The following is a 144,179-nucleotide window of genomic DNA, read 5'->3' as shown; positions in this document are numbered from 1 at the left end:
TCATAGATCCGCCTCCAGCCAAGCTCCACTGCGCTCCCACCATGGGGACCGAGCGCCCCCTACGGGAAAAAGGAACCACCAACATCCCAAAAACACAGAACACTAACACCCTTAACACAGATACACAACAGTACCCCCCCTTAACGGACGCCACCGGGCGTCTGGCCAGGTTTCCCAGGGAACCTGGTATAAAAGTCCTTTAATAAGTCATTATCCAATATAAGGCTGCGTGAAATCCAGGACCGCTCCTCGGGTCCATACCCCTCCCAGTCCACCAGATATTGAAACCCGCGCCCTCTGCGGCGCACGTCCAGCACCTCCTTCACTGAATAAGCTGGGTGTCCATCGACCAGTCGGGGGGGAGGAGGGGAGTCAGGAGGTGGGCACAAATCACTTGGGGTGTAAGGTTTCAGCAGGGAGACATGAAAAGTGGGATGGATGTGAAGGGAGGAGGGCAATCTGAGTCTCACCGAGGAGGGATTGATGATCTTTTCAATGGTGTAGGGTCCGATGTAGCGACGACCCAGCTTGCGGGAGGGGACTTGGAGGGGAAGGTCACGAGAGGACAGCCACACCTTCTGGCCCGGTTGATAGTTCGGTGCTGGCCTGCGTAGCTTATTGGCGTCCCGCTGGGACCGGGCCGACGACTGGATGAGGGCAGCTCTAACCGTCCGCCAGACTCCGCGGCACCTGCGGAGGTGAGCGCGCACAGATGGGACAGCTACCTCGTTCTCTTTGCTGGGGAACAGGGGAGGTTGGAAGCCGTAGACAGCCGTAGCCGTGTGGAGGAATTGGAGAGGGAATTGTGCGCATACTCCACCCACACTAATTGAGAGCTCCATGAAGAGGGGTTATGGGTGGCCACACAGCGGAGGGCAGTCTCCAGGCTCTGGTTAGTCCGTTCTGTCTGGCCGTTGGACTGGGGATGATAACCAGAGGTTAGACTGACTGATGCACCAAGAGATTTACAGAAGGCTGACCAAACCTGAGATGTGAACTGTGGGCCCCGGTCGGAAACGATGTCCAGGGGAAGTCCATGAAGCTGGAAAACATGTTCCGAGAGGAGGCTTGCCGTCTCCAAGGCAGAGGGTAACTTGGGGAGGGGAATGAAATGTACAGCCTTAGAAAAACGGTCGACCACAGTGAGGATTACGGTGTTACCTTGGGAAACCGGAAGTCCTGAAACAAAGTCCACCGCGATGTGGGACCAAGGTCGGTGAGGGATGGGGAGGGGTTGCAACAGGCCCGCTGGTTGCCGATGACTGGGCTTCCCACGGGCACAAACAGAGCAGGCGTTGACATATTCCCGAGTGTCATCAGACAATGCGGGGCCCCCAGAAACGTTGCTGAAGGAGGTAAAGCGTCCTGCGAATGCCAGGGTGGCAACTGACCTTGGAGGTGTGGGCCCATTGAAGCACAGCTGGTCGGAGATCGGTGGGAACAAAGAACCTTTGGGGCACTCAGCGGGGATTTCCACCTCCTTCAATGCCTCCTTCACCTTGGACTCCACACTCCATACAGCGGCTCCCACAATGCAGGAGGGGGCAATAATGGGAGAAGGTTCTGTGGGAGAAGAATCAGGGGAGAATTGCCTAGACAGGGCATCAGGTTTAGTGTTGCGAGAACCAGGACGATAGGTGAGGGTAAAATCAAAGCGACCAAGGAACAATGCCCACCTCGCCTGCCGTGGATTGAGTCTTTTGGCAAAACGGATGTACTCCAAGTTCTTGTGGTCGGTCCACACCAAAAATGGGACCTCAGCTCCCTCCAGCCAGTGCCGCCACTCCTGCAGTGCCATAACCACTGCCAACAGCTCACGGTTGCCCACGTCGTAGTTTCTCTCCGCTGGGGAGAGTCGACGAGAAAAAAAAGCACAGGGATGAACCTTATGGTCTGACGAACTGCGCTGGGAGAGCACGGCTCCCACCCCCACATCGGACGCGTCCACCTCAACAATGAACTGGACTGAGGGGTCGGGGTGAATCAGGACAGGGGCTGTGGAGAACAAAGTCTTGAGGGTGTCGAAAGTATGTTGGGCTTCCTGGTTCCAAACGAAGGGCTTGGCTGGGGAGGTGAGACAGGTGAGGGAGGAAGCCACCTTGCTGTAGTTCCTGATGAACCGCCTGTAGAAATTGGCGAAACCTAAAAACTGCTGTAGTTTCCTGCAGGTCTGTGGAACGGGCCATTTGATGACTGCCTCGATCTTGGCTGGGTCGGGTTGCAGCTGTCCGGCAGCGATGATGAAACCCAGGAAGCTAATCTTAGACACATGAAAATCACATTTTTCTGCCTTAACAAAGAGCTGATTCTCTAGGAGGCGCCGCAGGACCTGCCGCACATGCTGGACATGCTCTGACAGATTCTGGGAAAAAATGAGGATGTCATCCAGGTACACAAAAATATTATGATTCAACATGTCACGAAGGATATCATTAATCATGGCCTGAAAAACGGCTGGGGCGTTAGTTAGGCCAAACGGCATGACCAGGTACTCAAAATGTCCCAGGTGAGTCTTAAAAGCCGTCTTCCACTCATCACCCTTCCTGATGCGGACCAGATGATATGCATTCCGGAGATCCAGTTTACTGAAGATGCTTGCACGGTGAAACGGTTCGAATGCTGGGTCAATGAGGGGGAGAGGATATTTATTCTTGACAGTGATCTGGTTCAAACCTCTATAGTCAATACACGGCCTCAGTGATTTATCCTTCTTCTCCACGAAGAAGAAACCAGCGCCAAGAGGGGAGGAAGAGGGTCGGATTAATCCTGCACTGAGGGACTCCTTGATATATTTCTCCATGGTGCCCTTCTCTGGCCGGGAGATGTTGTACAGCTTACTGCTGGGGAGGGACGCACGGGGAACGAGATCAATGGCACAATCATAGGGGCGGTGGGGGGGAAGAGACGTTGCCTTCTTCTTACAGAAAACCGGAGCCAGATCATGATACTGAGGAGGAACAGAGGACAGATCAGGACTGGGGGCTTCAGAGGGTGTCGAAGCTGGGGCAGAGGGTAAGGCGGAGTGAAGACAAACTGCAGAACAACGAGGGCTCCAACTGAGAATGGAACACGTGGGCCAGTCAATGTGTGGATTATGCAGCTTTAACCAAGGTAACCCTAGCACTAGAGGATGGGTAGGAGAAGAAATTACAAACAGAGACAGGGTCTCTCTATGATTCCCCGACAGAAGCAAAGTAACCGGAACAGTGCGATGGGAGACCCTGGCCAAAACATGGCCATTCAAAGCATTAACCGACTTGGAAATATCTAATTTCTCCACTGAAAGTCCTAAGCTAGACACCAGCCCTTCATCCAAAAAGCTCTCATCAGCACCGGAATCAATCAAAACCGACAAGGGAAAATTCTGAGAAGGAAAAAGGAGAACCAGGTAGAGTCAATTGTGAACCTGACTGCACAGGAGAGGATAGGGAGGCTGTTTGGCTCACCAGAGCTCCCTCTACTGGTGGTGAGCCGGAGAGTTTGGGCAGACGGATTTGAAATGGCCAGCGTTTCCACAATACAAACAGAGCTTCTCCTCGTAGCGACGGAGCTTCTCAGCCTGAGACAGCTTAGTTCTGCCCAACTGCATGGGCTCCTCATCTAATTGCCGGAGAAACATGAGAGGTAGAAACCGGAACTATAGGGCCAGTTCGGGTAAATGGGCGATTGACACCAACTCCCTGAGGAGTTCCTTTCTCTCGACCCCGTTCCCTAAGACGGTTATCCAACTTAATAGCGGTAGCAACCAACGCATCAAAGGAGGAGCTGTCGTCCCTGTGTGAGAGTTCATCCTTAATTTTATCCGAGAGCCCCTTATAAAAAATCCCCCGTAACGTTTGATCCTCCCACCCAGCCACCGCAAACTCAGCCACTGATCTAGCCCCCTGGTGGATGCTCAGCAAACGTCCCTCTGCCTCGCGACCCTGAACTGGGTGATCAAAAATCTTGCGCATCTCGGTGACAAATAAATCAAAAGAGTGTAACACAGGGGAATTCCCTTTCCACAGAGCCGCTACCCAATCACTAGCCTTGCCCCTCAATAGGTTCACCATATAACAGATCTTAGCATTATCTGCGGTAAACTGAGCTGGCTGCTGACCAAACAGAATCGAGCATTGAAAAAGAAAGCGGTTACAAGTCCCTAGATCCCCTGAGTAGGGTTCAGGTGGGGGAACAGTTGGCTCACGTGAGTGTGTAGATGCCGGGGTTGGAGGTAACGATGGACCAGGTGCCGGTGAGGCCCCCTCGGGGCCCAGCAGACGAGTAGTCAGCTGAGTGAGTTGGGCCTGCATCCCAGTGACAGCGTGGGTTAGGCCGCGAATGCTTTCGGCCATTTCCTGAATCTGAGTCTCGTGCCTGCCGATGGTTATGCCCTGGGCACTCAGGGCCTTGGTTATTGGGTCAGTGTCCGCTGGGTCCATAGCTGGCTGGATTGTACTGTAAGGCTTTCAGTGTAGGACCCAAAAGCAGGACATGGGAGGGTGGCGTTTTTACGGTGAGTTTAATATTTACAAGTGGTCACAGAATAGTTTATGAAGATGAGGTGGCGAGGCGCAGGTGACTGGCTGGAGGAGCACAATGAATCCAAAGGTTCGTACCTGAAACCGTGCACCGTGAGTCTTTCTCAAAATCCTTTCCCAAAAATTCAACTGATCAGAGAATTCCTTTCTTAAGAACAGCGGCGAGAGTGTACCACGTAAGGAGACAATCCAGCGTCGAAGTCGTGCCCCAACTTTAAAGGAGGACCGACAGGAAGTGAGGTGTCATAGATCCGCCTCCAGCCAAGCTCCACTGCGCTCCCACCATGGGGACCGAGCGCCCCCTACGGGAAAAAGGAACCACCAACATCCCAAAAACACAGAACACTAACACCCTCAACACAGATACACAACAGAGAAATTATTGTGATAAGCGATGATATTGTCGCTTTGAGACCATGTTCAACTAATATAATGATAATGATAATGATAATGAATATGATGATAATGATGACTTGATAATGCAAGTACACTCTTTCAAAGATCAATAAACTTTAATTTCTAAAGAACATTTAACACTGGAAAGGCCCTAATCATCAACATTATTATTATTGTTATTATAATCATAATAATAATCATAATGTTGATATGACTATTTTTATTATGAGTAGTGGTAGGCCTATTACCATAGCTTATCTTACCATAGTCAATGGAATTATGTCAAACCAACTAGCATGTCATGAGCAACAGAGAGCCAAACAACACGCACTCTCTACCTGCTGGTGGGAGTGGGCACACCTGTATGTGAGCACATGTGTCTGCATGTGTGTGTTTGTGTGCGTGCATGTCTGCGTGTGTGTGTTTGTGTGTGTCCGTGTCTGCATGTGTGTATGCGCATCGGGCCACTGTGTGCAGACAGCTGCAGTAAATTTTAAAAACAGAAGCCACGGGCCATAATAAATCAGACGGCCGGACTTTACCTTATATGCTACGGCGCACCTGTGTGATGCCTTTTGACATCCAGTTTCTTTGGCAGGGAGAGGGAGAGAGAGAGAGAGAGTAAAACAAACGAGCATGCAAATGTAATTTATCGCGGCCGAAAAACGTACCAAGCCCATTTAAAGTTTTCATGCAATTAATGTTGCTTATTGCGACAGGCCTAATAGCTCAATAAAAGTTTTATGGAAAAAACATTAGTAAATCAAACACAGCCGGTCATGCTACATTCTCGATCGTTATATTTATAAGACAGGTGACGTAACTTCCATTCCATTCCCGACACTACTTTTCATGATGAATTGTAGGATACATTGAGGGTGGTAATTTCTCACTACGAATTCGGAAAGCACTACAAAATGGCAGAGACACTATATTGAGCCATATATAGTGATTAGAGAGTGATTTTAAGACGCCTAAAACTTTTTGATCATCCCCTGGTGGCCGCAGTATAAGTCATAAACCCCGCCTCCTCCATTTGATTGAATGGGAAATGGACAAATCTAAAAACTAAAAGTAGCTTTTGAATAAACTTTCCCCAGCAATGGTTTATGGTTTAGCTAGTGTTTATCAGCTGACCTGTGTTCAGATAATATGTCCATGTTTAATTAGATACTGTTGTTCATCTCAAACTCTAATGAGTAAACGCTGGTTCCAACATGGGAGCACCCACAAGGTGCCCTCACATTTTAGTGGGTGGTCAACACATAAGTCAATCCATGGTCAAACGGCCATTATTTCATATTTAATTATTTATTGTTAGCTAAAAAGGAAGTGGCTGGTTGTTCGGGTCGAACAGCAACAATGTGGTCTTACTTACTTCTCTAGCTTAAGTGTGCAGACTCGGCCATGCCCGAGACACCTCGTCATCTATTTTTTTAAAAACAGTCTATATGAGAGAATGCAAAAAAGGGGCCGTATTTATTTTTGCTTTTTATTTTTTAGAACAGACACATTTTCAGTACCCCCATCTTTGTATGATGCCCGTACTTTTTACATGCTAACTCATTAACTTATTTAGCATTTGCCCTCTTTATCTCAACATCCAGGTGTTAGTTGATGGGTTTATTACATCAAATTAGTGACAAAGCTCTTTCTTCAAGTGTGACTGTGAGTTTTTTCTACACTACTGTGTTAATGAAAGTGGAGCCAACCGTCTGAACTGTCAACATTCCCATAAGACATATTAAAAAGACTTTTACTTTATGAGACACGTAGTTATTATTGAAAATATGGAGACTGAATGCTCTCATCAGTTGGCTTTGCCCTTCATATTTACTCCTCTTGCAAACATTTCTATCACATTGGGGAATAAAGTGGGAGTGATAATAAGCGTTGTGTATAGCGGGATTTCATATATTTGTTTATTCCTTCTCAGGCATCATATTAAATAAACTTCCCTTGGAGATTTCTGTGTAGTCAGCTGGGACATGACTGTGCTTATGAGGCAACCGCCGTGCAGGCTCCACTTAACTGTATTAGCTTTTGAGTAACTGGGACAAGATTCAACACTGCTGTATGATTTCAATATGTCATCCACACATGGTGGGTTGCAAACATTTCCCCCCTCCACCCCCCGATCTCAGAAATGGAGTCTGGAGAACCAATTGTGTTCCTATAGCACAACGACGAAAATTATCTCTCCCGGGTTTTTCCGCTGGGAAATCTCTCACTAGCAGTCCATGTTTGTCAATGTAAATATCTGCTCTTGTGCATTTTGACTCTTTGTTCCTGTCATTTTTTTATTGCAGAATACTCACTTTAAGTTGATGTCAGAGCATTGTGTGTGTATAAGGCCCGTTCACACTGAAAAAATAGAGTACGATTGAATCTGGATAGCCTTTAAGCTGGATACATTCAGGCCTATCTTCAAATTTGGCTATAACCATAGGTGGCACCTTGTAAAATACAGTCCATTCAGGTCGCGGTAGGACCACGTGTGCACATGCATTGCGTGTTCTCTTTTTTTTTTGTCCCGTGTTGCTTGTTCTTTTGGGGTTACCCGGACACTGTCCCTGTGAACCCGGAAGTATGACAGGATTTGCTAGCAGCATTTGCTTTCAGACCTGAGCTAAATTTAACCAATCTGGCTAGATACACCTCCAGGAGGTGAATTGAAATCAATCTGGATATATCCAGATTTGCGTTGTTTAGAATCAGAAAAAAAACTATCCAGATATATCCAGATACAACCCGTATGCCGCTCTAGCCGGATTGATTTCCCCAGTGTAAAAGAAGTGTAAGACCCCGTTCACACTGGGGAAATCAATCCGGCTAGAGCAGGATTCAGGCCGTATCTGGATATATGTCTGAACCACACGAATCCAGATTGATGGATTTATTGTAGACAAGATTTTACTGCACACAGTATTAGTTGTATTATATATGAGTATCAGTCTTCACTTGCCTGGATTTTACTTGAATGTTTATTAATGTTTAGAATTTATTAGCTTTTATTTTTATTTTACTCTCACTACTTTACTTTATTTTATATTTCTAACCTGTTTTTTTAGTATACATGGAGCACCTGGAATGAAAGCAATTTCCCCCTGGGATCAATAAAGTAATTCTGATTCTGATTCTGATATCCAGATATATCTCGATTCACCTCTCGGAGGTGGATCTAGCCGGATTGGCTTACATCTGGCTCAGATCTGAACACAAATGCAGTTAGCGAATCCTGCCAGCGGCGTGATACTTACAGGTTCATGGGGACAGTGTCCGGGTCGCATACAAAAGCCTGCCTGAACGGACTCTGTATATTACGAGGCACCACCTAGTGGTTTGGAGGACAACAAACAAGCCGGATTAAGCTAGATTGAGTGCGGAAATGCGTGTGTGATTGCCAGATTTGAAAATAGGTCTAAATGTATACAGCTTAAAGGCTATCTGGATTCAATCTTACTCTAGCTGGATTTACTTTTTCAGTTTGAACGGGGCCTAAGTGGTATTGTTGTCATGACAAATGCCAAAAAAGAAGAAAAAAGGCCTGACAGTTTTGCTTGACAACAACAATCACCGCCTCCTTTCCACCTGTTTGATGTTCCTTTTTTATTAATCTCCTATTGCTCATTGTGGAAGGAGGTATTAAGCTTAAAAACGAGCGACTGAGTGCCGCTCTTAGAATTAGGTAAACACGCCACTACGCTACACTCGGTGTGTAGGCAGAAAGGCATCCCTGGCAGCTTTTCTCAGCTGGTCTTTTTTTTTTATCCCCCCAGATCAAACATAATGCGGCATTATCTCCAGACCCACATAAGAATACACGTAATTATAAAATATTGCAAATAGTGTTGATAGCAGGGGGGGCCTTTGCTTTTACCTATGACACGTTGTTTCTCTCAGCAGGTTCTTACACATCACTCTGCATGTCTCCGCTACTCTTCTCAACTCTACAAATAATGTCATTGCAGTGCAAACATTGCTTAAGGGGTTCTTTCACCCAAAGGAATTCCTCCTGTGTGTTTTTTTTATTTCAACTGCTGCTATAAATGCTCTTCTTTCAGTAAATACACTATTGTTGAGGGTTTTTGCTGTGAAAAAGAGCCTTAATTCTGTACAGCTTATTTAGGTGTAATGATAGCATCAAGAAGGTGTCATCTGTCTTGCTAATGCTATTTACACAGGTGTTGAAATAGAAGTGAGCTATTTGTAATGCTGTTTGCACCCATTGACACAACACAGAATTGTGTGAAACATGTGACCAGAACTGTGTTACATTTTCTATGGTTAGGATATATTATATCCTAACCATATGATATGTTAATCATGAATTCATGTTCCGTTTTGTACCCAGTAAGAAATGATAGAATGTGTCCAAGGCTCCGAGCGTTCACACTGCAAACAGGGAAATGAAGAGTGCTGTATGAACTTTGAATCTTCATTATGGATTTCTGACATGCAGACTGGTTGGCTAGTTTTTCCATAATTTGAATGTATTTATTTATATGTATTTTATTTGTCCAAAGTCAGTTTAGGATGATATGTGATTATTAAGCCTGTTCATATTTCCTTGAGATCAATGTTTGGACCTCAGTATTTTTAAAACTTTGGCTATAGCCCTGCGAGGCCCGTCAGGTAAAAAGTAGATGTAGCTGCAGCTGATGAGAGAAGATGAAAAGAACTTCTGTGTTAGGATAGGTGTCAAGTTAAGGCCTGATCCATAAAATATATGGACAGCAATTAAAAAACAAACTGCTGTGTGATGTGTGATGTGGTGCACCTAACTTTTGTGCCGGTGCACCCAAGAAAAAAAGGTTAGGCGCTGGCCCTGCTATTAGCAATCACACATTAGCAAACAACAATGCACCCGAATAGCCAATGTGGCATTTCAAAAGAGGGTGTTCACACCTAAGTTTTAACCATTCTCATGACTCTCTGAAGCCTTTTTGCCAAAGTAATTGGAGGGATGGGAGGCTGCTCTGTTTCTCTGGGTGTAAATAGCTAAATCGCTCTTTTCACATGATTAGAAAGTGACACTTGTGCTAACAGATGCATTTGGCACTCAAGAATAGCGATTTCACCTGTCTATTTATATATATCTATCGTGGTGTGTAGCATGGCATGACAAGCTCCAGGAGTAAATATTTCCACACAGTGTTGTTTTCACACAGCAGAAAGGTGGGAAAGTGTCCATGTTAAAAATCTTAATCTGCTTAAACTAACAAAAATTCAAGTTCTGGGTATAAATCGCTAAATATCTGAATATCTGTGTGACTATTCTCACCCGGGCCCCCAATAGAGACACTTTAATTTTCCTTTTCACAGTCAGATAACCTAAAAAATACACTTCGCTAAAGATCTCAGGGGGGCTGCTGTGCACATGGGAATACTAGGTAAAGTCCTGTTCAGTAGTGGAAGGACAAAAGGGGCGATGATGCTCTAAACCACTACTGTAATTGTTATTTTATACATTCCAATGATATTTCTTTTTAAATTGTTAATTTTTGTTAAGATTAAGAGTAAGTCACTTACAATCCGGCAAGAGGAAATCAAGCTATTTCTCGTTGTTCCAAAGCAGGACATTTAAGCTGCTGAAAGGGAGAGGAGTGTTCCACTGTGCAGTGCAGTACTTGACAGTTAGTATTGTGTTATCCTTTTTAAATTCTTATCTGAAGTGAAATACTACAGTGGCCTTTTTTTAAAATAAAAAAAAATACCAGCATCACATTTTGAGAAAGCTCAACGGTTTTTGTCTCCTATGAAGGCAAATCAAAGCGGTTTATATATTCTGTCCCTCATTCAAGCTCAGCTCAATGTCAGAAACAGCTCGTCCGCGTCTCCCCAAAGACCTCATTATCCTCTTAATTTCCAATTATTTCAAAGACAAGCGAGTACACCTGGCATCCCGAGCAATCCTGTTCGATGAACACGGGAGACCGTCGTGCCATCCTCTCAGCTCTCTCGCTGTAGATAAATGGGCTGGGCTGATGATCAAACCTACGTTTTTTTAGTTCCTATTCCAACTAGGCTAAAATTAAAACAGTACTTTTTTCTCATAGTGGCATTTTTTTTGTTTCCTTCATGTCCTGCTGTGCAGCATTGAAGGAAAATTTCCATAGTGCGTCCTCCTCACATGTGAAGCATACATGCGTCTTTTGCTTGAGACCATCTTTGATCTGGGCCCCTGCTTTGCTATAGGACTTGATGATTAGTGAAGAGAGAGAGAGAGGGATGTGTGGAGCTAAGCAAATGCAATTTGAGTATACTGTACACATGCATTCATTGATAAGGAGGTTGAGGTTGGTAATAACATGTTTGGAAATTTCATTAGCCTTCCTTTTTTTGATAAAGCTCTGATTTCTGACAGTATCCCTGTTTAATTAAATTTTTTTGATCCGGTGCCCCTACCTGTGGGGGCAGAAGGGGCTATACGCAGCCCATCAGGTGTTTGTAAAAATGTAAAAATGAATTAAATGACTCGCAAAAAGATTTGTTCAATTTAGTATTCGAGAGTAAAAGATCTGAGTCAGTAAAAAGAGTCGAACTTCCCAACACTAGAAATGAGCCAATGATCAGACCTGTGCTCGCTCATGCTGTTGCTAATGGGTGCATTACATTGTGCTTACATTAGCACACACAAGGGGACCACCTTATTTTCATTCATGGGATCAGCTGGTCCATATGCGCCTTATTTCACACTTAATCATTTAGACTGTTATGATTTCTAAGAACAGAGGAGAGCACCTTGATGAATTGTTAATGTTTGTAATGTGGCTGCAGTAATCACTTGTTTTTTTCTTTTTCTATGAGGCTGATGACAGGAGGGATGGTGTCACCACGCTGTTAATGGTGGAGAGCTGTAAATTGCATGCAGCTAATCATTAGCTGCTCTTTTGCTCTTTTTAGGAAGAAAACATTCTCGAACAGAGCTTGCAGTTAAGTCAGAGTCAGCGTCACCTATATGAAGCAGAAGGTAACACTTCTTATACAGTTTGTAGCATCTCTGTGAAAGGCTGTTCTGCAATATAGTAGCAGGTGGTATTGGTGTCCTTTTTTTGTTTTTCTTTTATACCATGGACATTTTCAGGCACCATTTTGTTCTTTCTCTTGACAAAAAGTTATCTGATTTGCATATTCCTTATACCTACTGTAATTATAATACACAGATTCATCATTTTTGTTTCGTCTAATGTTGTAAAAGTCACTAGATTTACACAGAGGGATATGCTAATCTATCATAAACAGAACATAGACATCTCGTGTACCAGTGATGTGAATTTCAGCTCTTTTAAAGAGAACTGGTTCTTATGGATCGGCTCACTTCAAAGAGCCGGCTCTTTCAGCTCCCATGTGGCTCCCTGTGGCTTTTTGTTACATAAAAATAATGTATTATCTAAAATATTGCCATAATAAAATAATATTGCCAAAATAAAAAAAAGTACAAAATGTTTATTATTCTATTCCTTATTATGCTCAACAGAGTGCTACAAAAACAATGCTCTAGTCAATTTGACAAAATGATCCAATGTCTGATTGTATGTCGCCTATATTACCTATAAAATGTAACTATTTATATAGTGAAACAACAGAGATGCTTAGAGAATCACACAATAATGTGTCTGTACAGGTTAATTAACATGCTTGATTTGAGATTTTAACTTTGCAAACTGCACACTCACTCAAACACTTTGTATTTGAGACAGTTTTTTCTGCATTTTTTGCAGTCACTCATTTTTCATAGTGTCCCTATAGCAGCTGTTCTCTGTCTCTTTGTCACGCCTCCCCCTCCTGCTTCAGACAAACAGACGGGACCACACATCTCATTGCTGACCAAGAGACTTTTAAGAAGCGTTTGCGACCGACACATCACTACGGGGTACTGTGGTGGAGTAGGGTGCTTACGTGTGAAACCTGCATGGCTGTGATGTGGCTAAACTAATAGTTCACAGCAAAATCTGGATTTAACACTGCTTGGGAGTGGATTTGGTAGTTGGCGGTTGGTGGATGGGACATGGACCCAGCTAAAAAAAAAAAAAAAAATTCTCAATGGTTGATGGCTTGTTTACTATGATGCTTATTTTTTTCCAAAAGGTTTGTAGTTCATTAGTTACTCTTGGCTTAAAATGGAGGAAGTCACCAGTCAGCTGCCAATGAAGCAGCAAAAAGTTAAAGAAAGGGTTTGGTTGACACTGAAGCAGGTGGGTGTACGGGCAACCATACATCTACACCTTTTGACTTATACTGTGCAAACTCTGGTTCCAGGAGGCGTTTTTTGACAACATGGCAGTGAGTTTCTTTTGGGATTCTTTGCCTGGAATAATACATTAAATGGTGGCAGGTTTGATTGTTTCTTCTAGTGTATTTAGAAGTGATTACTGTAGCGATGTAGCAAGACAGCAAATAGGCTACAGCAGAATTTTTACACCAGTAATTACATCCAAAAAACTAAACCAAACGAGCAAAGCACATCATACTTACAGTGAAAACTACAAGTTTTCCAAACTTCTTCAATGACCAATCACTTCAATCACTACATTTTTGTAGATGAGTCTTTCCAGTTTCAGCTGGATAGTGTACACGGAGAGAGAGACGTCCACATCAGGGACTAATTAGTGCATCTGTGTTGGAGAAAAGATTCAGGTATGTGGCTGTGTTTTCCCCTTTCAGTAATTGAACCGCATCAACTTTGAAGAGAATTGCTGCTTCATTCTGCAGTGGCTCATCGGAAACACTACAACAGTGTGCTCAGTGTGAGTCTATGAAAAGATCAAGGGACGCTAACGTGCTTTGTTATTAAACATCTTTAAGGAGCCCTCAGAAGGTCAAGGATCAGGTCAAAGTGACTGTGTGAAATATTAATGTTCTGGTGGTACCCTTCTGTTGACCTGGGTCCTTCACTGCAAAAGACTTGGAAGAGATTCCGGGTGTGTTAACGCGAGGGATGTGTGGTTACAACACAAAGACTGCCGTCCTTGTAGTGTCCACATGATAGCTCCAGAAGAGAGTTAATCATCAAACTCCAAGCTCCAACTATACAGCAGAAATAATCATGTTTACCTCTCACTGCTGGCAAGTGTGAACTGTTACATTAAGGTCTTGAAACGTACCTACCAGCAAGCTTTTCTTATCAAAGGGTTTGGTGCTGCCAACCACAAACCTCACAGGAAAAGGCACAGCCAATCGCATGGCCATTTGTTTTACGGTAGGACCAGTTCCCTTGATATAACCCAAACAGAATCAGGATATCAAGTTCTTTGGGTAGGACCCATGACAGGAGGATATCTATTGGCAGAATCCCAGTAAAGAACAGAATGTAACCCTTCCTGCACCCAATGAGAATCTGTTTAGTAAAATAATTTAGTAATTGCTGGACATTGGTGGGATCTAGTCACCTCTGTCCATGCTAAAACTACGCTCTTGTTAAATTTTTAGCAAGTAGCAAACTAACTTTTAGCTTCTAGCAAGCTTTTCATGCAAAGTTCTTACCTTTCTTTTTATATTAATTATAAACAAGCAAATAACTAAGACATAGTAAACTGTCACTTGCTAACGTTTCTAGTAAGTTCTTAACAAAGTTTTCAGACAAATGAATAGCTAGTTGCTACTTTGTAGCTTTTTAGCAAAGTTCTAATCAAAGTTTTAACATTAGCAATATGCAAATAGCTTCTTGCTAGTTTTCAACAATCTTTCGAAGTTCCTCTCCTAGGGCAACCTAGGTTGTTAACCTAAAGTTGTTTATATTTTTGACGGTACCATAACATTTTGCTTTTTTTCCCCTCTACTTTATATTTCGTAATATCCTTATCTGGATTTCTCTTTTACTGCCATAATCTTGTTGTGAAAATCTGACTGATAGACATTGAGCGACAATTAAATTGCGGCTGTGAATCGCTAACGTCACACAAGATCGTGTGAAATTGTCTGAACAAAAATACAAAATTGATGAGAAAGACAACGCGCCGACTGAATTACATACTTCAGCCAATTTGCAGTTCATTCTGTGTTGTCGCTAAGCACGAATCCGCCTCATATTCATGAAGAGGTTTCAATTTCATGATGTGGCTTCGCATTAGTCACACACACACTGCTGAGGAAAGGAGTCAGCGGCAGTATAGCAGCCTGTCCCCACTCCTCCCCCTGCATAACTTTTCAAGGCTATCTAGGTCAGCTGTCTCACTGACGGTGCTTATTCTATCATGTCTTTGAAAAAAAAGTGATGTATTACTGCAGAGATAAAATATTAGGGAGATGAAGTCATTTTTTCAGCTTTGCAAAAAAAAAATTTGAATTATATAATTGTATTTTATTCCAAAATAGACTTTCAGAGAGCGAATTTTCACATTCAAAGGCACACATGTTTTCCCATTAAGGCCTCTCTCAGTCGTCACAAACATCAGCGGTTAAAAAAAAAAGATGTGACGCTGATAAGTCTCTTTGCATCCTTAAAGTAAGTTCTGAAGTAGCAAACAAACGTCTGCATCCTTAAAACTTCTGGGTAAAACAACTTTAATGATCACAAGCTTGAATTTGAAAGGATCTTTTTTTTTTTTAGTCCCTTTGATCTTTTATTTCCAGTTCACCTTCACATACTCCAGAGTCATGAACATTTATAATATGCAAAGCCCTCCTCCTCCATTAAATCACACTCTATGTGAAAGCTTCCAAAAAACCTTCTTAGAAGCCTCTGACCTATCATCAGAAGAAGGAGCACTGGGCTGGTGCTAGTAGCTGTGAGGTCTTACTTTAACACACATCACACACACACACATACCTACACACACCTCACCTCTCAGCCAGTCAGACATACAAACATAAAATGCACATCCATCCTTGACCTGATATGCAAAGTGTAATTAAATTTGTTTTGGTATGCTGGGCGCGCTCTGTAAACAAACTCTCTCTCCCTCCTGATGCACGGGCCCCACTCTACCAAAAGATATTAGGGGTGTTAAGGGTTAAACCACCACCTCCATCACTGCTTCCAATAAGACCAGTATTTTCTTAGATAATCCATTCTGCTTCTTCTCCCCTTTTGACAAAAGATAAAACCCAGGGAGCTATTTCCCCCCCCCCCCCCCCCCCCCCCCCCACACGCCTTATCTCCCAAGCATATGGGAAGAGCTTTGATAAATTGTGGCTTAATAGGAAAGAAATCTTTATTTGGGCAGTGATGGTTTAAATCCATGTAAACCTCCTTAACATTGACGTCGCTTTGTTTTTGTATTGTTTTTTGCACACAATTTGCCACTCCTCTTGAAACTTTACACCACTTTTTTAATTAACTGCTTTCATTCCTCAGCTGAAACTTATTCTGTTAGTGTCATGTTTGCTTAATTTCCTAACAAGTAACTAATTGGTTTTTTTTTTTTTAGTTTTTCAAGTCATGAAAAAAAAGCTTTTTTATTCTCCCTGAGATTTATCTCCTGCCACACGCACGTGCTTTTTTTCTGCACCAGCTGTGGAAATTATGTTGATTTCATGTCATTAGTGCGTCGAAGAGAGAACGTGCTATCCGTTAAGGGTCAAATCTACAGCGCCTTCAAAATTGAATAGGATCCTTAATTACACATAGCAATATTAGCTAATTGTGCCAGCTAAATCATTTAGAGGGAGTTAATGATTTTTCTGTCCTGCGCCTGTTTATTGACCCGGACATCATCAACTGTACAAAAGTCAGCTTGTATATATTACAGAGTTCAATATTAAAGATTTACATAATAATAATAATAATAATAATAATAAAGCTTTCTATTATATACACAATTATTTTTTTTAATGTATTTTCTTATTTTTTCCATATATATGTTACTGTAATAACTGCCATTTTCCTTAATTATACAGTATTAATTAAATAAATAAAAAGTAACATTTTAAAATAAATTACATTTTATATATGTATATTTTTTAATTATTAATTTTTTACTTTTTTAATTTACAAATTATTTCTTTATTAAAAAAATATATTATTATTTTGTATGATGTAATGATATACATTAAGGATAATACTAGTTATAGTATTACATTAAAGCCTATTTTATGGGGAAAAAAATAATATTAAAGGCATAAATTAAACATAAAAATAGCTAAAATGTATATAATAAGAAAGTAATATATATATATATATATATATATATATATATATATATATATATATATATATATATATATATATATATATACCAACTTAAATGTTACTCCTGCAGAGCTGGACCGCTTTGTCAACAACACTGCAGACACACTACACTCAGTCTTAAACAGGATTGCTCCACTGAAGAAGAAGAAAACTACAAACCAGAAGAGGCTAGCTCCGTGGTACAACTCAAACATCCGATCACTGAAACGGATTACACGTAGGATGGAGAGGATGTGGCAGTCCTCTAAATCAGATGACTCCCGGAGGGCCTGGAGAGACAGTCTGCTGACGTATAAGAAGGCCCTTCGTAAAGCCAGGACAGCCTACTATTCATCACTAATAGAAGAAAACAAGAACAACCCGCGCTTTCTCTTTAACGCCGTGGCCAGGCTGACAAAGAGCCACAGCTCTGTGGAACCTCGCATTCCTGCAGCTCTTAGTAGTGAAGACTTCATGAGCTTCTTCACCGATAAAATCACCACTATTAGAGGACAAATCAACCACAATCTCTCTGTGACCGTTGAGGATACACCGCCACTTCTGGAAACGGATCCTGATCTAACTCTGGACTGCTTCGCGCCCATCGGCCTCCCTGAGCTGACCACCAGCATCAGCAAGTCTAAACCTACTACCTGTCTTCTGGATCCGATCCCTTCACAGCTCCTCAAGGATGCTATTCCTCTGATCGGAGACTCTATATTAGGACAGATCAACTTGTCTCTGAGAACAGGATATGTACCACAGGCTTTTAAAACTGCTGCGATCATTCCGATACTTAAAAAACCTTCACTGGACCCGGACGTCCTAGGAAACTACAGACCGATCTCCAACCTCACCTTTATCTCCAAACTACTCGAAAGAGCTGTTGTAAGTCAGCTAAACGACCACCTGTGTAGTAACAGTCTGTTTGATGCTTTCCAGTCTGGTTTCAGAGCCCATCACAGCACAGAAACAGCACTGCTTAAAGTCACCAATGACCTCCTCATGGCATCGGACCGGGGTCTCGTCTCTGTACTCGTTCTACTGGATCTCAGTGCTGCCTTCAACACCGTAGACCATCGCATCCTGCTACACAGATTGGAACACGAGATCAGGATTACAGGAACAGCACTGCGCTGGTTTAAATCATATTTATCTGACAGATTTCATTTTGTTCACACTAACGATGTGTCTTCCACAGGTACAAGGGTTAACCACGGTGTTCCACAGGGTTCTGTGCTCGGACCGATCCTGTTCACCCTCTACATGCTCCCTCTAGGAAACATCATCCAGAAGCACGGCATAAACTTTCATTGTTATGCTGATGATACCCAGCTGTATTTATCCATAAAGCCTGAAGAAAAGCCTTTACTATTAAACTCGGACAAGACTGAGGTCATTGTTTTTGGACCGAAACATCTCAGAACTAGTTTATCAGATAATACTTTCTCCCTGGATGGATTTACTCTGGCCTCCAGTACGACTGTGAGGAACCTTGGAGTTATCTTTGATCAAGACATGTCGTTTGTCTCTCATATTAAGCAGGTCTCCAAGACCGCTTTCTTTCACCTGCGTAATATTACTAAGATCAGGAGCATCCTCTCTCAGAGTGATGCTGAAAAGCTCATCCATGCTTTTGTCACTTCAAGACTGGACTACTGCAACTCTTTATTGTCAGGATGTCCACATTACTCCATCAACAGTCTGCAGCTGATCCAGAACGCAGCAGCTAGAGTTCTGACAGGAAGCAGCCAAAGGGATCATATCTCTCCTGTCCTAGCGTCTCTTCACTGGCTCCCAGTGGACTCAAGAATACACTTCAAGATCCTTCTTCTAACCTACAAGGCTCTTCATGGACTTGCTCCATTGTATCCGCAGGACCTGATTGTACCATATGTTCCTAATAGGACACTCAGATCTCTGAGTGCAGGTTTACTAGTAGTTCCTACGATTCATAGAAGTAGAATGGGAGGACGAGCTTTCAGCTATCAGGCACCGCTATTATGGAACCAGTTACCAATCTGGGTCCGAGAGGCAGACACTGCCTCCACCTTTAAGACTAGACTTAAAACTTTTCTGTTTAGTAAGGCGTACAGTTAGCCTTAGACCTAGTGTGTAGCACAGCTATGCTGCTCTAGGCCTACGTTGTCGGGGGGCACAAACATGATCCACTGAGCAGTTTCCCTCTCACCCTCTAACCTCTCCTTTTCTCTCCTTAGTCTGGCTCACACTGGTCTCAAGACCTGGATGATGACCTGCAGTCCGGCCCGTGAAGTCTCTCTTGCTCTACGTTGTCGGGTGGCACAAACACGATCCTCTGAACACCCTCTGACCTCTCCTCCACTCTCCTTAGTCTGGATCATACTGGGTAATATCGTCTCATAATCTGTGTTAACTGTCTTCCTTGTAGTTCTGTGCCTCGCTCTCGCTCTCTCTCTTTGCAGGTCTCAAGACCTGCATACTGACCTGCAGTCTCTCCTGTGCTCATCGACTTCACTAGCCCCTGCTGCTCATCTTTACTATCAAATTACTATTCCTACTTATGGACCGACGATATATATAGATATCTATTGCAATATAATCACTGTTTCATCTTGCTGTCATGTTTGCTCTGTACTGTATCATGTTTGTATCATGTTTGCTCCTCTCTCTCTCTCTCTCTTTCTCCTTCATCCTCTCTCTCTCTCCTCTCTCTCTCTCCTTCATCCTCTCTCTCTCTCTCTCTCTCTCTCCCTCATCCTCTCTGACTAGCAGCAGGACTGGTTCCCCCTTAAGTTGACGGGTCCTGCTCAAGGTTTCTTCCTCTTAATCTTATCTACTGAGGAGACTCAGGTCCTTTAACGTCTGCCAGACCATGCTGCAGATGTTTTACCACTCGGTGGTCTCCAGCGTCATCTTCTACGCTGTAGTGTGCTGGGGCAGCAGGATGAAGACGGCCGACACCAACAGACTCAACAAGCTCATTAGGAAGGCTGGCTCGGTACTGGGAGTGGAGCTGGAGTCTGTGGTGGAGGTGACGGAGAGGAGGATACTGAGGAAACTCCTCAGTATTCGTAACAACACGTCTCACCCCCTGCACGACACACTGCTGTCCTACAGGAGCACATTCAGCGGTAGACTGAGACTACCGAGGAGCAGCACAGAACGCCACAGGAGGTCCTTCCTGCCAGTGGCCATCAGACTGTATAACTCCTCCCCTTTCTGTAGGGAGAAGCGCTAGATAATCATGTCAGGCATCACTGTCATTCCCTCCACTGGGCTATATTTATGTTTACTTAGCACCTTACATCTCCATATTGTATCCATGTATCATATATTGTGCTCATACTGCGTACTGTACTCTTATTTTGGATTATAGTGACACTTATACTCTTATACTCTGTACTTAACTGCATTTAATGTAACTTGATACCTCTGGCACAAGAATTTCCTTCGGGATTAATAAAGTTTTATCTTATCTTATCTTATCTTATCTTATCTTATCTTAAAGGGAGTTTTTCCTTGCCACAGTACTCTTAGGGGGGTTCCTGTGAAGCGCTTTGAGACAATGTCTGATTGTAATATGCGCTATATAAATAAAACTGAATTGAATTGAATTTATTAAGTAATATAGTATAAACATTTATGAACTAAGTATATTTAGACAGTTAAACAGCAGAAATATTCAAGATAAAACATATAGAGGAGTTCTACTCATGAAGCTGCAGAATAGCAGTACAGTGTAAACTGACCTTAAAATCATGTTATCATGACTGTGTTAATGTGGTCGTAATACTTTAAGTCACTCACTGACTCTGCATTATCTTTGGAAACACCCTGGCTCTTTATCCATTTCTTTAAAACACACTCAAAGCTGAGGATGATAATTAATGCTGGATATTTCCCGGATGACCTCATGCATAAATTAATAATAGTTGTATACCTGAAAAAGTCTTTAAAAAAGAGGCAGTAACTATGAACTGCCTTACTTTAGAAGTCATTACAAAGAAAAGGGTTAAATGTTAAAGTAGTAGTTTAATTTTCTTGTGGTTGGGATTACTCATTAACTACACTAAATTTGCAATTTATGAACGACCACAAGTGGGCGACAGATATGTACGCAGTGGCCATCTTGATGACCTCATAATATGTTTGTCGCTACCTGCCTTGATTGATTCCCAGTCAAGAACGGTTAAGATTCTCTACCATTTTCCTGGCGACAAGCTTGCACCACACACACACACAGACTTTATATACTTTTCTTCACAACAACTTTTATGTTGTTAAAATAAGACAAAAATATCGGCTTCCATCCAGACACATTTCTTGTTTTGGTGAATATTTTTCTGTTTGTGGCCAATGAATAACTTGCATTTTTAAATTATAAAAAAGTTTCTTTTTTGGCTCATAATATTAAATGTGTGTTTCAGTGATTTGGCACAGAGACTGATTAAAAAAAAAGAATTGCCAAAAAAAAAGACCAATCAGACCAACATCCTTTTAGAACGGCTTCTCATTTAAATCCACTTCATCTTTTAAACTTCCAGATACTATTACAATATGGGTCACGCTCCTGCTTATACATCTTTCATCCACGTTCTTGGTTAACAAACACAGCCCTCTACTGGTGTATAATTGTTGCCTGAAGAAGGAAATATTGACAATTTACGAGGTTTGGAGTCATCAAAAAGTTTTTTTGTGATATGTTTTCCTTGGTGACCACACAAAGAGAGAAAATTATTGTGTGGAAAGATAAGGAGGATAAAAGATGCATTTTTTAAATGCATAAAAATACATGATACCTGAAATAGAAATTTGATTAAAGGCATAAGCAGTCAATTACAGTTTTAGGAACTTCGTGGCTAACTTACATGACCTTTGCTGTGGGCCTGCCCTCAGGCTCTTCACAAATACTGGAAGAATTTCTATGTATGTCTCCTTGTTTCAATCCCAAAAACAGAGTGGTTCTGTGAGCAGTGGGAAACTAATGAGCAAGAAGAGAAAAAAAAAGCCAAGGCAGAGAGACGTGATGTCACACGGTACAAGTGTGGGGTCTAAAATATTCATCGTTCCTTTTTCTTAAGATCCATTGTCAGCAGTTTCTAAAGCAGTGCCGAACACGAGCATGACAGGCAGGGCAGGCTTGGGTGGAAGGGAAAAAAAACACGGTTTCTGATGTTCTGGCTAGAGCACTTAGCGCACAGAGTTTTCTCCTACAAAGTAACATCATTTGGGGTTGAACTGCAGCTGATGACCCTGTTTCACACACAAAAAAACTTTATAGCACAAAATGAAAACAAATCGTGCACTTTTGGGGAGAGATTTGAACGGAGCTAATTTAATCGACAAAAAGATGCTGCTGTGGAAGTTTTCAAATGATGCGTGAGTGTTTTCGTTTCCTGGTTGTGAATGTGGAATTCCGTTTGGTATCCAAGTATCCCAAAGATGGCAGTTCCTCAGATCTCTACTTGAGGCACACCACACCATGACCTTTGTGTGTTTTGTTGTCTTTAACTTAACCGTTTAAATCATATTAATGCATGACACCTGTTTTCTTTGAATGAGGGTTTTGTAACAAATTAGCTTCACCTATTAGCAATTAGCCTAATTGAAAGTTAAGTCAATATTGCTAAAGCTTTTAGGAAACCTACCTTTATGATACTAATGGATGGGGACATTTTACCCCTTCTGATGTCACAAGGGGCTGCAAAATAAATGGCTCATATGATGACGAAAATATGATATTTGCTAAATCCACCAGACTGCTCTTTAGGAAACATACCTAAACCATCTCTATGAGTCAACTATAGCTTGAGGATACTGACTTCCCCCCTTTCTGATGTCACAAGGGGCTGCAAACTTCGATCATTCAAGATGAATAAGGAAGAAAAGAAGACACGCCTTTGTCTCATACTTTTGTGGGTCCTTAAACACACAGGTGAAATATAATTACGTTCACTGAAACAAAAAGTATATTTTACATAATATGACCCCTTTAAAGAAAAATCAAACTGTTACTTCAATACTTTCATACCGTTTTGTTCTGCGAAACGTCCCTAGAGTTTTATCACCACTTTCATCCTGCAGGGGAGTTCCATTTCCTTTGTGCATTGTCAGACAAAAAATATCAACAGCACACTTAAACAAGTTTAATACAGCATAAAAAAATTATACAGTGTGTACCCGTAAAAGCAGTCCCACTGCAGAAAAGCATCACGGATGAACAACTTAATGAACCGGCACAGAGAGACCAGCTGCTATTGAAGGCTTTTCAAACAGCTAATAAATTGGAAAGTTGACCATGAAGAGACTCCAGAGAAACTTGAGTGTGTACTTTTGTTTTGTGGTTGTAGAAAGAGAAAAGGAAATGCTTTTTTTTAAACGGATAAGGATTCAGATTCTGTATCACCTCGCCTTGAAAAGTTACATAATGACTGATTTGACTGAGCTTAAAAAACCTACATGAAATGAAGGCACGGTGCATATTGTAAGTTGATACATCTGGAGGTGTCATTGTTGCACATATGGCTGCCTCAGCACCTCATCCTCTGTGTGGTGAATCACCTCTGCGGAGGCCTCCCACCATCATAATCGCAAGCTGTGCTGAATCTCAGAGGGAAGAAAACAAAAGCACCTTTTTTCACATATCCACTCATATGGATTTCAGGACTTTATTGAGCATTAAAAAATATACACCAAGGAAAATATCATTTTCCTTTTTTTTGTCCCCCCCCCCCTCATATTTATGTTCTTCCAGCTCAAAATCTGATTTAATACTTCCAGATAATCGACCCATGACCCCAAAGCATCCAAATGAAAAAAAAGTCTTCATAGTTCAACAGTAGAAGTTGAGAACAGTTTAAAAGCATTTCTGTTTTGTATATCGTCTGCTGAAAATCGGAAAAAACGGATTTCAAACTGATTTGGTTTGAATTGGGGGGAGAGTCGGTTGAGGGGGGTTGAATCACCGACTAGGTCGTCACATCTGAATCTGCCTCTCCGTAGAGTTCTGCTAGTTTCTGGAACTCGGGTCCCCAGTCATCCAGATAGTTATAATCCTGCTCCGACTGTGTGCCGGGTGAGTCTAAAGGACTGATAGATCCTGTGGGTGAGCCCTGACCCTCGTAGGCATAGGTCTGGAGTGAGTCGTAAGGCGGCACGCTGGTGTCCATATCAGCCTCCACCAGTCTCTGCTTGATGAAATCATGCACGTCCATCTCGTCCAGCTCCACGGACGGGCTGCGACGGTTGCGGAGCGGGCTGCAATGTTTCCTTGCCTCTGGACGAACGTCCCGTCGGAACTTGAGTTCCTCTGCGGCGGCTGGGTTGCGCAAAGCGATGATGTCGAAGGCCTCGGTGTCCTCCTCACCACCGCCCTCATCATCGTAAGTCACCACGTTCTCCCGAATGTCCTCTTCGGAGATGATGAGGGGTTCTTTCTTGCTCCGCCTCAGTGTAATGAAGAGAACCACAATGGCTGCAAGACAAAACACAATTTGTATGAGGACACCAGAAATAAGATTAATAAAGGCTTTTTGTAAAAATTAAGATGTAATTCTGGAAAACAAAATTCATACAATAAATTGGATGTACACTACCGTTCTTGGAAATGTCTTTATTTTTTAAGAAAAGGTAACATTAAAGTAATCAGACATACAATCTAGACATTGTTAATATGGTAAATGAAAAGGCTGATTGTTAATGGAATATATACAAAGGTATACAGAAGCCCTTTTCCAGCAACTATCACTCCTATGTTCTAATGGTACATTGTGTTAGCTAATTGTGTTAAAAAGGCTAACTGATGATTAGAAAACTCCTGTGAAATTATATTAGCACAGCTGAACTGTGAAGATGATCAGAGAAGCTGTAGAACGGGCCTGGTGACCCCAAACTTTTGAACGGTAGTGTAGGACGTTGCCTATGGTGGCCTGGCCTTGAAATGGAAGACTAGACTTTGTAGACTTTGAAGAACTCCAGTGGAGGCCTGGACTTTGGTAACCTCAAAGGACACATGCTATGGAAGCTTGGCTTCCATAGCAAGACCCTGTCTTTGTAGACCTCGAAGGACATTACTTATTGTCGCCCACCCTCTGTAGCTTCTAGAGACACTTCCTACCGAGGCCTGGCCTTGGCAGACCTTGAAGGATGTTGCCTATGGAAGCCTGGTCTTTAAAGGAGGCAGCCTATGAAGGCCTGGAATCAGACAGCACAGTGTTGTTTAATGGCTTGGTCTAGTTTACTATGGATTTATGCATCTCCAGTTTGGCCACCGTCATTGATGCATCAAGCAAAGAAAATGCCTTGGGATCTATCTAATGTATGTACTGTAAGGCCGCATTTCTTGGCAGCATTTGTAAGAGCCTGCAGAATTTATGATTTTTTTTTTAATAGTGAAGTTATCTGTCTTCAAATAAAGCCATTAAAGGAAGAGACACAACTGTACTACTTAAAATGATTAGCCATGTGTTCATACCAAAACCAATCCCTGTGTGTGTGTGTGTCCCTGTGCTTCTTAATTTCATAGCTTCCGAAACACAAACATGTTTTGGTTACTAAACAGCAAATCAAGTGAACACAAGCTGATTTTTTTATTATCCGATTTTTTCCATCAGGACACTAAAACCGGCCAAGCGTTGAAGAGTTGTAAGTCAATAACACACATTAGCCACCATTAGCATTAAGGGCCTGATGACTTTTTTGAATGCTTGCTATTGAGATGATGAGAGTGTGTGCACATTAGGATCATCTGTGGAGCAAATTGAACCTCGCATTCAACCAAAATGCAATAAATCAAGAGAAGGTGGGGGAGCATATGGAGGACTGTCTCATGCAATAATCTTTAAGGTTTAGGTGAACGGACAGTAGGAAAGCAGCTGCGCACCATCAAAAGAAAATACAGCCTGATGCTGCAAAGACGTCTCGGCTGATAAGTAGCTTCCACCGTGAAATATCTTTTCCAACTGTTAATGAAGTCATGAAGTCAAGTAATATTTAATGACATGCTGCAGCAGCTTGGAACTTGTTCCAACAACTAATGAGAGTTCTGCTTCTTTGGGTTAATGATGACCTCTCACCAGGATGTTAACACTAACATTTATTTAATAAAATGGCATCAGCAAGGGAAGAACATTTTTTTTTTTAATTTTACGGCAGTGCAGTATCTAAGAGGAGTTCATTATCACTGACTCTCTTTGCAGACGTTAAAGCCAGAGAACAAATCAGTTTTAAGACACAAACTTCAGTGAAACTGTATCCAGAGGCTCATTGATATCAAGATGGCGCCGGGTACGGACGCCCTGGTGCTTTGGTGCGCTCTGTTTTGTTTGTTTTTGTGCACAAACTGTGTGTCTGCATGCTCTTACACCAGAGAAGAGCTCATGAACATCAGATCTACCATACCTGTGGACTTATCACCAGTTTTTTTAGCATCTGCTGCCGATTTACTACACGTTTTAGTTAAAAAGGTGAGACGCCGGCGCAGAGGGAAGAGAGCTGGTGCGCTGGTGCGCCTCCGGAGACGTGGGACGCGCACACCGTTACCTGGGATTTTTCTCTCTAACGTCCGCTCACTTAGCAACAAAATGGACGAGCTGACACTGTTGATGGGAAGGAACAGGGACTTTTCTTCATCTTGTGTGTTGTGCTTCACGGAGACCTGGCTTTGTGAACAGATACCGGACTGCGCGCTGCAGCTGGAGGGATTCCAACTCCTCCGAGCGGATCGCCACAGGGAACTCTCCGGTAAAACCAAAGGTGGAGGTGTCTGTTTCTATATCAACTTTGGTTGGTGTACTGATGTGACTGTGATCTCCCAGCACTGCTCTCCTGCTCTGGAATACTTATTCATTCACTGTAAGCCATTTTACTCTCCACGTGAGTTTGCTTCATTCATTCTGGCCGCTGTTTACATCTCGCCCGGTGCGGACGTGCACGAGGCTCAGCGTGCACTCGCGGATCAGATCCTGTGTTTGGAGCAAACATACCCGGACTCCTTAATTATTGTCCTTGGTGACTTTAATAAAGGAAACCTGAGCAAAGAACTCCCGAAGTACAAACAGCTGATCAAATGCCCGACCAGAGAGGAGAACACACTGGATCACTGTTACACCACAATAAGCGAGGCATATCGCGCAGTGCCCCGTGCTGCTCTTGGACTATCTGACCACGTGATGGTCCATCTGATTCCTGCGTACAGACAGAGGCTGAAGCTCTCCAAACCTGTGGTGAGGACATCTAAAAAGTGCCAACAGTCTGAACGAGTTCTACTGCCGCTTTGATGGACTATCAGCCAGCCCTGACACCTCTCCACACACCTCTCCACACCCCATCAACACGGACATCCACATCAAAGATACCCCATCAGAGTCCTCCTTGCCCCCCTCCTCCTCCCCCTCAGCTGCCCTCTCAATCCTGGAGGAGGATGTTAACAGGCTGTTCAGGAGACTGAACCCCCGCAAGGCTCCTGGACCTGATGGTGTGTCCCCCTCCTCCCTAAGACACTGTGCAGATGAGCTGACTCCAGTGCTCACAGACATCTTTAACACCTCTCTGGAGTCATGCCATGTGCCAGCCTGCTTCAAATCCTCCACCATTGTTCCAGTTCCCAAGAAACCAAGGATCACTGGTCTTAATGACTACAGACCTGTGGCACTGACGTCTGTAGTCATGAAGTCCTTTGAGCGCCTGGTACTGTCCCACCTCAAGACCATCACAGCCCCCCTCCTGGACCCCCTGCAGTTCGCCTACAGAGCTAACAGATCTGTGGACGATGCTGTCAACCTGGCTCTTCACTACATCCTGCAGCATCTGGACTCCCCGGGAACCTATGCTAGGATCCTGTTTGTGGACTTCAGCTCTGCTTTCAACACAATCAGCCCAGCTCTCCTCCAAGACAAGCTGTCCCTGCTGCATGTTCCAGACTCCATCTGCCGGTGGATCACTGACTTCCTGACAGACAGGAGACAGCATGTGAGGCTGGGGACGAATGTCTCGGAAACAAGGACCATCAGCACCGGTACCCCCCAAGGCTGTGTACTTTCCCCTCTGCTCTTCTCCCTGTACACCAACTGCTGCACCTCTAGCCACCAGACTGTCAAGCTGATTAAGTTTGCTGACGACACCACCCTCATTGGACTCATCTCAGATGGGGATGAGTCTGCCTACAGGATGGAGGTGGACCGTCTGGTGTCCTGGTGTGCTGACAACAACCTGGAGCTGAATGCCCAGAAGACAGTGGAGATGACAGTAGACTTTCGGAAAGTGCCAGCTCCATCACCCCCCCTCACCCTGACAGACACCTCCATCTCCACAGCGGACTCTTTCCGCTTCCTGGGTACCACCATCACCCAGGACCTCAAGTGGGAGCTCACCATCAGCTCCCTCATCAAAAAGGCCCAGCAGAGGATGTACTTCCTGCGGCAGCTGAGGAAACTCAAGGTGCCAGCCAGGATGATGGTTCAGTTCTACACGGCCATCATTGAGTCCATCCTCATCTCCTCCATCACAGTGTGGTACGCTGGGGCCACTGCCAGGGACAGGCACAGACTGCAGCGTGTTGTGCGCTCTGCTGAGAAGGTGATCGGCTGCAGCCTGCCATCTATCGAGGACCTGTACGTCTCCAGGACTCTGAGGCGTGCAGGTCGGATCACAGCTGACCCTTCTCACCCTGGACACGGACTCTTTGAGCCACTCCCCTCAGGCAGGAGGTTACGGTCCATTCGGACCGTAACCTCACGCCACAAGAACAGCTTCTTCCCCTCTGCTGTTGGACTGTTAAACTGTAATTAATGCACTGCTCTGCACTGTCTTCAGAAGGTCACTTTAGTATAGTCACTGCACAATGACGACTATTTGCACTGTTTACTCCATCTTGCACTACTTGCACACGAGTACCACCTCACCGACCCATGTGGTACCTGTTACATTATTACATTATTACACTGTTCCATTCGATCATATAAGGGTCTATGTTTACCATTTCATCTGCACAGTATTTTATGTTCTGTTCATTGTATGTCTGTTACGCCATGTCTGTCATGTAAATTTAGCCTTACTTTAGTTTATTAACTTAATTTTATCTTACTTTTTATCTTATTGCATGTTAATTGTTATATGTTCTTTGTATGCACCAATCACTAAGGCAAATTCCTAGTAATGTGAACCCCCTTCACTTACATGGCAATAAACATGATTCTGATTCTGATTCTGATTATGCTGCATTAGCAGAGAGGAGAGGGTTGGATCGGTGCTTCGATGTGAATTGTTAGGAGAATATTGCGATATAAATATTTATGACATCATACTGTAACTTTAAATGTCTTAATCGAAACAGGAATGCAGTTCTAAATCAGCCTCTCAAGATGAGACGGCACAAAACAGGAAGATGTTAATGTTGGATAAAGACGTATGGAACATATCATAGTCACATGCTACGAACAGACTATAAAGAAACCTAAACAAGGTTAAAACTCATTTTCTATGCCAGTAGACAAAGTAGGATGCATGCCAGGGACCACTAACACCAGACTATAAAGTAGCTTCAAAGACAATATTGCCTAACATATCCACGTATGTTTTGTGTATTTGGAGAATGCTTATGACTGGTTTCCCCACGGTATTCTGTCGGATGTTTCTGGGAATATTGTGGGACTGGGCCACTAATGGACAAAGCAGTTTGGAGAGTGGTTGGATGGGTGGATGTGTAGAGTCTGGATTATCACCATTTTGGCAGCTTCTCAGTTCAGCTACCTCTTCATCTGAACATAGAAAAAAGATGTGGAGTGCAGGTCTAGCTGAAGTGGGAGCAGTTGCAGTTACTGAAAGCAGTCTAATGCCCCTAAGTATGCAAAATTTAAAGTCCTAATATAATGAACAAGTCCATAAAGAGGATGTGCAACCAGAGTGTGGGTGTCAATCAGATTTTAGTCTTCAAACAACTACTGAACATAACATGCCAATAATCCTAGTAAACATCCGGTTTCATATTCTCAACTTGATGCAACAATGGATCCCTAAAATTGATTGAGGTGCAATATTTTATTGTAAACTGCAGCAAGATTAACTTCCAATTCTAGATTAAATAAACATCATTTAATAAGCACAAAGGACTCTTTAGGGCAAAAACAAGTCCAGAGGCAGATTCATCTTTCCTATTTTTTAAGTGTGCCTCCATGCTTGTGTGTTTTATTAAATTTGCTTGTATGTGATTTGTTCATTCAAACAACAACAACAAAATCATCACTCGGTGGACTAGCACAGCCTAAGTGAGGTTTGGGAGGAGGTGGTGGGAAAAAAAAATGCAGTGTTTGTCCCTTGGCTTGTTTAGAGCAACCAATTACACAATGCACCAACATTAGAGTGTGTGTGTGTGTGAGGTGACCAAAACTGAGCAGCATTTACTTGTTTGGTGTGTTTTCCTGCTAACTTTCTGTATCCACACTGTGAATGTAAGGAACTCACCATGCTGCAGGTCATGATCTACTTCCATTTGTATTATATTAGTTTCCACTATGCATAGCATATTGTATTACACTCCCTTACATTAATGCTCTCTCAGTCATTTCATATGCACAATACCGTGGCTGAGTACACCACTTACGGCGCTAGGCGCTAGTACTCCCGCCCAGATATATAGAGTGAATACATAAGAATGTGATGAAAGGAAATGGACGCATTATGTCTAATTTTAAAGGCAAATGAGTGAAGTAGTTATCAAAGTACCATATTTGCCGGACTATAGGTCACACCGGAGTATAAGTTGCACCAGCCAAAAAATGCGTGATGAAGAAAAAACATATATAAGTCACACCTGAGTATAGTAGTCGCATACCCAGCCAAAGAAAAAAAGTGTGACTTATAGTCCGGAAAATACGGTAATGACCTTTGTTGTCTGTAATACAAACGGAGTGCTGCAGGTTACCATTACAAACGGTGTTCCACAGGGTTCAATCTTGGGTCCTCTGTTAATATTACAGGCCATTAAATTTATCAGTCACCCTGACTTCACTTGTTGCTACAGTATTGGAATGATCATTAAATTATCATTATAAACATTTGTTCTGATAATACAAAGTCTGATTCTACTTTAAGCAGAAACAAAGAAAGTGAGAAAGTGTTAATAAATTTTTTTTGAATCCATTTCCTCATATAATTAGCGCTGTGATACTGTATGTTTCCTTTCAAAGTGAATTATTATTGTCCTTATGATTATGTTAAATTATTTGTGTAAAGGCTATTATCAGCACAGAGATGTTTTTTTTTATCCCTTCCTGGTTTGCTGCAGGCTTAATTAAGACGGCTTATTAGAGGGCATGTAGATAAAACATGGACATTTAAACAGGAAACAATCAGGCGCGGACGAATCCCTCAGACAAGCAGAAAACCAGGAGCAACAATAGAAAGTGATAACCCTGATGGGTCATTTGTCAAAACAGTGGGCTGTAGTTTTTGTCTTGTATGACTTCTAAGGTGTGTTCATTATCACGGCGTATTCATTTATTATCAATGAATATGCAAAACATTGGTTGATGTTTGTTTTTCAACCTTGAGGAAGACCATTTTAGACAACAGGGTGTTATTTTGGGATTTATTTGACAGCACTGAGTACCAGGACACAGTGCTTTTATTTTAAGCATCTGTTTTTAGTTTTTCTTTTATTATCTTTTAGGTAATTATTGTTCTTAAATTGATATTCCTTTTAACCTCTCAATACACTTTTCAGGACCACAGATTTTTCTATAACAACATTGATCCATATCTTACCTGGGTGGCAAGTGACAGGGCTTATCCCTTTATGACATCATAAGGGGCTGCAACACTAAATGTTTCATTTGTACACTTTTTCTCTTATATTATGGCTTAATGCACAGTGCTTACTCGTGAGAAAATATAAACTGCTGTCAATCGCTAGCTGTTAGCTAGCAGCTAATAGCTAGCTCGTTCACTCATTCAAGTGATGCTAACAGTGTACCGGTATCATGACTTAGGAGCAGTTTGCTGCCATGGCCCAAAAATTTTACATGATTTTCTGGTTTTATAATCTCTTATCTTTTAATGATAAAATGATAAGACATTATATGGACTACAATCTGATTTTTTTTTTTTTTTTGGTACTCCCTGAGACTCAGACTTCCTCAAAATACATAAAGCAGGTCTGATCAGGTCCTGTTTCTCTCTCTCTCTCTCTGTCCTGACGAGGATCTGCCCTGCACTGACGATTAGTGATTCAGCAAGTGTCTCTCACTCAGGCGTTGTCTCCAAACAGTGTTGACGGCCCTTTCTTCGCCTCAGCCAGAGACTTTGGCTAGGAGGAGGAAGAAAAGCCTATATGAATATGCATAACCTTCACGCGTTAATGTCCACAGACAATGGGGCGGGGTAGGTGGGGGTGAGGGTGGGGGTTGAAGAGGGAGTGAGGCTGTGTTTTTAGACACTTCTGACTGCTGCAGTTTGGTTTTGCAGATTAGAAAACTATCTGCGCCTCTCCTCATGCCTCAGCTGTGACACGAACTGAGATTGTTTACATCAGTGAATCTAATGGGCTCCATTTGATCTTTTTGCTTTGGATTACTTATTTTTTTCAGCACTTCCTGTGTTATCTTCTGATCTGACCTGCAACACCGACCGTCCAACTCTCCAAATTGACATCGACAGGATCATATTTGCGAGTTTATATATCTATATAATCATGCGCTGTCACTGCCGGTTGCCATGGTAACAAGCCATGCATCTTCATCGACATGTTTTCTGGGTACACGTCCTGTATATTTTCCGTGCTCTTTTGTATTCATGGCTTATCATCCAAGAATGGTATCTATGTTTGGCTGTCACCACATTCCTCCATGCATGTTCTCTGCTACTCTGGTCACAACGTGAGCAGATTGAATTTCCAGCTGTGTGATTTATGTCTTTTTTGGTCTGATTTTCTCAAAAGGTTCTGCTACAGTATTCCCTCAGTTGTGCGCACCTCCTCTCTGAGTCTTATTGACCCTGCCCTGTGTGCCTCCATCTTCCTCTTTCCACCCTCATTCCAGATTCTACCTGTGTCCTCACATGTCTATTCATCCCTCTGCCCTTGTCATATACCCTTTTCAAACCCTTCTACTCTTCCCCTGCACCTCTATGGTCCATCTCCTCTGTCCGTGGCCTCAGGATATTTGCCCTCGGGCCATCTTCCCACATCCTATCTGGCGTATCCCCGCAAGCGGCTGTCCCAACTCACCCAGCAGGATGACGATGCACAGCAGGATGGCGATCAGAGCTCCGGTGCTTAGACCCGCTGAGGAGAGGAACGCCTCCCCTTGGCACATTCTGATCCTGCCGTGGCGCTGGCACGGGCAAACCCGAAGGGTCAAGGTGCTGGTGCCGCTAAGCAACGGCTCCCCGCCATCCCACACCACGATTGGCAGCTCGTAAAGCTCCTGTGTCAGGTGGTTGAACCTCCGCCGCCTTGCAATGATGCTCGCCGTGCTGTCTGTGGGAGGAAAACAATGAATACGAAAAAAATAAACCAACCTGTTAAGAATAAATAGCAAATATAAATAAACCCAGGTCATTTTTCAGTACGGATGATTGTTCTTGCTTTTGAAATACAGTATCTCAAGCTGGTAGACCTCTTACTGTGTGCCAAGGCTAATTAATTTCAAAGGTGTTCATTTAGATTTTTTTTTATTTAATACGCTGCAAAATAGCAGTTCACCTTCGCCTCTGCAGAACACTCTTAATGGAACATGTTGTGTGGATAAACAGAAATGAAAAAAGGCTGAATTTGTAGTGATGTGTTGTTGCAGAAGGTCCTTCAGATATTGATGCATTCACTTCCACAATGGGCTGTACCACATCTTTTGTGTTTTGGCACAATGTGTACCATTAGTGCATAGACAGCTATATAATGAGGTATAATGCTCAATGTAATATTGGAGTGTATGGAGGCTGCCAGATGTCTGAAGAGGATTTAATGTAGGAGTATTAATTCATTAGGGCGATGCATCTAATTCTGCATCACAGACTGATCAACTGTCATCATACCTGTCATATTCTCCAGTCACAAAGTAAGTTAGCATGATGCAATTAAGCATATAAACATCCCTGTTGCATTGTTAAGTACAGTACATGGGCAGGGACAGCATTATAGGTAATACCAGTGAGCCACGCCTTATTGTCTAACAACCTGTTGTTGATACTAAAATATGCACCTGTTCACTCTACAAGTAAGTAAACAATAGCACGGCTAACATTTAGCATCAGCTATAATAACCATTTAGAAAATACCACTACTGCATGAAGACGGAGAAGAAGGAATGGAATCATAAATAATGATTTAGCAATTGCATGTGTTCCTATTTACCCACAATGCACTGCTTTAACGCATTGTATTATGGGATGCAGTGGGTAAGGTATTTTTTAATTCATACCACATAAGCTACTACACTCCATCCAAATCAGTAAATACTGCTAGTATACATTGGGCTGCAACCAAAGAGCATTGAGCTTATTCTTTGTGTCACCTGGCCTTACTTCCTGTTTTGTATTTTGTCATTTTGTTTCCCTTGTGCATCACGTTTTACTTGATTTTAGACTTCCCAGGATGAATAACTTCCTCACATGACTGACTGACCAGAAACACGCTGCATACAAAAATATATATTCACACAAATATTTGAAGCCGTGCACAAGGGCAACCTTTCCTCTTCCACCCAGTGAAAACACCTCCGTCGCTCTGTACTATCGAGCTGCTGCTCTGAGACCTCGCCTCCCACTCCAATCTCTGCTCCATCTATGAATAATTATAATGATCGACAGTTAGAATGACAACACGTACTTCAAGCTTTATTAAGTCAGACTCACAGTATCACCGTATCAGCAAGCAGATGGGTGGTTGTGGTGGTGGTGGTGAGGGAGGTTGAGGGAAAGAGAGAGAGAGAGAGAGGGGTGTGAGAGATGCAAATAACATGGAAGCGAGATGGGGAAGATGAGAGGAGACAGGGGTGGTGTTGCTGGTGGTGAATTGACGAGGAGTGTGTGTTAGATAGAGTGTGTGGTGAGGATGGCGGCAAAGAGAGACAAACAAGCTCCCTGTGTGTAAACGGCGTCACAGCCTCCCTTGTACAGACCACAACGAGGAAGTTTGCGTCAATTATGTCACGCTAATTCTACATTCAACCGCAGAGGAGAGAGCCGTGTGCTGATTAACGCCATCTGCAGCCACATCATTCACATAGGACTGCACCAGTTAGCCTAGCTGCTGGTGGCCACACATGAAAATATGCTCACACTTCAATGACAACTACTTAGAATCAGAACCTAAATATAAAGGCATTTCTCAAAACCCAAGCAGAGCAGTTTATCATACAGTATGACACACGTTGTACAGTCAATTCAAATGTCTCTGCATAACACATGAAGTATAATAAAAAATAGCAAGCCAAAAATAAATCAACAATAGACACATGCGACGCAACCACATCTCTGCAGACTTCACACTTGCCCACACGCACACTTAGCTGTATTCCTTGTGAACTTTGGTGGGAGTGTGTAGGTGCCGCCGATGGGATTTCGCACGAACTTTCTCTCCTAGTTGCAGTAAGAACATACAGATCAGGGTGCCACTATTTTAGGGAAGAATAATCATCTAGCGTATTCTTTATGGTGGATTTTTTTTTAATTTTGTACTTGCTGATGAGGATTATGGTGCATTCATGCAGACTGACTCTCTATTTCTCGAGGTCTGTTACTTTGGGGTGCTTTTTTTAACAACTCCTCACACATTAGTGTTAGTCTGTTGTCCCAACGGTGAATTTGTGCAGCGTTCTGGCTCCGCCGCTATTTTCTACAGTTTTCAGTACGACTCAAAAGTCCCACCGGAGTGTTTCAAAAGCGGAGTGCTTACAAGCGCTGCCTGTCCGGACCACAGACTAGAAAAAACTTTCATTGTATATAGAGTGTATGTGCTGAACTCCAGCCATTACATAAGTTTGAAACTTACTAGTTAGGGAACCTCCACCTCAAAGACAAAGGACACTCCTTTGAGGACAACAATGTTCACATTTTAGGAAAGGTGGTATGAAAGAGGAGTCAAGGAAGCATCTATGTTAAGCTGGAAAAACCTTCCCTTAACAGAGGCGGTGGCCTCAGACATCATCTTTCTACCACATACAATGCAGTGATTCCATCCATTCCCAGGAAGTTGAAGGGCTGTCAACCAGTCCCCCTCCGGCAGTTTCATAGTCGTTAGCCAGTCGTTAGACACACCTGGCCCAGGCAGCCAGAACATCACAGGTAAGTATGAAACATTTAGTGCTATTGTTTTTAAGTTTTACCCAGACCCACCCACTGAGGTCTGTAACCATATATAAACCATGTTTGCCCACCAAACTGAAAATTGGAACTGATGAAGTTGCTTGGATGAGCAGCGAAACGTCTTCAAGAAAACTCTACAAGTCCAGACGCCTTGCTTCAATCTTCCCTACGTATGATGACCTGGATGACTGAGAATCTTCATCAACACTAGTTAGGGAAGTGAAGCAGCCTCTGTGCACACAGCTGTTATCTTACAATGATATGATAATACATTTTTTTGTCTAACATCCACATGATAGCATCTGTACGGTGAATTTGGATTTTAATACACACAAGCCAGAGTCCACTTGTGGTGTTTTATTTTGAAACATCCAAAACTAAGACATCGTCACTCGTATGTAATTTGGGCACAAAAATTACTCGGTTACATTTAGGGTAGGTCTCTCACATTATTAAACATATTTCTCGAGGTGAATATTTCCTATCCGCAACCGACTTCTCCCCCATTTTCTTGTCTAGTGTGATTGTAAGTCCTGAATGCCAATAGCCACAAGAGGGTGGCAGAAACGTGAACACTGGTCATGTAACTCAACAAGAAAAATTAACCCCTTCTGATTTGTCTGATGAGAACTGGCTGGTCCTTTTAACATCATGGATGTAAAGAACAATGGTGCTGTAAAAAAAGAAATGAAAAAAGAAAAAAAATTTACATTTCATTTAAAATGATTGTGTATAAATCAAAATATTCTGCATTTTTCCAAGCAACTAGGAAGCATGGCGTAATTTGAAACAGCCGTCATATGATTTAAAAAAAAAAAAAAAAATAGGTTATAGTATTTTTTGGCTATTTACAGAGTTGAGTCTTCCCACCCTAAACAAGCTTCTCTTCTATTTCCTTAGGTGAAAGGAAGTATAAGATAAACTGATCAGTTCAAATTGGACAAACGGACCCCTTCCTACATGTATCTTGTTACCCAAAATGTTCACCATCACATGAATAAGTCGATTTTTCTATCTTTTTGGACACTACACAATTCAACTGCTGGCCAGTTTACAACACAACAACAACATTTCTGTGTTGATGTGGGATTATAGGCCAAAAAACAAAGCTTCATACTAATCCCAAATGTAGCAGACAGAATGAGGTAAATACATATTCTGTTACATAAACAGGCAGAATGTTGATAAAAGGCTTCCAACGCTAATATCAGTCTGTGTAGAAATAATAGGCCTTTCATGGAGAATAAACAACACATCAAAAGCTCCATCTCCTTTCAGAGAAGCATCTGCATTCAATAAGGATTAGCCTGACTCAGTGAGGCTTACCTTAACACAACAGGCCTGTTAGCAACAACAGAAAACAACCGCTGATGTATGGTATCGCAACATCATTGAATTTATTAGGGTTCTAACACATAACAATATCACCATTATGAAATTTAATTTTCTTTTAATTAAATAATAGGAGTTCTAATCAAATATTCCTACTGTCATTATGAGGCAGGCTGCTCTGCCCTCTACAGCATTCCCTCTGTTTCAGCCGATAAGCGCGCACAGGATGTTAGAAGTACAGCACCCATTGCAAGTGAATTGTGAATGACACAAAAGCTAATTAAACGTCCCAAACTATCAATGACTTGACGGAGGTTCCTTTAACACAGCTGATTAACTGTAACATTATAGGGTCTCTCTGTATGCACAGAGGAAGATGCCTTCAGAAATCGACTGATCTGTTTAAGTACGTGGGTTACTTGAGTATCATAGCTGCCGTTTAATTGCCTTTTTTTAGGAAGGAAATGTCATCACAATTTGACAGATAACAAGATCAAAGAGGCGTTCACGTTTCTCAGTCATTGTAACGTAGGAGTACGACCTGCACAGTTACTGCGTCGATGCACGTGCAAGACATCAGTGCACAAGGCTCAAAAAAAGACAAAGGAAGCAATTTCACTCCGATCAAAAGGGACCAAACATAACACTTAATCTGACACCACGCCGATCTATTCTAAAATGAGAACATGTCTCAAATACAAATATGCCAAAAATAAAGCATTTGCACTAACAACATTCTGTAAAAAACAAAAAATGCTTCCCGCGCCTAGCAAGGTATAACAGACTCATGTGCCACAAGCAGTTATGTATAGAAAATTCTGTGCGTTTTGCCTAATTTGCAGCCTTTAACTGTTAATGTGTAGAATATAGTAAAAAAAAAATAATATAAATTATTATTATATTGATTAATCTATAACAACTTAAACTCCTGTGTGGAAAAATATGACTGAACTGATTCCAGTTTATTTAATATTTTTGCAAAATCAATAGTCATTTATATCTCTCTGTTAAAACTGTCATAATGCACAATAGATATGAATGAAATGTCTCTACTCGTGGTAATTATTGACCTGTTAATTTGCAGTAAACAACCAGCTACAGTTATTTAACCAAAAAAGAGAAAGAAATTAAAACTGCTTAGACTTTACAGGGTAAAAATCCAGAATTATTATAATATGTGGATATAGATAGATACTTCATTGATCCATGAGGGGGAAATTCAGGACTGTTCAGCTGTTTGACTTATTAAACATATCACTGACAAAATCTGTCTTTCCTGCCACAGAAAATCAACTTAAATATGATCCACTGTAACTGCAGAGGAAAGGAGGTCAGCAGAGAGTTAGTCGTGTGAGTGACTGAGAGGGATTTTCGTCAGTTGCACAACAACAGAGGAGAGGTATTAGGCCTTAGCATGGAGCAGCTACCCACTGTTGGTCTGCTATACCGCCGCAATGAAAGAAGCTGCTTTTGAGTGTGAAGAGCTTACTTTAATTATCAAACACAGGAGTCAACAGTACGGTGTTTCTCTCTCTCTCTCTCACACACACACACACACTCACACAATCATTCCTGTCTACACTCCCAACACACTGTAGGAGGAGGAGGCTATATGATTTTTTTTTTAAGTTTAAGTGCGAATGCAGGATTCAATTGAGTGAAGCCATGTGAACTCCGAGTTGCAGCGGCTTAACATTTCAGAGGGAGGTTTATGCAGATGAGACAGAAATAAGTTCCTAGGTGGACGAGGAATTATGGAATCATTTGCAAAGCGGCTCGCAAATAGAAAGAGGAAGTATAAAATGCTGCATGTATAATGCTTTGGCCTGTACTTAAAAAAGAGCAACGCCATCTTTGTCCAACATTTTAGTGTGATCTTCAGACCGTTTAAAAACCGCTACTGGTGGAGCTACTTGTTGTGGTTTTGCACTGCAGCTGCTTCTCTTTCAACCAAACCAATATGTTACTTTGCAGCATCAAAAACAGGTTTTCTGGATCAAAAATAAGCTGTACTACAAGGGTCCCCTGTCCCTGCACTTCTATTTATTCAGCTAGCGTTCAGAGTGCAGTCTGGCATTGTTGCGTTTTGAGATGACGGCTGAACAGCGTGACTCACTGCCTTTAGAAACTGCTGTTGTTGATATAAAAAGAAGACCATCTGAAAATGTTTCTGTGAACTATCCATCTATCCTCCAAACTGGTTAGTCTACCAGGGGCACAGCAGGAACAAAGGGGGAGCGACTTTCTTGCAAGCTCCCCAGAGCTCCCTGTCTTACCTAGTAAAAATACAGGCTGTGGTGAAATAGAAGGAGAAGAATAGAAGAAGAGACTTGAGACTTGCTGCAATTTCACTTCTATTAATAATTCAAAAAATCCATGAAAACACAATTATTACTATGACAAAAACAAATGCTGTCAGAGGTTACCAATGAGAGACGTTATGAATATTCAGTAAGCGAGCTTTTGACAAAACATTATCAGGAGTTAAAGCTTCCAGTTTGTTTGAGTTGCGTTTGTTGCTTTGAGCCTGCAGCTGTTTTTTCCTAACTGCTTGAATCAAACAGCAGCAGGATCCACTGGCTCTATGTGCATCTCCAAAGAGAAAGAGAGAGAAAGAAGGGTGTTGCTTTTTACAGGTCTGGCACAGCAGCAGGACAAGAACTAATTAGACTGTATAAATGATCCCTGCCGCAATCAGGACAAACACTTCAGACAGATGAGACGTCACAAAGTCACACTTTATAAACTGCAGTCTGATCTCACCACACAGCATGGTCTTTGTCACAACTGTCGAGGCTAACAGAAGTAGAAATTTCGGCACTATCACTAAGATTCCTACCCGATCTTGGTGTGTAACCTTGTGGAAAAACTTTATTTGCCACACTTTTATCAGCCATTTTGTCACTGACTTGTTACCTAAATTTCAGAAACCTATTTAACTTTTCACCCTTCATATCCAAATCACTTTTTTTTCCTGCAACTTATCCCAAAAAGAGCAACTTCTCCACCATATCTCACATTAAAAACCCCTCTGTTTTCTCCAGACCCTGACAAATGACTAAAGAGGGAATAATTCTCTATTTCTATGTCTTAACACATAATCGGCCCGTCCCATATGGGATTAAATCACAGATCGAGTCTGAAACGAAAAAAAAAAAAAAACAAGAGCCCGTGGGACGGCATACTTAAGAGCTAAGACCAAAACAGAGAAGCAACATAAGTGAAACATTGTGAACAAAACAGTGTTATCAATCCTTCAAGATAGGAAAAGAGAGAAGGGCCGTTTTCAACGTTTCATTGGGAATCATTTCCTGCAGAGGATTTTAAAGGGTACTTTCTTCCCCTGCCTGGTTGGCCTTAGTGTGTCTAGAAGAATTTCTCCTCCACTCTAACCAAAAAAAAATGTAACTTTGGTATTATTCTCAATGATATAAAGTTAGCTGTTGTTGTCTTCTCCTCAAGTTGACGATCCGTTATCACAGCATATGGCAAATCAGCAAGCGATATCTGCATGTAGCCATGGAGTGTATTTGTATTCGGAGATTCCCAAGAGCTTGTTTCACAACATTTACGACATATTCACACCCACAAAGAGACACTAAAGTCAGCAGTCCTCAAACAGATGGGGTAGAAAGAGAATGTTGGAGAAAATTTTTTCATTCTTTTCGATACTGCTTTGCATTGTTATTACTAACGAAGTTAACAAGATGATTTTGAGTCTAAAGCTAAACCCAGCTGGCACTGCACTCTGAGGACAGCTGACGACATCAAGTGTCACCCTCCATATTTGTTCTCTGTTGCAGTTTCATCGTGTGAGATTTGTGGGATCATGAATGCAAGGTTTTCCAGCTTTAGTTTGGTGCTTCATGGCCTGTCGCAGTCGTCACATACTGTATGTTCTCACTCACTGTTGGGGTTTGCGGTACCATGGAGCGAACGTTTGGAGTACAGCTTCCTTCACCCGTCATCACAAACACACCCCAGTAAGCCTGTGGTGTGGTGCGTGAAAGCTGCGTGTTACCCTGTCTTGACAGCTGGAGTGTGTCCAAATTAGCGTGTTCATGGTTTGGTTAATTGTGCAACTGTTTTGCTTTGTTAATTAAACACTGTTCATGTCCCCACCTCTCACCTCTTTTTCACTCTTAATCTTCAGGTTGCTAACAGTTGTTTCACGTAATATTGACCTTGTCTTAGACAGTAGACAGTTTTGCCTTAAACACAATAAAAAAACCTAATGACCATTTGTCGACCCTCATCCTGTCTTTTCCACAGCCTTGAAATATCGACCCCTTTATTGCGTTCTCTTGGTAATGACGGGCTATCGCTTTGATACCTTTTGTGTCCTTCAGAGGGTGAAGTGTCTTTGGAGCAGTCCTGCAGTCGATCCGTGGCTTTTTTTGATTCATCTACCTCTCTTAGGAGCGGAGGTGGGCAAGGAGGTGAGTGATGTCTCTGAGTGTCACTTACACGAAGGCAGCAAAACGTGCCTCTGCACCTCAATGCAGCTGAAGTAGGCAAGGGATGGCTTGTGGTAGGAAGCAACTGGACCAAGGGCTAAATAGACTTATCTCCTATTATCACATTGATTTTTTTGTTATCTCGCTCTCTCTCTGGTGCTACCTTCTTCCTCTATGTTTTTTTCTTCTTCTTAGAGATTCACCAGGAGAGTGCAGTGAACTCCTCTACTCTACGGTGAGATCTTCTGGCGGAGAGATTTTTTTTTTTAATGATGGCAGACCAACCCAGGGCTAGGTATTCACCTGAGAGTGAGATGGTTACCATGGTAACCACATTGCACCAAAAAAATAATGCACAGGGGAGATGGAAGAAACGAGGGAGAGAGCGGATAATCCGTTTGACAACACTATGCACCAACATGCCAAACCTCTAATCCTGATGTTTCACGGAGACCTGATTCACTTTTTTTTTTTTTTTTTTTTTTTTAACCTCCATGGTACCAGTACAGATTATCGGATCTGGAAATGAGGATAGGTCCGTAGGCAGAAAACTCATAAGAAATGCAAGCAAACATATCGATCACTTTAATTACCTCCATTGTCCTTCAGGGTAAAGTTGGGATTAACCGGTAGCTGGCTGGGCAGAGCAAAAGAAAACCTCTGTCCGTTGGCGAAGTCGTCCTTATCCACCGCTGTGACAGTCTGGATCACCTGTTTTTCAGAAGACACAGGGCTAAATTACTCTCCTCGAGGGAACACATGCAACATTTAATTAGAATCACTCACTGTAATAGCACGCAGGACAAGAAGCTGGAGCATAATGTGTTGATTGTAATTGGTTGGAGTCAGGATTGTCACTCTGTTCCTTCCTTTTTACCTGGGTCTGGTCATTGAGAGCTGATGCCAGGGGGGGCGGATGAGGTAGCTGGCATCTTAACAATGACAGGGGTGCTCTCAGAGCAACCACACCGCCACTTTTGTCAGATTGCTACCCTTAATTGGTAAAACACACATGGCGAGAGGAAAGAGGCGTCCGCGGAGAGGGAAAAAAAGAATGACCTGATAGTCCCTGTCATCTTCAGAGTGAAATTTGGAGCATTGCTCAGCTCTCTTACTTCAAATGTTTTAATGTTGTCTTTTTCATGGCCAAACACCAATCCGCTGCCCCATGTCTGCTTTTAAACATCACAATAATAGGGTAGAAACCAGACATTAAACCTTTTTTCTCTGTACTTTAAACATGTACTAACCACACTGTCCCAAATATTATACCCTAGAAATACATCTGATAAAATGGGATGGTCCTTTTTTATCCAGGGTCTAGACTTTGACATGTCAGCCTAAACAATTTACATAATACTAATCTATTTATTATTATTTATTTACAGGAAGGGCCTCTACTTTCTGAGGCAGCTGAGGTCCTTCAACATCTGCAGGACGATGCTGAGGATGTTCTATGAGTCTGTGGTGGCCATTGCCATCAAGTACGCTGGTGTCTGCTGGGGCAGCAGTCTGAGGGTGAGGGACATCAACAGACTCAACAGACTCATCAGGAAGGCGGCCATGTTGTGGGAGAGGACCTGGACTCTAAAGACAATACTGGACTGTCCCTCTCACCAACTCCACAACGTGCTGACCAGCTACAGGAGCTCGTTCACCAACAGACTCCGACTCCCACGATGCACCACTCAGAGACACAGGAAGTCATTCCTGCCTGTCTCAGTCAAACTGTTGAACTCTATGAACTATAACAGTCACTCAGACACTGTACATTCATGATGCGAGTGTCCATCTGTAACAGACTATTTCAAAATGCAGGGCAACTGATTACTCATTACTCATGTGTTCTGTTTTAAATATAATGTAGAATTTTGCATATCAATTGCACTTCTCGCTCCATATACTATTGTCTTCTTCTGTCTTATCTGTTGCTTTTAACACTTAAGTATTATTAAACACCAGAAGCTGCATTAAAACGATTACATTTAATTTAATTTTATCCAATCAAAAAAAAGTTCCATAACTTTGAAGTTACGAAACAAACCGAAACATTAATGAGCCCTGTCTGTTCCTTCACATACATCACATACTGTCTTGTTAAAATGTATAGCAGAGCGCCAGTGTCTGACTGCAATAACTCATCCTTCTTTAATCCCCTAGGCCAAGAGGCCCGAGGCTACAATGTAGCCTTAATTCAAATTTAATACAAACTTTCATTCAAACTTCTTCTGCTCCAAACTATTAAAAAATGTATTTAGTTTTATGTCTTGCTGCTCTTTACTCCATCACTCCTCTGCAGAACCATCCCTTTCAGCCATTTTCCATGCCACTGATTGCTCTATATCTCAAAAACCTTCTTAATTTGAATGAATCAAAGACTACTGAGAGCAAATTGGAATGAGCTTCGATTTAAAGCTGTCATGCTTTGCTGCTGAGATACTCATTTTGAATGAGGGATGATTGAGCAGCTCCCTCTCTCTCTCTCTAGTGCCTTTCACAGTGAGCAACCCAAAACTGCTGGGAAACAATAAGTTCACTACAAAGGTGCAAGTAGAGAGCTTAATGGACAGATTTCAACACTTTGAGAACAAGAAAAAGGCAGTCTGGTCTCCCATGCGCTCACCTGTCCTGGCCTTGAGCTCTCACACACGATGACTTCCTCCTCCGTTCCTATTTCTGGTGGATTGTCGTTCATATCCAGGACCTGGACGGTGACTGGAACGTGGCTGAAAAGGCCGGGGTTGTCTACAGCAGAGAAAAAAAAAAGATGAAAGCCAAATGTGAACAAAGTGAAAACATTCTACGCTGCGATTTGAAACTGGGACGCACTGTGTTCTTCTTGTTTATGGGCAATGTCTTGAAGCTGTGCCACTGTAAAAGGGATCCAATGTTCCAAGAGGCAATTTTGCTTATTAAAGTTCATCTGTGGCTATTTTTTTTGTCTCAGCTAGTACTCTTGGTAAGGCATTATTTGCCTTTTCCACTGAATGAGCCACATATAACACATCTCTTTCTTCACATGTGGGGGAAAAAAAATAACATCCCAAAATCGGTCCAAAGTGCCTGAACCCTTTTTGGGTAGAGATGTGAGATAGGTGTCAGCCTGAAGATAATATTAGTCAGAATCACTCTTAACTGCAAATGGCATGTAGTAATAAAAGTTTGAACACAAAGAAGTTATTTTATTAAGACATGTGCTTGAAAACACATAAAATAAGACACAAATTCTATAAAGAACTACTCATAACATTAACATGCTGTTATTTTGCTTATGCTGTTCTTTTTGATGGAAGCCCATAAACCACGTTCATATTTCTTTCCTACATAATATGCCAATACACCAGCAGACTCTGCAGCTATAGGATGTAACCACACAGCAGTGGAAGCTCCTAATTTGTCAATCTATGCATCAATCAAAGTCCAAAGTGTGAGAAGACAGACACATTGTAAGAAGTTATATGAAGGAGGATTCATTTTAGAGCATTTCTATACCAGGCGATGTGTTTTGGGAAACATATTTGACTGAATTTGAATTCCTGGCATTTTGCTGAAAGCATTTGTTGAAAGATGTGTCTGTTGTATTTTACATTATAAGTCTATTGTATAGTTAGCATAAAAAATACAAGAATCAAGGCTTAAAAATGACATGCTGCATGCATGCATCTGTGTAGACTGCACTTTAATCCCGCCCTCTCTCCCCTTACATAAGAGTAGCTTTACTGTGCATCTTCCAGGTGTGAGGTATACAGTACAGAGAGAGTGTACCAGGAGTGTGCTTAGTCAGCAAATCCTTCCAGTCAATGTAAAAATAGTCACCCAGGTGCACGACTCTTATTTAAATTAATGATTCTAGAGTTTTACTTACTTTATCTTGCACACGTTAGGTGTTCTGTTTTAATAAAGGTTTGACATTGTGCTATGAGGCGGTAATCATTACTGTGGAAAGTTTGGATGTTGTTACTGTGATATTTGTTTTCCAAGACATACATGTTGGGTTTGTTCACAATGCCCACAAGAACTGGAGGTTTAATATTGAGTGATTTTATCCCTGAGATTTTTCTTAACAGACAGGCCCTTCTGGTTGCCCTTCCCATGCTGTTGCTGTCAGGGCCCCTCAGCTTTGTAGTGGCCTCACAGGATCAGTGTTTTGTTTTAACCCCGTTTTCCCAGGTATGTAGATATTTACCTATTTTTTTAAATATTCATATTCATATTTATTTCATATCTAGTGTAATCAATCAGCCCTACAGCTTTAAAGCTGCTCAATGAATAACATTAATGACCTAAAACTAAAAGCTTGGCCTAAATTAGCCCTAGCTTTGAGCCTGACAGTTGTGAGTGTGCGTGCTGCTTTTAGATGCTAATTAAATGTTTTCCACAAACACTTCACATGTTCTTTTTTTAATATTTAACTTTGTATGGGCAAGTTTTGCTCTTGGAGACCATTACAAAGCGGAATCAAACCTCTGCAGGACGGTTGGCCCAGCTGTGCCGGCCCTTTGTCTCTTTCTGTGTGACACTGTGCGTCCTTGTTCTCTCAAAGTGGTAAAAATTTATCATTCTGCCTTTTGACAGTATCATGGTATGTAACTGTATCCTTGAATTCTAAGGAGAGGTGAGGAGATAAAGAAACATTAGCATGCAGTCACCCTGCCGGTCGGCTGGAGATTTGCCTAATTGCGATTACAAATTACCCGAGTTACCTGATAGCAATTCTCCAAGTTAGCGAGGCCTGTATTGATTTAATTAATTTTCAGTGTAGGAAAGGACATTGAAACAATTGGGACTAATTTGATTTTGTAGTTAATTATAAGGAAAATACACTCTAACCTATTTAAATACATTCTTAATCAATATGCAAATGATATCCTTCACCCTTGTTTTCTTCAGACTTTAATTGTTAATTTCACTATTAAATGACTTGGCATTAGGCTGTGGTTAAAAACTGTTAGTGACTGTCATACTGCACTGCTATTAAACATCTTGCTGCACTGAAAAATGGACACAGAATATTTTTCATGTATTATTATTTAATTTTTCACATATTTATAATTGAATTGTGATATAAATTTGAAAATGTATTTAATATAAATTTGAATGTATATATTTTATTTCACTGGTTAACTTCCTCAAATGATATATATTTCATTATTTTTTATTTATTTATTTTTTTGGTTTTAATAATAAAAAAGTGTCAATAGTGTCAAATCAATAGGCCTACATACACACATATATACATATATGCAGATAAATGCTTGAATTGTGATTTATATATTTATATCTAAATATTTTCAAATTATGAATTATGTTCACATATGTAGCCAAAATCCTGATATGAAAACATATGTTGAACATATAGCCTGTCAACTGTGACGTGTTTTCTAGTCGTGTCTAGTTTTATATGAAAAATTTGTCAAATCTGTCAGAATTTGATAATAGCACAAGATGTGTATACGACTTTCAGTGAGCAGATGACAATCTACATAAAATTCTTCAGGTAAAACGCAGAGTGCATGCCCTGCGTGGTGCAGATTCATGTACACTTTCCTTTTTATGGAAGCTGTCTGTTGTTGCTATCGATTTTGACTCCAATTTTTCTCTCTATAAATCTGAACCTGGGCTGCTCTCTCGACTATATGATTTCCTTAGGGTATCTTGTTATCTGGTGGGAGAGGGGGGGAAATTATGGGTGGAACTGTAGCCATTTCTACTGTTTAAACCATGCTGTTGTGTCTCAGAACTGATCTGAATGCAGTCCTGATGTATAATGTATGCCATTAGCTTGAGGCCAAACAAAGTGTAGAAAATAAAATTGATCTTTGAACGAGCAACGGCTTTTTTCACATGTTTACTACAGTTCAGTTCAGTGTTGAGTGGTGCGTGTTTGTGCCTTCTTTTTACAAGGCCATAAAATCCACTTCTTCCGCCAGTATGAATGTAAAATATCATAACTCACCCAAGCATGGTGGACTAGCTCTATCCCCGACTAAGCTGAGGCTCATGAACATTCACTTAAAAGGTAAGGTGCACTTATATACATACATTCATCTAATAAATAGCAACCTGGGTACCTACCAACCTCCGAGGCCATCACAGTGATGTTGTGCCAAGGCATGTCTTCTCTGTCCAGAGGCTGTGTTGTTCGTATAACTCCATTGCTTTCATCGATCCTGAAGTAGGTCACTTCTTCATCTTTGTTGTCCAAGAAGTATCTAACATGAAATCAATCATGACAGAGCAAATTACAAGGGTCAACCAACAAAATATCTAATAGTAAATGTGTCCACAAAGGGTTTTGTAGAACCCAAATCCTTCCTAGTATCTGCATTGGGGTTTCAAATTGGCACAACAGCTTGTTTTCCGGGCTGTTATCATCACTTGATGGCATCACCCACTCAAACTTCAGTTTCAGACCAGACCAAACAGCACTTTCTCATAGAAATGTGATTTGTTGTTTAGAAACATTCTTTTAAAAATACTTTTGACTACTATTGAAATGTAAATCTGCAAACACTTGAGTTGAGAACTAATCTGTGGAGTGTCATTATGGATCTTCATTTTAGATCCATAATGTCACTTGTTTAAAGTAACTGAGGCCTGAATTTTATGCAAATGAGTGTGGCACCCCATCTGTCAAATCACAACCAGATGCATTGCATTGGTGTTCCACATAGACAATGAAAGGGAAGCGGGTTAGTGATGAATCCTGGGGATGTCTTCCATCAGGAGGGCATGGTATTTCCACTGTTTCACCTCTGTATTCATTGAGTTAGTGAGTGATGGGTAAAGGCACAGAGAGATCGACTGTAGGCTGGGGTGCACATGCTGCACTGATTCAGGTCTACAATGCAGTGTGTTCTATTAGAAGAAGTGGGAGCTAAGTAATGAATAAGAAGCTCTCAGTTATTAGTTGGTCTATGTCCCTGTTCTCAACTGTACTCGAGAAGTCAAAAAGAATGAGATCCTGAAGACAGAAATGTGATTACTGTGTAGGGTGGCCAGGCCCTGCTTTAATATCAGCTCAACTCAACCCAACTCCTCCCTAGTCACGGTTGTGTGTACTCACTGGCGCTCTTTGCTGGGCTGCCTTAAGCAATTTCCCCATTGTGTGACTAATAAAGGTTTCAATTAGAATAATGATGCACCTCCCTTTAGAGGTTAATACATTTTAATAAGCTTGTAATTACTTGATGTCCTTATATTTGTAATATGTAATAACATCTTTTTTTCTTTTTAACATGTCCTTGTTCGTCTTCTACTTCCTCTCTCTTTTTGGTAGTCTTGTTTCCTTCTGGGCTCCAGCCTGTCTGTCTTTTTCCTTCTCTATGATTGGCTGCCCCGCCCTAATTGTTTCCACCTGTGTCTCGTTGTCAGGACTTGGGTTCTATTGCATCTTGTCATATTGTTTTTATGTTGATCTAGTATGTTGTCCTCTTAGGTTTGGTCTCTGGGTTAACCTATGTTCTGTTATTGTGTCATTGTTAGCTGTTGGTTGATGTTCGTCTTAGTTGTGTTTTCAGTGTCTCGTACTTCCTGTTTTACTTTAAAAGGCCTTTGTTGGTGTTTCCCCTTGTGTCCCTGTGAGTTTGATTCCCTTGTGTTCCTGGTGATTACCTGCTCCTCCCTAATGTGTGCCACCTGTGTCTCATTGTTTTCCCTGATCCTCTGCATATCTTGTGTGTCTTCCCTTCACTCGGGTCAGTGTGTTCTGTCATCGTGGGTGCATGTCATTACTCTGTGCCTTGTCAGCCTTCACAACTTTATATCCTCAAGCCATGGAAAAACCTTGTCTGTTTGGAACTACCTTGAAATTCATGCTATGGAGAACTCTTAGTTGAGCCAAGCCTTGAAGAACCATTGTATTTTTGAATTAACTCCATGATCAGGAATTATCTTTGTTTTTTGACTCCCCCTGGAGAAAAGACTTTCTTGACTGTGAACCACTCCTGTCCTGCACTTGTGTCCTCACCTCGCCGCTGAACCTTGACACTCATTACCTTTTACTAAGGTAGTCAGTCTGCCTTGTCCCTGTGTTTTCCCAGTGTTATTTATCTTAGCTTTATTTCTGTTTGTTCACTGTTAGTTCCTTTGCTCCATTGAGTATTGTTAGTTCTTGTGTTGGATTCTGCCTCGCAAAAAAAGGTTCCTAGTTTGAATCTAATTGGGGCCTTTCTGTGGGGAGTTTGCATGTTGTCCCTGTGCTTGCATGGGTTTTCTCCATGTAATCCAGCTTCCTATGTAAATTGCTTGCTAGGTAAATTGGGGACCATATGTTAGCCCCTGCAATAGACTGGCCACCTGTCCAGTGTACACTGCCTTTCACCCATTGACAGCCTGGCATAAAAACAGCTTTGGTCTCTATAAGATTTTAACTTAAACTTAAGTTATATTAAGACTTCAAAATATAAAGCATATTGCTACTTCCATTCACAGATGACTGCCAACCCAGATATCGAGACTGCCCACCTATCTGAGCTTCACTCAAGCTCCACCTCTTTGCCTGTATTGGAGCCTTACCATAAAGGACGGCTCTTAATAAACTTATGTGTGAGGGTCATGAGTAACATTTATTTACAGTCTATGCACACTATGCTAGAATTAGCTCATTGACACCATTATGTTTCCACATGATCCACAAAATTATTTAGATTTTAGAGGAGATTATGGATCTTTCAAAATTTTATAATATAATAGTAACAATTATATAAAAAGGTTCTCATTTTCACAAATGAGAAATTAACAACTACACAGCATCACATTTTTTATTTGTTTATCACCAATGGTCATTTTTAGTGGATTTTTTTACTATAAAATGCATACAATAATATGCAGACAAAGCTGACAAAGACACTCAAGTTTTATAGCTGAAAAGCCGCCATGCTCTCATGAGCCTGAACATTCAATAAATCATGACAGCATTTCTACTGAGGGCCTGCTGGGTAAACTGGCAATATAAGCTACATAAAAAAGATCATTAGTTCCAATAAATGCAACGCAGGCATTAATATGCCCATACCATTTCCATCTCTCATGTCAATTGAAAAAAAACTGTCGACTTAGGATATATCAGGCAGAAGAATGCTGGATTAAAGGTGTAAATAGATCATTAAGAGATAAATTAGAGAATACACAGTAAATGCTCATTTCGTGCTTGAACTGGTGAGAAGAGCAGCTGTGCCCGTTCCTACTTTGTATTCTATGGACTGCTTCGCTTCTCGTTTGATAACACCTATGCTAGAAAGCCATTTACAAGAGTGTAAACATTGCCAGCAGAACATCGCCTTTTTGTCGTTATTAAATATTGAAGATAATTGCACTTGACTTAGAAATACATATTTTGAAGACATTGTGCCAAGACCTAAAGTCCATTTAAAAGCAGCAGGGATTATTCTGTTCTATTCATGTGCTTTGAGATTCAGGGAAGCATAAATACATCCCCCTTCGGCTTGTGCGCTGCGGTCTCCTGCATGGTTTTGGCTGATACACTTCATTCATTTAATGAAGCGTTTGATACATTTTTAACCACGTATGACACAAACGCCAAGGTGCTTCTATGATGTCTCATTCATGTCATTTTTCTCATAATTAAAACTGAGCTCTAAACACAATTATTAGGTCTAATAAGCTTTACTTAAATTCTTGTATTGTAAATGACTGCATCTTTTGGACTCATTAACAGCATATACATTTATTCTAATAGTTAGTTGTTTTCTTTCTGCGCATGCTTTTTGATGGACAACAAAACAGTTCTATAAAGGTGAGGCCAAAACATCTGGATTGCCCCCCTGATGACTATAGCCACAGTAGATCATAAGATCATAGACATTGACAGTAAAAATTATCGAGAGCTTCTGTGACGTCACCCGTTTGTTTCTGAAGAGCTGCTTTGAGGCTCGGTGGGAGGCTCTGGGACGTTCCGACCGCCGCCATGTTGGCACAGTCCGGCAAAATTTAAAATACAGACAAAGGGGGGGAGCACGAGCGGAGTTTAGGAGGGCAGGCAATGGCAGAAGAAGGAAACTCACACTGTGATACGGCAACTCAAAGCAGCAACGCCCATAATAATGCTTAATTTTAAGTCTTAATATAATTAAACCAAGCGAGTTATAAAATTCACCCCTGTACAATTGACACTAGAAGAGAACTTCTATCATTTATCATTTGAGAACAGAATGTTTTTTTGTACCAGGCTGTAAATATGTTTGTTTCTGCTGTGAAGTCGGCCATTTTAACATGGGAGTCAATAGGAAATGACTCGCTTCTGGAGCCATCCCCCTAGGGGTTGCAGTGTGAACTACAAGTTCTGACACTTCTGCATGGGCTTCAAGTCTGAGCCCCGGAGGTTGCTGCTTGCTCATTTTGCTTGCTAATTTTTTTTCTATATTTTCATTAGTTATTGTTGGCTAAAAGCACCCATAAGCGAGACCCACTTTATTGGTTTATTGTACACTTTTGTACAATGAGCGGTACATGTATGTTGTCATTGATATTTATATGCAGTCTATAGTCAATGTAGAAATACAGGCGGTGTCCAACGTCACACCTAATTCACTATATAGTGCTCTATGTAATGTGTTTGCCATGCTGTCCTCCCATTTAGTACCTTAGATGTATCCCACAATGCATCATGAAACAGAGAGTAATGAGTAAGCAGCGAGTGGAGTAGTATTGCTGTGTATAACAGACTGCTTGTTATGACTTTGATGGGTCAGGAAACAGTCTTTTTAAATAAATAAACAGCATGTTATAAAACATTTCTATTTACCATTTTTAAATTGGACACACACACACAAAATATAACTCTCAATCATTGTTGTTTTCTGAAAATTGCCCATACTGCATTGCTCTTATGTTTTCTTGTTTGACTTGAGTTCCTGATGAATGATTTTGTACGATTTGAAAAGGGAGAGGCAGACAGATGGCTAGATTGTTACTTTGATTTATGTCATAATCTTAACACGTTGTGAAAGATTAGGCGTAAACAAGGAGGTAATCTACATATGAAAGCGCTTCCTCGCTATCCTTGTGGGGCGTCTCGTCCAGTCCTATAGAACATCATTGCTCCCTGCGTTCATCACATAAAGACGAAGTTAGCGGGAAGTGTTTTAACGACATCCACTTGAACCCAGAAAGCCAAACAACCTAGCCACTGTTTGCTTTGCACCAGCATCAGAATGTAAAGTAGCAGCAGGGGATTGGTACTTGGCTCTCTTTGAAGTCTGCACCATGCATGGAGGGGGGGGGGGTGTCATCATATATTGAGAAATGGTGTGAAATTGACATCTAAATAAAAAGAAAAAAAAAACAAGTTCTTTGTGGGTCATTAACTCTGATTGCTCTTGGTGTATTTTTGTAATTATCAGGGACATGAAAAGTTGTTGGCCTGCATGGTTACACAGCTGCGATTTATGGGGGATGAGAGAGGCCAACACAAAACAAAACAAGCAAATTCTGACAACACCAGTAAATAATGACCCCACTGCTAATACTAACAACCCGAGCAAATAATGAAACATGCTGCAAAAACTCACAAACACATGCTGTGGAAACATCATTGGAAATGGTTTCCATTGGGACCATAAACAGTAATGGACCTGGCTGTGAGTTGCTTGCTTGTTTGTGAACTTTGGAAGCTGTCAGTTCTGTCGACAATGATCTGAAGCAGTTATGACCAAATGTATGTATGAATCTGCACATACTACTACATTTTGCCATTTTTATTTTTGCATTTACTGTATTTTAGAATTCAAAGGCACATGATGTGACACATCTATCAAAAGAATCTCAGATGTCTTTAGCAATACATATGAATAAAGAATAAGACACTTCAACAAGGCTGTTTTAAGAGAATTAACTTGCTGGGATAGAGTGTTAGAATCAGATTCTATCTGAAAATGCGAGACTATAGGCCAACAAAGCATTGAAACATTGTTTTCTTTTTGTGTGTGTATTCACAAAAATAACAGCCCCTGGTCTAATTTATTCACAAACCTAAAACAACAGTGTTTTGTATAGCACGGCAAGGTTTTGCAAGTTTTGTGGTCTTTTTTTTTTTTTTTTTAATAACTTCACAAACCGAATTAAAGTTTCCTCAGTGTGCTTTAAGACTCTTTGACTGTGTCTACACAGAAGGTGCAAGCTCAAACAGCTACTCAGCAGAGCAGCAGCTGTGGTGTACTTTGCGCTCGCAATTATAGCAGCGTCTCTGGTGCTCAGCCTGTGTCTACACAAGATGCATTCAAGCACGGTGTCAAGCTGTAGGTCACCTGAGGCACTCTGAGCAGAATACACAGTCCTTAGTAGTTACATGTTAAGTATAAAATGCAGACAGAAGTCTTTGGCTGACATTTACAGGCGAATAACTTTTACCTTAAGTGCTAAATTTGCCAAAAATTGGCAGTCTACGGGCCATTTGTGAGTCAATCACAAATACATCTTCGCATAATGTGCTTTAGCTAACATGCTAATATAAAGTACATCACTGGTCAGGAGACTCCCTAGGTTCTGCTGCAGGCTTTTAACTCTAATCCTATAAAGTACATGAGCATATAACTTCTTATTGATACAGTAGCGGTACATTATCTCATGAGGAGTGTTGTGTTTACAGCTGTTCCATCATTTACGCTGAGCGTACAGAGAGACTTCAAAATGAAAGCAAACAAGTCTGGTTTATTTGAATCTACAATGTTATGAAATGTGCCATACCTGTTCAGAGACCCAGGATTAGCCAGCTGCCTAAAGGCTTGTATCAATCTTTTTTTTTTTCACCCTTCGTGTTTACAGTGCATACAAATGTGCTAGGCAGTTGTGTTGCCCCAGGTTACTTAACTAGCATGCAGAGAAAATAGGCACCTGTTGGATGATCCCAGAAAAATAGAAAAAAAAGACTCTATACTGCTGATTTTTTGGGGTTGTTTGCTGCTTAGAGATATAAAACATATAAAACAGCTGATTCACTGTGTGTGGTGTTTTTGATGCATTATAGATGCATGCAAAAACACATAAAACCATGTTTGGAGGCAACAGCAGCTGCGGGTTTTTAACTTGCTAGTAAATCAGAAAGCTAAAATCAAAAGAACAAAGAAACAAAGTAAAACAAAATGAAATATTTCTATAAAAGAAAAGAAAAAGTAAAAGAAAGAAGAAGAAAACACAATAAACTTGCAAAGTAAAGTAAATAAAATAAAATAAGAAAGAAATTCCTACATGTTACGTTTCAGCTACTGTAGAATAACCAGCATAAAAATGGTAACCTGGCTTTTTATAGACAAGCATTTGGCAAAATGGAGGAAGGAACCAATTAATTGACAAAGTGACAGTAACACCGGCTGCCAGTCAGCCTCAAAATAAGCCTTATAACTTTAGAAACCACCTCCTCCCCTGTTTTTTCCAGTGCAACTCAAGTGCTGCACACCCCATTATCTCCGCATACATGTGTAATCACTTCTGCAGACATGTGGATCATCTTACCTGACAGGACTGTTCCTGCTGTCGGGATCCCGAGCGGTTACCGAGCCCACCTCTGTGCCAGCCGGTGCATTTTCGTAAACATCCAAGATATAATAATCCATAGAAAAGACAGGTGCTTCGTCCACATCCCCGACTGTGATTTTGAGCGTGGCGGTGTCTTTAAAAGCACCAAGATATGAAAAACGGGGATCCACGTGCGTATTCAAACCCTCGATCTGGAGCGTGTAGGTCTTCTTCCTCTCGTAGTTCAGGGGCTGTGGGGTATAAGGTGCCACAAGGGACCAAAAAAAGATTAACATTCTGGTAGTACAAAGTAGCTGACACTGACAGAAAGTGAATACTAACCACACATCTGTGCAGCAAGCCTGCAAACCTACTGGTAAAATCGGTGATACGATCACGCAGATGGTTCATGCGTATACATATTTATATGGAGCTGGTGGAAAGTTGGTGAACTCTCATAAACATGACCAAAAACACTGCTGGTTTTCAACAAATCCACAGACAGACAGATTATGTACAAATGGAGAAAACTCCACTAAAAGTCCACTATTAGACTCCAGCAAACATCACTCCAAAAAACAAGTCATGTAACAGACTGCAAGCTCACAAAGGAACCCTGGGTAACCTGTAAACAGCTAAAGGCCTCTCTCACATCGACTAATGTTAATGTGGATGAATCCACCATCAGAAGAACACTGAACAACCATGGTGTGCATCCAAAAACAACACTGCTGCCTGTCTGCAGTTTGATAAAGATCATGTGATCTAACCAGAGGGCTGCTGGGAAAATATTTTATGGACAGATGAGAACAGAATAGAATTACTGGGCTTAAATGAGAAGCCTGATGTTAGGAGAAGACATCACGCTGCTTGGGGCAACAGTGGCGCAGTCACTGTTGTGACTAGCCTTGCTAGTCATTGTATGACACTGCTTGTGCAGCAGCTCTGGGATTAATACAGTATCTAAAATAAAAAAAAAATAAAATAAATAAAATTATCCCATATGTTAAACATGGCGGTGGTAGTATCATGGTTTGGATGGAACAATGAATTATGATTTATACCAGTGAATTTGGTAAAATGTCAGAAGTCAAAGTTGATAGATGGTTCACACACTTCCGCCGTAATGTCAGATTATTTTCCTGAATTAATAAATTTTTCACGACTTGTGAAACTCAGCTGATGTTTTGGGTCATATTTATGTAGAAATATATATTGTAATTTTCTTTCACACCATAATCATCATCATCATGAGAATTCTGTGGTGTGGCGGAGAGTGTTTACCTTTTTGAGGCTGATGATGCCCTCTCTTGTGTCTCTGTCTGTGGATATGGAAAACATATTGGCGCCCTCTGAGTTAATGATGCTGTACTTGATGTCTGCATTGATGCCAAGGTCCTCGTCGTTGGCTTTAATCTTCCCCACCGGTTTCCCCACTTGAGCGGATTCAGGGACGTACAGCTGGTAATTTTCTGCACACGGACATTGACATGTATCAGCACAAAACAGATTTTAACACACACACACGGACACACACATTCATTGTGGTGTGTGCATATATTTTCTAAAAAAAAAAAGGACTGAGCTAAGGGATTCTGTCACCGTTTTGTTCCTGAGGGAATGTCATTAAAAACACTCTGCAGTGCTTCCACTGACATTAAATGCTAAACTGAGGCTGATAGCACTGCAGTGGAGCAGATCAGGCTCTGAGGCAGATGATTATTCAGGAAATGTTGATGGTTTTGAAGTTTTTTTTTTTCTCCACCGCACCACAAATGAAAAACTCTGAGCCGAAGGGGAATTATTCTTGATGAGGCACTTTCAAAGACAAAGAATCACAACTTTATCATTACTTAAATTCATCATTCATATTCTCTATCATAGAGGGTCCTCATTAAGATAATTATGGAAAAAAATGACTACTGAGTCACAAAATAAGTATTATGCATTTTAGTGAGGGCTGCTGAACAGGCCTATAGTATGATGGGATACCTCAATGCCTCAATATTTAAGGGTCTGCTCTCTAAACATTGTAATTATAAGAAACTTCCACAGCACGTAAAATATTTTTTAGGTAAAGTAGCAGCCTTGGGCAGCTGTAAAGTGGTCTGCTAAAGGCCAAAAAAATGTCACAATGTGGCTGATTACATTTAATCCAATAGAATCTAATGCATTCAGATGAGGAGTGCACTTCCATCACAATTGGTTATTAAGCTAAATTAGCCTTCTGGCTAGTTAATAAGAAGCCAACATTTTACTGGAGGCAGTGAGCAGTCTGCTGTCTCCCCTCTTTCCTTAATGAAAATTTCAACAAAAGGCACAGTTCCATGTTTGCGTGTTTCGTTTTTGTGTGAATGTTCGTACTCTGGGGAAACTTGGGCGGGTTGTCGTTGACGTCCGTTAGCGTGATGTTGATGGTGGTGGAACCAGAAAGGCCTCCAACCTGGCCTGCCATGTCTTTGGCTTGGATAACAACCGTGTAGTGTTCTCTGGCTTCCCGGTCCATGTTGGTTAAGGCAGTCCTGATGATTCCTGTAAGATGAATAGATACATTAAATGTATTAATATAATAATAATAATATGGTAAAACAAAACAAATAGGACATAAAAAACACAAAAAAATACACTGCTCAAGAAAGAGAACACTTAAAGAACACAATGTAACTCCAGGTCAATCACACTTCTGTGAAATCAGCCTGTCCAGTTAGGATCAACACTGACTGTGAATCAGTTTCAGCTGCTGTTGTGCAAATGGAACAGACAACAGGTGGAAATGAGGCAGATCAAGACAGCCCTATAAAGGAGAGGTTCTGCAGGTGCTGACCACAGACCATTCCTCTGCTCTCATCCTTTCTGCCTGATGTTTGATCACTTTTGCATTTTGTCAGTGCTCTCACCCCTAGAGGTAGCATGAGGCGGTGTCTACAAGCTGCTCAGGTAGTGCAGCTCATCCAGGATGAAACATCAATGTGAGCTGTGGCAAGAAGGTTTGCTGTGTCTGTCAGCACAGTGTCCAGAGCATGGAGGAGATACCAGGAGACAGGCCAGTACACCAGGAGACGAGGAGGGGCCGTAGGAGGGCAACAACCCAGAACACCAGATTTACCATTGGCGCCCTGTGCTCTCCACGGATGAGAGAAGGTTCACACCCTCCATGTGCTAGCCAGAGGTACCCTGACTGCCATTAGGTAACGGGATGGAATCCTCAGACCCATTGTGAGACCATATGCTGGTGCCTCAAAGTCTTGAGGAACTTCCACTCAGGTTGGATCCTCCTGTAATGTGATTTTCCACTTTTATTTTGAGTATGGTTCCAAATCCAGACCTCCATGGGTTAATAATGTTGATTTACATTAATCATTTTTATGTTATTTTGTTCTCAACGTATTCCACTATCTAATGAATGAAGATTTTCAACTGGCATATTTCATTCATTGAGATCTAGGAGGTGTTATTTTAGTGTTCCTTTTTTGAGCAGTGTATAAATAACACATAGACAGATATTGGCAACAATCACAGAAACATCATCATTGTTTTTTCTAGACAGTGAAGGATACATTTTTTCCCCACAAAGACCTCTTTCAGTTATGCTATGCTAAGCACTGTGCTTCTTTCATTTTTGATTCTCTCGGTCTTTCATTGTCAAGGTTAGTCTTTCCTCACTTTTCATTATATTTAAAATGAGTATGCAACCTTGGATCAGGGCAGAATGCTACTTTTCCTACACCACCCACTCTGTCACATTTATTACTACAATAACACAGCAAACACAGCCATGAACTCTCACAATGCTAACTCAGTGATATATGACTGCAATGCTCTGTCCACTCCAGAGGGGACTGTACACGGCAAGGAACAAGCTAAAGACCGTCCTGTGTTTCTGGGTGGGGGGAGGTTGTTTACTGCACATAATAGAGGTTCATGTGACTGTGTGCACTTGTAACATGTCTCTTTGTCTGTATTAGTTTGTGTGTGTATATATATATATATATATATATATATATATATATATATATATATATATATATCTCCACTAGTGGGTTAATTCACCACCATAGCTCCTGGACCTGCATCACCACATGTAGCCTGATTTAATATGTTCTACCTGTTACACCGGTGTTCCTTGTAAACCATGCATTTCCCAAGAGCCAAGACCCTCAGGCAACCATTGAACTTGCGTACCCTTGTGAACTTGTGAACCCTGCAATAATAATACACAATAGCTGTCCAGGACCAGGTACATGGTGTGGTGGTGTTAATCACTGGGGGTGGGGGTGGGGGTGAAATAAGCTCTGCTGCTGCTGTGTTCCTGTTGGGTGGAAATTACAACAAGCAACATTTGATAAGGTGACTATAGGGAATGAATCCAGGCTTGAATGGAGCAGGGTAACGTTGTTTTTTTTTGCATAAATTACAATACATAACATCATTATATTGTATTACACTTCTTTTCAACTCCCATTGCTTATATTCCACCAAACTTAACTTTAAAATAAAGTTTCATCTATTCACCATGCTGCAGCAGCTACTGTGATCACATGACTCTCATTCGCTCCTACTGTGTTTCTCACACACACAAACAAGTATAACCTTTGTCTCTTAGACTTATTTATATATATATATATATATATATATATATATATACACTTTTGCTTTTATATTGTTATTTCTGTAAAAATTTTAGGAGACTTTAATATCAGCTCACCAGAGTTTCGCCTGTCTCCAGTCTGTTCTTCAAAACATAATGGCTGCCATCATTAAGTCTCTATACATAGAAAATCCATTGATTGGCCCATTTTGTTATTGGCCATCATTATAAACAACACTGACTCACCTAAAGTCAAATAAAATACTACTGCTGTGATAGTTATTGTTGAAGGAATGAAACAATCAATACAAAAAAATTTCTGAAGAAACTACTTATTGCCATGTTTATAGTAAGTAGTCGAGGGCACACATATTTTGAATTATTCCTACCCAAAAAACACTGCATCTTGAGCTAAAGCCGTGTTATATAACGGACCTTTCTCTTTCCTTTCTCCAAGACTCTATAGACAGAAACTAATCCACTCGCCTCAGGCTGTATAATCATTAAAAGTGGGTCAAGGAGCACAGCAGCCAACGGTGTTAGGATCCAGGGGATCGTACTTCGTGCTGTGCAGCTGCGACTGCCAGTGAACCCGGACCCATCGGCAAAAGTGAATCAACAAAAAAGAGCAGACTGGAGCAGCGATATCAAAAAAGTCAAAGGCAATTAAATAAAGTTTTATGAGGCAGAAGGTGTTTAAAGAGTCGCCGTCTGCAGTCAAGATTGGAAGTAATGTCAGAGGATTTTGTAATCTCAGCGTAACCTTTAAGAATATAAACACGACAAGGTGAAAAAAGATTCAACGAATGAAAAAAATTTCCAGCCTCTGTGGCTGTATATAATAAAGTCCACCCATTGATTCGCCCCCCCCCCCCTTTTTTCATATTTCTCTTGGGACTCCATAGGGCAAGATCACTTAACTTTTTTTTCCCACTGTAAAATGTTATGGTGTGTCCCCAGATTTTCTGCTTTTATGTAGAAACCAGATGAATTATGTGATTTTTTTGTAGTTTTTATGTGCCAGAGGTGGTAATATCCTAGTTACACACATACCGTACATACCGTACATATATATATATATAAATTGTGCAAAATTTTTAGACTGAAAAAAAAACCCTGCATGTTGCCTGTAACATTTATTACTTGTATCACTGCTGGCTGTGAGTGTTTTTGTCATAAAGTGCGTACTTAATTGCTCAGCTTCTAAACAGAGAGCAGGGAGGAGACGAGCGATGTTCATTCACAATAGGAGCTCCGAAAGGTGATCATCATCCCTGTGGTTCATTTGTAGAGTTCCTGCAGTTTATCATATAATAAAGCAGAAGAATGGATCGGGTGCTAATGCGGATAAACATGCAGCTGATGTGTAGACACATGTTAACGTCGCTTGTTTCCAGTACAAGAACACAGAAGTAAAATAAAATACCTTATTTCCAGACTGTAAGTGGCACTTTTTTTCATCCTTTGGCTGGGTATGCGACTTATACTCAGGTGCAACTCATGTATTAAAATAGATAATTTCATATTTGTTATTTTCACACTGACAGCCACTAGAGGGCGCACTAGGCTCGTCTACCTGAGGATTTGGCGGAGTTGTTCAGAAGTGACACAGAGGATGAGGAATTTAATGGATGTAGTGATTTGGAGCGAGATGGAGAGTTTGATAGACTTGTTTCGTTATGTTCTTTATGCTATAGTTATCTGAATAACTGTTCATATGTTATATAAAGGACACCTGTTAAGTTCTTGAGTTGAGTTCATTTTTATTTTTATGCTTCATGTAGCTGAATAGCCATCAATGTGTTACGTTACAGTACACCTATTCAGCCTGTTGTTCTCTATTCCACTGTTATTATTATAACTTGCCTTTCAAGATGAAATGTCTGTTCTTGGTCTCTGATTTGGTATATTTTTTTTTCCGTCTCCATTATGGATTTTTTGGCTGGTGCGACTTATAGTCCAGAAAATATGGTAGTAAAAATAACACATGCCTTTTCAAAACGTTGGTATTGAAGTGTATCTTAATTATCATTTCTGATGACACCTCTACTACAACCGTCAACTGACTTTACATTCACATGCTGATCAAACATTGTGTTGACAAGGCGCTGACTTCATGCTGCCCTCTAAGCAAGGATTGAAATGCACATTTCTTAGGATCTTAAACACTGCAGAAGAAAATGACATTCTAAAATTACTTTCACTAAAATAAGAACTAGGTGAAGCCCTGGAGTAGACTGCCGACCTGTCCGGGGTGTATATCCAGGGTGTACATCGCTGACTTGTGTGTACAGCGATCAGCCCCTGCTGACTACAAATGACGCTATAAAACATTCAATAAAACATGTCCAGACTGTTCCAGCTGACTGCATTTACATCAATGTTATTCTATTTAGATAAACGGAAAAAAACATTATGATGACAGAATAGGTATTTTTTAAACAATGTAGCCAAAGGTAATTTTACACACACAGAAACAATGTTTGAATACGTGCATCAAACAGACCCATGTATAAAACTAGCTGACTGCAAGCGACACGTTCCTACTTAGATGTTAATCCACCTCCATTTTGGACGGAGTTAGCTAGCAGCTAACAGCTAACTAGTTTACTTCTTCAAGTGATGCTAACAGTGTACCGGCAGCATGACTGAGGAGCATTAAGCCCGGCTGCACTGCCCTCTCTGTCGCCCGCAGCTTTCTGTCCACTTTGCTGAACCAAAAACTTTAGCTTTGCTCAAAGATGTTGTATTGACGGTAAGCGCTCTCACTCCAATGACTATTCACCGTCATACACACGTGTATATACACACAATGAGACAAGCGGTAAGGAGAGTCAGACATCTGCAGTAAACAGTATCTTTGTTGTAAGAAGACAATGATTTTTTAAGTGACTTGTTTCATCCAGCAGAGTAAATAAACACGTCAAATTACCATCATGTAATCCACTGATTTCAATAATGTAACTGTATTCTGATTACCATCTCTTTAAAGTGTAACTGTAATGGAATACAGTTACTCATATTTTGTATTCTAAATAAGTAACGTTGGTACATGTAATCTGTTATTCCCCAAACCTTGCTGTCCAATGGTCTCTGCCTAGATTGTCTTCACCCCTTTCCTGGTTTGTTCAAATCAAACCCTGGATTGAGTCACTTTCTGGTTTCTGGTCATCAGAACATCAAAGCACAGTTCCACAAATGGCCACTTGAGGGTGGCTCGGAAAAACTTGCTATTCCCCATGAAAAACTAGTAAAAACAACAAAGTAAACAGGCCATGCATACTTTGAGTCGACTGCCTTGCTCAAATTTGGAGACAAAATGTCAGACTAGCCCTTTAATCACTGCTGGCAAAGCTGGCGTTTCTGATGGGTAGTGTATACAAGAGATTTGCACATGTACACACAGGGCAGCTTCTCACCTTTTACTCTGAAAACAGTTGCTGCTTTTTCCTTTCTGATGTTCTTCATATATAAAAGGCATGTTATGTCATATAAAAAGCTTATTCTCTACTTCCAAAATTAATCTCTTCTCGTACATGGCTGTGTTTTTCTGCCGGTTGCAATGTTATAAATCAGCGTGAGTTCAGTCTTACAGCATTTTATTTTGAAAATCTACCAAAAAACTCTCTGTTGTTCTGGTGCCTGATTTCCTGTCTGCTCAATGAGGTTGGTGTAAATTGAGATGCTTCTGAAACACGCTGCTATGCGGCTGGTGTGAATACTCTCATTGACTAAAATGGAAGCATATCAACAGCGGCTGTCGCTACGCTTACTTTACACATCCGGTGTAAATCCGGCTTTAGAACGAACCTCTATCAACTCAGAGGATGCAAAACATAGTGGAGAAAAGTAAAAATAAATGGTGCATGGATGTGCTTTTTATCGACCCAGGCCCGATGTGACATGCTAAACCACATTAAGAACATTCACTGCAGTGGATTTACTTGATTACATGCTTTGCAAATTTCAAAACTGCAAGCCAGCAGATTTAATAAGAGTTTTCTTCATCTCAGCAAAAGTGCATCTGAGATGGCAGCTGCATGGCTCGTAACTCCTGTCTCTCCCATCACTATTGTGCATCTGTCATTTACAACCCGCGGAGGCTTCAAGGATCTGGAGTCTCATAGTCCAATGATCCTCCACCATGCTTACACACATACATATACAGAGACACACCAGTACTGCTGAGTCCTACCCCCTCTGCATCCTAAATAGGCTAATTTCTCTGCTGATGTGGGATTTGTGAGTTTATTGAAGGAGCTGACACAGATAAAGATGTTTTTTGCAGTTAACAGATTAAATCAAGGAAAGAGCTGTCAGTTGCCAGTCATGCTTGATGCAGACTTGAGCTTCCAATCAATCAGATATAGGATTAAAAACCAACTTGTAAAGTAAAAAAACAACAAAAAAACAAACCAGTGTGCTATATGATTTCTATTGCAGCTTTTTTTTCTGATATTATCTACCTTTACCCCAGAACTTCTTGTAAGAGTGCAGACACACAGGGATAACATCGCATGGGATGGGCCAAAAAAACCAAGAATCCTGAAGCTGGAGATTGAAGAGTGCTTTAGTAATCTCCTATAATCCTTTTTGTTCACCCAGGAGATTGTCCTCCTTTAGAAGTTTCCAGCCAGACAAAGAGGTGGATAGTGCGATGGTATCAACTCTTAATAGACTGGGGAGGTTGAGGAAAAGGCTAACCACCCTGCTGTGTCAAATGGGCCCAAGTTCAAGGAAGTCAGCTCTTTCTCAATTATTTTCTAAATTAACTAGACAAGCTCCATGGAGAGATTTAGCACAGAGACTATCTGAGGTGTACTGCGGCGCAGAAACAGCCAGGAATAGAGGGGGAGTTCGTGGGTGCGATCTTTGTGTTCCAAGCACCGACATACCGCTCAGGTACTCGTATTTTCTGAATGATAACCACAAGGCCTTTTTTTTCTATTGTTAGAATTTAAGAATCAATGCTTCTCTGTGATTGTATGTTTGTAATGTATGTGGCAGTGGTCCCTCGTTTGTCTGTCTGATTTCGAATGACTCGCTGCAGTTTGTCCGCCCTGTTGTGGACAACAGTGGGGAAAAAAAACAAACGTCCACGTTTAGTGCATGCTTATTGTTCTTAGAGCCACTGCTGTGAAATATTGCTCAGGAGCAAATGTGCCTTTATGAGTAAAGGGGTAATAAGAGACTTGAAAGGTCAGGTCGTCCGTCTTGTTGGTGGTTTTAATGGAAAGCGTGGCCGCTCGCCAAGGTCTCGCACATCTCAAGGACCACAGGTTAAGTAATGCTAAGACTGCACTTAATAACAAAAGAACTTCCAATATAGTTTGTAGGATTCGTATCATTTACAGGGAAATGTCTGCGAGCACTTTGATTACTTTGGAAAGTAGAAAAGCAGCAGATCCATGCTGAGACTTGGCATTTGAAAAAAACACCATGACAGAAGTGAGAGTTCTGATACTTGGAAATATTTAGTTGGTTGAATACGTGGAAATAGTTGTTTTTTTATCCTCTGTGGGATGTCTGATCCTATTTTCATGTTAGAAATAAGTCAGTATATAAAGACCTCAGTGTGCTGGCTCTAGATTAAACAAAACATGACCAAAGTGAAACTACAAAACCTCTGGCTCAGAGATACAACCCCTACGTATACTGCAGTTGCCTATGCGCCTGCCCAAATTATTACACCGTTGCCTGTATTTGAATTAACCTGGACTTAAGTGCTGCCCACATAGTGAGGGTTGGAACCAGAAACCTACAGGCGATGTCAAAGTTTGTCCATATTTATTTACAGTCTATGCTAATAAATGCCAAAAAAAAAATAATAATAATTGCAGTTCCTTGAATGTCCACTTGATGGTGGCTCCAGGAAGGAGTTATAGTATAGTATAATCATGTAACTCTTTTAGCTGTATTTCTGTCAATACAAAACCAGCCGAGCTGTGATATGGCCACGCATGTTCCCTTGCGTACTTCTCACCCGCCCTCCCCAACATCACAGGTAGCTCTGGAACCCACTCCAAACACATCTACAGCTTGTTTTTTTCATTCTGAATGTTTCAAACTAGGTTTAGAACATATTCTATGTTTAATGGTGCTGCTATCCGTTCCTTCAGAAACCTGGAAGGCAGGAATGAAGGTTAAACGTCTGCAGGTTTTCACAGCAGGTGACTTCACTGATTAGACTCCTCCACTCATTTTTGAAAATGTGATTGTGATTTATTAACCAGTGAGGGAACAACCTAGACATGGACTCCTTGAAATTACACTTCAGTGTGATTTTTTATGGAGCCTCAGACTAGCTAATTCTGATGTGCTCATGTATGATTTATATTAATCATCGATATAGAACTAGCAAGACCAATTTCCTACCACATTAAATGCAGCTCCTCCTTTAAACTGTGATCTCCAGGTTCTGAGAGACTTAGATTATAAATATCAAACTTATAGCCAATTGGAAAGGTCATAGTCACAAGATTTGGTGTGTTGCCTAACCAGTAACTGAAGAAAAAGAAATGTAAATATATATATATATATATATTTAGAAAGTTAAACTGTTGTGTTGCTGTCACATTTGTTGTCCCCTCAGGCGTTCCATCAGCTGCATCAGTGATATTTATGTCTTTACAAAGTCTGTGCCATGCTCATTCATTTCTTCTGCAAAATTCCTTTTGTGCATGCCATATCAAACCATCATTGATGTTACAATTTTTTTCTTTATCATTTGAATGCGTTTTTTTGCCCACTGGAGATGAGCTGCCACCTTAAAGTCGAGTTAAATATTCAGCTATGAGGTTTGCTGTCACTTTTACTGTGCTATTAGCATAACTATGACTGACTGAAGTTGTTCAATAACAATCAGGGCTGTTGGTTCATCTGTAAAGAATGTAGGAAATCATGGTTTAGCTTTATTTTTGACTGATGCATCCTAATAAGTGTGTGTAACATATTTAACATTGTAAAAGTGTGTTTTTATAGCATCCTACAAGACTGAGCGTGCGTGGAAGGTGTCCCCACCAATAATTTAATCCCCTCCTAAAAAAAAAAAACAAAAAAAAAAAAATTAAAGCTGCAAGCAGCATTGCGGGCCCTCGCGCACCTTGCGATCCGCGGGGCCATCGTAGTCTTCTCTCCTATGCTCTCGTCTCCTATACTCTCCTGTGCTATGCTCTCCTCCTCTTATTTCCACAGAGATACAACGAACACATGTTTACAACCAAACTTTCCTGCTACCAGTAGGTGGCGCTATGACCGTATCATCCTATTAGCATATATATCTGTTCAGACTCGGGTCCATAGCAGTACTGTAAGATTTTGTCCACATTGCATAAAGTATATGGGTAGTACTGCATAAAACACAGCGAGTTCCTTTGTAATGGCGAACGGTCAACTTTGAGGCCACGCCCCCACCACACCGTAAGACTTTTGTAAGAGTTTTGGAATGCGTCTATTCCCTGTGGTGTCCTGAGTGGACACAGTGAATTTCAGCTCAATTGCATGAAGTATGTGAGGCGTGAAAAGTTTTGAAGCAGGGTCAAAAATAGGCAAAAAATGGCCACAAAAGTCAAAATGGCGGACTTCCTGTTGGGTTTGGAGGGGGGGTCCAAGAGACTTTTTTGTGCGTCTTGGGGTGATACACATGTGTGCCAATTTTCATGATCCTGTGTCAAACTGGCCAGCGGGGCTACGCGTTAGGGCAAAAAATACAGGGAGTTCTTTTGTAATGGCGAATGGTCAACTTTGAGGCCACGCCCCCACCACACCGTAAGACTTTTGTAAGAGTTTTGGAATGCGTCTATTCCCTATGGTGTCCTGAGTGGACACAGTGATTTTCAGCTTGATTGGATGAAGTATGCGAGGCGTGAAAAGTTTTGTAGCAGGGTCACAAATCGCCAAAAATTAACAGAAATTTCAAATTCGCGGACTTCCTGTTGGGTTTGGAGGGGGGGTCCAAGAGACTTTTTTGTGCGTCTTGGGGTGATACACATGTGTGCTAATTTTCATGACCCTACTCAAAACAGGCCACAGGGGCAGGCAGAAAAACCTATGAAAACACAACATTTTGTGTAGCCAGTAGGTGGCGCTCTGTCAAAGCCTCAATATTGTTGTATAGATGTGTTTAGGGTCAGACTCTGATCATACATGTGACATTTCGTACAGATCGGACAGAAAACGAAGAAGTTATAGAGACTTTCTGTGTCCTCAGAAATGGTCAAACTTTGAGGCCACGCCCCGGCCACACCGTCAGACTTTTGTAAGAGTTTTGGAATGCGTCTATTCCCTATGGTGTCCTGAGTGGACACGGCGAATTTCAGCTCAATCCGATGACGTATGCGAGGCGTGAAAAGTTTGGCAGCAGGGTCACACATCGCCAAAAATGGCCACAAACCTTCAAATGGCGGACTTCCTGTTGGGTTTGGAGGGGGGGTCCAAGAGACTTTTTTGTGCGTCTTGAGGTGATACATATGTGTGCCAATTTTCATAATCCTGTGTCAAACCGGCCAGAGGGGCTACGCGTTGGGGGCGCTATAGAGCCATTTTTATATGTGCATTTCAAAAGTCAGCAAATTTCAAAATTTTTCGGGCGAATGAATTTTTATACCAAGTTTGGTGAGTTTTTGGGCATGTTAAGGCCTCCAAAAATGCGATCTCGGAGGGGGAAAAAAAAAAAAAAAAAAAAAAAAAAAAAAAAAAAATAATCCTAAGGGTTTCAATAGGGCTCTTGCACCATTCGGTGCTCGGGCCCTAATTAAAGCTGCAAGCAGCATTGCGGGCCCTCGCGCACCTTGCGATCCGCGGGGTCATCGCAGTCTTCTCTCCTATGCTCTCGTCTCCTATACTCTCCTGTCCTATGCTCTCCTCCTCTCATTTCCACAAATATACAACAAACACATGTTTACAACCAAACTTTCCTGCTACCAGTAGGTGGCGCTATGACCGTATCATCCTATTAGCATATATATCTGTTCAGACTCGGGTCCATAGCAGTACAGTAAGATTTTGTCCACATTGCATAAAGTATATGGGTAGTACTGCATAAAACACAGCGAGTTCCTTTGTAATGGCGAATGGTCAACTTTGAGGCCACTCCCCCGCCACACGGTAATACTTTTGAAAGAGTTTTGGAATGCGTCTATTCCCTATGGTGTCCAAAGTTGACACAGTGAGTTGTAGCTCAATTGGATGAAGTATGTGAGGCTTGAAAAGTTTTGAAGCAGGGTCACAAATAGGCAAAAAATGGCCACAAAAGTCAAAATGGCGGACTTCCTGTTGGGTTTGGAGGGGGGGTCCAAGAGAGTTTTTTGTGCGTCTTGGGGTGATACACATGTGTGCTAATTTTCATGATCCTGTGTCAAACTGGCCAGCGGGGCTACGCGTTAGGGAAAAAATACAGGGAGTTCATTTGTAATGGCGAATGGTCAACTTTGAGGCCACGCCCCCACCACACCGTAAGACTTTTGTAAGAGTTTTGGAATGCGTCTATTCCCTATGGTGTCCTGAGTTGACACAGTGAGTTTTAGCTCAATTGGATGAAGTACGCGAGGCGTGAAAAGTTTTGTAGCAGGGTCACAAATCACCAAAAATTAACCGAAATTTCAAAATGGCGGACTTCCTGTTGGGTTTGGAGGGGGGGTCCAAGAGACTTTTTTGTGCGTCTTGAGGGGATACACATGTGTGCCAATTTTCATGACCCTACTCAAAACAGGCCACAGGGGCAGGCAGAAAAACCTATGAAAACACAACATTTTGTGTAGCCAGTAGGTGGCGCTCTGTCAAAGCCTCAATATTGTTGTATAGATGTGTTTAGGGTCAGACTCTGATCATACATGTGACATTTCGTACAGATCGGACAGAAAACGAACAAGTTATAGAGACTTTCTGTGTCCTCAGAAATGGTCAAACTTTGAGGCCACGCCCCGGCCACACCGTCAGACTTTTGTAAGAGTTTTGGAATGCGTCTATTCCCTATGGTGTCCTGAGTGGACACGGCAAATTTCAGCTCAATCCGATGACGTATGCGAGGCGTGAAAAGTTTGGCAGCAGGGTCACACATCGCCAAAAATGGCCACAAACCTTCAAATGGCGGACTTCCTGTTGGGTTTGGAGGGGGGGTCCAAGAGACTTTTTTGTGCGTCTTGAGGTGATACATATGTGTGCCAATTTTCATAATCCTGTGTCAAACCGGCCAGAGGGGCTACGCGTTGGGGGCGCTATAGAGCCATTTTTATATGTGCATTTCAAAAGTCAGCAAATTTCAAAATTTTTCGGGCGAATGAATTTTTCTACCAAGTTTGGTGAGTTTTTGGGCATGTTAAGGCCTCCAAAAATGCGATCTCGGAGGGGGAAAAAAAAAAAAAAAAATAATAATCCTAAGGGTTTCAATAGGGCTCTTGCACCATTCGGTGCTCGGGCCCTAATTAAAGCTGCAAGCAGCATTGTGGGCCCTCGCGCACCTTGCTATCCGCAGGGTCATCGCAGTCTTCTCTCCTATGCTCTCGTCTCCTATACTCTCCTGTCCTATGCTCTCCTCCTCTCATTTCCACAGATATACAACGAACACATGTTTACAACCAAACTTTCCTGTTAGCAGTAGATGGCGCTATGACCGTATCATCCTATTAGCATATATATCTGTTCAGACTCGGGTCCATAGCAGTACTGTAAGATTTTGTCCACATTGCATAAAGTATATGATTAGTACTGCATAAAACACAGCGAGTTCCTTTGTAATGGCGAACGGTCAACTTTGAGGCCACTCCCCCGCCACACGGTAATACTTTTGAAAGAGTTTTGTAATGCGTCTATTCCCTATGGTGTCCTGAGTGGACACAGTGAATTTCAGCTCAATTGCATGAAGTATGCGAGGCGTGAAAAGTTTAGAAGCAGGGTCACAAATAGTCAAAAAATGGCCACAAGAGTCAAAATGGCGGACTTCCTGTTGGGTTTGGAGGGGGGGTCCAAGAGACTTTTTTGTGCGTCTTGGGGTGATACACATGTGTGCAAATTTTCATGATCCTGTGTCAAACTGGCCAGCGGGGCTACGCGTTAGGGCAAAAAATACAGGGAGTTCCTTTGTAATGGCGAATGGTCAACTTTGAGTCCACGCCCCCACCACACCGTAATACTTTTGTAAGAGTTTTGGAATGCGTCTATTCTGTATCGTGTCCTGAGTGGACACAGTGATTTTCAGCTTGATTGGATGAAGTATGCGAGGCGTGAAAAGTTTTGTAGCAGGGTCACAAATCGCCAAAAATTAACAGAAATTTCAAAATGGCGGACTTCCTGTTGGGTTTGGAGGGGGGGTCCAAGAGACTTTTTTGTGCGTCTTGGGGTGATACACATGTGTGCTAATTCTCATGATCCTGTGTCAAACTGGCCAGCGGGGCTACGCATTAGGGCAATAAATACAGTGAGTTCCTTTGTAATGGCGAATGGTCAACTTTGAGGCCACGCCCCCGCCACACCGTCAGACTTTTGTAAGAGTTTTTGAATGCGTCTATTCCCTATGGTGTCCTGAGTGGACACAGTGAGTTTTAGCTCATTTGGATGAAGTATGCGAGGCATGAAAAGTTTTGTAGGAGGGTCACAAATCGCCAAAAATTAACAGAAATTTCAAAATTGCGGACTTCCTGTTGGGTTTGGAGGGGGGGTCCAAGAGACTTTTTTGTGCATCTTGGGATGATACACATGTGTACCAATTTTCATGCCCCTACTCAAAACAGGCCAGGGGGGCAGGCAGAAAAACCTATGAAAACACAACATTTTGTGTAGCCAGTAGGTGGCGCTCTGTCAAAGCCTCAATATTGTTGTATAGATGTGTTTAGGGTCAGACTCTGATCATACATGTGACATTTCGTACAGATCGGACAGAAAACGAAGAAGTTATAGAGACTTTCTGTGTCCTCAGAAATGGTCAAACTTTGAGGCCACGCCCCGGCCACACCGTCAGACTTTTGTAAGAGTTTTGGAATGCGTCTATTCCCTATGGTGTCCTGAGTGGACACGGCGAATTTCAGCTCAATCCGTTGAAGTATGCGAGGCGTGAAAAGTTTGGCAGCAGGGTCACACATCGCCAAAAATGGCCACAAACCTTCAAATGGCGGACTTCCTGTTGGGTTTGGAGGGGGGGTCCAAGAGACTTTTTTGTGCGTCTTGAGGTGATACATATGTGTGCCAATTTTCATAATCCTGTGTCAAACCGGCCAGAGGGGCTACGCGTTGGGGGCGCTATAGAGCCATTTTTATATGTGCATTTCAAAAGTCAGCAAATTTCAAAATTTTTCGGGCGAATGAATTTTTCTACCAAGTTTGGTGAGTTTTTGGGCATGTTAAGGGCTCCAAAAATGCGATCTCGGAGGGGGAAAAAAAAAAATTAAAGCTGCAAGCAGCATTGCGGGCCCTCGCGCACCTTGCGATCCGCGGGGTCATCGCAGTCTTCTCTCCTATGCTCTCGTCTCCTATACTCTCCTGTGCTATGCTCTCCTCTCATTTCCACAGAGATACAACGAACACATGTTTACAACCAACCTTTCCTGCTACCAGTAGGTGGCGCTATGACCGTATCATCCTATTAGCATATATATCTGTTCAGACTCGGGTCCATAGCAGTACTGTAAGATTTTGTCCACATTGCATGAAGTATATGGGTAGTACTGCATAAAACACAGCGAGTTCCTTTGTAATGGCGAATGGTCAAGTTTGAGGCCACGCCCCCGCCACACCGTCAGACTTTTGTAAGAGTTTTGGAATGCGTCTATTCCCTATGGTGTCCTGAGTGGACACAGTGAGTTTTAGCTCATTTGGAGGAAGTATGCGAGGCGTGAAAAGTTTTGTAGGAGGGTCACAAATCGCCAAAAATTAACAGAAATTTCAAAATTGCGGACTTCCTGTTGGGTTTGGAGGGGGGGTCCAAGAGACTTTTTTGTGCATCTTGGGGTGATACACATGTGTACCAATTTTCATGACCCTACTCAAAACAGGCCAGGGGGGCAGGCAGAAAAACCTATGAAAACACAACATTTTGTGTAGCCAGTAGGTGGCGCTCTGTCAAAGCCTCAATATTGTTGTATAGATGTGTTTAGGGTCAGACTCTGATCATACATGTGACATTTCGTACAGATCGGACAGAAAACGAAGAAGTTATAGAGACTTTCTGTGTCCTCAGAAATGGTCAAACTTTGAGGCCACGCCCCGGCCACACCGTAAGACTTTTGTAAGAGTTTTGGAATGCGTCTATTCCCTATGGTGTCCTGAGTGGACACGGCGAATTTCAGCTCAATCCGTTGAAGTATGCGAGGCGTGAAAAGTTTGGCAGCAGGGTCACACATCGCCAAAAATGGCCACAAACCTTCAAATGGCGGACTTCCTGTTGGGTTTGGAGGGGGGGTCCAAGAGACTTTTTTGTGCGTCTTGAGGTGATACATATGTGTGCCAATTTTCATACTCCTGTGTCAAACCGGCCAGAGGGGCTACGCGTTGGGGGCGCTATAGAGCCATTTTTATATGTGCTTTTCAAAAGTCAGCAAATTTCAAAATTTTTCGGGCGAATGAATTTTTCTACCAAGTTTGGTGAGTTTTTGGGCATGTTAAGGCCTCCAAAAATGCGATCTCGGAGGGGGAAAAAAAAAAAAAATAATAATCCTAAGGGTTTCAATAGGGCTCTTGCACCATTCGGTGCTCGGGCCCTAATAATAATCCTAAGGGTTTCAATAGGGCTCTTGCACCATTCGGTGCTCGGGCCCTAATAATAATCCTAAGGGTTTCAATAGGGCTCTTGCACCATTCGGTGCTCGGGCCCTAATTAAAGCTGCAAGCAGCATTGCGGGCCCTCGCGCACCTTGCGATCCGCGGGGTCATCGCAGTCTTCTCTCCTATGCTCTCGTCTCATATACTCTCCTGTCCTATGCTCTCCTCCTCTCATTTCCACAAATATACAAAAAACACATGTTTACAACCAAACTTTCCTGCTACCAGTAGGTGGCGCTATGACCGTATCATCCTATTAGCATATATATCTGTTCAGACTCGGGTCCATAGCAGTACAGTAAGATTTTGTCCACATTGCATAAAGTATATGGGTAGTACTGCATAAAACACAGCGAGTTCCTTTGTAATGGCGAATGGTCAACTTTGAGGCCACTCCCCCGCCACACGGTAATACTTTTGAAAGAGTTTTGGAATGCGTCTATTCCCTATGGTGTCCTGAGTGGACACGGTGAGTTTTAGCTCAATTGGATGAAGTATGTGAGGCTTGAAAAGTTTTGTAGCAGGGTCACAAATCGCCAAAAATTAACAGAAATTTCAAAATGGCGGACTTCCTGTTGGGTTTGGAGGGGGGGTCCAAGAGACTTTTTTGTGCGTCTTGGGGTGATACGCATGTGTGCAAATTTTCATGATCCTGTGTCAAACTGGCCAGCGGGGCTACGCGTTAGGGCAAAAAATACAGGGAGTTCCTTTGTAATGGCGAATGGTCAACTTTGAGGCCACGCCCCCACCACACCGTAATACTTTTGTAAGAGTTTTGGAATGCGTCTATTCTGTATCGTGTCCTGAGTGGACCCAGTGATTTTCAGCTTGATTGGATGAAGTATGCGAGGCTTGAAAAGTTTTGCAGCAGGGTCACAAATCGCCAAAAATTAACAGAAATTTCAAAATGGCGGACTTCCTGTTGGGTTTGGAGGGGGGGTCCAAGAGACTTTTTTGTGCATCTTGGGGTGATACACATGTGTGCCAATTTTCGTGACCCTACTCAAAACAGGCCACAGGGGCAGGCAGAAAAACCTATGAAAACACAACATTTTGTGTAGCCAGTGGGTGGCGCTCTGTCAAAGCCTCAATATTGTTGTATAGATGTGTTTAGGGTCAGACTCTGATCATACATGTGACATTTCGTACAGATCGGACAGAAAACGAAGAAGTTATAGCGACTTTCTGTGTCCTCAGAAATGGTCAAACTTTGAGGCCACGCCCCGGCCACACCGTCAGACTTTTGTAAGAGTTTTGGAATGCGTCTATTCCCTATGGTGTCCTGAGTGGACACGGCGACTTTCAGCTCAATCCAATGAAGTATGCGAGGCGTGAAAAGTTTGGCAGCAGGGTCACACATCGCCAAAAATGGCCACAAAAGTCAAAATGGCGGACTTCCTGTTGGGTTTGGAGGGTGGGTCCAAGAGACTTTTTTGTGCGTCTTGAGGTGATACATATGTGTGCCAATTTTCATAATCCTGTGTCAAACCGGCCAGAGGGGCTACGCGTTGGGGGCGCTATAGAGCCATTTTCCTATGTGCGTTTCAAACATCAACAAATTTCAAAATTTTTCGGGCGAATGAATTTTTCTACCAAGTTTGGTGAGTTTTTGGGCATGTTAAGACCCCCAAAAATGCGATCTTAGGGGGGGAAGGAAAAAAAATGAAAAATTAAAGCTGCAAGCAGCATTGCGGGCCCTCGCGCACCTTGCGATCCGCGGGGTCATCGCAGTCTTCTCTCCTATGCTCTTGTCTCCTATACTCTCCTGTCCTATGCTCTCCTCTTATTTCCACAGAGATACAACGAACACATGTTTACAACCAAACTTTCCTGCTACCAGTAGGTGGCGCTATGACCGTATCATCCTATTAGCATATATATCTGTTCAGACTCGGGTCCATAGCAGTACTGTAAGATTTTGTCCACATTGCATAAAGTATATGGGTAGTACTGCATAAAACACAGCGAGTTCCTTTGTAATGGCGAACGGTCAACTTTGAGGCCACTCCCCCGCCACACGGTAATACTTTTGAAAGAGTTTTGGAATGCATCTATTCCCTATGGTGTCCTGAGTAGACACAGTGAATTTCAGCTCAATTGCATGAAGTATGTGAGGCGTGAAAAGTTTTGAAGCAGGGTCAAAAATAGGCAAACAATTGCCACAAAAGTCAAAATGGCGGACTTCCTGTTGGGTTTGGAGGCGGGGTCCAAGAGACTTTTTTGTGCGTCTTGGGGTGATACACATGTGTGCTAATTTTCATGAACCTGTGTCAAACTGGCCAGTGGGGCTACACATTAGGGCAAAAAATACAGGGAGTTCCGTTGTAATGGCGAATGGTCAACTTTGAGGCCACGCCCCCACCACACCGTAAGACTTTTGTAAGAGTTTTGGAATGCGTCTATTCCCTGTGGTGTCCTGAGTGGACACAGTGAATTTCAGCTCAATTGCATGAAGTATGTGAGGCGTGAAAAGTTTTGAAGCAGGGTCACAAATAGGCAAAAAATGGCCACAAAAGTCAAAATGGTGGACTTCCTGTTGGGTTTGGAGGGGGGGTCCAAGAGACTTTTTTGTGCGTCTTGGGGTGATACACATGTGTGCTAATTCTCATGATCCTGTGTCAAACTGGCCAGCGGGGCTACGCATTAGGGCAATAAATACAGTGAGTTCCTTTGTAATGGCGAATGGTCAACTTTGAGGCCACGCCCCCGCCACACCGTCAGACTTTTGTAAGAGTTTTTGAATGCGTCTATTCCCTATGGTGTCCTGAGTGGACACAGTGAGTTTTAGCTCATTTGGATGAAGTATGCGAGGCGTGAAAAGTTTTGTAGGAGGGTCACAAATCGCCAAAAATTAACAGAAATTTCAAAATTGCGGACTTCCTGTTGGGTTTGGAGGGGGGGTCCAAGAGACTTTTTTGTGCATCTTGGGGTGATACACATGTGTACCAATTTTCATGACCCTACTCAAAACAGGCCAGGGGGGCAGGCAGAAAAACCTATGAAAACACAACATTTTGTGTAGCCAGTAGGTGGCGCTCTATCAAAGCCTCAATATTGTTGTATAGATGTGTTTAGGGTCAGACTCTGATCATACATGTGACATTTCGTACAGATCGGACAGAAAACGAAGAAGTTATAGAGACTTTCTGTGTCCTCAGAAATGGTCAAACTTTGAGGCCACGCCCCGGCCACACCGTCAGACTTTTGTAAGAGTTTTGGAATGCGTCTATTCCCTATGGTGTCCTGAGTGGACACGGCGAATTTCAGCTCAATCCGTTGAAGTATGCGAGGCGTGAAAAGTTTGGCAGCAGGGTCACACATCGCCAAAAATGGCCACAAACCTTCAAATGGCGGACTTCCTGTTGGGTTTGGAGGGGGGGTCCAAGAGACTTTTTTGTGCGTCTTGAGGTGATACATATGTGTGCCAATTTTCATAATCCTGTGTCAAACCGGCCAGAGGGGCTACGCGTTGGGGGCGCTATAGAGCCATTTTTATATGTGCATTTCAAAAGTCAGCAAATTTCAAAATTTTTCGGGCGAATGGATTTTTCTACCAAGTTTGGTGAGTTTTTGGGCATGTTAAGGCCTCCAAAAATGCGATCTCGGAGGGGAAAAAAAAAAAAAAAAAAAAAAAATTAAAGCTGCAAGCAGCATTGCGGGCCCTCGCGCACCTTGCGATCCGCGGGGTCATCGCAGTCTTCTGTCCTATGCTCTCGTCTCCTATACTCTCCTGTCCTATGCTCTCCTCCTCTCATTTCCACAAATATACAACAAACACATGTTTACAACCAAACTTTCCTGCTAACAGTAGGTGGCGCTATGACCGTATCATCCTATTAGCATATATATCTGTTCAGACTCGGGTCCATAGCAGTACAGTAAGATTTTGTCCACATTGCATAAAGTACATGGGTAGTACTGCATAAAACACAGCGAGTTCCTTTGTAATGGCGAATGGTCAACTTTGAGGCCACTCCCCCGCCACACGGTAATACTTTTGAAAGAGTTTTGGAATGCGTCTATTCCCTATGGTGTCCAAAGTTGACACAGTGAGTTTTAGCTCAATTGGATGAAGTATGTGAGGCTTGAAAAGTTTTGAAGCAGGGTCACAAATAGGCAAAAAATTGCCACAAAAGTCAAAATGGCGGACTTCCTGTTGGGTTTGGAGGGGGGGTCCAAGAGACTTTTTTGTGCGTCTTGGGGTGATACACATGTGTGCTAATTCTTGTGATCCTGTGTCAAACTGGCCAGCGGGGCTACGCATTAGGGCAATAAATACAGTGAGTTCCTTTGTAATGGCGAATGGTCAACTTTGAGGCCACGCCCCCGCCACACCGTCAGACTTTTGTAAGAGTTTTGGAATGCGTCTATTCCCTATGGTGTCCTGAGTGGACACAGTGAGTTTTAGCTCATTTGGATGAAGTATGCGAGGCGTGAAAAGTTTTGCAGCAGGGTCACAAATCGCCAAAAATTAACAGAAATTTCAAAATGGCGGACTTCCTGTTGGGTTTGGAGGGGGGGTCCAAGAGACTTTTTTGTGCATCTTGGGGTGATACACATGTGTGCCAATTTTCGTGACCCTACTCAAAACAGGCCACAGGGGCAGGCAGAAAAACCTATGAAAACACAACATTTTGTGTAGCCAGTAGGTGGCGCTCTGTCAAAGCCTCAATATTGTTGTATAGATGTGTTTAGGGTCAGACTCTGATCATACATGTGACATTTCGTACAGATCGGACAGAAAACGAAGAAGTTATAGAGACTTTCTGTGTCCTCAGAAATGGTCAAACTTTGAGGCCACGCCCCGGCCACACCGTCAGACTTTTGTAAGAGTTTTGGAATGCGTCTATTCCCTATGGTGTCCTGAGTGGACACGGCGAATTTCAGCTCAATCCGTTGAAGTATGCGAGGCGTGAAAAGTTTGGCAGCAGGGTCACACATCGCCAAAAATGGCCACAAACCTTCAAATGGCGGACTTCCTGTTGGGTTTGGAGGGGGGGTCCAAGAGACTTTTTTGTGCGTCTTGAGGTGATACATATGTGTGCCAATTTTCATAATCCTGTGTCAAACCGGCCAGAGGGGCTACGCGTTGGGGGCGCTATAGAGCCATTTTTATATGTGCATTTCAAAAGTCAGCAAATTTCAAAATTTTTCGGGCGAATGAATTTTTCTACCAAGTTTGGTGAGTTTTTGGGCATGTTAAGGCCTCCAAAAATGCGATCTCGGAGGGGGAAAAAAAAAAAAAAAAAAAAAAAATAATCCTAAGGGTTTCAATAGGGCTCTTGCACCATTCGGTGCTCGGGCCCTAATAATAATCCTAAGGGTTTCAATAGGGCTCTTGCACCATTCGGTGCTCGGGCCCTAATTAAAGCTGCAAGCAGCATTGCGGGCCCTCGCGCACCTTGCGATCCGCGGGGCTATTGCTGTCTTCTCTCCTATGCTCTTGTCTCCTATACTCTCCTGTCCTATGCTCTCTTTTCCTCTCATTTGCAGAGATGTACAACAAACACATGTTTACAACCAAACTTTCCTGCTACCAGTAGGTGGCGCTATGACCGTATCATCCTATTAGCATATATATCTGTTCAGACTCGGGTCCATAGCAGTACTGTAAGATTTTGTCCACATGGCATGAAGTATATGGGTAGTACTGCATAAAACACAGCGAGTTCCTTTGTAATGGCGAATGGTCAACTTTGAGGCCACTCCCCCACCACACAGTAATACTTTTGAAAGAGTTTTGGAATGCGTCTATTCCCTATGGTGTCCCGAGTGGACACAGTGAATTTCAGCTCAATTGCATGAAGTATGCGAGGCATGAAAAGTTTTGAAGCAGGGTCACAAATAGGCAAAAAATGGCCACAAAAGTGAAAATGGTGGACTTCCTGTTGGGTTTGGAGGGGGGGTCCAAGAGACTTTGTTGTGCGTCTTGGGGTGATACACATGTGTGCTAATTTTCATGGTCCTGTGTCAAACTGGCCAGCGGGGCTACGCGTTAGGGCAAAAAATACAGGGAGTTCCTTTGTAATGGCGAATGGTCAACTTTGAGGCCACGCCCCCACCACACTGTAATACTTTTGTAAGAGTTTTGGAATGCGTCTATTACCTATGGTGTCCTGAGTGCACACAGTGATTTTCAGCTTGATTGGATGAAGTATGCGAGGCGTGAAAAGTTTTGTAGGAGGGTCACAAATCGCCAAAAATTAACAGAAATTTCAAAACTGGCGGACTTCCTGTTGGGTTTGGAGGGGGGGTCCAAGAGACTTTTTTGTGCATCTTGGGGTGATACACATGTGTGCCAATTTTCATGACCCTACTCAAAACAGGCCAGGGGGGCAGGCAGAAAAACCTATGAAAACACAACATTTTGTGTAGCCAGTAGGTGGCGCTCTGTCAAAGCCTCAATATTGTTGTATAGATGTGTTTAGGGTCAGACTCTGATCATACATGTGACATTTCGTACAGATCGGACAGAAAACGAACAAGTTATAGAGACTTTCTGTGTCCTCAGAAATGGTCAAACTTTGAGGCCACGCCCCGGCCACACCGTCAGACTTTTGTAAGAGTTTTGGAATGCGTCTATTCCCTATGGTGTCCTGAGTGGACACGGCAAATTTCAGCTCGATCCGATGACGTATGCGAGGCGTGAAAAGTTTGGCAGCAGGGTCACACATCGCCAAAAATGGCCACAAACCTTCAAATGGCGGACTTCCTGTTGGGTTTGGAGGGGGGGTCCAAGAGACTTTTTTGTGTGTCTTGAGGTGATACATATGTGTGCCAATTTTCATAATCCTGTGTCAAACCGGCCAGAGGGGCTACGCGTTGGGGGCGCTATAGAGCCATTTTTATATGTGCATTTCAAAAGTCAGCAAATTTCAAAATTTTTCGGGCGAATGAATTTTTCTACCAAGTTTGGTGAGTTTTTGGGCATGTTAAGGCCTCCAAAAATGCGATCTCGGAGGGGGAAAAAAAAAAAAAATTAAAGCTGCAAGCAGCATTGCGGGCCCTCGCGCACCTTGCGATCCGCGGGGTCATCGCAGTCTTCTCTCCTATGCTCTCGTCTCTTATACTCTCCTGTCCTATGCTGTCCTCCTCTCATTTCCACAGATATACAACAAACACATGTTTACAACCAAACTTTCCTGCTACCAGTAGGTGGCGCTATGACCGTATCATCCTATTAGCATATATATCTGTTCAGACTCGGGTCCATAGCACTAGTGTAAGATTTTGTCCACATTGCATAAAGTGTATGGGTAGTACTGCATAAAACACAGCGAGTTCCTTTGTAATGGCGAATGGTCAACTTTGAGGCCACTCCCCCGCCACACGGTAATACTTTTGAAAGAGTTTTGGAATGCGTCTATTCCCTATGGTGTCCTGAGTGGACACAGTGAATTTCAGCTCAATTGCAAGAAGTATGTGAGTCGTGAAAAGTTTTGAAGCAGGGTCACAAATAGGCACAAAATGGCCACAAAAGTCAAAATGGCGGACTTCCTGTTGGGTTTGGAGGGGGGGTCCAAGAGACTTTTTTGTGCGTCTTGGGGTGATACACATGTGTGCTAATTCTCATGATCCTGTGTCAAACTGGCCAGCGGGGCTACGCATTAGGGCAATAAATACAGTGAGTTCCTTTGTAATTAACAGAAATTTCAAAATCGTGGCCTTCCTGTTGGGTTTGGAGGGGGGGTCCAAGAGACTTTTTTGTGCATCTTGGGGTGATACACATGTGTGCCAATTTTCATGACCCTACTCAAAACAGGCCAGGGGGGCAGGCAGAAAAACCTATGAAAACACAACATTTTGTGTAGCCAGTAGGTGGCGCTCTGTCAAAGCCTCAATATTGTTGTATAGATGTGTTTAGGGTCAGACTCTGATCATACATGTGACATTTCGTACAGATCGGACAGAAAACGAAGAAGTTATAGAGACTTTCTGTGTCCTCAGAAATGGTCAAACTTTGAGGCCACGCCCCGGCCACACCGTAAGACTTTTGTAAGAGTTTTGGAATGCGTCTATTCCCTATGGTGTCCTGAGTGGACACGGCGAATTTCAGCTCAATCCGATGACGTATGCGAGGCGTGAAAAGTTTGGCAGCAGGGTCACACATCGCCAAAAATGGCCACAAACCTTCAAATGGCGGACTTCCTGTTGGGTTTGGAGGGGGGGTCCAAGAGACTTTTTTGTGCGTCTTGAGGTGATACATATGTGTGCCAATTTTCATAATCCTGTGTCAAACCGGCCAGAGGGGCTACGCGTTGGGGGCGCTATAGAGCCATTTTTATATGTGCATTTCAAAAGTCAGCAAATTTCAAAATTTTTCGGGCCAATGAATTTTTCTACCAAGTTTGGTGAGTTTTTGGGCATGTTAAGGCCTCCAAAAATGCGATCTCGGAGGGGGAAAAAAAAAAAAAAAAAAAAAAAAAAAAAAAAATAATTAAAGCTGCAAGCAGCATTGCGGGCCCTCGCGCACCTTGCGATCCGTGGGGTCATCGCAGTCTTCTCTCCTATGCTCGCGTCTCCTATACTCTCCTGTGCTATGCTCTCCTCCTCTCATTTCCACAGATATACAACAAACACATGTTTACAACCAAACTGTCCTGCTACCAGTAGGTGGCGCTATGACCGTATCATCCTATTAGCATATATATCTGTTTAGACTCGGCTCCATGGCAGTACTGTAAGATTTTGTCCACATTGCATAAAGTATATGGGTAGTACTGCATAAAACACAGCGAGTTCCTTTGTAATGGCGAATGGTCAACTTTGAGGCCACTCCCCGCCACACGGTAATACTTTTGAAAGAGTTTTGGAATGCGTCTATTCCCTATGGTGTCCTGAGTGAACACAGTGAATTTCAGCTCAATTGCATGAAGTATGTGAGGCGTGAAAAGTTTTGAAGCAGGGTCACAAATAGGCAAAAAATGGCCACAAAAGTCAAAATGGTGGACTTCCTGTTGGGTTTGGAGGGGGGGTCCAAGAGAGTTTTTTGTGCGTCTTGGGGTGATACACATGTGTGCTAATTCTCATGATCCTGTGTCAAACTGGCCAGCGGGGCTACGCATTAGGGCAATAAATACAGTGAGTTCCTTTGTAATGGCGAATGGTCAAGTTTGAGGCCACGCCCCCGCCACACCGTCAGACTTTTGTAAGAGTTTTTGAATGCGTCTATTTCCTATGGTGTCCTGAGTGGACACAGTGAGTTTTAGCTCATTTGGAGGAAGTATGCGAGGCGTGAAAAGTTTTGTAGGAGGGTCACAAATCGCCAAAAATTAACAGAAATTTCAAAATTGCGGACTTCCTGTTGTGTTTGGAGGGGGGGTCCAAGAGACTTTTTTGTGCATCTTGGGGTGATACACATGTGTACCAATTTTCATGACCCTACTCAAAACAGGCCAGGGGGGCAGGCAGAAAAACCTATGAAAACACAACATTTTGTGTAGCCAGTAGGTGGCGCTCTGTCAAAGCCTCAATATTGTTGTATAGATGTGTTTAGGGTCAGACTCTGATCATACATGTGACATTTCGTACAGATCGGACAGAAAACGAAGAAGTTATAGAGACTTTCTGTGTCCTCAGAAATGGTCAAACTTTGAGGCCACGCCCCGGCCACACCGTAAGACTTTTGTAAGAGTTTTGGAATGCGTCTATTCCCTATGGTGTCCTGAGTGGACACGGCAAATTTCAGCTCGATCCGTTGAAGTATGCGAGGCGTGAAAAGTTTGGCAGCAGGGTCACACATCGCCAAAAATGGCCACAAACCTTCAAATGGCGGACTTCCTGTTGGGTTTGGAGGGGGGGTCCAAGAGACTTTTTTGTGCGTCTTGAGGTGATACATATGTGTGCCAATTTTCATAATCCTGTGTCAAACCGGCCAGAGGGGCTACGCGTTGGGGGCGCTATAGAGCCATTTTTATATGTGCATTTCAAAAGTCAGCAAATTTCAAAATTTTTCGGGCGAATGAATTTTTCTACCAAGTTTGGTGAGTTTTTGGGCATGTTAAGGCCTCCAAAAATGCGATCTCGGAGGGGGAAAAAAAAAAAAAAAAAAAAAAAAAAAAAAAATAATAATCCTAAGGGTTTCAATAGGGCTCTTGCACCATTCGGTGCTCGGGCCCTAATAATCCTAAGGGTTTCAATAGGGCTCTTGCACCATTCGGTGCTCGGGCCCTAATAATAATAATCCTAAGGGTTTCAATAGGGCTCTTGCACCATTCGGTGCTCGGGCCCTAAAAAATAATAATCCTAAGGGTTTCAATAGGGCTCTTGCACCATTCGGTGCTCGGGCCCTAATAATAATCCTAAGGGTTTCAATAGGGCTCTTGCACCATTCGGTGCTCGGGCCCTAATAATAATCCTAAGGGTTTCAATAGGGCTCTTGCACCATTCGGTGCTCGGGCCCTAAAAATCTCATTGGGTGCAGGAAGGGTCAAATCCTGTTGGAATCTTATGTCCCCATCGATATCAAAAGCAAATCTACACTCTTGGCTAAGAGAAATCAAAACCAATCGAGTGAGTGTCAAATACTGCACTTCCTCAAATGGCCACATGAGGGTGGCTCCAAAAATGAGTGAGTCCGTGTTAAAAAATTCCATGGTAAAATAGGCCTCAGGTTTGTCTATATGTATTTACAGTCTGTGGTTTTAACTCAATCTTTCCTAGCTAGCTAGTTTTTTTGTTGTGACATTGTCTGTTGTGACATGACATTTTCAACAAAAAACAACGCCATCTGTAGTGCTGCTGATCACATCACTGGAAAGTGCAGATGTGAAACTTTTTATTTGATAGACCAAGTAAAAACATATGGTAAATATTTGTATATATTTTTAACAAATTTAAATTTTGTTCATATTTGCTACCTATGTTTACTTTTTCAAGTTCCAAAATAGGTCATTTTTCTGAGTTTTTTATTGTCATAAATATTTTTTTTTTCAAATCAGATTTGGTTTTTTTTGGGCCATAGAGTAGGTTAAAGTTTAAAAAAAATAATGATCAGATCATATAGGTGAGGTTGTGCTGAAAAAAATATACCAAACATATGTATGCTAAACATTTTCAACATGGTATATTAAGACAAAAATCAAAAGCATTCAGAAACAGCAAGAATAGGCTGGGTCTTAAGGGTTAGGCAATCTGAAATGATCTAGCAGATGATTGGATGAACTGACTATCACTGTCTGTATTTGTGTCAATCAATCAGACCAGGCCATGGATACAATTTCTAACAGCTGCAAGGCGCCCAAATTACATTTTCAAGTTTCCGGATATGAAACAAAAAAGTTCGAGATTTCGCTGCCTGTTATATAAACAACACAGTAACTGTGGTCAATATGACCATTTAATACAATTTCCAAGCAGGCAGACTTGTCTGTCATACCAGCAACAGGTAGCTTTTGAGCCAATGTTATTATAAAACAAAACAAAAAAACATATAAGAAGCCAAATAAGAAGAAACAGTTTGCTTTGTTTCTCACTGTGGATTTGGGTCAGATCTGAGACAATCCGTCGGGTATTCCCTCAATGCCATATGTGCAGGCCAAATGCTCTGTCCTTAAACGATCTTTCCCTTTCCCTACCCCATGGGTCTTGTAAAATCTGACACTGCTGTTTCAGGGCCACCAGTCCAAGGTCAAATGGGAATAAGTGTGTACACGCCAGCAAACGTGTTCCTTTTTAATCCCGCTACTAAATATGTGAGGTCCCCGTGACAGCGTTCACCGCAGCTTTAAGCAGCCAGGTACATGTGGATATAAGGAGGTGTAAGCAAGCTAACACACTGTTAGAGAGACAGCTGCAGGAGCTGCTTCATCTCCTGCAGTGTGCAGTGCTCCAAAGTGGCAGCACGCCAACACAGACTGCTTTAAGACTTAGCATATTAAAGATCACATGCAAGCGCCAACTCCCTGCATGTGCTCAGTTTCCCACTGTCCGCTGGAGCTCCTTGTCCTAATTTAAGGTAAGAGGGTGGCGGTGGTGCGCCGGCGGGCGTAAAAAACAACAGGCGACTTGTATAAATTAAAATGCGTTGGCAGATGCTGCAGCTGAGCTGGACAGGCCTTCGATCACACATCCCCGCACGCCACCCCCTACGCTGAATTACAATGCAGACTAAATGCTGAGTCAGCTCAAGCAAAACAAGCCGTCTGATGCCTCCACAGCGGCCAGTTGTTTTTTTTGTTTTTTTTACAGTCATGACCTGATTTAAAGTAGAGTGACGCCTTGTTGAGTGTCATTGCATGAGAAGGCCTCATTGTTTTGCCTCACACCACACCACTGTGAAATTGCTCCATCAATCCCAGCTGCCTTCTCCCTGGAGGTAAAGTCAAAAATATTCAGCTGCTCATTTGTGTTGCTCATTTTGGTTTTTACACGGGTGGAATATAGTCTCAAAGGGACCAACAAGTTGTTCCAGACAGCAATGAATCAATTCATACAAGTGAATTCATGTTCAACCAACATCACCACCAGCAGAGGCGAGCGCACAAAAAAAAACTTCCTTTCCTCAGATCAGAAATAAACACGTATGCACACAAACAACAGCCCTCGCCTCACATCGTATAAAAGTTATATGTGTTGCACTTTAGAAGGTTTATTAACATTTAATAGATTCTTGTAGAGGCCTTGCAGACAAAAGATGGATTTGAAAAGAAAAAAAATGAAGCCTTCTGTGGCTTTTTCTCCCCTTTCAAAAGGTAGGAAACAATAGTTTTCAAGGCATCTCTACAAAGGTCTCTCTCTCTCCCTCTCTCTCATCTGACCCCCTGAGGAGTTAGTTATGGCTCACAAAGATCACCTCGCATGCTCAACAATATAGCAGCTGTATGAGTAGTCCATAGCTCTGTTGTGGCTGTTTTAGTTTTTATGATGTCAGACCTTGCTGCCATAGCAGAACAGGATGTTCAACACAGATTTCACAGCGTGACACATACACAGATCAACAACAACAACTCCCATTTACATTTATGTGCGCAGCATTTTCCAGCTAAATACCTCACCTGATTTGGGGTCCACAGAGAAATATGGCTGTCCTTGTAGAATACTGTAGACGATCTTGGCACTGTTTCCGTAGGTTGGGTCGTCGGCATCGGTCGCGGTGACTTGTAACACAGAGGTACCTAAAAATGAAAAAAAAAATGATTTCCTGGGTCTTTAAAAAAGGTTTTCAAATATTAATGCAAGAATATTAACATGTAATTGTGTAAGCGCTTTGTGTTGAATATCTCCTAGCAACTGTGTCTGGTACATTTTAGATCCGAGGAGAATTACCGTGCATAAAATCTAAATGTATGATGACAGAGGAGACAGAGGAGGTTGCTTAAAATGCTGGACACTGGCCTGCAGCTTGAAGTCACCTCGTGTCATCCGGAGAAACAAACTATTCTAATTTTAGCATGCTTTAGTAACTCCTAATATACCAATGCCAACCCAGTCTCATATGTAAGACATTGTTCACAATGTAGGCTGTAGAAATGCAGATTGCTTTTCTATTAGCATGTTTGCTGTCATGTACCAAGGCCCACATCATGAGGTTATGAGGTTAAAATGTAGGTATATCAAGTTTTTTAAAGCTTTTATTGTGAAACTATTTTATAGATATTAGTGTATAAGTGTATAAGTGTACCACCCAGCCCAGGCCAAATGTGTTGTATGTGGTAGACTCATTACCATGGTAGCAGACTTTTATAACCTTTAACCAAAACTATGATCTCCTAAATGCCCCCCACTCCATCAGTAACTATGGGCAACCTCCCACCAAACCTAGTTCTTGTCTCTTAGAGGCTTCAATCCAAAGGTGAAGGGCCCCTCATCTGATCTCTTGCTCGTACCTCCCGCTGCAGTCTTTTGTAAAGACAGGGCCCTCTCCTTAGCTCCACACCACCCTTATGATTGCGCCATCGACCTCCTGCCAGTTGCTACACTGCCCAAGGCCCGATTATACAGCATGGCTATCTTAGCAATGCCTGTCAACTGGTGCACATTCGGTCAGTGCTCCAATGCCTGTTGTTTGTAACAGCTGGTAAGTGTGACTTTTATTCCCCTTCTGTTTTGTTTTTAGGGTTTGTTGTGGCTGAGGGTGAGGTGAGACCTGATCTGGACAAAGTCAAAGCCATCCTGAAATTGGTTGACCAACAATGTATTGGCTTTGTGTACTTCCTCCAGAGGTTCATCTGGGGTTATAGTTCAGTGGTTGCCCTCACGCCCCCTCTACCCCTTTTGTTTGGTCAGCTGAAGCAGAAGGGTTTATGTGAAAAAGAAATTTGACTTTCCATACAGTGTTTACACTGTTGTGTGAGTTTCTAAACCTTAGAGAGCACTTTTTATATAAAAATGGCAAAATAAATATTGACTGACTTGTTGACATATCCGACACCATGTTGTTGTTCCATCTAAATAATGCACAGTGTATATGTTGGGGGAAGGACTCATCAGCCATAAATAACTAAAGACGGAGACAGATAATTGTCCAGCATGCGTTTTAACCCAAACCACCATATTTGTTTTTTAAACCTAAACCTGCTTTTAATGCCAAACCTGAACCAGGCCTTGGGAATACATAACCTCAACAACCTCAACCACTACTGTAAATAAAACAGAACTCATGATTGCAATGTTCATGAAGCATGTAAAGTAAGTTGTGCCACTGGGACTATGGTGCCAAATGCCCAGATGTGCCATTCCAGCTCTCCGGTGTAACCATGTGTTAATAAGCAGCTGACGTTCTCTCAGCATTTGCATATACTGCCCAGTGATGCTGCATCAGACTATTTAGTATAGGGAAAAACCCAGCAGCACTGAACCTGTAAGACATCCTAACAAACTTCCTGGTTTGTGCAGTTAAAGTGCTACACATGGACCAGAACGGAGCAACATGTCCAGTTTTCATTCAACCGGATATGGTACATGTATCCTGCTGTGTATCTCCACCGGCTATCCTTAGCTGCCCTCATCTAATTCAAGTTAATGATTACTGGGTCTGCTCCCAGTAACTTAAATGCTCTCTTATAGACTGATGTTAACACTTTGAACTTCAAAGGAAACCTTGTCTGGCAGTGCTACCCCTACACACATGGCCATCCATTCCCTCATGGTGAAATGATGACCAGCAAGTGTTATATCTTTATCTTTAAAGAAAGGTTTACTTCCTCTTGAACACATCTAACAACTCAACACACACTAACATGCCCTCCCTCCTTTCTCCTTGTACCATTATCTCCTTCCACATCACTGTTACTAGCACTTCAACATCTTTCATCCTTGAAGCCTTATTTTTTTTTAACTGTGGTATTTATATATTGCAACGTAAGTCACTTTAGATAAGTAAGTAGTCTGTGAAATGTGAATGAATAATAAAAAAAGTGTTAAAATGTTAATAAATACCTATAAAAATAAGCATTTTTCTGATGGCTGGGTAACCTGTGGTCACAAAATAATTAATAATTATAAAAAAGGAATCAAAAGGAATTTCCTTTTTTTACATGTGCTCACCATATGCTACAATAACTTCTGCAACGTGTCAGAGAACATTTATTATTTTTTTTTTTTTTTTTTAATTACAGAGGTGACAAAACCGAAGACAAATTGTTTGAAAACTTGGTGCTTTACTCACTGTTGTTTAGAACTTCAGCATAAAAGCCACCGTGGTTCAATTTAACACTTCAAGTGTTGCTCAAAACAGCATTACAGGCTTCATTAACCCATTATAATTGCATGATGAGTGCATTGTAATTTTACTGCGAGTGTAATTCATTTGTATATGTAAGGACCATGTTAAGAAACTATTTGAGACACGTTAGAGCTTAGACGCGTGCTTTGTGTTGTGATACTCGGGGGAATTAAAGGAAATTACACAAAGTAAAAGTCAATCCCGCCAGATATGATTTTTTTTTTTTTCTTGGAGACCTGGAGGAGAAGAGTGAAAATGCCAGCCATAATGAACCATGCGCTCCACTCTCTGAATCTCTGTCAACCTTGCGGGCGAAAAACTGTACTGGGAATTATTTGGACTTCATCAATTCTGGGAATGCTTCGGAAACTGACCTGGTTTCAAATCATCTGTCAAGTAGAACCTATTAGTTCATGATTTAACTGATGGGCCTTAAAGTGGTCTATGTTATTGGCAGAAGAAGCAAAAGAAAAAGACTCACGTTTGACCCTCTAATGCTGTGGGTGGGTATAAATCTTTAGCAGGAATATTTGTTTAATTCTGTGGATATATTGTGTTTTAAACTGGGGTTCATATGACTCCATATTCTGACTGATAATGTGCTCATTATGCGCCCCTAATAGACTGACACAATGTGCCTGGCTTTGCTCACAATGCACTTTAACTTAAGTGCAATATATGAACCATATATTTATGGCTATTAAAGTGATAAGTGCTACATTAAAAAAGGTTTGATTGTACTCATTAAAAACACTTGAGAATCAGTGTGAAAGCCTTTACTGAACATTCAAAAATCAGCTTCAATGCAGTAAAGCTCTGCTGGAAATCTGGCCATCTGTGCATTTCTATTTTTTATGTATAACAGTATGTGCCATGCTTACAACACCACAAATGGACAAAGGCCCTCAGCAGGAGCTGCATACTTAGAAGAAGGATAAAACTTCTAGCAATTATTCAAAACATGGCTGGCCAAAAAAGGTCTCATCCAGCAGCTTCTGTAATCACGTTAAAAAGGGGGGCCTGGCCTTCTAACTTACAGCTTTATTGTAGATTTACAACTATCATAGCTGATGTGCTTACTCAGTTCATCATCTGTCTGAATTACATCAATTCAGCTCCTGCTTTTTAAAGGCCAGAGAATTTCTACAAAGGGAGAACGTCACCACTCTGAACCTCCAGGTCTGTAGGGGGCACTCTCAAGAAGGAATGGGGTCTTATGGAGGCCAAAAAATGTCAAATTATTGGGTATAGAACAATAAATTCTATTATTTATTTGTTGATATATTGTACCTCATGTATCAAAACATGATCAAATAAAATGTCACTTTTAGATTTATTATTGCTTTTTAAATGTATAAAAATACCATTCTTTGAATATTAGTGTTGATTTAACAGCAGCAGAGTTTCTATAGTGATATCGATTTAGTTTTTAATACTTAAACATAGAGCAGTAATTTAGTGCTCTAATAGTAAAATATAAATATATAATATATAATAATACAAAAGTCCCACAGCAGGTAGAGAATTTACCTTGCATTTCATTTTTTAATTCCAGGAAGTTGCCTTTCTGTGCTTTTTTTTCTGAGCATTTTCATTGGCTACATGACCTGCCAATCTGCACAACCTGTTCTTATTGGACCGGTTAACACACAACAGAAAAAGGGGCAGGCACTTCCTGTCTGATAAATGGCCAAATGAGGTGTCAATCAACAGGTCATAATGTGGTGGCCATTTTGAAACTCAGACCACATGTTTGGATGTTACCTGGAGTGTTCATGGAGAACATGTGGAAGGCGAATTGTGCGTGTTGGCTGATTTGAAAGGGATTTAATGGATTTTACAACATGTTGTGGACTACAGAGTTGATGGAACCGGACTCTCTGGACTGTTGTGGATTGGTAAATTTGCAAGGCTGCTGAGGTGAGTTTTCTCATGTTTTGATTGTTGTATGTGGAAATGATCTGAATCGTTACATTAGGGATCCAGTCACACTCCCATCTTTACATCCAGTTTCAGTCCCTCTGTGTCTCCTGACCTTAATGCTGCAACCATGCACTGTTAAAAATGTCTGCTCTCAGAAACTGGATTACAACCAACAGGTTCCCTCAATCTGAGTCAAGCTGAGCCTCTTTCTTGAAAAAATAAATACTGAAATCCTTTGTAGTTAAAGCTGAATTTTGTATTGTGTTTATTCAACATTTATCCATGTGTGCAGCTCTTCCTCATTTAATCTTAACTATTCATCTGAACAAGCTGCTGCCTCTGGGTTTAGAATCCACTATTAAACTGTAATTTTCCCAGAAGTGAAACGCTTGACAGGAAAGCAGTGTTACTATCTCCATTTAGACATCTCATCTGGGAAATACAGTAGTAGGAACTTGATACTCCTTTTATCTTAGCACTCATAAAAAAAAAAATGATTGTAGCGCTGAGCGGGAGGTATGAAACAGTCAGACTACCTGGCATGTGCCCAGCTAATCAATTTAGACAGGAAAAAGAACATCACAACCAATTAGCTGCCACACTCCAAGACAGCCCCTTCCTACACTCGGGAGCCCTGGTATTGACACATGCTGAGAGATGGAGGAGAGGGAGGGGGATTAGTACTCTGGAGTGTGAGGACAGTTGATTGTTACAGCCGATGTGATGCTGCAGAACCCAACCGAAGAGGAATTACTTTAATGGACATGAGCAAAAGAAGCAAGGAGGAAGAAAAAGGCTAATTATTTTCCCCTTCACAGTCCTTGATTTTTTTTTCCTTCCCCTGGGTCATCAATAGTGATTGATTCTTTTTTGTTCAACCAATGATGAAGTTTGTAGCAGACATTGAAACTTTAAAATAACCAGTCTTGTTAGAACTAAATACAAGTTGCCAATACAGAGATTAGTGCTGCCAGTATATCTTATTTGCATTCATTTAGGATTAAAAATCAATCACAGTAACAGCTGCATGTAATCATCACAAGCATGTAATGTCTTTTGTAGTTTGAACTACAACTTGCACTTTTTTAGCATATTTGCCCTGTACAAATGTAAACTTGCTAATTTTAAATCAGCTTTGTGTGATTACAATGTGCATATTATGCAAAACTGTATGCTCATTGTGGACTTTACAGCCTGAATGCCAGTCTTCCATATTGGCTGTTTATAGCAGCCCAGTGCATTGTGGGGGCTGAAGTGGGAGCTGACTCTTGTTTGCATAGGGAAATAACACAGCCCCCCTTTTCTCTGTTTTCGTATTTTATCCTTGCATTAGCACCAAGTAGGTGCTAGTAGTAGGAGCAACCTAACAAGTCAACAAACCCAGTGCATTCTGGGAGCTGGAGTTTTCCTGTGTTTGATCCACAATATAATCCCACAGTCGTTTCCTGTAGTTTAGCTTTGCATTAGAACCTCTGACAAGTACCTAACTGGTCAAGAGCAGGCAAGTGTGTCAACAAACCCAGTGCATTCTGGGAGTTTATTTGAAGTTTTACTGTCTCTGTGTCGTAATTAAAATGTCCTAGTTGCATTTCTTTATTTTCTGTAGTTTTATGTTGTTAGAACCTCTGTCCAGCTGTTGTAGTAGAAGCAAGCTAACATGTCAACAAATCCAATGCATCCTGGGAGTTGAAGTTTTCCCACCTTTTATAGCCATCAGAGGGAATGCAACAGCCCTTTTTATCTATATTAAAGTCTTGCTTTAGCATTCTGACCCTGGTATTTGTAGTAGGAGTAAGCCAACACATCAACGAACCAAGTGCATTGTGGGAGTTGAGGTTTTCCCATCTTTTTGCCTTAACAGAATACCACAGCTGTTTTTTCCTCATGTTAGCACCTGACAAGTAGTTGTTTGCTGTAGGTGCGTCTTCAGATGTCAATAAGCCCAGTGCATTCTGGGTGGAGAAATTTCTCATTTTACACCCATTTTCCTGCTCTTGCATTAATTTTATTACATTTCTGCTCTTTAGAGTCAGTCAGTGTTCATTCATTAAATCATTCAATACTGTATATGCAAGCACAGTATAATAATCTTTTTGTACCCTCAAACTCAAAGAAGATATTAAGACATGTACTTGACACACACACAATCTGGAAGCCGATATAATGACAAAACTTGTATCTGTCAGGCCTGCCAGTTCATGCATATTCATGAACGCAACCAGGGAGATATTGACTGTTTATAAAGAGGGCGCCTACAGGTCTATTGGGGTTTGCATATTTCATTGCTTTTTCACATTTCCATCTTCTTCCTGCACAGAACTGATGGAGCTGTGTTTTTTTTTATTTATAATAAGTGCATATACTTCTATTCTGTAACTGAGGAGACACATAGAAACTAAAATACAGTAAAGTCTCTGACAGCAGTTTGGACATCCTACATGTTTTTGAAAGAGTGGTGTGAAATATCACAGCATTGTACTTTTAGCTTTTCACGCTGTGAGGCGAGCAGAATCCACTGGACTGAGAAAAGGGTGGCTTTTGTTCACCTGAGCTAAAAACAGAACAGGAGAATAAAGAAGTAAAAAACATAGATGTTTTGCCGCATGATGCTGGGCCTATGAGGAAGCTGCTGTCTCAGTGGAGGTGGATTGAGGCTTTACTCTCCTCCGTGATGTGGAGGGCTCCACAGTCTCAATGGCGGGGATTGCTTCTGCTTCTGCTGCTGCTGTTGTGGAGGCACTATTGAGTGCTTTATAAAGACCTGCCCACCCGGGAGGGGAGCCATTGCAGCAGGCAGAAAACAGCAATGAAAAAGAGGGACTCGGCTGGCTTATAGGAGATCAAACATTCTGGACGGCAGTATCAAAGAGAGAGGGGGAAAAAAACAGAATGCTGCACAGGGTAATGACATGTTTGATCGGGGTTCTTCATGCTAATACTGACTTTTAATCCAGGACTGCTTGTAACATATACAACGTGTCAAAGGTCCTGGACATTTTTTTTTAACTTTACTGTAGGGATAAAAGGGATTATGAGTATGAAGAATATCTTAAAAAGCAGCAACTATAACACTCAAGTTCAGACAGTTTTTTTCATCTTTCTAACCACTCAAATGAAAGCTTACTGCTTCTGACAGGACAAACGGAGAGGGAGAGGAATCATTTGAAGGTCCAGTTTGTTTTCACTCACCCACTTCAGACATCTCCGGCACAGTAGCTACAAAGGGTCCATCTGGAAATTTGGGCGCATTGTCATTGATGTCTTGCACTTTGATGATGAATTCCGACTTTGGTTCCAGTGCCTCCTCTGTGTTGCGATCCAACGCTTGTGCATGCAGGACATAATGCGCTTTCCTTTCCCGATCCAGGCTCTTAGTGGCATGAATGTCCCCCGTCACTTCGTCGATGATAAATATAGTCCCAGCTCCATCCCCGCTCAGGATGTACCTGACAGATCCATCGCCTTTATCCGAGTTTGAGTGAAGCTGCAAGAAAAAAACAGACGGAGGGTGATTATGTGTTGTGGTTGATTTGGTTCATTTCCAGTAACAATAGTGATTGATACATTTGTGCCACAGATAGAAGACATAATCGTTAGTGAACAGGTCGTTGTTTTTCAACAACCCTTATTCCTTCTTTAATCCTCATGAATGTGATTATAAAATGTGATCAAATTTGATGATTTGTTGTTGTTTGAGAAGATTAGGACAACTGTATAAACAAAGTTTAGGCCTTAAATATTGTGAGATTAAATCTGAATTCACTTTACTTCTATTTTAGGTGGGGGAATCAGATTTTATTTTTAAATTTTAAAAATGTATTTATTTATTTTACTTAATCCCAAAATTCTGGAAATATACAATTTTAATTCAATTCCGAGTCAGAAAAAATATATATTTTTTTAGACTTGTAGGTAAAAAAAAATAAATAGGACATAATTCTGGGATTAAGGTTATCATTGTAATTATAAGAAACAAGTCCAATTTATTTTGACCCTTTAATACAGAAAGTCAGAATTCCATCATTTTTTGTTATAAGTCAGTGAGCCATATGTATGTATTTATTTATTTACCTATTTATTTACTTATGTATTTCTATACCCTGAATCCTCCTCTGTATATTTTGGCCTGAAAAAATGGACTCATGGGATCTTGGCGATTGCGATACATATTTATTCTAACTGCAATAAACCCTTTTCAGATGGATTAATGACAAAATATTTATACTGCCATTGAAAGGTATTCATAGTTGAAGCCTTTTGAAGTCATGAATCTGAGCTATGTAACAATAAGCAGTGACTCGTATGTGTTATTCTCTCCACCAAGGCCATTTAAAAACAGCTGCAGGCCTTTATACAGCCATAACCTTTTTTGTAGCATTGCTGCACTGCACGGTGGTCCTCCTTATAGTCCACATTTCAACCTCAGAAAAAAAAAAAACTCCCATCTCAGACATTACATTATTCAATATTCCTCTCTCCGGCTTGACTGTAGCCAAGCGTCGCTGAAGAAATGTATCTTTAGAGATTAAAGGTTTTTTGGGGAAATCCTTACAAGACTGTTAACGATTGGGGGGGAAGCACGGTCTCTCATCCTCACCAGGAGAAGAAAGAATGAGAGAGGGTGAGGGAGGGGAGGGGAGGGAAGGGAGCCACTTGTTCAGCCATAATTGATACCAAGAGGATTAAGACTTTCATCGCAATAGCTCAGCTGAGTTTGAAACTTGTATAAATACATTTTACAAAAACAGTGAATTTCAAAAGAAGGGCACTGCAGCAGGGCTGCAACGATTAGTCAAGTAGTCTAGTAATATTCTAGGGCAAAATGTGCCGACAACTAATTTAGTAGTTGATGACTTGTTAGTGACGTCATCGCATGGCATGCAAGTGTAACACATTTGCAGCGGAGAATGATTCTCTGGCTCGTGATGTAGCGATATGATCAGCGTTTTGGGTGCAAGAAGCACTGGGTTTGAAACTCAGATAAGTCATTTGTAGATCGGTGTGGATTAAGTGGTTAGATTTGCCGGTAATGTGTTTCAGGTAGATGATGGGAAGGTTTTTGGCTCTAGGCATGGAGGTGGTAGCGGATGAAGCGATGACAAATTAGCAGTCCAAAGTAGTCATCCACTGTTAAAATAGTCATTAGTTGCAGCTGTACTTATGTGAAAATTATCACATTTACGTGTCATCCGATTACTCAAATAATCGCAAAAATAATCAGCGACTATTCAATTATTAAAAATAGTCATTTGTGGCCGCCCTACACTGCAGTGACATCGTCATTTATTTATTTATTTACTGCAGTGACATCGTCATTTATTTATATATATATATATATATATTTATATATATATATATTTATATATATGTGATTTTATTCATGAATAAAACATGTTTAAAAAAATAGTATATATATATATATAGCTGACACATCTGTGTACGATTCATGCTGTGAATGAAAATGTCGCTCAGAAAAGCATCACAGTGAAATGGCCCCAACTTTCTAGTAATAAATCACAATCATAGTAGCAGACACATTTTGAGTTGTACACAATCGCACCAAACGCCACAGCAAGCCAGATCATCCATACCTGAACTTCAAGTGTGTGACAAATAAAATTCATCACAGACCAACAGGAGCGGCACTCACAAGCTGTGGCTCTTCAGACTGGTGTGTCATGAGCAGAAGTGTCTGCAGGGAGACAGTCTATTCCTTAGATGCTTCAACATATGTCTCGACAAACAGTAATTCCCCCAGCTGATACATACAGCACAATGACAGCTTAGAGATGCAGAACCAACAGAGAAAATGTTTTCCTTATTTTAACATACAGCATCCTCATAAATCTATACAGAATGTACCTGGCTACTGCAAGGAGCTACTGCTAAGAACCATTGACTTCACCACCTCACAAAACAGCAAAAAGAGGAGCTCTAGGTGGTGTAGCAGCAAGGTTACAGCCTGAGGAGACCATCTATAAACTGAGCTGCAGGAAGCAACAAAACTGCAGTTGAAACAAAATTGTTCTCTATCCATCAATTTTCCTATCATGCTAAGCAAGAGGCAAGTTACACCCTGGACAGGTTGACGGTCTACAGCAGGGCTAACATAGAGAGACAGAGAATCACACTCACACCTATAGAGCCACTTTAGATAGTCCCCAGTTAACATGTATGTCTTTGGATTGTAAGAGGAAGCAAGAGTAGAGGTTTCATCTGGTGTGACGCTGAGTCACATGACCATTGTTTGATTGTAAATGTCTTGATAGTGAAGTGACCAACTGCAGCAGTAATAAAGTCAGATATAAAAAGTTGGGACATGTAATAAAGTGCAAAGATCTGTGGATAACAACAACGTTTTAAGGCACTCCATGACCGTTACACTTCAACATGTGAGGGAATAAAAACTGTGTATGGTTTGTAATACACCTCAGGCCCTGGGATAAGTGTCTTTTTTGCAAAACCCAAACTCCCAGAGGTTGTCAAAATCTAACTGCCCTCACCCAAATGCATATCAATATATATAGGATGGAAGTTATTGTCATTTGTATAGGAACAGGGTTTTTGTTGTGGGAATGGAATGGGACAGGAATAGACATCCACTCGCTGTGTCATGTTTTTAGCCGGAGCACCCACAGAAAAAACCCACCCAAATACAGGGAGAACATGCTGTTGCCACACAGAAAAAGGACCCAGGCAGATCTAAACCAGGAACCTTCTTGCTCTGAGGTGACAGTGCTGACCACTGCACCAACATGCTGCCCAATATAGTTCTCATTTTACACATGAGCTATTTTTTGTCCAGAAGCGAGTGTAAATATAGTCATATGGCTCCATCTCATGAGTGGCCACTAGCTTATATTTGGTCCACAAATAAATGGCTACAAGATCATGGATAGTGATACGCTACGTAACAAGCTGCATAAACATGGTAGTATAACAAAAAAAAAAAATAAATATTCTTGCAGGGATGAGTATCCTTGCATTGTTTCACTCTCATCTGGCCTGACGCTGCTCTGCTTCCAACCCTGTGATGTTTGTGTAATGGCCCGCAACCTGTTGATACTTTTATCACCCATAGTTTTTTTTTTTTAGAAAGGTAATAGTCACCGTATGCATCGGCGGTTCACGCTTTGCCGAGCATGATTTATTGACTCCCGCAAAAGGGAAGTCAATGGCTAAATTAGCTCCGTGACTGGAGGCAAAATTACATTTATGAGCTGGAGCGGAGCTGCGGATGTAGGCTCGTATGGACTGCTGTTAATAACTCCACCTCCCTGCCTTCTTTTTTTTTAAATGACTGAATTTATTGGTAGAAATTGATTATAAAACCACAGCACTTATACTAAATTAAACAGACACAGAAAAGGGCTAAACCATGTCAACAAATTAATTGCCCCCCCCTCCTTTTTTTTTTTTGCTTCGTAGGTTGTTTTTCATATTAGTACAATCTAGGGTATGATTAACTACCTTCAACAGGCTCTTTGACTCCTTATCTAATTACAATCTTGGTATTTACAGCGGAAAAAGGACAGTCGCTTCTCATCAGAAGTCAGACTTGCAATCAACAGCGTCCTTTCTAATTAGCAATTTATTGCTATTCCTGGTTTTGATTAGACATGGCCCGAAGACCTCAGCATAGCTCACCTGTGTGTTTGTGTGAGAGAGACTGGTTTATGACCACTAGTTTTTTTGCCTTGTGATTAGCCACCTGTATTAATAAAAAAAAAAATAAAATGCTCATACAGTCTACACAGCCCACGGGCCGTGCTTTGCCCAGGTCTGATCTTCAATGCGGCCCACGGACCGTGCACACAATATTAAACAAAGGCAGCAAAACTCAGCTGTTGAGCACGGCATTATCAGTAACGTCTTTCCAACCCTCCTTGTCTCTTCCACACTGCTGTACTGCGTAATCCCATCTACTCTCTGGAGAGACACGGTCGCGCTGTGTACACTTAAAAATGCTGCGCGACTATTCTGAAGTGTACGGTAAAGCACACAGAAACTCTCTGGCACATTAAGATGTTACCGCTGTGCTGCAGCTGACATATTTCATCGTCATCTGCTCTTAAAAACCACAGATCTTGCCCGACTTTCAGAACTCTGGGATTTGCTACTTTAACTTTGACTTTAACTCTAATGGTTTTCTTCTGTAAAAATATCTTCACATCATCTGTGCTGCTCTGCACTGTGTGTGTGTTTCAACATACAACCAGCACACACTCAAAGTAGACATGGACCCACACAGAGAGGACAGAGGAGTAACCAGTAAATGACAGCAAAAGATTCTTACAATGATGAAACTGTAACAGGAGCATATTTATATTGATACAGTTGATACTGTGCCAGTGGTCTCTTATTTATATTATTATTTATGAACAAATGTGGCCCTTTGCTTTTCTTATGGAAGTCTATGTGGCCCTCACAAAAAACAATTGCCCACCCCTGGTCTAGATGGAAATATCGGTCCACGCGCACCCCCCAGCTTTTTTTTTTATGCCACCTGTTTTTTTTAGTGTCTATTTTCAGAATCAGCCAGGTACCAAGCTGAAATAATGTTCCAATCACTTCATTTTTAACCCTTTACTGCAGCAAACCCTAACAGGAATAATTGAAAAATGATATGGAAAGTGGCATAATGTGTGATGTAAACAACTTACAGAGACAAATTAACACATTTTTCCATAACGTATACCAGGTATGGCTACTGTTTCAAATCACAGAATGAGCATGAAAATGACCCAGTGTTGTAAATACTGAAGGTAATTCATTGACTTTTTTGTTGTGTTATAATACAACTTTAGGGTTTTTCTAGTCATGTCATGCCTCCCAGGCAGAGGCGTCTGCTTGCTGGTGGAGGTCCAGTTAGAGGATTAGCTGCGCCGAAACGGTAATTAATTACATAACACAATGACAGAAAACAAGACGTACAGTATAATGAGGCTCGGTCAATAACTTGGGTGCAGACTTTTAATGTTCTCAATGAATTGAACAAGCAGGATGATGAATTGCTTCTATGTTTGGGTATATTGTGAAAGTAGACTCTGGAGTCTTCTCTCTAGCCCTGTCCCAATTTAGACACAAGTGTTTACAGTAGAGATGAGCCGATCCAATATTCAGCATCGGTATTGGACCGATACTGTGCAAAATTTCAGGATCGGATATTGGACACGAAAAGTCGTCCAATTCATTGGCTTTAACTATAATGTAAATTGTCTGTGGATGTCTCTTTTATCCAGGTCATACTCATTTCCAGGAGTTTAAATTGAGGCATCTGGTCCCCTGAAACATTTAGGAACACAATCCTTGAGTCCAATATCATGTAAAATATCATGTAAATTTAGGTTAACTTGGAGGACCATGCTAGTGTGTAGGAATCCATACAAATATATGATTTAACACTTGTTTAAAAGACTAGAAAAAAGAATCGGATTTGAATCGGTATCAGCAGATACAAAATTGTGTGGTATCGATATCGTGCCATCCCTGTTTACAACGGTAAAATCATGCAGTGCTGAAAAAAGTTTGTGGAGCATGTTGAATTATCTACGTGTATACATAAAACATCAGGCAATTTTCACACAAGTCCTCACAGTTGTAGAAGTTCAAATAAATGAACCAGAAATATCTCACTTTGTCACTTATTTACCCCTAATGCAGCAATAATGACAACTAAAGATTGTTTTTTTTTGATATTTTAATCATATTTATCCAGGAATATATACACACAATTCTACTGGATTAACTATTCAGCAGTCTGTCTGTGGGGGTGAATAAACACCCCACGCTGCTGGTTCCTGGCTAAAGCTCAATAGTACACTTAGATTTTTGTCCCTATTAAACATTTAGACCAGAAAAGATGGGGAGGAAATACCAGAAGTATCCTTTAATATAGATTGAATTTGGGATAGAGACCCCCCTCCTCTGACTTTGTAGTGGACTCTCTCACTTGCTGTTGAGGGAGGCATTTATATTTCACATTATTTCCCTCTCTGACTGTACATAAAAACAGGCTTCGTGCAATTTTCTGTCCGCCATGTTGGCAGCGTCACAGTCTGCCAAAACTCCAAATACGGCCAAAGAGGGGGAGAACGAGCAGAGTTTAGGGGGGCGGGCAATCGCGGAAGCAGAAAACTTGCGCTGTGATATGGCAACCGCCTGTCACTCAAAGCTGCAACAGCCATAATTATGCGTAATTTTAAGTCAGAATGTAATTAGTACAATTGACACTAGAAGAGAACTTATCATTTGAGACCAGAATGTTTTTTTGCTGTTTATTTCTGCTGTGAAGTCAGCCATTTTAACATGGGAGTCTATGGAAAATGACTTGCTTCTGGTTGCAGCATGAACTACAAGTTCTGGCACTTCCGCATGTGACTTCAAGTCTGAGCCCTGGAGGGTTGCTACTTGATGGAAACGCAGCAGAATGTTTCACAGAGGAGTTATAAGAAAAGGTGAAATATGACCTCTGCAACCTTGTTGTTGTTTTGTCACCCCCCCCCCCCCCCCCCCCAACAAAGTCTTCTTGAGGAATCCTTTTTCATCTATGGGGCATCAAAACAAAGGGATTGTGTTTTATCTCTCTGTCTCTATGGACGACTTTATTAAAGACTAGTGGGACAGATGACTGGCATGTGGCTCACGAGATGGCAGCTGGCAATGCATTTCTGAGGAGTTTTAAAAAGATCAACGAGATCAGAGTCTCACGGCACCACAGCCGCATGGAGAAAACACTCCAACAGTAAGAAATAATAAAAAAAAAAAAGAAGCGCACACTTTAAATTGCATCATATGTGTGCCCACAGGAGTCGACGCCAGAAGATAAGTGGATCTTCACTTTCTTTTGTCAACAACTTGTGTTTGGGTTTCTGTTATACTCATTGCCGAAAGTAGCCTTAAACGGTTTGTGTTCACAAGCTAATTGGCACTCGCAGCCAAACAGTTTACCATTCTGCGTACCTCTGCGTCAGCTGTCTGAGTCAATTACAAAGAGAGAGAGAGATAGAGATAGGGAGAGGGAGAGGGGAGATTTTGGGGAAGAAACCAATCCTCTAACATAACCTGCCAGAAAACCTGAAGCTACAACGTTATTTCTGCAGCATTTAACAGTAATAGTAATGCTGGATAATATAATAAAGTTAACGAGTCAGAAGTATAATCAAACTAAAGCTGCAAATTATTATGATTAGTCGCTCATTTAAGAAAGTCAACACATTGAAGCACTGCACTGATGAATAACAACTGCAATATGCTCTTTGTATTATTACTGCACCTTACGTGCTATTCAGATAAGATTCACATCAACACTAAACCAATATTAAAGTCAGGTCAAACTAAAATAAAATAAAATAACTGACTTAATAAAGGAAATAAAAACAGACTAATCATCGTGTGATTCCATACCATCAAACCGGTGGCTTTCCCTTAAACTACATTAGCCCATTTTATGTTTTTGTATTAGTTAATATATCTATTCTATTCTGTTTTTTTTATTTTTTTGCTACAACTGTTTTAGCACATTAACAATAAAGTTAGAATAGTAGTGGCTAACTTACCTTGCCCAGCTACTAGAAGTATTATCACTAGTTGAATTGTTCTGTCAGCTGAAACATGAATGTTAGCTGATGAAGTAGTAGTCTAACTGTAATGGTGCACGTAGGTATATCTTGGGTTTTTTCCTGTTAGTATGTTCACGCATAGGCACTTCAAAAGATTAACAACAGCAATTTAAATTCTAAAGAGCCTTTAATGTGGTTTAGCATCTTAATCTTAATTCATTATTCACTCTGGATTACTTTATTTTGTTTTGCTTTCTTGAAGCCATGTTGAAGCTAAGTAAAAGAACAGCATCAAATCCTTTTATAAGCTTGAACTTTAAAATGTCAAATTCAAGGTTATAAATATAGAAGATATAGAGCAGCCAACACAAATATATTCTGAGCTATGAGAAACCCAAACAATGACACAAAACAGAACGCTTGTGTTTCGTAACTTATAATTTAGCAGTTAGTCTATTGTAGAGATTACCATCATGTCAGATTTTAATCCCGCCACCTGGTTCAGTAGAAATAAGGCCAAAAAGTGGCTACAATTCAAACAGACATAGCCTATAGCTCCCATTTCAGGTAGACAACTGACTTCGGTCTGTGAACTTTAATGAAGCATGAAAAACATCAACTTTTATTGTATTTTATTTTATTTTGGTAAAGGAGAACATGACATCTAACACGGCCTTCACAATTACACAAGCAGCAGCGGTGAAGGATACGCTCCATTGAGTGTGCCATCCTGATACATTATTAGTTTGCTACGCCGCTCGACCTTCATCCTGCCTCTCTACTAACTCTTCTTCTCTTGCTTTGTCCTCCAAGATCCTGCTAATGTATGTGTCTGGCTGGATTGCATTACTGGTGAATGTTCTGTTAAAAAAAAAAAAAAAAAAAAAATGGCTCCGTCATATTCAGCATTACAGATCCACATAATGTATGTATGCCCCTGGCTCAGCCCGTTTTGAAAGGATGCTACTGATGATTGTCAAAATAAAAGCTTTTTTCAGCATGTTAACACTGAGGCTAGTTTGTACTGGATGCAGCAGGTCCGCAAACGGCTGCACGTGCATTCGCTGCAAGCTCTTTTTTGTTTATTTGTGCAAGGTTTAATTGGGAGTAGCGGCAGTCTCACTGCGCTACTAAAGATTTAATTCAGACTGCATCACTTTAATTCTTAAAAATCAGACCCTGCTGATGCTCAAATGGAAGCTGAAGCTGAAGGTGGAGGTGGAGGAGAGTCGGTAGGGTGGTGGTGGTGGAACCATGAGTAATGAGAAGACTATGCACCATAGCTGATGATCAGTGTCTTGGCTTCATATTTGCAATTAGCGAAGCGCGGGAGGGGGAGAGAGAGAGAGAGAGAGAGGGTTAGTTTTTGATTAAATCTCGCCTCTTATACTTCACTCAAGAGGACTTAATCACTTTTTATGTGGGTGTGTGTGTGCTTGATTGTCTGATTATCACCACTGTTTTTTCGGGCCCAGTCTCCCTCCCAATCAACTCCCTCCGAGCACCTCCTTTTTTCTCCTCGATTGATTTGTAACAGTCACACACGACGCCCCGATGATGGAGCACCAGCGCCTAATGACCATACATCAAGAGGAGGAAGAGGAGGAAGGGTGTGATGATGATGAGGGGCATGTGCTGAAGATGCACATCATCATCATCACGGAGATCCGCCCTAATAGTTGTCCTCTATTTTGACATCTGCGGGAGTAGAATCGAGACTCGTTGTCTTCCCAGCAGGAGGGAGGGGGGGGGGGGGGGTTGACTTCTTGATGTACAGTAATGAGATTATTAAGAGTCCCGGAAGCAACTCTGACACTAATTTTAATGGCTCTGCCTCTTTAACTGCTGCTAAAAAAAATTGGTATTTGAATGAGACAGAAATGAAACAGAAATGAAACTGTCAGCACATCAGACCTTGGAAAACTTCACAGTCTCAAATGTCTAAATGGTGCTAATAGATTTTCTAGCCAAAGACAGGGTAATGCACTTTGGACTGTTATGCATGCCTGCACAGACAGAGATGTGTGATTTTCTGCGGATGGAGGGAGGGAGGAGTTAAACTGCAATTTACTCGGCTAAGCTCATCTTGTGTTTGGTCTTCTCTTTGGTCTTTTTTTAGCATCTTTCAGCTTATTGTTTTGTTTTTCTATCAATGTGATTCTTAATAAATTTACAGTTATATACAGTTAGGCATTAGACGTTTCCCTGTATTTGGAATAACCTGGAGTTCAGTAGTAGTTTTATACATTATATGGAATAAAATGGGGGCGGTGCAAGAAGGTTCCCAGTTCGATTCTGACTGGGGCTTTGTGTGTGGAGTTTGCACGTTCTCCCTGTGCCTGAGTGGGTTTTCTCTGGGTACTCCGGCCTTCTTCCACATTGTAAAGACGTGCTAGTTAGGTTGATTGGTGACTCTATATTGTAGGTGTGAGTGGGAATGGTTGTGTGTCTCTGTCTTGGACTGGTGACCTGTCCAGGGTGTACCCCGCCTCTCACCTGTACATAGCTGGGATAGACTCCAGCCCCCTGTGACCCTGCACTGCAGGACAAAGCGGGTTCAGATGACTGAATAAAATGCAGCATTTTAGTCAATGGGATCCTTTTAGGAGCAGAATATTCACATTTTTTTCCACCTAATTGCAGATAACATTCAGTTTTTCCACTGCTAATCAAGTGTAAGCTAGCAGTTCTTGACTGCAGACATTACCGTATTTGTCCTGCTTATATGCTCACTTTTCCAACTTTTCCAGAGGCATAGTAAAATTAGTATCAACTTATTTTCTTATTGGCTGATTTTTAATTTTTAGGCCAACTTACCCTACTGGTAACAATGGCCTCTGTTGCAGCACCATCTTTTCTGGATGCAAATCATAATGTTGCAGGGGCATCAATTGCAACCATGGTGACAAACAATTTTCATTTGATCCATAAACCCAACCAAACAAGGTAAAGTCTAACGGTTCCTACCCGGATTTCTTGTGTCGGCAACTAACAACGCACACCTTTTTTTTCCCCACATAGAGCTAATACATGTCATAAAAATGTCTGTATTATTCCTGCCAGTTTCAAAAGTGTTTCTCTTTCCTGTGTGCGGATTAATAATGTAATGGCTGGCTGTGAAATTTTCCTTGTTATTTCATGTAACACTTGGGCGGTTTAACAACGGAAAAAAAACATTCCCATTTGCATGGACGTCTTTCATGCATTGCAAAGCGTGGGCGAAAAGCAATTTTATGTAGAAACTTTGCTTTGCCTCTTGTCTGTTTTTTTTTTTTTTTTTTTTTGTCCTCCTCCTCTTCGTCCTCCTTTGGCGTTGAGCCATTACTGTACATACAACAAGACAGTTGCCTGATTCTGTCACAGCACAATCCATTTTTAGACACATGAATAAAACATTTAGGCACCTTTCTTAGAGGTTGCCACTTGGCTCTGTAAATGAAAAGGGGGGGACTCTCCTCTCTTCTACTAGGTCTAGGTGTAAAGCACCCATTCTGTCAAACGTAACATTATTTACTGTGTATTTTAGCACTTGAAAGATTTCTGACCAAGGATCGGATTCTTATTTTTTTTCACCCAACCAGCATCTACGGTTTGTAAGGATGCATTCAGGGTTTTTTGGGGATTTGCATCGTCTTGCATCCATCCTGTAACCTGCCTGACTTCTTCAAAGCTCCACGCTGAGTTGACTGACGTGACCCCCCCCCGCACACACACACGCACCTCCCGTCGAGAGGACGGGTTTGTCTCCTGTCTGTCGTATCTTGGACAAGCTCCTGTCCCCCCCTACCAAGCATTTGCGTCTCTCACTCATGCACGAAGCTATCATTTTTCTTTTAAAATGCATCAGCCCTCCCAGAAAGGTGTCACTTGTGGGATTGCGGGATACCTTAGGGGGGATTTAAAAAAAAAAAAAAAAAAAAAATGTTCTTGACAGACTGGCCCCACTTCACTTATTCCCAGAAGTCGCTATTCTATGGTTTCTTTAAAAGTTTCGAGACTGTGCAGATTTGATGGTGACCCAGCAATTGTTCCATGCACGTTTCACTGCTTATCTTATCGACTTTTTTCTTCTTCTTTTTTTGTGATTAAGCAATTACTGATAAAGGAACTGTAGGCGAATTCTCTGCAGTGGAGCTGCTTGTTCGTTTACATTTGCTGCTTGCTAATGTCCACAGTTTTTATTCGAGCAAAGGGAGGAAGAAGAGTAAAAAACAAAAAAACAATACAGCACATTCCGTGCCGACTGCATTAATCCTCTTCCTCCTCCTCCTCCTTCTCCTCTGCTGTCTTCATCTAATTAAGGGTCATTCTGTCTCTTGGCCACATTAGGACACTGCACACTCTAGTCCCAACCCACATAATTAAATGTTTTTTTCCTTTGCGCTTACCATCTGGAGACCTCATCTCTTTTAAACATGCATGTCAAATTGATTCCTTAATAATGTTTATGTTTCTTCACAGTGCTTTATTATCATCCAGGATTAGCTGTTTGTTGTTGTTTTTGCTCCCATCAGCAACACACACACACACACACACACACACAGAGAAAGAGAGAACAACAGAACCCTTAAGGTAGCAGCCGTACACAGCACAGCCCAACCAAAAAAAACTTCAAAGCTGTGGACACATTTAACACTCAACAGACACATTGAGCATCCAAACTGACGGCCCTTATTTATTTTTATATATATTTTGCAGTGCCAGCTAACAGCAAAAGGGTTCCTGGTTGGAACCTGACTGGGGTTTTTCTGTGTAGAGTTTGTATGATCTCTCTTTGCCTGTGTGGGTTTGGTTAATTAGAGATTCTAAACTAGCCCTAGGTCTGAGTGCGTTTGTTTGTGGCCCAACTACAATAGACTGGCCCCTGTAATAATGGTTGTTCCCCACCTCCCCCCATGACCCTGTAAGCACTAGGGCTGCAACGACTAGTCGACGGAAAAATAAAACCCGTCGACAAATGTAGTAGTCGACGGGTCGTTAGTGACGTCATCGCATGGCATGCAAGTGTAACGCATTTGCGGTGGGAGATGATACTCTGGCTCATGGTGTAGCGGGAGGATTGGTTCTTTGGATGCAAGAGGTCCTGGGTTCGAAATCAGGATGAGCCGTCAGGTCGGTGTGGAGGAAAGGAGAGAATTGTGTAGATTCAGTGGTAATGCACTTGTGTGCAGATGTGGGAATGAACACACACGCACCCTTAGGGGCCCTAAGAGCTTCAGCCTTATACATTGAAGCGGCAGCACAGAGGCGGATGAATCAACAACAAATTAGCATCCAAAGTATTCAACTATTAGTCGATTAGTCGTTACGGTAGTTGATGACTAGTTGACTATTAAAATGGTCATTAGTTGCAGCCCTAGTAAGCACAGGACAAAGCAGGTTGAGAAAATAGATAGATGGGCGGATATATATCGACTATAAAAAGTAGTACTTCCTGTTCTATTTATAACAGCGCAGAAAAATACTACAACTTCTCATTTGTCCTCATCAGAGTTGCTGACATGGACATAAAATAACGTGGAGAAATAAATGAGGTAATTGTTTCTATTTTTTTTTTAATTTACTGCTTTATCTTTTTTCTGTTATGTCTGTTAAATTGTGTTATAAAACTTTTCCATCCTGCCATATTTTGCCGAGTTGCAGAATGTCACACCATCATGCTTCTGACATTTTTCAGATTCCAGACAATCATCTCTACAAAATGATGAAAAGAAATCGTCCTTGCCAGCTTATTATGAAGAGACACATGTAGAAATGTAACAATTTCATGAGAGAAAATGTGACAATGGTATATTTCGTATATTTCTGTGACCCTGCACTGCAGGACAAAGTGGGTTCAGATGATGGTTAGATGGATGATGGTATATGTGGACAGCATAGAGTTACAGCATGTACAACTAGCACTTGAAGTCACATCAAAACCAGCCCAGGACCATGCAGCAGCAAACTGACACAATGTGTTTGTATGGTTCTTCTAATATTAGCAAAAACACATTTGTCAGCTCTCAAGCACATTTTGGATTAAGCCCCTAGGTTGATTCAAGATCTTTGAGGCGGAAACCTATTTCTTTGCCGTTGTTTTGCTCCTCCTTTTCATCCGTTGTCCAAGCATGTCATCCATCTCTCTCTCTCGCACCACCTCCACCCCAACCTTCAAATAGTTCTGTTGTTGAAATACAGACATGTGCAGCCAGAGATGCCTTTCTCCATTCCCCTTTCTCTCAGAGAGAGCGGTTGAGGATTAGTATGTGCCTGAGTGCCTTGAATAATGATCACTGCAGCGGAGAAACACATTTTCATATTTCAGGAGATAAGGGCATGCAATCTGCAAGCAGAGGACTTAACCAGCTCCCTGTGGCTTATTGTTGAGCTAAACAGAAAAAAAGTCGCAACCGACCCCGACCGCCAACGCCCGAGCCGCACTGCACTGTACCCCCCACGCAGGCCAGGAGGACACCCACTACTGTCTACACTACCAATCAATCGGAAAACATGCAGAAATTACATTCATAAAAATGGTCTAACTGCAAGAACTTACTATGTCCCTATTGTGCCAGTGTCCAATTTCCCACTAAGAGATCAAATCTGGGATAATTCCCCACAGAGAGACCAAATCTAATATTCCAGTTCAAAGATAGCTTGATGTAGAGGGGTATTCTCACTTTCACACTTAATCCACCCTTCCCAGGGTGGCAGACGTGCTGAGAGGCACTCCTTAATTACAGAGAATAAAACATTTTTTTGGACATTATCATGAGAGGAATGGTCGGACAAGCTGTTTTAAGAGAAGAACACTTCCTACCTTCCCCACGTACTGCGCGTCTGGTCCCATGTGTTCTTCTAAAACAAAGAATTGGTTCCATATCCAGCCTCGTTTGGGCCTGTGGTGCACCTCCGTCTCCCCATTGGCCAGTTTGGTCTGGTTCTTGGAGGGCACTTTGGTGGGGACGTGGTGACCCGCCCCGTAGCACCTCTGGACGAAACAGAGGCATACCAGAACGGGACAGAGACGGAGAGAGGTGGTGGATATCCTCATGGTGGCACGTGCAAAGTGTAAAAGTTATCCTCGGTTTCCAAGGTGACAAGGTCCTCCTCTTCCTCCTCCTGCTCCTGCCGCCGCTGCCGTAGCAGCCGGCCACAAGACAGCCACCGCCAGAAGAGAAATCTAGATCCAAGATATGGAAAAACCCATCCTGTGAGATCCTCTAAGGTTCATGGCTAAAGTGCTCCAAGGTTTGATTAAAATAAAAGGAAAAAAAAGTGCAAGTGCATTTACATTGTGGAATTTCCCAAGCTATGAGAGGATGTGTAAATGGACGTGAACCTCTCGGGTACTTCTACCAAGAGCAGAGGTTAATCCTGGATGCCATGCTGGATTTCCTAGGAGAGAAAGAGACGGAGAGAAAGAGGAACACATTAATTTGATGGATATTAGAAGCTAAATGTCCACGAATATCCTCCAATTAAAATGCAACTCATACATCCTTACAGATTAAAAAAAAAAAAAAAGGCTCACATCAAAACCATTTTTACGCAAACAACTTGAGGAGTTATAAGGTCTATAAGGTCATAGCGCCGACCGGGGGGGGGGGTCACCGTCACCGCCACCGCCCCATGAGGTCATTCATGTATCAGGCGAGTTTAGCAATGACTCAAAAGATGACTCGGCTTTATTAAAAAAATAACGTGGAAAGGTTTGATTTGGACGTTTTAACACATCATACATCAGAAGAGCGCCCAATGCGCCTCTGAATAATAAGCGTGGCAGGGAAGAACAACATACAGTGATAAGGACAGACATATAAAGCCACTCAGATTGTAAGGCAGAAGGTGATTTTCACAAGGCAGTGACAGGAAAAGACAGAAGACATAGTGTGTTCTTTTTAATCAAAAGTATATACAGTAAAAAGAAAAAAAATAGCAAGCAAGCACAGTTGAGTCTCTTTGTTAGCAAACATTCAAGTGAGAGAATGTGCACCTGCAAATATCTCTGTGGTCTTTTTTTAAAGAGGAGGTATTAGCCAGTGAATTGTCTGATCCTGGGGTTGGATTTTAAAGTTAGATATGCTATTCAAGTGTTGCTGAAGCATGAAATCAGTGCCGCTGCGTCCGCTTTTGTCTGATGAGAGGAAATTGCATCATTTGACCTTGCAGTTCTGAGGCGCCCTTCAGTTTGATGGTATAAAAAGGAATAAAAAATAAATAAAAGATTTCAGGATCAAATGCAAGATGCTACTATACAGCCATATAAAAGGCACTTGCTCAAAATAGACTGTGTCAGGTTTATAGAGAGGAAACAGGAGGATGCAGATTGCTCAATTTGCAAATGGGACAAAAAAAGTGTTCTTGCTGACATCACCAGCTCTGCCAAGGCCCCTGGTGGTTATACTTTAACACAACTCTGCACCTGCTTGGCAGCTCAAAAGGTGGACTTCATTTCGATTTTTCTGGAGCTTCCGGCAATCTCAACTGTGTGGTCGACAGATTATTATCTTTACAATTTATACATCTTTGCCTTCAGCAAGGCAAAAACATATACAGAGGCAGAAAAACTGATTGAGAAAATACTGACCTTTAAATTACATCGGACTAAAAGTGATTATATCATGTCATTATCAAACAGTAACTGCTAATATGTACTGATCTTTGTTTTGGGTTATCACATTTTGTGTAGTAAAATGTGCTCAAACATGTTTACAGTATTCAATATGTATCACTGTGTTAAGCCGAGCATGTAACACTGTTTGCTGCACATGTAGCATGTTTTTCTGCTGCACATGTAGCACTCTTTGCTGCACATGTAGCACTGCTTTCTGCTGCACATGTAGCATTGTTTGCTACACATGTAGCTGTTTTCTGCTCCACATGTAACATGATTTTCTGCTGCACATGTAGTATTGTTTGCTACATATCACTGTTTTTTGCTCCACATATAGCATATAGCATATATCTTCTGCAGTACATGTCGCACTGTGTTTTGCTAAGCATATAGCACTATGTTCTGCTCCACATGTAAGCAGTGTTTTCTGCAGTACGTCACACTGTTTTGTGTATATGTTTCATGATTTTCTGCTGCTGCACATATAGCACCGCTTTATTGAATGATCATATTGCCTCTCCTTTTTAAATACCACTTGAATATACCCAACCCCTGACATCCATCAGAATATATATCAGACCTTTTCCCAAAGTCCCAAAAGACAGTTTTGGGATCTGCACCAAAAAAACCCTCAGTTTGGCATTACTTTTAACAAATTATGTTAGACACATTAGGCATAAGCTGGCCCAAAGTGTCAAAACTAATTTTGTTGACCAAGTCAAAAAACAAAAACACATTTAGCGGAGCCTGGCTCATATTCATTGCCCTGGCTATTCATTAATGCTGAATGCATGCCAGGAGACTCTGAGCTTTTTTAAGGCAACACTCACTGCATCCCTGATTGAATGGACACTACATGAGGATAGAAACAAGACTGGAGCTGGATTATTTCAAATTCCAGAGTACAAATAATGCATCTGTTTCAGTGGAAGGGTAACTTTTGGACAGTCTGGCTCGTATATATAAAACTATGTGCTTCTATTAAGGAAATTAAGAAAGAAATCCAAGCCATCACTCAAAAAGGGAGAGTCTTAGTCAGTAGTGACTTGCAGCAGAGAGTTGGTGTACCATTCCTTTGTGTAGACAAATGGACATATTTGATATTTAACAGGACATAAGAGCTGAGAGACTTCAAAGCGGCGCTGCTCTCTGTGCCTTACAATGCATGTGACAACATAAGAGAGAAGCTGAAATGAGACATTAAACGCAACTTCCGACTGTCAAGTACTTCGAAGGATAATCACTGATTTATTATTATATTTTTTCACAAATATAAATATTTGTGTGTACATATGGATTAAGATGTGCTCAGAAGGCCCTGACTAATCCCCTCCATGTTTCAAATATCTTGACATGCAAATTGTGCAGCTCAGTGAGAGTTGTTGGTCATGTTGACTATAAGTGCATGTGGTTGTAATGGGAGGGAGGGGAGGTAAATGTTGTACTGCCGGCCTAGAGAAGGCAGAAAGAGTCTGTTCCACATTGACTTGGATTAAAGCGGAGGAGGATAAACGCTCAGCCGCACTCTAAACATGTGTAATCTGGGGAAAAGATTCTCATCTGCATAGGTAGTGCTACGCCCAAATCCTCCGCTCCCGTCGAGAAAATGATACCAAGCCCCGCAGAGAATACAGATGGGAGCTCGGAATGAAGCTGTTTTTTTTTTTTTTAAGGATTTTGAGGCTGGTTCAAAATGATTTAATAACACAGTCCAATGAGACTGGTAGAACATTCACCTGTGCTGTGCAAACACTGTTGTTGCACCACCCGAGTGAGTCGGGATGACAGTATCTTTTTCCAGTGGGTTCACCTCCTGGGGCTCCCTTCAATCAGTTTCCTAATTGTCTGATTATCATGCTGATTCGAAGCAAAATAGATTTCAGGGGAGCCATGAAATCAACAGCATCTGGCTTTGTCATTGGAAAACCACCACCACCAACAACAACCTCCACCCCCTCTTCTTTTTTTTTTTTATGGTGTTGATATTGTTTTGAGCAGACTGCTGCCCACGGCATGTTTATATATGTGCAGCGTTTAACAGGATGGGTTATGCACAGCGGCAGCCACAAATATTTTGGCAGGCTGCATGCAGGAGAGGCTGCATTTATATGCATATATACAATTCTGGCTGAAAAGAATCATAATTGATTTGATTCTATTAACTTTGTTTTTTGTAATATCCAGCTTGGCTTCACAAAAGGCAACACAGGGACAAAAAATTATGTTGCATTAAACGTGAAGTGCATTTATTCCTGTTATTAAATGTACACAGATCAGTCCCAACACCATGACTGCACACACTGACGCTCAAGCGGATTCAGATCTAGGGCTAAGTCGGTACCTTGAACTCCATGTTGTGTTCTTCAAACCATTCCTCAACCGTTAATGCTTTATTTATATATATTTATATACTACTCAGACTTAGGGTTAAAGTCTTTAACCCGATCACAAACTGGGAAATAACCAGCGGTAGTATTTGAACCGCCGGCATCATCGTTAGTGGACAAGCAATCTGAGTTGCCATGTTGTGCGGCAATGCTAAGCTAAGTATAGTAACATCTGGATCATGGATGGCAGGGCTCAAGGTTTCCCAGTAATCACACTGCAATCCGCTGGCTCACCTTCTTCCCATAGTGCATCCTGGGGCCATGTGTTACCCAGGCAACACAACCATATGATGTCATTCTCCCGTTGACCCCTAGACAAGTTCTGATGCTCATTGTAGGAGCAGAGCTGGACAAGGATCAGCATGGACACCCTGCTATCGTTGATCGTTAGATCAGACCACACAGGCCAGCTTGCACATCCCACATGGATCAATGAGTCAAGGATCACTTATGATACAGACCGGAGACAGTTTTAGAGTTATTTGGCCCTCCCCATTTATTCTACATGTAACACTAACTTTAGGAACAAACTGTCCACCTGTGTATCCCACTGAGTACCATGCCAGGTGCCATGGTAACCAGATAATCAGTCATTCACTTCCCTTGTCAGTAGTCAATAAGCTGAGATGGCTACTACTTGCTGTGGTGCAACAAAAATAAATGCTGCCTGCTTTATTTATGGAAATTCAATTACAAGGACTCAACTGATCATTGTAAACAACTTAAATTAAATAAGGCCGCAGACAGGCAGCCAGCAGTTTTCCCATGTAATCACGCCGCTGATGACACAGCAGGAGCCGAAACACTTTAAAGCACGGAAAGTCAGATGACAGACGGGGACAGAGGTGAGGAAAGCAGAGCAGAGATGCACTTCATTTCGGTCAGGCAGAAAGGGAGAGAACAGGCTCCCGTCACCTGTCGCTAATAGCTAATGTTTCGGCCTCCCGCTGAGCACTGCATTTGATTTCACCACCATCAGCTTTCAGTCGGTGTCAAACTGCAGACAGCAGAAGACCAGGGCGGGTCAAAACACATATCACTGAACTGCTGTTCTGTCCACAGAAACAGAGATAGGGCCGGAGCAAGCAGCAAGAGAGAGAGACTCTTGACTTCTCACCTCAGCAATAAGAAACAAACATTTTCCATTCGTTTACAGGTTTGTTGCCTCTATAGTCTCGGGCGATGTTTCACAAGTAAACAAGAGTAAGCACAGAACAACACACAGAGAGGGGGAAAAATTAGTGACACAGCAATATGTGTTTATGTGAAATCACAATGAAACGCTGCTGTGAAATGTTCCTGAGGTCTGAACATTTATTTTTATGTTTCTGCTGAATCAGAAGGAGCTCTACCTTCAATGTGCTGCAGGTTTTAGAGATGCATTCTGCAGCCTGGCAGTCCATGTTCTGTTCTATACAAATAAAATGGTAGTAATGGTTTTAGTGGATCCATCTAACCAATATTTTAACCCTTTCTGTGGGAAGGAGTGATTGCACTCTGGACAAGTAGCCAGTCTATAGCAGGGCTGACGGAGAGAGAGAGATGGCCAACAACTCACTCACACCTACAGACAATACCAAAGACATGCACATCTTTGCTATGATGAAGGACCCAGACAAAACACAGGAAGCAAGTCATCGCATATAGCCCGCCCATTTTTAGATGGACACTCTTGATTGGTGCAGTTGGAAGTCAAACTGACTAGTCATTGTTGTGTGTCCTTGGGCAAGGCACTTTACCCACATTGCCTCCAGTGCACTCACTGGTGTATGAATGTGTATGAATGAATCAGCGGTGGTCGGAGAGGCCGTAGGTGCACCTTGGCAGCCACGTCTCTGTCAGTCTCCCCCTGGGGAGCTGTGGCTACATCTGTAGCTTACCACTGCCACTGTGTGAATGTGGTGTGAAGAATAATGCATCTGTAAAGTGTCTTTGACTGTCCTAAAAGCGCTATATATGTTCAATGTATTATTATTATTATTATTATTATTATTATTAGGTATGACTGACCAGGCTGTGGAAACATTAGAACATAGGTCAGAGAGCTTTTGCATTGAACTGGAGTGCTGTTCATTTTTTTTAATATATATTTTTTTCTTTGTTTGCCTGGAGACAGCTGGATGGTTTGCTCATCTTTGGCAAAAGGAAGCAGATCAGTCTGATCAGCAAGTGTGGGGCACACCCTGGAGGTTCCACCAAATTGAAAGAGACAAATGGTTGGAGAGGAAGTTGCCAGCCATTCAGCCAAGCAGACTGTAGTATGCCATCTTACGTCATGGCTGAACGAGCTGTTTTAGTGGTTAGCTTTTCGACACAAACTGCCCTGTGAGTCCTTTCTTTGTTCCTGCTTAAGCTTTTGTTTTGCTCCCACTCCTGACCTGATGAAAAGTCTGTTCACACAGCTGCATAAAAATAGTTTCATACATGAAAAGTTGACACAAAATATAACACTTTCTCTGTTAGAGCACATTCGGTTGCTTTTAACCCTTCAGAGCCCCAGTCTTTTTTTCTGCCATAAAAAAAGACCATTCTTCAGTTTACAAAAAAATTACATTTTCTAAGTGCCCACACATGTTACCAACATTAGCAGCTTGACATGCTATAAATATTTGCCTCTTTACAGTCTGTACAGGCCAGTTTTTCCACTCTGCACATCAACTGAAGAAATACTGCCAAAAACTTGCTGAATTTTTGTCACATGACTGTTTGATAGTTCTTTAGTTCTGTGGAGGAATGCAAAATGATTTAATAAATCTTATTATTGCACATGGTGAATTTTTAACTGTGGCATTTAATTTAATTATATTTCTAAATATGTTTTTATTAAAAAAAACTCCCAATCATTTCATAGGAATCTCTGTTCTTTACACAGAAACGAATGATTGATATTTTCTCCTCCAACTTGAGCACATATTCCAGCACCTTGCAAGACTTTGATCATATTACATAACCCAAGGATGGTCGGCAGAAAACAACCTCAAGATCATCTAATAATCATGAGTCGGTCTTACGGATAACACTTCCCTCGACTCGTCTTCTTGTCAAATAAAGATCTGAAGATCTGAGAATGAGCTCGCTTTACTTTTTTTCTTGCCTTAAATATGACGAGAGCAATTTAACTTTCAGGCAACTGACAGCACAAAATCTAAAATGAAGGTGTAACCTGTGGGAAAAAAAAGAAAAGAAAATACACTGTCTAACACACACACACGCTGCAGAGTGCACTAAAGCTGAAATATTGCTGGATTTTAGCACATTCCATGCATCCCTGCATCTGTTTCCTTTTTGTTTTCCACACATACAAATGTTCCAACCTTGCATTTCAATCTTCTTTTTTTCCCAAGACTTGTGGGTAATTAAAAGCAATAAGCAGCAGGTTTTTAAACACAGATTAGGCCTGAAGGTAATTAGGCCCATTGCAGTAATGACTCCCACTGAGTAATGTGGGGGGGAAGGATGGTGTGTCTGTCACCACCTCCCACCAATTCTCTCAAAGTCAACAGCGACTTGTCCTTCCGGTACACTACCCTCCAATCACCATCTGTCCTAACGCTCAGCGTTGATTACCTCAAAACGCACCACTCCTCGCTAGGCAAAGGTTGGCAGAAATGAGAGCAAGAGAAGCTCCCTGACGGCTTCATCTCCTCAATGTTTACATGCCAAGTTAAACAACCTTAATTATATCTGTGAAGGAGGAGATCTTCCTCCATTTTTTTCTCCCCCCTTCCATCTCATGGTGCCAAATTAGAAAACATGCCTGCACTCATCAACCCTACTATATGTTGTTTGGCTGCTTAATGAGAGTTGGGTTGAAGATGGAAAATGTCCCATCTGTTGTGTGTTTAATGGCTGGATTCTCGAGTTCTCATCATACAGCACAGAGTGCCAGGATGAAGCAGACAGCACCCATCTGCTGGCCATTGCAAATGGGGGGGGGGGGGGGACAGTTTTTCAACTCGCATCATCATCTCTCTCCTGTCTTAGTACAGCGCTGCCACACACATGCACACGCACAACAGTCCATCAAATACAGAGAACTGGCCCTATGCCTGGATGTAAGGAAAATTCAATTAATCAGCCGATCAGATTATTATCTATGGAATAAAACAGACTATAAACTGCTCATAAAGAAGTAAAAAAATGCTATTGTATCCCTGAATAAAAACATATGAAAATTGAGAAAAACTGTGCTCTTGGGGGGAAAAAAACAATAAAAAAGTAACCCGTGGAGTTTGAGAAGTGTAGAATGACCAGCTGTGCTGCATGTGCACTGAATTTGCTGCTTAACTTCCTGATCACAATCAAACCACTAAAATCACTGCTACTAGTGTGTTTGTTATTTTTTTATTGTATATTTAAGTCCCTTGTGTTCAGTGTGTTTCCCAGATAAAACTATATGAATACTTACTCTGTGGCATGGAGAGATGCTTCAGCTCTGTGTATCCAGCTGCTAATTGATACCTACTGTTAGCACTGTTAGCACTCACAGCAAGAAGGTTTCCGGTTCGATTCTGACTCGGGCCTTTCTGTGTGGAGTTTGCACCTTCTCCCTGTGCCTGTGTGGGTTCTCTCCGGGTAATCCGGATTCCTCCCACATTCTAAACACGTGCCTGTTAGGTTAATTGGTCACTCTAATTTGCCCGTAGGTCTGAGTGTGAATGGTTGTCTGTCTGTATGTTGCTCTGTGATGGACTGGCTGTCCAGGGTGTACCCTGCCTCTAACCCGTAGATAGCTGGGATAGGCTCCAGCCCCCCCAGTGACCAAAGCGGGTTCAGATAATGGATGAATGATTGATGCTACAAATGGGAAAACACATCGTCTGTGCTGCTGAAAGTTTAAAGATGACAGTTGACTGACTCGGTTTTACAGGGATGCCATCTTTTCATCTTGCATCCATTTCACCAGCAAGAGAGCAGAGATATATTCGCCACAGTGCAGAAAGGCATCAGTAGCACCATAGATCAATATTTTCATTTCATTCATGAGCCCTGTAATCCACTAGATAACACTTGCTAGCAGGAATGTTTGGTTTATATGCTAACCAAAGGAAGAAGAAGAAAAAAAAAAGACCAGCCAGAAGATGAATAAATTGTTAAAGCATATTTTTTAAACGCACACTGAGTGTTTTGGTTGAAAATATTTAATGTTAAAGAATACAAAAATACCACTTTTACATGTTTAGTTTGCCTTTAGAAATCTGAGTAAGTAATACATTTAAAAAAAAAAAAATAGTTCACTAAAAAATATAATTACAAAACATACAAAAATTCCACTGCAAATCAACAAACCAGTGAACTGACTGCTTATAATAAATGAATTTTAAAAATGGTTACTACTCTTATTACTACTGTCAACCTCCCCCTAAGTGCAGAGGAAAAAGACACAAGTCGAATTCAGGATGGAAATATATTCAAATCACCCACAGCACTCGGCCAGCGTCGTGTCTGAGGAGTCTAAACTAGCTAGCGGAGTTTGGCAGGCTTCACCGTTTCACACATGCTAAAACACGCAGAAGCAGGTGGGGTTTTACAACAAGCAGAGGGGTCTCTCTGTGCTCTCATCCACAAAGCAGGGCTGAGGCTATTCACATTAGCATTTCATACGCAGATAAGCTTGCTTCCTTGCTGCCAGGTAGATTCCCTCATGAGTGGATGAAGTGCGAGAGTTTTTTTTTTTTTTGGGGGGGGGGTGCTTGATGCTCGCCACACTGCTTTTTAAGTGCCCACGGAGACTTGGTGGTGGTGGTGGTGGTGGTGGTGGGGGGGGTGTTAGGAGTAGCAACAGATAAAATATGCCACCTCACTGTCCAAATAATGCATAAGCTGGTGATGCCCAAGTTAAAACTACTGCAGCACTGTGAGAACACACAGATCTGTTAATGAGAATCACTCCTAGCAGAGAAATGCTGCCCTCTATATTTTTTTGAAAGAGCATTCTGAAGATTTAGCCATAAAATGTAATAATTTGAAAACTGCAAGTTGGAGTCTGGAGTGTGTTTTTATGTATTTGTAGAACTTGAGGGCCATAGCACACCAAGAGGATGATCTGCTTTTCAGACCATTGGTCAGGTCAGCATCTGTGGTCCTTGTGTTGGCACTATTCAACCCTAGTTAGTTTTGGCAGTGGGTGACAGAGTTTGTTGGTAAGAGAGCTCACCCTCTCTGATTGTCTCTACCACTGAGTCAACCCAAAAGCAGCTAAAAGCTAAAAAGCATGTCCCCTGATAAGACAAAGTAACTCTTCACTTAAGCTGGTAGCAAGAGTCTTCATCAGTTATTGATTAGGGTAAACAGACAGATCTAGTCCTGCATATATAAACCACAGACTGTATATAAAGATAGATGACATGACAGCTGCCCAACGTCAGACTGTAACACCTCAATGATGGCTGGGTATGCGGCCATGTTTGCAAAAAAGTCTTGGTAACCATGTGGCTTCACCTTTTGACCTCTAATATGCAGACTTTAGACTTTTTCCAACATGGCTGCACCAGTAAGCCAAATATGTTGTGGGCAGAGACAAACCCACATCGTCCATCTTTATATACAGTCTATGATATAAAGTGTAAACTTCCACCATTTAAATTATTTGTGGAGGAATTCCCTGTTCCACAGGGGGCGCTACCCAGGCGGTCCAGAATGAATGGGGGTGCTATGGAGGCCATAAAGTTCTTATAATAATTCTAGAAATATTGTAATAATGTAGGTGTAGCAGCAATATAATCGGGGCAGATCAGCTCATGCAATTTTGAATGACCGATGACGACTACTGCCACCTGCAGGTTTGGAAAGGTATTTCCTTTCTTATAGGCCCACATAATACAATCCTGCTGCAGGCTTTTGGCAACATGAGGCATCGCCACAGTCTTGCATTTTTGGCAGCAGTTCTAAAGTTAGGTATTCACACAAACCTAATTAAAAATGTGTATCTACTGGGTGTAAAAGTTTAAAATTAGGTATGGAGGGATGTGTGACACTTGGTAGCACTTAAACAGTAAACATAAAAACGGCACATTAGGTCTTGAGGTAAAGAAGCGGGCAGATGTTACTACAAGTAGTGATTCTGAGGACTGCTCTAAGATGATGAAAGAGAAGCCAGTTTGTGCTTAAATCTAAAAAAGGCCAAAAAAATGCATCTTATCATCCACATTCTCTCTGAGGACAGCCAGATAGAATCTATAACTTGTTTATATCACTCAGCATTGACTTTAGCCTTCTCCAGAACTATTCAAGCAGTATTAAAATTCCATTTGTCGTCTTAACTCTAGTGGAAAACCCCCTGCAGCTCGATTCTCATCCACCTCAGATCTATAAATCAGTATGGACGCCCTGTCCATCTCTCTCTCTCTCTCTCTCTCTCTCTCTCTGTCTCCCTCTCCATCTCATAAAGCACTGGCATGGTCCAATTAACATCTCTCTCACATCCCAGCGATGTTGCACGTGAACGGTGAGCGGGTCTGACAGGCTAATGTTTTATCAGCCCCACACATCAGGGTTTCTCTCTTTGCATCGTGACACCGACATCTAACTGACGTGACTCGCCCCCTTCCACTCTGTCAGGATACTACATGACTTTTCAGTTAAAAGAGTCCACTGGAGGCAAATGCAACTGCAGTTGTGCAAGAAATATTAACAATTCAACTGAAAATGGAGGGACTAGTTAACCCTTTAAAAACCCAACCAAGCATTGGACATTTTTTCATTACATTTCTTTTTTTATTAAGTCAGGGTGGGCTCTTTTGTCACTGCCACACAGTATAAAGTCCTGCAACTCTGTGAAAATGGCACAATCATGGATGGAAATAAAGACTCAAATGTGTTTTTGTGAAGTTTAATACTAATCTAGATAGTCTAATACTAATAAAGATTTGTAACTATTTATGTTTTACAAGTAGATGGCTGTTTTTTTTGTTTTGTTTTTTGTAGTGTGATTCGTTGGTTGCAGGAGAGTCAATCATAGTTTAGCAGTTGTAGTGTAAAGTGCAATTTTTTTTGTTTTTGTTAGAATCTTGATAGTACAAAGCATTTGGTTGTTGTGATTTTGTTTTTAATTAAAAAGACGTGAGTTTAAATATCCATTTTATGCTGTAATTTAGAGCTTTCAAGTGCCATGGGAAAATTCAAAGTGTTGTCATTTTTTTTGCCATTTAAATAAACAGTACCGTGCATTTCAATTTATTTTACACTTGTGGGTGAGAAAAATTAGTTTTGAAGTCAAATATGTTGCAAACATTCAGATTTTTCCGTGCGTAAAGCTAAGGAAAAAGCATCTCACCAACATTTTAATCCCAATATAATGTATTTACCATGCTGACCCCCCCCCCCCCCCCCCCCCCCGCCCCCAGCCCAACCCAAATCCTCTCCCCCCTTGAGCACGCTGCAGAATGTCTGCCACTTTATTCTGTGTAAATTGCTGAGTACAAACGTGAAAGTGAAAATGCCTAAAGCTTGGAAAATGTAAATCTAAGGGGGGTATGTGCCCAGGTGAATAAAACACATTTATACATCCTGGATGTGACCAAAAAAAAAGGCAGAGCCGACCCCCCCCCCCCCCCCCCCACCATCTTTTTAAGCAGGGAACAAAATAAAACACTTGCAGGCAGCCCTCAGGATCGCAGGCAGAAAAAAAAAACGCACAACGATTACATAATGACGGTTCATCCTTAAGAGCTATTTAAAAAAGAAAAAGGGAAAAAGTCTCTGAGCAAACACGCGAATGTGAAGATGGAAATCCTACCCCCCCCCCCTTTCAATTGTACATTAACTATTCATGCAGCCTATTGGCAATCAAATGGCTCTGCTGTCTTCACGGCTTGCAAAGTCATTCTTCCAATAAAACACCGGACGAAATATGCAGATGCAATATTCTCATTCTCTTCCTACGGCACTCTAATTTTTCATTTCTTCATGTTTTTTCCGTCGCAGTTTGATGTTTTTATTGTCTGTATTTAAATAAAACATCACGTCTAAGCTGATTCTCAGCGTTATACCATAAAAAAAAACATCCGTTAATAGGATTAATATTCGCTGAGCGTTTCTCGAGGTGAGGATCATAATGCCATGCCCTACATACTTGCCCATGATCAAACTTGCTTTTAATAGAGCTGAGTGCTCTTGAAGGAAATGCTTTGCCACCCATCCATCACTGACAGCCAGAGTAAGGAAATGAATCATCCTAATGTTGCTCTCGTCCATACAGAAGAAACCCATAGTGCAGTAATGTCAGCGCCGGGCTCGGTTGCTCCACTGTACGGCACTGAAAGTTTAAAATTTAAAGGAAAAGGGAAATGGAAACAGGTCAAAGAAGGGTGAACTGACACTGTCTCTTCCTAATGGTATCGACGAGTCAAGTGATGGACATTTGTTGTCTTCTGAAAGCCTGTTCAGCTCATGAGGTCATGTGAAACGCTTCTAACGCCTGATGGGTCGATGCTGTTTCCGCGACAAGCTCTTATAAGTCTTTGATGCCTATTTGGCAACACGTGCTTCTGTTCTACATGTCAATATACTGACGTTAAGAGAGAAGTGGCGCACTCACTATGTTGATAATTGTATGATAATACTGTAAGGCCTATGAGTGGAAGTCCTACTGAGTGAACTTCCTGTTCCATAGGGGGAGCTCTTAAATATGAATAGCGTCCTATATGTAGCCCAAATATGTGAATGTCATGGAGAGAAAACAAGAATTCAGGAAAATAATATCATGTCTTTAATGAAAGGAAACAAGTAAGAGAATAGATTTTTCGGCCATTGACCGGCCATCGCCATCGCCATCGGCCATCAGCATTAACTACAGAATGCTAGCATGTTACTGGCAAATTTACCTTATATTGAGAATGACACTTCTTTTCCAATTCTTGGGAATTCTTCTTCCAAAACTTGGGTTTTATTTTCGGAACAAATGTTTTTCTTTTAGAGCCTGCAGCCTTCTGGTATCGGCAACCTTTTTACCACTGATTGATCATGGTGACGTTGTGGCGGTTTGTGACTGGCTGTAACCGCCTCACCCATCACTGTGAACTGTATGCTAAAGCTGAGTGGCCTTGCCTGAGCACAAGGAGGCACACACACTGGATGTCGTTGGTCTATAAGACCCTACTTGGTTTGGCTCCATCGTATCTGTGTACGCTTCTCCAGCGATCTATCAGCCACTGTGCCTTACGATCCAGTGACATTTACCACCTGCAGGTTCCTCATGTGCGGACTGAACCAGGAAAGCGGGCATTTAGCTACTCTGCCCCTTCAGTGTGGAATACCCTCCAGACAGATTGAAAAATTTCTGAGCTTTTTTCATTTAAAACTTTAAATTATTTGTTACGCATTAGGCAAAAAGCATCCATTCATCAGTGCCTGTGTTTTTAAGATGTCATCCTATTGCTGCACTTGTTTTACTGCTTTGATAACTGTCTTCATCTTGTTTGACAACTTTTAATTGTTGTTCTAATGTTCTTGACGTGTGCTGCTGACCACTTGGCCAGGTCACCCTTGTAAATGAGATCTGGATCTCAATGTTTTTTTTACCTTGTTAAATAAAGGTTAAATAAAAATAAATAAATAAATGAACTGCAACCAGTTTCGGCACAAACAGAAAGTGGACAGGCTCTTCTAACATGGCTCGGATAAGGTTTTATTTAAGTTGTGCTGTTAGTGAAGTTTTTTTATGCCTTCTTCTGGAAATAAAAAATATAAAACTAGGCAATTTGTCAGTTTGTGAAGGTAACATTTGGCTGGTAGTCTGAAAAGGAATGCTTTTAGAGCACTGTCACTTCTTTTTCCAGGCTGCAAATCAGTTGTAACCATGGTAACCAAAACAACCCCAAACAAACTAATAATTTAATCCTTAAATCCAACTATTGAATTCTACATTGAAACCCAACCAAGAGAAAATGAATAGGCTTTAAAGCAATCGGCAAAAGTGAACATAAAAAGCGAGGAAATGTAACAGCCAGACTTGACCAGACTTGAACCCCCGGCCTCCTAGTATAAAGTCGGCCTCGTAAGAAGGCTGCGGTCTTTGGCCGACCTCTTGCCTTTGGCATCATCATGCATCCAACAACAATGCCAAGGTGGAAGCAAACCAACAGGCTTACACACACAGCCTATCCAATGCAAGGTGTGACGACATTGTCTGATTACACCTGAATCTTGTGCACCACTACCCCCTTCATTTCCATACACATACATCCCCAGAGTGTGTCCCAAGAAATTTTTAACACCTAGATTCCATGCACCATTTATCTCCGTAAGCCACACAATAAACAGCATGCCACTGCATGAGAAGCAGGGGATTATTTTACCTCGTCGCATCCAGGATTTAGATGCTATCACTGACAAGACTCATCAACACTGGAATAAAAGCAATGTTTTGTTTTTTGTTTTTTTTTAAATGACCTGGTTGGCAGATGGAAAGGGTGAATGACCACTTTTAGTTGGAAGAGGCGATTAAAGCGTGATTCATGATTTTAAACGGTGCTGTTGAAACCTCTGTTTCCTGTATATGGTCTTAGCTGCTGAATGAAATGGCCACTCACCTGTGTGTTGAGGCCATTTCTTTATGCACCTTTTTGCTTTTAAGAGTGATTCCACACAATCACAAGAAACCATCAGCGAAAAAATGTCTTAATGAGTCTTATAGTCTTAATGGGTTTAAAGGAGAGACAGGTTTTCCTGTTGTTGCCTGATGATAATGATACCTTTTGGGGGGGGGGGGGGGGGGGGGGATTTGTTGAAACCAAACTCCCATTTTTAATTCTTCGCGAGCTAATGCGCAACTGGGACGAGCATTCATTTTGCCCCCAACAAACTCCATTCAAGATGTCTGCTCGTCCTTAATGACTGACTGATACTTACACAATTGTTTCACACTTGAGTTGACACAGCACTCGAGGCTGGTTTGTGTAGCTGGTGTCAAATGGGAGGGGAGGGGAGGGGGATTCCCAGTGATTAACACAGTTTGGCCTTCAACACAGTAATATCAGCATCAAACACAATGTGATATTCAAACACTCGAGCCTTGCTTGAAGATGAAACATTCTGGACCCTGACATTCATAATGCTGCAATTAGCTTGGGGAACCTTTCAAGCAAGAAAAAACATCCCTGAGTGGACAAATATACATAATATTATACCAACAAAGAGCATCTAATAAAGGCTGAGGAGGCCATTATGTCAATTTGCAACATGTGCATGTTCACAGTGGATTATTATTATTACCAGACAGGCGCACAGTGCAGCACTCTAGCATCAGAGAGAAAAAAAAGAAGAAGAAAAAGATAATAGAAGAAGTAGGTTAAAAATCATGAGAGCTGTCCCAAATACCATCTTTAGTAGTCCGACCCCCCCCCCCCAAAAAAAAAAATATTGCTTGTGAATGCACCATATTTAATAAATGGCTCTGTCAGATCAAAAATGTGACGTTGCATCCAGTTTATTTTACATCGTACATAAAATGTGTTTGCACTACAAAAAAAGTTAAAAATAAAAAAATACTACACTCCCATTTACAACTAGGAAGCCAAGAATGACTCATGATTCAGGATTACTGCAGAATAGCATAAAAAAATGATGTAAAATGCACACTGTTACTGCATGTGAAGCTTTATTTTATACCCCCTTAACATTTATAACAGTTAGAAGCACATGGTAATATATTTTACATTCAGATTCCACTCTATTTGCATTTTTTCTTTTTTGTAAATTTAATAATCAGAGAAATGATGATTTTCATTATTTGTGCTTTTGTAATTGTGCCACAGAGACATATGACCAAAACTTGTGTTTGAAGGGTGAAGGCATGTCTCATGTTTTTTTTTTTTTTCCTACGATGTCGTACTTGCCCAGACTGTTTCACTTGCTGGATTAAATTGAGCAGTTTGAAACCAGCGCATCTCACCACCACAATTTGAGCACCAATCTCCTAAGGCTTCTTTTAGCCAAGCTGCTTTAACAACAACATCTATGAGTCAGACCCCCCCCCCCCCCCAAGAAAAAAAAAAAAAACACGCACATCCTGCATTCATCTTTAACACCCCTCTCTGTTAATGCTTCTGGGCAGCCGGTTAATGGTTAATTCCATTCTTTCAAAGCGCAGGTTTAAAAAAACACCCTTCTGACAAATGTTGGGGAAAGTGGGGAGACAATGGCTTTTATAAATTGCACAGAGGGCTCAGGAAGTGATGGGATATGGGATAGGATGATCGGTGAGGGGCCTTTTTTTATTAGGCTAAAGTCTTCTTTATTGCATGTCATGCATGCAGTCAGATAACTGAAGGTCGGGAACGTCACAAAAACAAAATACATACATTTGCTGGTATATGTAGAGATTTTAGTGATTTTTTTTAGAGTTTTTTTTTATTTTTCATTCATCCCTGACATCAAAAAAATCATATAGGTGACACTGAACTGAAGACCACTACAAATCCCCCCCACCCCCCAAGCCTCCATTAAAGAACTTCTCCCCCTCTGCAGTTTTGCAGTCTTTGCCTGCACATTGTCTGCATCATGTCACAGGTCCTAACTATTCAGCTGTACATAACACCACTTCATCTACTGCTCCTTTTTTCACTCACTCACACACACACACACAGTGTGTCCATAAACATTTGCACACCTTGCATAAGATTGGCAGCCAAGCAATCCTCACTCTGTGCTCAATGATGCAACGTGAACAAGGGGGACAGCTTAAAGCGTCTTTCTGCACACAGAAACAGCAGCAGCAGCAGCATTCACTACCAACAAGGAGGTCTTTATGTTATTTCTCCATCCACACGGAGAGATGTGAGCGTAGAAGAAGAAAGAGCGAGAGAGAGCGACTTATAGAGAGGCTGCAGTCAATGAGTGGACTCCTGTTTCCTGCAGTGCGCGTAAATTTCAGTCTGGCTACACTGGTGCGGCATCAGAGAGAGAGAGAGAGAGAGAGAGAGAGAGAGAGAGAGAGAGAGATCGGATAGCCTCCCAACTCCCACTCTGTTACAGCAGCCTGTCCATCATTCCTAACTCAACCGAGGCACCGTGTGTGTGTGTGCAACAACACCCCAGGAGAGAGAGAGAGAGAAAACACTTGAGGCGCGCCGGAGCCAAATACACTCATTATAAGCGAAAAACTAGACTGGTGCGCACACTACTTCTTTCTTTCTTCCTTTCTACCTCTCTCCCTCCTTCTCCTCCACAACCATCCGCCTCCTCCTCATCTTCTCCTGCTTTCTTTCTTTCTGCTTTAGTGCCCAATATTTCGGGGGCGCAAGTGCAAAATAAATGCGCGCATGGTCAAACTCTGAGCGTGAAGATTCTCATATTTATTTAGCAGTTCTGTCAAAACTGCGGCGGCGGTGGCACACGCCCGTCACTTGACAGCCACGCGCGCACACACAAACTTATAGGTAGATACACATCATGCCCACTTACCTGTCCGAGCGCACGCACTCCTTCAACACACATGTCCAGCTTGGTTTAACGGAGAGAAGAAAAAAGGACGTAAGAGTTAGAGTTTGTTCCTCATGTTTTTTATGTTTCAGTTTCCTCCCGCTGCACCTGACATTCCTTCTTCTCTCCGGGGCAAAAGCTCCACTGCGCGGCTTTCGGAGAGCAAGATAGTCTCCCTTCCCCTTTTTTCCAGTGTGCGGTGCGTGCAACTGGACGCAAGCGAGCTGAGCTGAGGCAGCGTGCGTGCGTGCGTGCGTGTGTCTTTGTGTATATGTGCGCATCTCTCTCTCTCTCTCTCTCCGCCGAAGCAAATTCTCCAATCGTGCGCGGCTACTGCGGCGGCTCAGGAGAAAGGAAGCACCTGATTGGTCGGTTTTTAGATCAATCCAAACTGCCATCAATACCCGGACCAGCCTCCTACCCTCCATCCACCACCTCCTTTACCTCTCTCCATTATCTTTCTCTCTCTTCCTCCTGTCTTTCTCTGTTAACACGTGATTATATAAGATAGTGATCAGGAAGCGATATGTTTCCATATTCTCATTTTCTTACACACACTTAAACACACACACACACACATTGTCCCAGCTGAATGTAGAGCAACAACAATGAGGGGAAACTGCATAGAAAGGAAAAAGTCTTTTAGAATTTACAGCTGAATAGTTGTTTTTAAAAAAGTTACACAGAGTTAATAAATATAATTGTGTTATTAATATACTTTCATTGTGGAAACATTCATATAGGCTACACCACACTCCCGACCAAATCCTATCTGCACCAAAGTGTGTAATGCTGTTTCGTTTTTCATTTTAAAAGCTCTTGAGAGTCCATATAAACTTCTACATATTTCTCTCATCTAAAGTGTTCTTTCTTTGCTTTATCTGCCTCTCGAAGTTGACTTTTTCTTTTATTAAAAGTTGTAATGCTGTGACTGCAGAGCAAAGGTGTGATAACTTATTTGTTTCTCATGCTGACAGATAAAACTAAATATATAGCAATTTCCAAAGTGAGAGATTTATGGTCTGTTTTCCACATAAACAGAAAATATGATGTTTATACTTTCTCCCATTGCTTCAATTGCCAATTAGTAACTCTTGTTAATGTTGCTATCTGGGGCTAATCTGACTGCTAAATTTTTACATTGCCATATGCTCACAGCTAGCCTAAGTTAACATATAACACAAATGTGTATTTGCAGTGATACAAGGTAGGGCTGTAATCAGGCCTTAAGGTACGCCCAACAGACAAGTACATTTTGATTAACAGCCCGAACTCGTTTACAGCTCGCCATTTTTCTAATGTACATGCACACAGAGCTCATTTGTCATTTGTCAAGAATGAGTCATTTATACATGTTTTAACATCATTTATTCATGACTAATGTAGGATATAATAGGCCATTTGGAAGTTGGCTCATTTACCGAGCCTGTGTAAAATGATAGAAATGAAGCCCATGGGGTCCCGTCAGGTTCAGGCAAAGATCTTCAGCTCTAATGCATTAATACATTGATAAATAACTTTCTCTGTTGACTACACCCTGTAGGTTTCTTTATTCCTTGTAACTCTAGCTAACGTTACCTTGCTAGCTAGCCAAACCTATGTAGCAAAAACACTGTGAGTTGATAATGGGTTCAAATTTTCAGGGACCATGGGGCCCCTAAATAAACAAACTTCCTATTTGTCAACCACTTCAGCTAATGTTGCTAATTAGGTTAGCTATTTAATGTCAGATCTGTGCAATGTTAGAGATAACAGGCACAACTTGGCATGCTTGCACGCTATTAGCCTTTAGGTATATAGCCTATAGCTTCATATGATTCATAATACAAACTCAGTTTAAGGTGCATCAGTATGGAGTAAATGATGCCACAGTGCTGATGAATATTGCTTTGAATGTAGTCATGTAGTTAGCATGTAGCTTAGCAATGTACTAATACAATGCTTACACTAAGATAAACACTATATGCTTGTTTTTCATCTGTTTAACATACGTGCTGATTGCAGTTCACTTGATGACCACAAGTGTTACTATAAATGGGGTGTTTTTTTTATTTATTCTTATGAATGGACCCTTTATTATAAAAAAAAATAATGAGCAAAACAAGCCATTCTGATCAACCTGTTTCCATCATATCATCACCCTTGTGAGGCTTTGGCACCGGAAATCCTCTTAATAGAGCTGGAAATAGGATTCTTTTTCAAAAGCTTTTAAAATACTCAGTCATGCATAGATTAAGAATAAAAAAAAAACACGTTTTTATTAAAATATATGTATTTTTGCTGGAGATGTGTGAGTCGGTAAGAGTTGAATGTTACTTTCATCGCTTGGAATCTTAATATCGCCATCAGCGAAAGCACGTCTGCCAATTATTCCTGTAAGTTCAGAAGATTTTGGAGAGTGAGGTCAACATCAGAGCACTGAAACACAAGAAAAATAGTCTGAATACTCCAAACATATATGCATGTCTTGTCTTCGCCCAGGATAAAAGTGTAGTTTTCAATAATTAAAAAGCAAATTTTGAATATGTTTTGAGCTCATGAGAAGATGTTTATAGATGAAGATGCAACTGTTTGCTTGTATTATACTGCAGCATCTGCACTATCAGGGCGCTTAGCTTCTGTTTTCAGATGACACGGCGCATCGGTCAGTCATTCCTTTGAGGTGCATGAGTAATGCAGTGAGGCGTTCAATAACACAAAAAAAGTCGAGAGTAGTCTGGTTCGGAATGGTGTTTTTGAATTGCTTTGCAGCGCTCTGTGAAATTCACAGCAGTATCTGCAGCCATGCATGCATCTATAAAAAACACTTTTCTCTCTCTCTCTCAAGTGTCTCTGTGCATCTCCTGTCACTGAGAGCCTGCTCCCCTGAGGGGCTCTTAGATGAAGTTTGTTGTTGGTTGGTTAGTGTCTGGCCATAATGTGACCACGGACTGAATGTACAGACTCAAAAAAACGTATTCAACTGCTGCACTATTGCATAAAAATGGTACACAAGGGCTTTATATGGTGTTTAGTGAGTGAAATGTCAGGCAAATGTGGGCTTTTGCCTTTTGGCTTTTTGTTACCAGTGTTGTAGTCAAGAGCACGCTTACCAAGATCAAAGTGTGCAGAGAACAAGAAAAGGGTGAAAAAGAAGTCTTGAGAACAAGTTGCTGCTGAATAGCTAAACTCTTGATCTATAGTGTACAGTATAGTTCAGCCATCCTGTAGGTTTCCCACAGAGGAGGGTGCTCCTCCTTATGGCTGGTTTACACTGTGTGATTTTGGGCTATCGCAGACGAAAGACGACAAACAATTTGGTCGTGGCTCTAAATCGGTGGTCTTACGTCGCACTGTGAGACAGGTTCCACGACGGCCGTTGTCAGAGTGTTACAACCAAAGACAAGCTGAGATAAAATTCTAGTGGTGTCAGAAATTTAGAACGACTGTCTCACAGTGTAACAGCTGCTACGACCTGTCACTCCGCATCAATGTCTTCCTCCTCGCATATTGAGGTACAACCTAACCTGTGATCGCCTGCAATTCAGTAAATGGTCATGCCTTATACCAAAGTTTAGTAGACCCATATCGCATAGTATGTCATGCGATGGTCTTATAGGATCGCTAAAAGTCGCACAATGTAAACCGGGCATTACAGCACAAGATGGCTGAAGAAAACCTGGAAGAAGACCCGTCACTGAAGTTCAGTCACCGTCCCCCCACACACAGAAGACCACTGACAAAGCCCATGACAATATCTAATAATGCAACGCCACCAATGGCACCTGGCTAGGCTATCTTCCAGAATTACCCGCAACAAGCCCTAAGTTGACTCATTGTGTACTCAGACTTCTTGGCCCGACATGCCAAAGAGAAAGTCTGCCATGTTTTTTAAGGTGGATCCTCCTTATCACAGTTAGCGTTCCTCATGGTTTGATCTTTGGCCCTTTTGTCATATATTATCTAATCACACTTCAGTTCTATCCTCAGTAAAGTCCATGTCCGTCTTTATGAGGATGACACCTAGCTTTACCTCATCACGTATCTTAATGTTAAACCATCCTCCCTTGCTTACTCTGATAACTTCCTCAAACTCAAACCCGACATTTTCTACCTTACGGATGAAAGAAACAATCATATATCTGTGATGGACCTGCAGAAATTTTTGCGCCCTTTACACTGCAGCAGTTAGACTTGGGTCCACCACTTTTAATTAGATAACCAAAGAACACTTTAAACAAAGGAAACAAAATTGGTGAGGGGTCTACATTAAGGCGATGGCCCCTAGTTTTCTGAGTGCTGCCGGTAGACATCCTGGAGTAAAAGTCAACAGCAAGAGTTGTCCTCTTCCACCTTGACTCCAGAAGTCCACCTACCCTAAAAGCTAAATAAACCAACCAACAGAAATGTTTTTGGCAAACCTACAATTCAACATAAAATGGTAACATCGGTAACACCCAGCACTTCTTGGCTCAGCGGCACTCTGTTTTCAGAGCCCAATTACGTTGTTTTGAAACTGTTTTTTTTTTGTCATGGTGCACAGTGTTTTTTTGACTTTGTATTTCTGTCACTCAGTCACAGGCTCTTTCTACCTCTCCCTCTCTCTCCTTCTCCCTCTCCTCCAAACACATCACTCAGGTACCCTTGGGCCAGCTGTTGAGTCTGCCTATGTATTCAGTCATGCTTTTGCTCTCTGCGGATCCAAAGGGAAACTTAATGAATAATGAACAGAGCGGTGAAATGGGCAAGTGTGGGTGGAGGACGAGCACACAGGAGGAGCCAGAGAGAGAGAGAGAAAGGGAGAAAGGGAGGCCCTTCAGGACCAGGACACAATGGAGAGAGAGAGAGGGCAACTTGTTAGTGGTCACCCATCAATTAGGCCGCAGAGGAGACATGAGGAGTATGGAGGCTGATGGACAAGCGACACAGAGGAGAGAGAGAGAGGGGGGGTGGCTGAGGAGACAGATTAGGCATCAGTGAGGCGAGATGAGAGTCAGAAGGGATCGGACGAGGAGAAGAGACGGTGGTCTCGAAGACGTCAAGAGTCTCCTCAGAGCACTGCCTCCAAGCTTCATCTATCATCCAAACCCAGGTCTTCCTGCCAACACAACTGTGTCTCTGGTCCACATCCAGAGCTGGCAAACAGCTTCAAAAAAGCCTCTAAAGTGGATGTGCTCTGTGTTTTAAACTAAAGTAATGACTCTCCTTGAAACACGGCAGACAGGTGTTTTTTCCATTCTCAGCTCTAAAAAATGGAAAAATAGTATCACACATTCACAAGTCTGATTTTGACAATTACTTTTCCTCAGGAATTTGTGCAGTCTGAAGAAATATGTTCCAGCCTGTCGTCTAAAAAACATTATAGGGTGCACTTTCCTGTCTCTTATTTTAAGATGAAAAATTCTACAACACATCTATCAACCAACAATGTTTATAGTCAAGTTAAGTTAACTTTGTGATCATATCACAAGCGGACAGCTCCAGTTGCAGCTCCAGGATGTGATCAGGTCCGTTTTAGCAGGCTACATAGCATCTTTTTGAGAAAATAGGTAGCTATTATGTTCAAAGACCTGAGTTGGTTTATAATAAGACCACCCATAAGTATATTTCTATAAACCGTATAGAAAGATGAATGATTAGGCTCTGCCTCCACCCAATGTACGAAAGCAAGAGAGCCAACAGTGAGCTTATAGGTGCTGCCACATTGGAAAAAAGATGCCTTCTTGGAGCAAGAGTGTGCAGTACAGGTACAGAGGTTAGGTCACATCATCATTGCTATTAGGCCTGCAACGATTAGTCGAGTACTCGAGTAATCTAGGGCAAAATGCATTGACAACTAATTTAGTAGTCGACACACACAGTTTTAAAGCACGAGGCATAGACATGGTTGCGGATTAAGCAAATTAGGGGGTCCAAAGTAGTCGTCCAATATTGAAATAGTCCTTAGTTCCAGCCTTACTTATGCGAAAATTACGACATTTAAATAAATAACATAGGGCTATTTAGTTAGTGTAATAAAAAAACAAGTTACACCCACTTCTGCAATGAGCAAACCACTCTTCTTTGTGCTTTAGCTAGGCTGCTCATTTGGTTTGGCCTGAGCTGCAATCGGTGCCTCCTCTCTGCCCTGAAACCTCATCGTAAAGCCACACATCCCCTCTGTTGTAACCACCACTTAAGTGATACATTGATTGAGTCTCTAAACCTCACATTAAGGTATAAGGCTCCTTCATTATATTCCTTTTAATCCTGCACATCAATAAGATCAAACCAGCTATCGCACAGGGAGGGCGGTGCTTTAAATAAAGATGTATGGACTGAACCCTCTTGCTGACAGCTGACTTTTTCTTCTGCACCCACCACGTGCTCCTGTCAGTAAACGTGACTTTAAAACTATATTAGGTCATTTCAACGTGACACGGTTTGGCTTTTAAACATAGAATTGTGGCAAAACAGATAAAGACGGGCAGATGAAGCGCGCTATTTCACTAATGGCGTATTAATGAGGCCCCAGAGAACTTCCTTTACACATTAGTTTGAAACTTGAATATGTCTCCCTGATGTCACGCTACAGCTTCAGCAGATACTTGGAGTATCGATCCGGAGGCCCCATTTCTCTGCTTGATGTCTATTTCCTTGACGGCTTCTTAATGACATGTTAGTAAATCATTTTGCCAGGAGGTGGGGGCTAATTGTTGAAGAGCCTTTAGTGCTCTACTTGGACAAAGGATTGCCAGATAGCCAGTTTGTGCAGTGTGTGTGTGTGTTTTTCTTTGTGGACCCTTCATATACAGTATAAGAGATATTTGGTCAATTAATCACCGCTAAGCAGAACTGAGGGATTACGCACTTGAGTGAATCTCATTTCAAGCTGCTGCTTTTGGGGGGTGTGTGCTGCTGTGGACACAGACAAATGGCAGAGGCAGCGGGGAGACATCGGGCAGGGCAGGACTGGGAATTTGTTTGCCTCCCGCAGCACGTCTAATTTATACAAGGCTGACGAGCATCAAGGTTAGACTGTTGCCCCAGCCATTTAAAAAAAAAAAAAAAAATGCATGTACTGCTACTTCCTTAGAGAATTACGATGAGCTCCGGTACCCACAAGCCCAAAACAAATTGCTGCTCAGGAATCAAATTTTTTTGCTGAAAAGCTATTGTTCCCCTCATTAGAATGCATCAATCGTCCCGTTGAAGAATATGCTGCCTCTCAGGCTGCCACACTGTCTCATGCACAATGGTTTAGTTAGATACCAACAGTGAGCGTCTCCATTTTTTTTTTTTTTAGAAAATTAGCAGCAAGTAGTTAAAGGATTTGCAGAACTTTTTTTTTAGAGGACACGCATTGAATTTTGAATATAATTACTGAATGTGCACTTTCTTTTGAAGTAATTCACATTCCTAATTTGCACTTTATATTCTCATTAATTATGAATTCTCTGGCTGAAGAAGTCAATCTGTTACACACACAAGGAAGTTTACATGCAGCTTATTTACATCCACACACACACACACAATGGAAAAGTAATCATGTCTGGAATGAAACACTAGCTTTAAAAGAGGAAATGAAGACTGGCGTCGTTTTGCACTTGTGTGAGGAGTGGCAGGAAATGATGCAAGCAGAGAGGCAATGTCAAGAGTCCTAATGGGAAGAACAGAGCACTCTAAGTGAGCTTTGTTTTTTTTTTTTTCAATTAATTTATCATTTGGTTCATACATGATCAGATAACGTCTACGTGGGTTGGAGTTCCATTTTTTTTCTAAGGCCATCTGTAGGTTATGTCACATGACTAAATGCTCATTAGCCATCCAGAAATCACACAAACAAAGATATGAACAGTGATGTGTGAACTTTTAATGAAGTACAGGTTATCAAAATGTACATCTTCCCCCATCAATTAAACCAATGTAATTATCTTATTGTTGTTTGAAACTACTTTAAACGTTGAACGTTTTGTTCATTATGAACTAATCTTTTATATGACTCTGGAGTAATGAGTCATCTCAGTGAGTGATTTGTTCTCGCACCACACAGCAGGCAGCTGCATAATCTCAGTCGGAAAGTTGGTCCTCGGGTCCTCGTTCTTTTGTCACATAAAGCTACCTAGACACTGTCTCGCTGTTAAACAACAATGGCAGGGAGGATGCAGGACAGAAGTCACTTTATTGTGGAGTGTATTTGCTCTCCTAGGTTTTCACATGCTTTGAATTGCTTGTGGTAGTTGTGTATTATACTTTGTTAGCTGATGCAAACTGTCTTCAGTATTTAGTGTTTGAGAACTGCGGCAACTAGAGGGATACAGCACTACCTGCTGTAAAAATGAACTAAATGACTCGCAAAAAGATTTGTTCTATTTAGAGTCAGTAAAAAGAGTCAAATATCCTAACACTATTCTATAGGATAACACAGGTTTTATCTAGTAGAGATATATTGTCCTTAGGCCGATCGCGTAGGGCTACAAAAGGGGTCTCCTAAAGCTTTTCTTCAAATGTTTTTTTCTGACAATTTTTCATTTCTTATGATGGGCCCTCCATCTGCAAACATTACACTCTTGACACAATATTTCTTGGTCGCGTGAGAGTTCTTTGACTCAGTTTCTGGTTCACTTGCCCAACTTTTGAACTGCTCTGTTCAGGACGATTACTTGCCATCATGCGGTCCCTTGACACTGTAAACTTAGTCTACAGGGTCAGCTTGCTACCACAATTTCTGAAACGTTAGATTATTGGCAGTGGCAGTAGAAAAAAATTACTTTTCACTTTATATTCAATTTTAATGACTGTTTGGTACAGTTTACTCATTGAAGTAATAACATTAGAAAACATCATGTCTCTGTGTCCTTTTACTACCTTTACTTTCATGCTCTTGGTCATTGTAGGTGCTAGTTATACAAGCTGCTCATTGTTTATTCAGGACACTCTAAGCTCTCCAGATTATTTTTTTGATACAACATATTTTATATAAGACTCTACATCAAGAACATCTACATAATTGAGTAGAGGAGTCTGGAAGTTTTAGAATCATTATGGTGGGACAATGAAAATTAAGCAATTAGTGCCATTCAGAAATACAGTAGCCTACATATAGTTTCAGTGACGTCTGCTCACTGATTACTGGATACATGTTCTTTTTTTGAAACCTATGATGAGGGTATAATCATCTTACACATTTTATGCAACTAAAAATGAGTAAGAAAAATGCTGTAAATGCTTTAAATTATACACAAGCTCTGTATTATAAGGATTGTTCAGGCAAAATGCAGGCATACTAACGTAGAGAAGATTGAAGCAAGGCGTCTGGACTTGTAGAGTTTTCTAGAAGACGTTTCGCTGCTCATCCAAGCAGCTTCATCAGTTCTAACTGTTTGGTGGGGAAACATGGTTTATGATGACCTGGATGACTGAGAATCTTCATCAACAGGCATACTAACAACAGATAAGGATATTCACATGTTTAGGTTCAGTCACATAACGTGATTAAGTTGTTCCACTATTGCTCATGATGTGTGCTTTTACATCTATACAATAAATACATTGTGTAAAATTAACCTTAGCATGTGGATAAAGAAAGATACCCAGCTGTGTGTTCATCATTACTCATGTTAATTGTGTTGATTTCCATCAACAGGCCTTAACATATCAAAGTTGTGCGATTTTTTTTAAAAGGTCACCCTGTGTAGTTTTTGTAGTTGTTTAAAATACATCGCTGTGATGAATACTACTAATTATATTCATCATCACACGCAATACACTTCATAGTATTTAGCCCTTTTCTGTGTGAGGACCGCTTGTTCTTTGTGGAATTTTCACATCATGGGTCATTTCTGATGTCAAACAGACAGGTGTTGATTGTATAGGCGTCAAATCTAATGTACAGACACAATACAGAAAGAGAGAAAAAAAAATATAAAGTTAGTTTTCAGTGACCTCTCTAATGCAATAGTCTTACAGGTCCTGTAGGATCACAGGTCACTCTGTGAGATACTCTGATTCTCCACTCAAAATTCCTTAAGTCACGTTGGTAAGTGCACCTTTAACCTGTAGAGAAACATCAGACGTTCTTAGAAACCTGCTTTTGTTCTGCTCGGCTCTGTCGAGTTGTTCCAGTGGGAGCAATGGTTTCTTTGTGATTGATGGACAGTTTTTCAGACTTTTATCAAGCCACTCTTTCTGTTGTAGACCAAAAAGAGAGGACCCCTATTTTTGTTGTTTTTCCGGACTACAGTGGTGAAAGTCCCATTTTAATACACGCACTTACTCACATGACCACAAAAGGGTACACACTATTAAACGGTAACTAAATATAGACTTAATCTTCAGTGATGTCTAAACAACATTTTGGATCTGCCTAAAATCCCAGGCAGCTCATGGTGTTTAGTCCCTGGAGCACATTCCCGGATTTTTTGTATTGCCCTCAGAGCAACTTCAGGTCCAACCACAAGTGTTTCAATGACGAACACGCCCGAGCGCTGACTTCCACACCATAGACTTTATGTAAAAATCATTTATATACTGTGTATGTGTTGGACTCCAGGCACATCATATGTTTAAAGTATGCTAATAAGAAGCTCTGCCACATTTTATATGACTTCCCCTTTCCTCCACTCTCCGTGGATGAATAATTGACAGTGACTGTTCTGTGAATTTGGCTTTAAACCCAACAAAATAGACTCATCGCTTATAATTGTGATCACACCCTTAAGTATTATTACAAAAAGTGTGTGTTAATTTATATGCCATCATGTTGAGGCATCCATATTTAGTGTATTTTGTGTATAATGTTCCAGATTGAACACCTATATGTGGTAATTTTACCATTTAGCTTCATTGTGTTATGTGAACAGTCTGAGAAATCATTTATTTTCTTCTTCCTCTATTTGAAAGGTCACATTGTTATTTCTGTAACATGGTACCCCATAACCCTACACATTGATTTGTTGAAAACATACCTTTTTTTTCTACTTTCTGACAAGACCGAAATGAAGCTGTGGATGAATTATTTAACATTTTACATGCTGAGATATACACCATTAGACATGCTCTGTTGTGCGAAGCATGTTTGTGCTACTACAACGCCGGCGGACGGCTTTGCTGAATGTAAGACGACAGTACTTTGGTGGCCTGATTTAAAAAACTAAAATAAAATGATAGCAGTGTGCCGCAAAGTATACATGTTTTGCAGGTTAATGTCAGAGACTCTCTACCACTCTGTGCTCCTGCCTCTGGCAGCGCCCCGAGGATCTCTGTCCTCCCATGGATAGAGATCTCATTTATAGAGCCGGAGTAACCAATCAACTCTCTCAAAGAGAGATTTGATTTCACATGAACAAAAAAGTGACACATGCTTCACACTTAAATAATCACATTGTGGATAGCATAATTGGCCTAAATATTTATTTATTTATTTTTTTAAGATAAATTGAACGTTCTTCACATTTGTAGTTAGGAGTGGATCCTCTTTAGTCCCATTGAGGCTAATGTTTTTATCAGTGTGACTAAGTAGCTTTTGCTGGTTCGGTTAAACGTTCGAACATAAAGTAATATTATGGCCTCACATATCTAATCATCACTCAGCATCATAGTGGCTGCAAAGTGGTATTAATGGCAAAGCTTCTGTTTGTCATCTCCACAGACTGCTAAACAAAAGGATGATAACTTGCTTCAGTAAACCCATTTTCCTACAGATTACAACAGAAAATACCGCCAACACACACTTTATTGCTGCTTTAATACTTATGTGTAGGATGAATTGTTATGCCCTCTTTACACCAGAAATCAAAGCAGGTCACAGTTGTTTACTCTGGGCATGATTTTTTTGTTTTGTTTTGTTCTTCTTCTTTCAGATCTAACAACCAAACAGTGACTCTGAGTAAAATTTTTTTTGGAAACATACTCAAAGTATTCGTCCCACATCAGAGAACTACAACCCAACTATAACTTCCAGTCATTGAAAAATGGCCACCTTGGATATATATATGCTGCTTTATAGTTTAAATCAATGCATAAACCCTAACACCCTCCATACAAACCCCTGACTCCTGGGTAAAAGTCTGCAAAATATAATGACGCATTGCTGTGCTGTGTGTAATTACAACAACTTCAGGTGCTGAAACCCACAGGTACAAAATGTTCGCTTGCGTAGGCAATGATGAAGGTGCCATAGGTGTGAGGCAGAAGCATAAATCAGCCCGAAAGCGAAACAATGAAGTTCAAAAAAAATTGCTCTCTGGTTCCTCTATAACTTATCATCAACTTATCTGATCATGTGTAGTCCTCTGTGTGTTGCTACCTAAAATACAAAGTTAAATAATGCTGACCACTCACATGTTTATGAGTTAATATTATATTTTCTAAACATTACTTGAAAGCTACTGCATATTCTAACAGTTATTGTTCTACACTGACCTCTGTATCCTCAACTCTGTGAGTGCTCTGTAGCATGCTATTAGAGTTTGTGAAAGGTTAGTATGAAGATTAGATTGACATGAAACTGGGCCAGGATAAAATGTTTGTTTGTGTCTCATGGGGGACGGGGGGCATGAGTGCAGATCATGCCCCCCGCCCCCAGTGCTTCAAACTGCCTGAAACGCATTGCCACAGACTATAAATACCCTCATCCATCCCCAAACTGGGAAATTTCGCGAAGGAAATCCATCCAAGTCTTGAACCCAGGACCTCTCACACCCAAAGCAACAATCATATCCTTAGACAATGTGCCACAGAGTCAATGATAGTCCTTTTAAACATATATATCTGAGTACTGATCGGGAGGTAACATCCGATTCTGATGAAGTCTGAAACCACGTAATCGGCCCCCCATTTCTGATCATGTGACCAGATCTTGACATCCCTACCAAATACCTTAGTTTGAATTGTACCACTTAAGCTCTCATTGCTTATTACATCATCAGTCAATCTGAATGGTTGCCTTCACACACACAAAGAACTACTAGAGGACTGTTGACGCTGTGCTGTAGTTATCTGAGGAGAGACAAATCTGGCCTATGACATAATCCACTTCACTCCACTTAAATAATTCTTTAAAGGGAAGGTATTCTGTCATTCCTGAAAGCTTCCTACATTTAAATCCTATCGATAATCATATATTTGTTTATTATTTATCAGCCGCGCGTGACTCACTTTACCCTTTGAATCATTGATGCGATCAATACTGTGTCCGAGCTCAGCAGCTGTGGATGAAATCCAAGTCGGAACTTTAATATCAGGGCAGGCACGGTGACCACAAGGCATTGAGTCATCCATAATAATAGCCAGGATGAGAGACTGCATGGTGAATAACGGTTAACAGCCAGTGCATTAAAGAAAGGATGCTGTAGCAGAAGTTAGGGCCCGAAACACAGATTCATTTCAGCTTTTGGGTCAACAACCTCACGGGACAGCCAATAATAGTCTAATCTATGACTACATGTCTCCATGTTGTTCCAGTGAGACAAGAGGTGACTGTATGTAGATAGATAAGCTCTGTTTGCTGCTTAGTAACCGCTGCTTTTACTGATGACTGGTGCCCTTCGATGACAGACCAAAGAATAGTAGCATGTATCTGTACATAAGAGGGATGATATCAGTATCAGACTCATGTCATGAACTTATTGATGAGGCTGATGTACAAAAGAACAAGTGCTTTTAAAGAGTTTTGCAAGGCTGCATGCTGCACTGACAAAGAGGACCCTCGAGTTAAGTGCAATACTGATGCACACAATGGGAATCTAGTTGCACACACAACTAGATGAATTTGTGTAGGGATAGACGGGAGACCACTGTTTATTTCTGTGTTACATAACATGTATTATTTACCTCTAATTTGAAATATTGAATACAAATAAATACACTACAGAAATACTTAATTTTTATATTGTATCATGTCATATTTAAAAGTTGCTATTGCCGGCGAACTATTTTGCTTAATCGCTAATTTTGACTCAGCCTGTTAGCAATCCTAGGCTAGTAGCTAGCCTGCTAGGCAGAACTAGAAAACAAACATACTGAATTGAGCTAATTTACAACCGGCATTATTCTTTAATGTACATTTGGCTAATCATTTATATGCCTTTTGGTATCCTAGCTTGCATCCCTGTTCTGTGGAAAATAATACAAAGTTTATACACTGCTCAAAAAAGGGAACACTTAAGTAACACTTCCTAGATCTCAATGCATGAAACATTCCATTTCAAAATCTTCATTCATTACATGGTAGAATACATTGTGAACAAAACAACATAAAAATTAAAGCTGCAAGCAGCATTGCGGGCCCTCGCGCACCTTGCGTTCCGCGGGGTCATCGCAGTCTTCTCTCCTATGCTCTCGTCTCCTATACTCTCCTGTGCTATGCTCTCCTCCTCTCATTTCCACAGATATACAACAAACACATGTTTACAACCAAACTTTCCTGCTACCAGTAGGTGGCGCTATGACCGTATCATCCTATTAGCATATATATCTGTTTAGACTTGGCTCCATGGCAGTACTGTAAGATTTTGTCCACATTGCATAAAGTATATGGGTAGTACTGCATAAAACACAGCGAGTTCCTTTGTAATGGCGAATGGTCAACTTTGAGGCCACTCCCCCACCACACGGTAATACTTTTGAAAGAGTTTTGGAATGCGTCTATTCCCTATGGTGTCCTGAGTGGACACAGTGAATTTCAGCTCAATTGCATGAAGTATGCGAGGCATGAAAAGTTTTATAGCAGGGTCAGAAAACGGTAAAAATTACAAAAAAAATCAAAATGGTGGACTTCCTGTTGGGTTTGGAGGGGGGGTCCAAGAGACTTTTTTGTGCGTCTTTGGGTGATACACATGTGTGCTAATTCTCATGATCCTGTGTCAAACTGGCCAGCGGGGCTACGCATTAGGGCAATAAATACAGTGAGCTCCTTTGTAATGGCGAATGGTCAACTTTGAGGCCACGCCCCCACCACACCATCAGACTTTTGTAAGAGTTTTTGAATGCGTCTATTCCCTATGGTGTCCTGAGTTGACACAGTGATTTTCAGCTTGATTGGATGAAGTATGTGAGGCGTGAAAAGTTTTGTAGCAGGGTCACAAATCGCCAAAAATTAACAGAAATTTCAAAATCGTGGCCTTCCTGTTGGGTTTGGAGGGGGGGTCCAAGAGACTTTTTTGTGCATCTTGGGGTGATACACATGTGTGCCAATTTTCATGACCCTACTCAAAACAGGCCAGGGGGGCAGGCAGAAAAACCTATGAAAACACAACATTTTGTGTAGCCAGTAGGTGGCGCTCTGTCAAAGCCTCAATATTGTTGCATAGATGTGTTTAGGGTCAGACTCTGATCATACATGTGACATTTGGTACAGATCGGACAGAAAACGAAGAAGTTATAACGACTTCCTGTTTCCTCTGAAATGGTCAACTTTGAGACCACGCCCCCACCACACCATCAGACTTTTGTAAGAGTTTTGGAATGCGTCTATTCCCTATGGTGTCCTGAGTGGACACGGTGACTTTCAGCTCAATCCGATGAAGTATGCGAGGCGTGAAAAGTTTGGCAGCAGGGTCACACATCGCCAAAAATGGCCACAAACCTTCAAATGGCGGACTTCCTGTTGGGTTTGGAGGGGGGGTCCAAGAGACTTTTTTGTGCGTCTTGAGGTGATACATATGTGTGCCAATTTTCATTATCCTGTGTCAAACCGGCCAGAGGGGCTTCACGTTGGGGGCGCTATAGAGCCATTTTCCTATGTGCGTTTCAAAAGTCAG

General features: G+C 41.6%; 1 protein-coding gene across 4 annotated transcripts; it reads right to left on the bottom strand.

Moving 5' to 3' along the window:
- Positions 1 to 23,950: 23,950 nt before the first annotated feature.
- LOC114453038 (cadherin-18) lies at positions 23,951 to 128,632 on the bottom strand. 4 transcript variants are annotated; one of them, XM_028432652.1, is made up of 13 exons: positions 128,443 to 128,632; positions 110,330 to 110,433; positions 109,856 to 110,218; positions 94,682 to 94,976; positions 86,901 to 87,020; positions 57,933 to 58,100; positions 56,853 to 57,040; positions 55,566 to 55,819; positions 48,171 to 48,307; positions 44,719 to 44,840; positions 42,689 to 42,806; positions 33,230 to 33,481; positions 23,951 to 24,484 (listed from the first exon to the last, which is right to left on the bottom strand). In XM_028432652.1, exons 3-13 carry the CDS (start codon positions 110,087 to 110,089, stop codon positions 23,979 to 23,981), a joined length of 2,394 nt encoding a protein of 797 aa, XP_028288453.1. In that variant the 5' UTR covers positions 110,090 to 110,218; positions 110,330 to 110,433; positions 128,443 to 128,632; the 3' UTR covers positions 23,951 to 23,978. The 4 variants fall into 4 exon arrangements, with proteins under 4 accessions (XP_028288453.1, XP_028288454.1, XP_028288455.1 ...); XM_028432653.1 differs by having other exon boundaries at positions 109,856 to 110,433; XM_028432654.1 differs by lacking the exons at positions 94,682 to 94,976; positions 109,856 to 110,218; positions 110,330 to 110,433; positions 128,443 to 128,632 and adding an exon at positions 87,172 to 87,263.
- Between the last annotated feature and the right edge of the window lie 15,547 nt (positions 128,633 to 144,179).

Source organism: Parambassis ranga, chromosome 20 (assembly GCF_900634625.1).
Source record: "Parambassis ranga chromosome 20, fParRan2.1, whole genome shotgun sequence".
Taxonomy (NCBI): Eukaryota; Metazoa; Chordata; class Actinopteri; family Ambassidae; genus Parambassis; species Parambassis ranga.
This window is presented reverse-complemented; position numbering and strand designations above follow the sequence as displayed.

What these genes read in the sequence shown, in the direction of transcription:
- LOC114453038 (XM_028432653.1), bottom strand. Translation starts at nt 110,089, where the DNA reads ATGAGGATATCCACCACCTCTCTCCGTCTCTGTCCCGTTCTGGTATGC. An exon ending in AGAGCTCAAGGCCAGGACAG is followed by an intron (nt 42,807 to 44,718) that starts GTGAGCGCATGG and finishes TCTGAAAAACAG; the next exon opens with GTGATCCAGACTGTCACAGC. An exon ending in GTGCATCGTCATCCTGCTGG is followed by an intron (nt 24,485 to 33,229) that starts GTGAGTTGGGAC and finishes TTTGTCTTGCAG; the next exon opens with CCATTGTGGTTCTCTTCATT.